The sequence below is a fragment of the Coregonus clupeaformis genome, chromosome 1, assembly GCF_020615455.1.
Source record: "Coregonus clupeaformis isolate EN_2021a chromosome 1, ASM2061545v1, whole genome shotgun sequence".
In the NCBI taxonomy this organism is placed as follows: Eukaryota; Metazoa; Chordata; class Actinopteri; order Salmoniformes; family Salmonidae; genus Coregonus; species Coregonus clupeaformis.
The window spans coordinates 70,513,197-70,638,830 of record NC_059192.1 but is presented as its reverse complement, the minus strand read 5'-3'; the positions used below and the strand labels follow the sequence as shown (position 1 = coordinate 70,638,830).

General features: G+C 44.5%; 7 protein-coding genes across 16 annotated transcripts; 3 read left to right on the top strand and 4 right to left on the bottom strand.

Moving 5' to 3' along the window:
• The first annotated feature begins 4,274 nt into the window (after positions 1-4,274).
• On the top strand, positions 4,275-21,160 carry LOC121577390 (monocarboxylate transporter 7). 5 transcript variants are annotated; one of them, XM_041891154.2, is made up of 9 exons: positions 4,275-4,374; positions 4,671-4,750; positions 17,459-17,713; positions 17,972-18,115; positions 18,216-18,344; positions 18,580-19,560; positions 19,737-19,894; positions 20,282-20,511; positions 20,800-21,159. In XM_041891154.2, exons 2-8 carry the CDS (start codon positions 4,687-4,689, stop codon positions 20,480-20,482), a joined length of 1,932 nt encoding a protein of 643 aa, XP_041747088.1. In that variant the 5' UTR covers positions 4,275-4,374; positions 4,671-4,686; the 3' UTR covers positions 20,483-20,511; positions 20,800-21,159. The 5 variants fall into 5 exon arrangements, with proteins under 5 accessions (XP_041747088.1, XP_041747105.1, XP_041747085.1 ...); XM_041891171.2 differs by lacking the exon at positions 20,282-20,511 and having other exon boundaries at positions 20,800-21,160; XM_041891151.2 differs by having other exon boundaries at positions 20,282-21,158.
• A 141-nt stretch (positions 21,161-21,301) lies between these two features.
• Positions 21,302-27,459, bottom strand: LOC121569696 (archaemetzincin-2). Its single transcript, XM_041880877.2, is given in 10 exon segments — positions 21,302-21,400; positions 21,403-21,439; positions 21,562-21,644; positions 21,803-21,896; positions 22,066-22,230; positions 22,491-22,523; positions 23,249-23,403; positions 23,528-23,701; positions 26,501-26,786; positions 27,380-27,459. Coding segments are annotated over 9 exon segments (1,119 nt in total). The 5' UTR covers positions 27,380-27,459; the 3' UTR covers positions 21,302-21,308.
• A 42-nt stretch (positions 27,460-27,501) lies between these two features.
• On the top strand, positions 27,502-32,084 carry LOC121577575. The gene is made up of 3 exons (XM_041891303.2): positions 27,502-28,115; positions 30,947-31,070; positions 31,163-32,084. Exons 1-3 carry the CDS (start codon positions 27,841-27,843, stop codon positions 31,412-31,414), a joined length of 651 nt encoding a protein of 216 aa, XP_041747237.1. The 5' UTR covers positions 27,502-27,840; the 3' UTR covers positions 31,415-32,084.
• Positions 32,085-37,052: 4,968 nt separating this feature from the next.
• On the bottom strand, positions 37,053-41,688 carry LOC121577654 (neuronal pentraxin-2-like). Its single transcript, XM_041891425.2, has 5 exons — positions 41,053-41,688; positions 39,841-40,057; positions 39,236-39,480; positions 38,805-38,984; positions 37,053-38,605 (listed from the first exon to the last, which is right to left on the bottom strand). Exons 1-5 carry the CDS (start codon positions 41,506-41,508, stop codon positions 38,369-38,371), a joined length of 1,335 nt encoding a protein of 444 aa, XP_041747359.1. The 5' UTR covers positions 41,509-41,688; the 3' UTR covers positions 37,053-38,368.
• A 9,673-nt stretch (positions 41,689-51,361) lies between these two features.
• Positions 51,362-66,711, top strand: LOC121577517 (E3 ubiquitin ligase TRAF3IP2). 5 transcript variants are annotated; one of them, XM_041891222.2, is made up of 11 exons: positions 51,362-51,465; positions 51,546-51,584; positions 53,996-54,039; positions 56,050-56,717; positions 61,261-61,306; positions 62,146-62,216; positions 64,768-64,865; positions 64,985-65,053; positions 65,213-65,329; positions 65,441-65,515; positions 66,299-66,711. In XM_041891222.2, the coding sequence occupies exons 3-11, from the start codon at positions 54,008-54,010 to the stop codon at positions 66,443-66,445; spliced, it is 1,323 nt and encodes a 440-aa protein (XP_041747156.1). In that variant the 5' UTR covers positions 51,362-51,465; positions 51,546-51,584; positions 53,996-54,007; the 3' UTR covers positions 66,446-66,711. The 5 variants fall into 5 exon arrangements, with proteins under 5 accessions (XP_041747156.1, XP_041747167.1, XP_045080815.1 ...); XM_041891233.2 differs by having other exon boundaries at positions 53,970-54,039; XM_045224880.1 differs by having other exon boundaries at positions 51,362-51,584.
• A 7,092-nt stretch (positions 66,712-73,803) lies between these two features.
• On the bottom strand, positions 73,804-79,884 carry LOC121577376 (AP-4 complex accessory subunit Tepsin). Of its 2 annotated transcripts, none has more exons than XM_041891134.2 (13): positions 79,806-79,884; positions 79,334-79,406; positions 79,097-79,188; positions 78,815-78,908; positions 78,622-78,689; positions 78,453-78,534; positions 77,602-77,673; positions 77,295-77,486; positions 76,991-77,180; positions 76,771-76,884; positions 76,566-76,644; positions 76,317-76,451; positions 73,804-74,628 (listed from the first exon to the last, which is right to left on the bottom strand). In XM_041891134.2, the coding sequence occupies exons 1-13, from the start codon at positions 79,842-79,844 to the stop codon at positions 73,912-73,914; spliced, it is 1,947 nt and encodes a 648-aa protein (XP_041747068.1). In that variant the 5' UTR covers positions 79,845-79,884; the 3' UTR covers positions 73,804-73,911. The 2 variants fall into 2 exon arrangements, with proteins under 2 accessions (XP_041747068.1, XP_041747076.1); XM_041891142.2 differs by having other exon boundaries at positions 77,295-77,483.
• Positions 79,885-85,490: 5,606 nt separating this feature from the next.
• On the bottom strand, positions 85,491-121,531 carry LOC121577337 (putative sodium-coupled neutral amino acid transporter 10). Its single transcript, XM_045218408.1, has 17 exons — positions 120,838-121,531; positions 120,345-120,508; positions 119,661-119,754; positions 118,901-119,044; positions 115,422-115,546; positions 111,785-111,887; positions 107,084-107,266; positions 105,163-105,274; positions 101,619-101,725; positions 101,285-101,444; positions 100,144-100,347; positions 99,464-99,874; positions 99,251-99,352; positions 98,611-98,631; positions 86,683-86,820; positions 86,002-86,572; positions 85,491-85,959 (listed from the first exon to the last, which is right to left on the bottom strand). The coding sequence occupies exons 1-17, from the start codon at positions 120,931-120,933 to the stop codon at positions 85,491-85,493; spliced, it is 3,204 nt and encodes a 1,067-aa protein (XP_045074343.1). The 5' UTR covers positions 120,934-121,531.
• Positions 121,532-125,634: the final 4,103 nt, after the last annotated feature.

The window sequence follows — 125,634 nt, the reverse complement described above, 5'->3', positions numbered from 1 at the left end:
AGTCACAGAATAAATGGTTTACTCGGCAATACAGCGGTACGCAGCAATGCGTAAAACACTCCAGTCTGGTAATACGGCGCACTGGAGAAAACAAGGCACACGGGTGAATTTCCCGGCGATACAAAATACAATATAGCTCCACCGAGCAATAGTCACCTCCACAATAAACAATCACACACAAAGACATGGGGGCAGAGGGAACACTTATACAGGTACTGATGAGGGGATATGAACCAGGTGTGTGGAAAAACAAGACAAAACAAATGGAATGATGAGATGAGGTGCGGCAGTAGCTAGAAGGCCGGTGATGACGAACGCCGAAGCCTGCCCGAACAAGGAGAGGAGGCAGCTTCGGAGGAAGTCGTGATTGACAGGGATGTCCTCTCTCCACACTTCGGTTTGCACTGGCAATTGAATCGCTTGCTGAAAGAATTAGACAGGACCCAAATGTAACAGGTATCAGTATTGATAAACATGAATATAAAGTAAACTAATTTGCAGATGATCTCCTGATATACCTGCCCAATATTGAAAACTCAATGCCCCCCTTTGCAAAAAAATATTTTCAGAATACTCTAAAATATCAGGATATAAAATGAACGTGGAAAAAAATTAATAATGGCAAAATGAAAAAGAATAAGTGGACCACAAAAATATTAAACACCTAGGATGCTTAATACGTGACAACAAACAACACATATATAAAGATAACTTTATTCCATAATTGAGCCATATGAAAACAGATCTAATTTAATGGAACCATCTTTCCATAAATCTTACAGGTAGAATAAACCTCTTCAGAATGGCATGGATCCCAAAGTTTTTGTATTTATTTTCGGTAATGCCAATTACCTCACCGAAGACATTCTTTAAAAATTCATAGAATAAAAAGGAACGTTTTATTTTAATTTTATTTTTTTAAAGTCTGAGGGTGGTTTTAACCTTCCAGACTTGGAAATGTATCAAATCGCTACCCAAGGCTTTTACTTGTGACATATAGTTAAATGCCCTAAAGAGGAACAATGGGTACATATTGAAGATGCACATGCTCATCCCCAGAATATTGTTCAGTGTCTATTTCCAAAGGATAAAGCTAAGAAGATGAATAACTTCATAGTTAAGAACACTATAACAATATGGAAGAAAATGAAAGGTATTCTACAAGAACCAATATCACTCCCTAAAAATACAACCTTATGAAACATTCCATTCCGATTTGAAATCTTTTGGACATCAGAGCAATCTTGAGGGAATCCTATTTGAGTCAGAGAAGAATATTCATATGATAGGTAAGCTATACAAAACCTTGCAGAGAGCCTATCCAACTGACAATCTCTTAGAAGAAAATATAAACCAAGACTTAAAAATAACTGATATTGGCACAAGATGGAGGGAATGTTGGAACATAACTAACAAGATTACAGTTAATGAAAATGCAAGTTTAATCCAGTATAAATTAATGTAAATTATTTATTACAAGAGACAAAATTCACAAATTCTACAGCACAATGGCAGGCAGAGTCATGTCTTAAGTGTAAAACTAATGACTAAATAATCCATGCCTTCTGGGAATGTTAAAAAGTCCAAAAGTTAAGAGCAGAGTTAGAAAGTTGGCTGTCAGAAGTATTACAATGTAAATGTACTTTTAATCCATCTGTCTGCATATTTCAATACTAGTGCTGAAAAATTAGTGCTTTTTGAGGGTGGTTTGATTATAAAAATAATAATCATGTTTTCGGTTTCGATTATTTTTCTAAACATTAAATGCACTATGTTTTATGTGGGTTGAATGCTGTAACAACACAGAATAAAACAATTAATAAAAGTCCCATGATGGAAGTAACTGCTCATTACTGTTTATCACCTATTAACATTACTTTAGGCCTACTTTCATAAAATATTTCAGTTGTTCTGTATATTACTTTTTTTATTAGATGACTTTATTATTTCATTCCAAACCATCATCTAATCTCTATAGAGAGCTTTCTATCTCTCTTGATCTTGCTTTCTTTTGTCTCTTCTCTCTGTCTGCCCGACACTAACATAATGTAGCACGCATCAACGAAACACACAGACCGGCACGCAATGGATTATGGTCATTGTAGTTAATTACCCCGTTTTCTGCGGTAAAGTATGTAGAATTTTGTCTTGTTGGAAACTTCAACTCCGTGGTAAATCGCACAGTTCGTGCTGATCTGATTTATCTCTAGAGAAACTACTCAATGTGCGCATTCAGCTCACAGAAAAACCCCAGAAGGAAATGGAATTCAAATAATTGAACAGATGTCGGTCAATAAATTGTTTAAAAACTGAAAAATAACCGAAATATCGCAGTATAATCAAGACATGGCATATGAGGATGCAGTGAGATACAAGATGGGTTGGACGATAATTTTCTTGTCAATCATCTTTAAAAAACGTATACTTAAAAACTGGAAATCAACCAATCCTCTGTCATTAACGCAATGGAAAGGTCAAATGCCTAATTATCTAAAAATGTAAGTGTGTGGGCTATGGAGAGAAACAAAATGGTGCAGTGTGAGGCCATGTGGCTTAAAGTGATGCAGGCGCTGGAGATGGGGGTGTGTGCTAGTGGGTCTGGGCAGGTGTGATGTAGTTGATGTTTGTATGATGTTGTCGTTTGTATGTGTATGTTTTGTGTTGTTTATAAAATATAAAATAAAATCTTGCAACAAAAAAAAATGTATTTGACACTAGGGCTGGAACTAAAGCCTCAACCTCCTGTAGCAGTTATCCATGACAGTTATATATTGATGTAAATTAGGCTAGTTGGTTAGTGAACAGGCTACCAAGAGCTGTCCCAAGAGCTGGACCTCATTCCCATCAGGTCCAGATGAGGGGTTTTGCTTGACCTCTGACCCGCCTGCTGGTTGGCTCCCAGGTCTCCCCAACCAAGACCATCTCCCAGAATGATGATGAAGTTTATTTATTTATTTTATTTCACCTTTATTTAACCAGGTAAGCCAGTTGAGAACAGGTTCTCATTTACAACTGCGACCTGGCCAAGATAAAGCAAAGCAGTGCAATAAAAACAACACAGAGTTACATATGGGGTAAAAAAACATAAAGTCAAAAATACAACAGAAAATATATATACAGTGTGTGCAAATGTAGAAAGTTATGGAGGTAAGGCAATAAATAGGCTATAGTGCAAAATAATTACAATAGTATTAACACTGGAATGCTAGATGTGCAAGAGATTATGTGCAAATAGAGATACTGGGGTGCAAAAGAGCAAAATAAATAACAATATAGGGATGAGGTAGTTGGGTGGGCTAATTTCAGATGGGCTGTGTACAGGTGCAGTGATCGGTAAGGTGCTCTGACAACTGATGCTTAAAGTTAGTGAGGGAGATAAGAGTCTCCAGCTTCAGAGATTTTTGCAATTCGTTCCAGTCATTGGCAGCAGAGAACTGGAAGGAATGGCGGCCAAAGGAGGTGTTGGCTTTGGGAATGACCAGTGAGATATACCTGCTGGAGCGCAGACTACGGGTGGGTACTGCTATGGTGACCAATGAGCTAAGATAAGGCGGGGATTTGCCTAGCAGTGATTTATAGATGGGCTGGAGCCAGTGGGTTTGACGACGAACATGTAGTGAGGACCAGCCAACAAGAGCGTACAGGTCACAGTGGTGGGTAGTGTATGGGGCTTTGGAGACAAAACGGATGGCACTGTGATAGACTACATCCAATTTGCTGAGTAGAGTGTTGGGTCTCCTGGTGCTGGTCCTGTCTCTGGCTTCATTCTGGCTCACAGTATGGAACAGTAGCCCACAGAGCAGGGTCCCAGAAAATAGGAGCATGGAGTCACCCACCACCATTCTGGTTCAAGACCTGAGAGAGTGACAAAGACAAGACAAAGAACTGATCAAACCTAAGGTCCCAGGATACACTTTTATAGCAGCTTTGGGTTGAATAATGTATTATTCATTATTATAATGATCATGGTCAACTGCAAAAACAGCACAGGATAAAGACTACTCAGACCCACTGTACACAGACTGCACTGTGACAGATTATCAGCTCGAGGTGGCCTCAGCAGACTGACATAGGACAGAGTTGACTGTCTGTAACCCGATCCCCTTAACCCCTGTGTTTCCTCATGATTGTGAGTGTGAGTGTGAGCATGTGTGTGTGTGTGTGTGTGTGTGTGTGTGTGTGTGTGTGTGTGTGTGAGAGAGAGAGAGACAGAGAGAGAGAGAGAGAGAGAGAGAGAGAGAGAGAGAGTGCAGCAGTAAGGTATTCACTGGTTTCACACGACATAAACTGAACAGCACACAGGACTACTACACAGCGCACGGTGAAAAACATTTGGGAAAAATACGGATATTTTTTTCTCAAATTGAAAAACAGGTAAGAGTTACGCAATGCTAATTGAAGTAAACATTCTGTATCTGACTTAGAAGTATTGATTGAAAAGGAGCAACAAGTGAGCTGGCAAAGAACATATCTACAGTTATCTACAATCTACGTTGCCAACAGCATGATTGAGACCCGTACTATGGGTAGTTCAATGCGGTCATTCACGAACTGTGCTACCTTTAAATTCAAGTTGTGGTCGATTTAAACCAAGTCATCATTGGAAACGGAGTCCCCTAAAGTGGCTTTCTTCTCCTCATCTCTCCTCTCCTCAATTCATCAAAATATAGGATAAGTAGAAGCAATATGGCAGAGACCGACCCGGGGGATTTGCTTTCACCTGTGGTTCTTCGAGATCAATCCACTAAAGGTGAGGAATAAGGCTAGGAGCCTACAGTTCTGTCTAGTATATTACTTCCTTGGACAGTTCCAAATGAGTGAGCTATACAAGGTTTTTCAAGAGTCCCGATAATCACCCATGTAGCCTAGTTATAATGTAGTTATAATTTTCATAGTGGTCTAACATTAATTGCTGATTCAAATACTTGGGCAGCTTATAGCTAACAGTTTATAGCCAAATTGGTTAGGTGCGAAATATCTGAAGACTCTAAACGGCCCTAGAACAGGGCCCTTTTTGTAGTCCCGCGGATCAATTTCCCAAAAAAAACTTGTGTAGCCTCTACCCCATCCAATTTGCCCATCCCTGCCCTAGAATGTAGGAGAACGTGACGTCATGGGCTAAGACAAGTACAGTATTGGTTTTATAATTTAGGCTAAATCAAGCCAATACTAGTATCTGCTGTTCTCTTTCCTTTGACCATCTTTGGCTGATGGGTTGTGGGTCAACCCACAGAGATCTATGCACACACACACTTTTGGTTAAAAGACAGAGACAGACAAGTCAGCACTGCAGAATTGGTTAAGACAGTTGGGTTGGATGAGTTGCCAATGCCATAGCCTATTCACCAATGACATCAGGGGATGGCATTGCTTATTCATTCATTGAGAAAAGGCTAACTGGATATGAGGAGCGACAATAAAGGCGGTGAGTGAGACAGGTTTATGCGTTATGGTTGTGTTTTGACGTTGTGCAAAATAGCTCTGTAGCATTGATTAGGGTCCTTGATACAAAGGAAACGTTGCGTTGATATAGCAGGCAGCGTGTCCTACGAAGCCAAATTGTTCCCGATATAAGCAGCAACAATAAGTAGCAACACTTTCATCATAACATTGCCTGAAACGAGAATAGTTTGCAAGTTACAACTATGTTACTAACATATGAAATTGAGAACGATACTTTATATTGACATTTTGCGATATAATCCACAGGTAACTTTTAGTGCTGAGCGATTAACCGACATTTCGTTTTTTTGGGGCAGGGTTATTACACATCTAATTGACCGAGGTCGGTTCAATTACGGGTACTTCAATTCCATTTAGTGCCGTTATTTGTGAGCCTAAAGCGCCCTTTATCCAGAGAGAAATCAAATCATTCACGAGAGAATGGGACGCTGGGCTGAAGGGAGTTGAAGTTTTCATTAAGCAAATATTCAGCCTAGTTTAGCGCAGAAAAGTTGTAATTAACTACAATAACCATAATCCATTGCGCCTTTCCCGGCTCGGACATAGATGGATACACTTTTACTCTTACTAAATTAGGTAAGATAAAGACCGACCGCATAGACACACAGACAGCATGAGAGAGGAATGAACACAACACAAGGAAGAGAGAGATGGATAGAGACAGATCGTGAAAGTATGCCTTATCTATTTTGAAGAACTAGTAAAATGATTTAATCAGACAGCTCTGCAGGCTAGCCTAGCTAAATAGGATGACTTAAGACAGTACAGTCTTGGGATCAGAGAGAACGTTGTCTGGCTGTTTGGCTGCTACTTCCTGAGCAGAGATGAGATGATGACTTTTAAGGAATGAAAAATAATAAAGTCATCAAATAAAAGCTAAGTAATATACACAACTTAAATATTTCATTTCATAGTAATTTCCTATTTTTCTATTGACGTCTACCCAATGTGCAACTGAAAGAGACAACGGAATGTTTTCAATGTTTTGTCAATTTAATGAACGTTCACTATTTTGGGCTTCGGAAAAGCTCTACAATTATTACTTTTAATGCATTTAATGTTTAAAAAGAGAATAGAAACCGAAATTGAAAACCGTGTTTATTTTTAATAATCGAACCAAAACCGAACCAACCTCAGAAAAGCACTCATCACTAGTAACTGTAAATCAGTGATTGAATTACCGCTTTACGTGCACGTTCACGCCAACAATGAGCGTTCCTACATTATGCTCAGAGTTACCAAAGAGGGTTACAGTGGCGAGGGACTAACTCAGAAAGTCACATGTAAACTGCAGATATTTTTTTTGCTCTTCACAAATCAGCCTTCAGAAAGTATTCACACCCCTTTACTTTTTCCACGTTTTGTTGTGTTACAGCCTGAATTTAAAATTCATTCAATTTAGATTTTTTTGTCACTGGCCTACAGACAATACCCTATAATGTCAAAGTGGAATTATCTTTTTTCAAAATGTTTACAAATTAATTAAAAATGAAAAGCTGAAATGTCTTAAGTCAATAAGTATTCAACCCCTTTGTTATGGTAAGCCTAAATAAGTTCAGGAGTACACATTTTCTTAACAAGTCATGTAATAAGTTACATGGACTCACTCTGTGTGCAATAATAGAGTTTAACATTATTTTTTAATGACTAACTAATCTCTGTACCCAACACATACAATTACAGTGCATTCGGAAAGTATTCTGACCCCTTGACTTTTTCCACATTTTGATACGTTACAGCCTTATTCTGAAATGGCTTAAATTGTTTTTTTCCTCACCAATCTACACACAATACCCCATAATGACAAAGCAAAAACAGTTTTTTTGACATTTTTGCAAATGTATTGAAAATAAAAAACGGAAATATCACATTTACATAAGTATTCAGACCCTTTACTCAGTACTTTGTTGAAGCACCTTTGGCAGAGTCTCCTTGGGTATGACACTACAAGCTTGGCACATCTGTATTTGGGGAGTTTCTCCCATTCTTCTCTGCAGATCCTCTCAAACTCTGTCAGGTTGGATGGGGATCGTCGCTGCACAGATATTTTCAGGTCTCTCCAGAGATGTTCGATCGGTTCAAATCCGGGCTCTGGCTGGGCCACTCAAGGACATTCAGAGACTTGTCCCGAAGCCACTCCTGCGTTGTCTTGGCTGTGTGCTTAGGGTTGTTGTCCTGTTGGAAGGTGAACCTTTGCCCCAGTCTGAGCACCCTGGAGCAGGTTTTCATCAAGGATCTCTCTGTACTTGGCTCCGTTCATCTTTCCTTCGATCCTGACTAGTCTCCCAGTCCCTGCCACTTAAACACATCCCCACAGCATGATGCTGCCACCACCATGCTTCACTTTAGGAATGGTGCCAGGTTTCCTCCAGACGTGACACTTGGCATTCAGGCCAAAGAGTTCAATCTTGGTTTCATCAGACCAGAGAATCTTGTTTCTCATGGTCAGAGTGCTTTAGGTGCCTCTTGGCAAACTCCAAGCTGGCTGTCATGTGCCTTTTACTGAGGAGTGGCTTCCGTCTGGCCACTATACCGTAAAGGCCTGATTGGTGGAGTGCTGCATAGATGGTTGTCCTTCTGGAAGGTTCTCCCATCTCCACAGAGGAACTCTAGAGCTCGGGTTCTTGGTCACCTCCCTGACCAAGGACCTTCTCCCCCAATTGCTCAGTTTGGCCGGACGACCAGCTCTAGGAAGAGTCTTGGTGGTTCCAAACTTCTTCCATTTAAGAATGATGGAGGCCACTGTGTTCTTGGGGACCTTCAATGCTGCAGAAATGTTTTGGTACCTTTCTCCAGATCTGTGCTTCGACACAATCCTGTCTTTGAACTTTACGGACAATTCCTTCAACATCATGGCTTGGTTTTTGCTCTGACTTGCACTGTCAACTGTGGGACCTTATATAGACAGGTGTGTGCCTTTCCAAATCATGTCCAATCAATTTAATTTACCAAAGGTGGACTCCAATCAAGTTGTAGAAACATCTCAAGGATGATCAATGGAAACAGGATGCACCTGAGCTCAATTTAGAGTCTCATAGCAAAGGGTCTGAATACTTATGTAAATAAGGTATTTCTGTTTTTATTTTTAATACATTTGCTAACATTTCTAAAACCCTTTTTTTGCTTTGTCGTTATGGGGTATTGTGTGTAGATTGATGAGGAACATTTTTTATTTAATCCATTTTAGAATAATGCTGTAACTTAACAAAATGTGGAAAAAGTCAAGGGTTATGAATACTTTCTGAATGCACTGTATCTGTAAGGTCCCTCAGTCAAGCAGTGAATGTCAAACACAGATTCAACCACAAAGACCAAGGAACTTTTCAAATGCCTCCAATATTGGTAGATGGGTAAAAATAAAAAGCAGAGATTGAATATCCCTTTGAGCGTGGTGACGTTATTAATTACACTTTGGATGGTGTATCAATTCACCCAGTCACTACAAAAATACAGGCATCCTTCCTAACTCAATTGCCAGCGAGAAAGGAAACCAATGGTGAGGCCAATGGTGAATTTAAAACAGTTACAGAGTTTATTGGCTGTGATAGGAGAAAACAGGATGGTTCAACAACATTGTAGTTACTCCACAATGCTAAACTAATTAACAGAGTGAAAAGAAAGAAGCCTGTACAGAATACAAATATTCAAAAGCATGCATCCTGTTTGCAACAAGGCACTAAAGGAATACTGCAAAGAATGTGGCAAAGCAATTAACTTTTTGTCCTGAATACAAAGTGTTATGTTTGGGGCAAATCCAATACAACACATTACTGAGTACCACTCTCCATATTTTCAAGCATAGTGGTGGGTGGCTGCATCATGTTATGGGTATGCTTGTAATCGTTAAGGACTGGGGAGTTTTTCAGGATAAAAAATAAATGGAATGGAGCTAAGCACAGGCAAAATCCTAGAGTAAAACGTGGTTCGGTCTGCTTTCCACCAGACACTGGGAGATGAATTCACCTTTCAGCAGGACAATAACCTAAAACACAATGCCAAATCTACACTGGAATTGCTTGCCAAGAAAACAGTGAATGTTCCTGAGTGGCCGAGTTACAGTTTTGACTTCAATCTACTTGAAAATCAATGGAAAGACCTGAAAATGGTTGTCTAGCAATGATCAACAACCAATTTGACAGAGCTTGAAGAATTTAGAAAATTATAATGGGCAAATGTTGCACAATCCAGTTGTGGAAAGCTCTTAAAGACTTGTATTACTGCCAAAGGTGCTTCTACAAAGTATAGACTCAGAGGTGTGCATACTTATGTAAATGAGATATTTCTGTATTTTATTTGCAATACATTTGCTAAAATGTCTAAAAACATGTTTTCACTTTGTCATTATGGGGTATTGTGTGTAGATCGTTGATTAAAAAAAGCATTTATTTAATCAATTTTTGAATAAGGTAAAAAAAATATATATATTTCATCCATTTTGAATTCAGGCTGTAACACAACAAAATTAGGAATAAGTCAAGGGATATAAATACTTTCTGAAGGCACTGTATATGTCCAACTTGTACAATATATTAACCTTATACCATAGCTTACTAATAACATTTGCATTATTAACTATGTATTAATTCTCTTTCCAATCCAAGGGGGAAATTGTGGTGTAGAATTTTCAGACGTGGGTCCGGGGGTTGTCCCCAAATTTTATTTGGACATTTTAAAACGCATTTCCTGCAATTCTACACAGTTTTACATGACTTATCATGCCTCTCTTGAGGGGTATATGGAGGGGTATTTTTTTAAACACAGTATAAGTGGAAGGATAAGTGGAAAGTCATCACCATCATTAATGAAGATATTTCAAGACAAATATTAAGAAGACAAAATATGAAGACTGAGTTGTATTATAATGATGCAGACATGCATATTTATTTATATTAAGAAGACACAGATGAAGACTGAGTTTTATAATAATGATGCACATAAATATTTACATATACAAATGTTCCTGCAATTCTACAGTTTGACATGACTTTATGGTCTCTCTTGAGGGGTATTTTTGAAACCACTATAAGTGGAAGGATAAGTCACCATCAGTAATGAAATTATTTCAAGGCAAATATTAAGAAGACACAAAAGAGGAAGACTGAGTATAATGATGCACATTCATATTTACATAGGATATCATCTACTAAGTTGATCATACATTTACTATTCAGTTTTGTAGTTTTCCTAGTTTACAGGTGGAATACATACAGGGCTGAGCTAAAAGATACCTTCCAGTATATTTAGTCCTGACAGTCAGTCTAACAAACAGCTGTCAGGGGAGAGTCTATATTGAAAAAGTAAATTAGGAGGTTGCTGACAGAGACTGGACTTTTCTAGGAGGCAGACAGTAGCTGGACTCTGAAGATGGCTGCCAGTAGCTGGACTGGACTAAACTTGGAACGCAGGCAGTGACTGGGCTCTGAAGGTGGCTGACAGAGACTGGACTTAACCTTTCTAGGAGGCAGACAGTGGCTGGGCTCTGAAGGTGGTTGACAGACTGGAATTTGAAAGTCTGGACTAAACTTGGAAGAAGGCAGACATTGGCTGGGCTCTGAAGGTGGCTGACCAGACTGGACTGGAATTTGATGGAGACTAGACTGGACTTTGATGGAGGCAGACAGTAGCTGGGCTCTGGAGGTGGCTTACAGAGACTGGATGCACATCAATGAATGAAGAGTGTGCACTGCTGCATATGGCTGCTGAGAGATTCTGATCCCTTTCAGTCAACTTCGGTACAACATACTATGCGGAGTCGCATTCTCGCGACTTCGGTTGAAGGATCTACAATCACGCCTGACAAGGCCAATGAAATCCGCGCCTCGCTGGAAGCCCCGCCTTCCACAGGTGATAAGCGGGAGACTCAGATTCATTCCTTCAATTACAGTGGGGGAAAAAAGTATTTAGTCAGCCACCAATTGTGCAAGTTCTCCCACTTAAAAAGATGAGAGAGGCCTGTAATTTTCATCATAGGTACACGTCAACTATGACAGACAAAATTAGAAAAGAAAATCCAGAAAATCACATTGTAGGATTTTTAATGAATTTATTTGCAAATTATGGTGGAAAATAAGTATTTGGTCAATAACAAAAGTTTCTCAATACTTTGTTATATACCTTTTGTTGGCAATGACACAGGTCAAATGTTTTCTGTAAGTCTTCACAAGGTTTTCACACACTGTTGCTGGTATTTTGGCCCATTCCTCCATGCAGATCTCCTCTAGAGCAGTGATGTTTTGGGGCTGTCGCTGGGCAACACGGACTTTCAACTCCCTCCAAAGATTTTCTATGGGGTTGAGATCTGGAGACTGGCTAGGCCACTCCAGGACCTTGAAATGCTTCTTACGAAGCCACTCCTTCGTTGCCCGGGCGGTGTGTTTGGGATCATTGTCATGCTGAAAGACCCAGCCACGTTTCATCTTCAATGCCCTTGCTGATGGAAGGAGGTTTTCACTCAAAATCTCACGATACATGGCCCCATTCATTCTTTCCTTTACACGGATCAGTCGTCCTGGTCCCTTTGCAGAAAAAACAGCCCCAAAGCATGATGTTTCCACCCCCATGCTTCACAGTAGGTATGGTGTTCTTTGGATGCAACTCAGCATTATTTGTCCTCCAAACACGACGAGTTGAGTTTTTACCAAAAAGTTCTATTTTGGTTTCTTCTGACCACATGACATTCTCCCAATCCTCTTCTGGATCATCCAAATGCACTCTAGCAAACTTCAGACGGGCCTGGACATGTACTGGCTTAAGCAGGGGGACACGTCTTGCACGGCAGGATTTGAGTCCCTGGCGTCGTAGTGTGTTACTGATGGTAGGCTTTGTTACTTTGGTCCCAGCTCTCTGCAGGTCATTCACTAGGTCCCACCGTGTGGTTCTGGGATTTTTGCTCACCGTTCTTGTGATCATTTTGACCCCACGGGGTGAGATCTTGCGTGGAGCCCCAGATCGAGGGAGATTATCAGTGGTCTTGTATGTCTTCCATTTCCTAATAATTGCTCCCACAGTTGATTTATTCAAACCAAGCTGCTTACCTATTGCAGATTCAGTCTTCCCAGCCTGGTGCAGGTCTACAATTTTCTTTGACAGCTCTTTGGTCTTGGCCATAGTGGAGTTTGGAGTGTGACTGTTTGAGGTTGTGGACAGGTGTCTTTTATACTGATAACAAGTTCAAACAGGTGCCATTAATACAGGTAACGAGTGGAGGACAGAGGAGCCTCTTAAAGAAGAAGTTACAGGTCTGTGAGAGCCAGAAATCTTGCTTGTTTGTAGGTGACCAAATACTTATTTTCCACCATAATTTGCAAATAAATTCATTAAAAATCCTACAATGTGATTTTCAGGATTTTTTTTCCTCAATTTGTCTGTCATAGTTGACGTGTACCTATGATGAAAATTACAGGCCTCTCTCATCTTTTTAAGTGGGAGAACTTGCACAATTGGTGGCTGACTAAATACTTTTTTCCCCCACTGTATTCCGCTCTTCACCTCAGTGTGAACAGGAACGATTCACGCTACTAAAACAAACAATTGGAAAACGAGACTGTCTTACATTGCACCAACTAAACTGTCCCATAGTGGTAGAGCGTGCTCACCCCCTGGATGTTGTGTGCTGAAGGTTGTACTTGTTCTCATAAGTTTTCTAATCACAAACAATTAGTTATTCTTCAATTTGCTGGTGCAATGAGTAAGATGGCTAAGAAAACGACAGAGATGACGATGGCTAAACTGGGTTCAGGGTTGAGATTATGCCCCCAGTCATGCGGTTATAGCATTTCTCTGAAAGATACTCACAATCTATGTGTAGTTTGTCTCGGCTTGGACCACGCTCAGGCGGCCCTCGCTCGAATCAGTCCATGTGCGCATTGCCACGTATTGTGTACAAACTCCCTGGAAAGATGTGTAGCATTCTTGAGGAAGCTTGAGATTACCAATGGCGACTTTGGGTGGTCGAAGCAAATGTCTTGTCTTCCTGGGCATGGGGTATGCGGTGGCTGCCCAAGCCAACCCAGCTCCTGTGCACTCTGTCGCCAGTTACGGGAGGCTACTCGAGGAGAGACGGCGGCCAGGTTCGGTGGGTACCCCCTGCCTCTTCTGTCTGCCTCGGTCAAGCACCGCTTGCCTCTCTTCTCATACTTGTTGATGAAGGATCACCTCTGTGATCGGGTCCTATGTGGATTTTCGAGACCGGGCTAGCTAAACGAGCGCTGCATAGCGTGCTAGCCAGGTTGGCTAACTCGCCGAGGTGAGCTATCTACTACTAACTATTCCTGCCTCCTCATTCTAGACTTACGTGGCCTCAGCTAGCACCTCAAGAGTCTACAAACTCAGAATCCTCACGAGCCACCGCCTATTACAGCGATTGGCTGGTGGTGGCGGACTCGAGGGGGCAAGCAGTGTTACACACATCCATGCTACTGTCCCGTATTCAGTCTCTAGGCTTAATAAGAAACCTGAAGAAGAGCTGTCTGTCTCTCAGCGCATTTCGTTTCTGGGTTTCGAGCTAGACGTACTTGCATATCACGCTTTTCTATCCCTATGGAGGGTGTCCGGGTTACGGCTCTGCTCAGACAGATTTCGTCTGGGTTTTCGCTAGAGCCTATTCCTACTGGGGCTTCTGGGATGGAAGTCGTTGTTGATACGGCCCTTCCAGCGCTAGCTACTCAACTGGGTGCATCTCGCAGCCTAAGCCAGTCGTTTCGGGTGTCCCTGTCAGGCCTACCGGCCAGGGCCCAGTGGTGGGGCCATCTGCTATTGTCAGGGGGCTCCATGGGCTGAATTGTGTCTCGCAAGGTGATCACGACAGACACATCTGTAGTGGTGTGGAAATTATCCAACCATTATGTAGAAATTATGTTGAATATAATAATAAACTAAATTTATCAATCTGACTCCATTATTATGTGAATAAATGCAACAGGCCCTGTACGTCTCTGGAGGAATCTAGTCAGGGTACAGCCTTACATCACCTCTCACTATGACTATTGAATGTGTCTAACTTGCACCATTATACAATTATTAAGAGACTACATACAAATAGCTAATCCTGGCAACCAATGTTCTATCATTAATTTATTGAGGCACGCAGATCAGAGATGTCAAGGTGGAACCCAAGCATGTGCTATGCATAGTGTATATAACAACTAGCAATAGACCTACTAAATTATAAACGTATAGTCAAATAATTACTCTGTAAAACAAGGAATGGATTTATTCAATTCAACTAATGGAATTTATTAGTCACGAAATAATTAACACTCAAATAATTACAGTGTACATGAAATACATGATCTATTACAGACTACTTAGAGTAAATGACTACCATCAATAGGCTAAGACTTAACGTGGTTACATGTGTCTTCAGTTCAGAATAATCTCTTAGAGAAAAAACAGGAGCTTGGTAGCAAGTTCTCAAAGTATGAACAAATTCACTGCCCTTTTAACCAAATTCAAGCAGAAACTCACCCCCAACCTGAATTAACATTTCTTTGCATTTCTTTGCTAGTGAAAACAAAAGACAGGAAAGCACACACAGATTCTAATCAACTCAATTTAAATGATAGGAGCGCACCCCTGTGTTACTCCTCTTTGAACTATCCACAGTCTGACGAACAGAATAACACATTTTCCCTGTAACAATAAATCCATAGCACTTACAGTGCAATAAAACATATCAAAATTCATAGCTCTTTATGAACTTTTGAAACAATCCAAACATGAAAATGTAATTCACACAGTAACATTCATTTAATCGATTTCACGTTTTCATCTGTTTTCACGCCTCCAACGGTGTCTCTGCTCCCAGGGTTCTGTAGGAACGTCCCTCCCCGGAGAAAGACACAGATAAGGTGTGTTTGACCCTTGTGATAGCCCACAAATGGTCAGACATCCAAAAAAATGTCATAAATCATGATTGAGTCATTACGCTGTGCTCCCACACCAGCAAGTCGTGAGTATCATCTTCTCTTATTCTTCCAATACACATCCCCCCCGAGGCTGGGGTGCGCTGTACGAAGGCAACTCGATTCAGGGAGGTATGAACACTGGTGCGGAGTGCACTGCATCTCAATTAGTTGCACCCCTTCTCAAAAAACCAACACTCGATCCCTCTGATGTCAACAACTACAGACCAGTATCCCTTCTTTGTTTTCTCTCCAAAACTATTGAGTGTGCCGTCTTTAGCCAACTCTCTTGCTATCTCTCTCAGAATGACCTTCTTGATCCAAACCAGTCAGGTTTCAAGACTGGTCATTCAACTGAGACTGCTCTTCTCTGTGTCACTGCTGTGTCACTGCTAAAGCTAACTCTCTCTCCTCTGCTCTTGTCCTTCTAGACCTGTCTGCTGCATTTGATACTGTGAACCATCAGATCCTCCTCTCCACCCTCTCCGAGCTGGGCATCTCCGGCGCGGCTCACTCTTGGATTGCGTCCTACCTGACCGGTCGCTCCTACCAAGTGGCGTGGCGAGAAGCTGTCTCCGCACCACGTGCTCTCACCACTGGTGTCCCCCAGGGCTCAGTTCTAGGCCCTCTCCTATTCTCGCTATACACCAAGTCACTTGGCTCTGTCATATCCTCACATGGCCTCTCCTATCATTGCTACGCTGACGACACACAACTAATCTTCTCCTTTCCCCCTTCTGATAACCAGGTGGCGAATCGCATCTCTGTATGTCTGGCAGATATATCAGTATGGATGACGGATCACCACCTCAAGCTGAACCTTGGCAAGACGGAGCTGCTCGTCCTCCCGGGGAAGGACTGCCTGTTCCATGATCTCGCCATCACGGTTGACAACTCCGTTGTGTCCTCCTCCCAGAGTGCGAAGAGCCTTGGCGTGACCCTGGACAACACCCTGTCGTTCTCCGCTAACATCAAGGCGGTGACCCGATCCTGTAGGTTCATGCTCTACAACATTCGGAGAGTACGACCCTGCCTTACACAGGAAGCGGCACAGGTCCTAATCCAGGCACTTGTCATCTCCCGTCTGGATTACTGCAACTCGCTGTTGGCTGGGCTCCCTGCCTGTGCCATTAAACCCCTACAAGTCATCCAGAATGCCGCAGCCCGTCTGGTGTTCAACCTTCCCAAGTTCTCTCACGTCACCCGGCTCCTCCGCACACTCCACTGGCTTCCAGTTGAAGCTCGCATCTGCTACAAGACCATGGTGCTTGCCTACGGAGCTGTGAGGGGAACGGCACTTCCGTACCTTCAGGCTCTGATCAGTCCCTACACCCAAACGAGGGCACTGCGTTCATCCACCTCTGGCCTGCTGGCTCCCCTACCTCTGCGGAAGCATAGTTCCCGCTCAGCCCAGTCAAAACTGTTCGCTGCCCTGGCACCCCAATGGTGGAACAAGCTCCCTCACGACGCCAGGACAGCGGAGTCACTCACCACCTTCCGGAGACATTTGAAACCCCACCTCTTTAAGGAATACCTGGGATAGGATCAAGTAATCCTAAAACTTTCGTTTCTTTACAACAAGAAATCACACATCGATAATCTACCTTAACCTAATCTTACTTTCTGATTCGGAACTTTGTGTTTGCGATGTGCTTGTTGCTCAGTGGAGTCAAGCTGCGAAAAGAGGTAGAAGGGGTTTTTGCAAAAGCTAGTCTTTCAAGGAGGGGAGAGGAAGGGGCACCCCACCAGAGGGGCGCATTCCATTCCAGAAGATACATGTGTATCTGAAGTGGAATGAGGCCGGCCTGACTGTGGCAAGTGCTGGCTTGGCTAAGGCTGCTGAGCAGCATACTGAAATTAGTGGGAGAGGGGCGTATAGACAGTGCGGCTGTCGACAGTGCAGCTGAGCGGAGGAGGTGCAGTGCATCCAAAAGATTTTTATTGATTTTAAATTGACCTGTTCTGAATATTGGGTGGGGCATATCCACCCTGCCAATTTCGCCTATGTTCCAATCACAAGCATAATTGACTTTACTTTTCTATGAACTTCGATACCTTTTCTAAAAGTTATTTATTGCCCACCTTCCCTACAGCATCCCATGCTCCATCCATGACAGTGTGGGGGTCCAGAGTGAAGCGCTACATGGGGCCTAACGTCTACACGGCTCCCCCAGATGGTGGCTGGGGCTGGGTGGTGGCGGTCTCCTTCTTCCTGGTGGAAATGTTCACCTACGGAGTCATCAAGAGCTTGGGCATCTTCCTCCAGGACCTGATGGGGGAGTTCGGGGAGAGCAACAGCCGAGTCTCTTGGATCATCTCCATCTGTGTCTTCGTCATGGCCTTCACTGGTGAGACTAGGGGCAGCATCAAGGTCTAGTGCTGTGGTGTTTTTGTAGAGCTGCAGGGTGTGCAGACTTTTGTTACTGGCCCAGCATCGATTCAAATAATCAGATTTGTGATCAGCTGAATCAGTGCTGGGCTAGAACGAAAGGCTCAGGAGCTCAAAATAAATGCTTTTAAAGGTGACAACACTTTGATATCACTCTCAGCTACAAAAGGTCAGATGCGCTATAGTGTGCTAACCAGAGGTACCTATCCCCTCTCAGCTCCTCTCGCTTCTGTGATGACCAACCGGTTTGGGTTCCAGACAGTTGTTATGATTGGTGGACTCCTCGTCTCCATAGGAACCATCGCCAGTGGCTTCACCAAATCCATCAACGAGATGTACATCACCATTGGACTTGTTGCAGGTATTAGAAACAAACACACACACACACGATTGACCATCACTCTCACAGTGCCACCAGTGTTGTCACCAGTGTGTGTGCGTGTGTCCTCTCCCCTCCACAGGTCTGGGATACTGTCTGACCTTCCTGCCCACCATCACCCTCCTGTCCCAGTACTTCTCCCACCGACGCTCCCTGGTCACAGCTGTCGCCTCCACAGGAGAGTCCTTCTCTGTGTTCGCCCTCGCCCCAGGTAAAAGGTCACAAGGGGACTAGAACACTCTGCTTACTAGCTAGCAAAGTTTATCTTTAAAAAAACTGCTAATGTTTCAGTTTAGCAACCTTCCCATTATCTTAATCTTACTTCTCTCAATTGCTTTTTCTTTTCACATTAACCTGCATTTAATTTTAGGTTGGATTGCAAACCCTGACCACTATAGTCTTGTATTTCAAATGCTCTCCTCTCTGTTCTCCTCTCTGCTCCTCAGCCTTCTCTGCTCTGAGGGACCGTATCGGCTGGCGTTACACCCTGGTGGTGATTGGAGCTCTACAAGGCATCATCATCATCTGTGGAGTTCTGCTAAGACCCATCATCATCAGACCTGGACCAGCCACGGAGACAGAAACAGATGGACTGGCTGACAAAGAGCTGAAGGCTCTGGATACTCTGAACACACAGGAGTACTACAGTAAGGACAGGTTGTACACTAAGGTCAGTTCATATGCTAAGGATGGGTCTTACACACCGCAGAGGGATAACAAGCTGGCTCATTGTTACTCCCTGAGCTCTGGAGAGTCTGAGGACCAGGTCCTGGAGGACGGCAGTAAGGCAGGGGAGGAGTTGAAGGGGAACGAGGGGAAAGAGGAGGAGGAGGAGGAGGAGGCGTCTTCACAGCGGTGCTTAGGAAGCAAGGAGAAGGAGATGAAGAAGGACGAGGAGACGGAGGAGAAGGATGAGGAACAGACACAGACAGTATCCCCCCAGAAACTCCTTGACTTCTCCATGCTGAGAGAAGGCAGCTTCATCTGCTACGCTCTCTTCGGCCTTTTTGCCACATTGGGTTTCTTTGCCCCTCAGCTCTACATCATCGAGCTGAGTGTGAACCGTGGCGTGAAGCGTGACCGCGCCGCCTACATGCTCTCCGCCATGGCCTTTACCGAGATCTTCGGCCGCCTCTCCATTGGTTGGGTGCTAGGCAGGAAGCTGTTCAGAGGCAAGAAGCCCCTGGTGCTGCTGGGATGTGTAGTTCTGCTGTGCCTGGTACTGGTGGCCTTTACCCTGGTGTGGGAGTTCTGGGGCCTGGTGGTGTGTTGTGGGTTCTATGGGTTTTTTATAGGCACCGTGTCGTCGACACATATACCCATGCTGGCAGAGGAGGATGTGGTGGGCATAGAGAGGATGCCGTCGGCCGTGGGGGTCTATGTGTTTATACAGAGCTTCGCTGGGCTGGCGGGACCACCTCTGGGAGGTAAGAGATGCATACAGATCACATCTTTTTCACAGCCCTCTGTCTCTTTTGCTCTCTCTCTCTGATATGTCCCACCATTATCATCAAAGGAAAATAACACAAACTTGCTTCATTTGTGCATCATTTTAATAAATGAGTTTGTTTAACTTATAGAATTTTCTATTGTGTTCTCTCAGGTGTTCTTGTGGACCTGACTCAGAACTACGGCTCAGCGTTCTACTCCTGTGCAGTGGGTATGGGTCTGGGGGCTGTGTTCCTGGGTCTGGTACGACCAGCCAAGAGAGGCCTGCCCTGCTGCAGCACAACCAGGCCTCAGAGCATTTCGTATTATTCTGTATGTAAATCAGAGACAATCCATTTACTATGATATGTTACATTTTGAATGGTATGTATTAATTTGTGGGTGTCCATCACCCATTTCATATAATATGTTACGAATTACAATTTGTATTATTATGTTACGAATTAGCAAAACGTACAATATGCTACAAAATTGCAAAATGTACAATATGTTATGAATTTGCTAAACGTATGATATGTTACGAATTCTAGCTAGTTGGCCAGGTGGCTATCGTTAGCTAGCTCGCTAACGTTAGCTAGGCTAGGGGTTAAGGTTAAGGTTAAGTTTAGGAGTTAGGTTAAAGGGTTAAGGTTAGGGTTAGCTAAAAGGGTTAAGGTTAGGTGAAGGGTTATCTAAATGGGTTAGGGTTTTTACTTACAGAATAATATGAAGTGCTCTGAGACCAGGTTGTGCAGCAGGAGGGGGGCTCAGAACCTCCCAGAACCCCTGCAGGTGGGGCCGGGAAACCCTGTACCTCAGCGAGAGGGGAAGGAGGCCCAGGACAGAGTCAGTCCTCAGGACTTCCTAGAAGTTGACCTTGATTTGGATGAGAAAACATTACAGAAAAAGGCCAACCGATGACAATCTCTACTTGAAAAGACATCACACAGGTCAGAAGGAAAACCCATAAGAGTCTGAACTGAAGTCTCGGTTAAACTAGTGCTGATTGGGGTAAATCAGAGTCTGAACTGAAGTCTTGGTTAAACTAGTGCTGATTGAGATAAATCAGACAGTCTGAACTGAAGTCTCGATTAAACTAGTGGTGATAGAGATAAATCAGACAGTCTGAACTGAAGTCTCGATTAAACTAGTGGTGATAGAGATAGATCAGACAAATGTGTGAATAAAGATCTAGACTGCACACGGATGGATAAGGACTATCTACCCTGTGATTTCAGATCTGGTTTCGGGAGTCTGAAGAGGTTTCATACCTCCAGTGACTCACACTGAACAAAGGAAAGGGCGAACTGAACATCCTGGATGTAAGGGGTGAAATGAACACTGCAAGATTAGTTGTAAACTGGGACAACAATGTTATTAAAGCTTCCATGAACATGAAAACACTGTTTTGGCTCATGGTATTGTAAGAGAGGATACAAAGAATATGTAGAGGCCCGTTTTTAGATTTATGAAGTCAGCTGTGAAGAACAACACATCATGACACTGTTGTATTCAATTACTTTTTAATCTTCACGTTACATTTTTTAGACAATGCAATCACTTGTGAGAATCCTAAGATATTTTGGTACTAATAAAAAGAAATATCACAATAATGTGTAAAGTCATTAAAGTGCTTTGAATAGAAATGTCCATTCTAGGATCTTCATCTCATCCTAGTGTATATTCATAAATCATATCCATTTCCTGAGTGTGACCATTCTAGAATCTAGAGGTAAATCTGGAGATTCTAGAATATCACTTCCTCCAGAATCTCCAGACACCTCCTGAGCCACTGTCTGGAGGTCTGGAAGGCCAGAGTGGGTTTAGGACAGTGGGCTGTCCAGGACTAGCTGCTCCCTCTAACCATCGCAGCAAGGTCTGAGAGAGACAAGAGATATAGGCACTCCAGAGTCACCCCATTATACTGTAGTATGGGATATAGACTGGCAACCAGGCTACAGAATACAGTGAATGAATGTCGATGCAAATTATGTGCTTACCTTGTATCTGTCAGCCATTTTGAATCCGGTGGCAGACTGCAGCTTGCGGAGGCAGACCGGGCAAAGGTCCAGGGGCCAGCAGTCTGACTCATTTTACATTTTAGTCATTTAGCAGACGCTCTTATCCAGAGCGACTTACAGTTAGTGAGTGCATACATTTTCATACTGGCCCCCCGTGGGAATCGAACCCACAACCCTAGCGTTGCAAGCGCCATGCTCTACCAACTGAGCTACACAGGGCCTGACTCCTCCAGGTGGTTGGAGCCCTGCATGACACACTGCATCCACTGGCAGTGCTTCACCCCGAATACGTGCCCTATCTCATGGGTGACCATCTGGAGCCAAACACAGGTAGGCATAAATGTAGGGGATAAGACTGAACCAATAAGAATCCATTTCTAGACAGGGCCAAATATCAGACTTGTTCGATATGCCACCCAATAGGACGATAGGGATTGATACTGAAACTGACACCATTCAATAACTCTGGGCTGTAGCATGTACCTTGCAGGACCTGAGCAGTAAGGTGCTGGTGATAGGAGGGGTGTAGTAGCCCTCAAACACAGAGTAGTCCCTCTGACAAGGCCTGATGCCTTTCTTTAGCCGCCCCGCGTAACTCCTGCTGTAGAGGTTGTCGTCGTACCTGGTAAAAGCTGAACACTCCCATTCCTGCAGGAAGAAAATGTTCAGTCAATGTATAATTTTTGTTTGAGTAACATGATGACCACACCGCCCGCATTGCGTGCGCGAGCGTTGCAAAATAAATGTACACATTCATGCTATTCAATAATTTCATCCAAACTGCTTGCGCGTGTCAATGAGTGTCTGCGTAGCCAGGCGCTAAAATAGTTATTGGTTCTATTTTTGACGCATGACGCGCTGCAAGTCCCGCCTCTCCCATCTCCTCATTGGTTTTTAGGAGCACATACCCACGTGGGTGATTGAAAGATGAACGGAGGTCCACACTCCAGTCCAGTTGGTGGTGCTAATGCACCTTAAAGTTGGTTGCCAACCACCATATAAAGTCTAAAGAAGAAGAAGAAGAAGAAGAAGAAGAGATTACTAGAAACTAACTAGGTTTCCCCTTTTATTTGTGGATGAATTGTCGGAGTATAGAACACAGGATTTTGTTGACTCAGTATGGGTGAAAATTCTACAAAGATCCAGAAAAAAAGGACCTTGTGCATTTCAGTTAAAATAACAACCCAATGTTTATATCCCAGGACAAAGTAGCTAGCAACAGCAAGCAAGCTAGCTAAATGTCCATACATTTTTCATGTGTTTTGACCTGTCACCGTATAAATATATTGGTTCAGATATTTGAAAAACAATTTCGCGTCTGGATGGACAAAATCAACATGTGCGTAATGGCGCATGCGGACACACGTGCGTGCCCGTTGTAGTCAGCATGTAAAGCACCACCTACTGGTATGTTAGAGTTAGAGTCAGAACAAGTTAAAGGAAAGCACCAGATTTGTAAAGAAAGTTGTTATCTGTAATACTTCCTTAAATGTAATCCCGGAGACCCCCTGGCATGGTGTTTGCCAGGGGGTCTCCAGGATTACATTGAAGGAAGTATTACAGATAACAACTTTCTTTACAAATCTGGTACAGTGCAAGCAATGGGATAATCCCATATTATAGGAATACAACTACATTAAAGTGTGTGCGTTCATTTTTAACATTAAATATCACCTTCAGTGAGGGAGGCCTGTCCAAACACAAAGTTCCAGGAGTCTTTGGGGTAGAGATCTATCATGGTGATGCCCAATATGCAGAAGGCATCTTTAGGTTTCCTCTTCTTAAGGAACCAAATCCCCTGAAAGAAATTATGACAACCACCTTTCATTTATTTATTCTTTTTTTTACCCACATTGGCCATTTGAGGGCCTCATTACACCTGACAAACCCCCCACAAAGGGGAACCCTGGTCCTTGACCCGGTGTCGTGAGCTGGTTTCTCTCACCTGCGTGGATCTGTAGATTGCGTGAACTGCTGTTGACCCTGAACGCACAGCCTGTGGCAGCAACGGTCACCGGAGGCAATAGCTTAACCACCAGCCCATAATAGAAGGCCTGGCAGTAGTCCCTTATCCACTCCACGTACTGGCCTGTCTCAGCCTCTGCCTCCCCAAAGGAGCCTGGGAAACAAGACACAGAGAGATGGATAGCTGAATAGTACCACTCAATGTTTGACCTTATTTAGGTGGAGCACCTCTCCCACATAGCTTTGTGGCACACCAACAATTGGTTTCAATGGAACATTCTGGTGTTTGTACTGTAGCCCTGAATGCTGTTTCTGTGGTTTTTGCACCTGGCTCAGAAGGAAAGAAAAACGAGGAAATGCACTGGTATGGTGCCCTATTACAGTGCCTTGCAAAAGTATTCATCCCCCTTGGCGTTTTTCCTATTTTGTTGCATTACAACCTGTAATTTAAATTGATTTTTATTTGGATTTAATGTAATGGACATACACAAAATAGTCAAAATTGTTGAAGTGAAATGAAAAAAATAACTTGTTTCAAAAAATTAACGGAAAAGTGGTGCGTGCATATGTATTCACCCCTTTGCTATGAAGCCCCTAAATAAGATCTGGTGCAACCAATTACCTTCAGAAATCACATAATTATTTAAATAAAGTCCACCTGTGTGCAATCTAAGTGTCACATTATCTGTCACATGATCTCAGTATATTTAAATCTGTCCAGAGTCTGCAACACCACTAAGCAAGGGGCACCGCCAAGCAAGTGGCACCATGAAGACCAAGGTGCTCTCCAAACAGGTCAGGGACAAAGTTGTGGAGATGTACAGATCAGGGTTGGGTTATAAAAAAATATCAGAAACTTTGAACATCCCACGGAGCACCATTAAATCCATTATTAAAAAATGGAAAGAATATGGCACCACAACAAACCTGCCAAGAGAGGGCCGCCCACCAAACCAGGCAAGGAGGGCATCAATCAGAGAGGCAACAAAGAGACAAAAGATAACCCTGAAGGAGCTGCAAAGCTCCACAGTATCTGTCCATAGGACCACTTTAAGCCGTACACTCCACAGAGCTGGGCTTTACGGAGGAGTGGCCAGAAAAAAGCCATTGATTAAAGAAAAAAAATAAGCAAACACGTTTGGTGTTCGCCAAAAGGCATGTGGGAGACTCCCCAAACATATGGAAGAAGGTACTCTGGTCAGATGAGACTAAAATTGAGCTTTTTGGCCATCAAGGAAAACGCTATGTCTGGCGCAAACCCAACACCTCTCATCACCCCGAGAACACCATCCCCACAGTGAAGCATGGTGGTGGCAGCATCATTCTGTGGGGATGTTTTTCATCGGCAGGGACTGAGAAACTGGTCAGAATTGAAGGAATGATGGATGGCGCTAAATACAAGGAAATGCTTGAGGGAAACCTGTTTCAGTCTTCCAGAGATTTGAGACTGGGACGGAGGTTCACCTTCCAGCAGGACAATGAACCTAAGCATACTGCTAAAGCAACACTCAAGTCGTTTAAGGGGAAACGTTTAAATGTCTTGGAATGGCCTAGTCAAAGCCCAGACCTCAATCCAATTGAGAATCTGTGGTATGACTTAAAGATTGCTGTACACCAGCGGAACCCATCCAACTTGAAGGAGCTGGAGCAGTTTTGCCTTGAAGAATGGTCAAAAATCCCAGTGGCTAGATGTGCCAAGCTTATAGAGACATACCCCAAGAGACGTGCAGTTGTAATTGCTGCAAAAGGTGGCTCTACAAAGTATTGACTTTGGGGGAGTGAATAGTTATGCAAGCTCAAGTTTTCCGTTTTTTTGTCTTATTTCTTGTTTGTTTCACAAGAAAAAATATTTTCCATCTTCAAAGTTGTAGGCATGTTGTGTAAATCAAATGATACAACCCCCCCCAAAATCCATTTTAATTCCAGGTTGTAAGGCAACAAAATAGGAAAAATGACAAGGGGGGTGAATACTTTCGCAAGCCACTGTATATTATATTATTATATTATTATGCCCCATTATATTATATTATTATGCCCTAATATTATATTATATTATATTATTATGCCCTATTATATTATATTATGATATTATTATGCCCTATTATATTATATTATTATGCCCTATTATATTATAATATTATTATGCCCTATTATATTATATTAATATATTTTTATGCCCTATTATATTATTATGCCCTATTATATTATATTATTATGCCCTATTATATTATCTTATTATGCCCTATTATATTATATTATTATATTATTATGCCCTATTATATTATATGATTATATTATTATACCCTATTATATTATATTATTATGCCCTATTATATTACATTATTATATTATTATGCCCTATTATATTATATTATTATATTATTATGCCCTATTATATTATATTATTATGCCCTATTATATTATTATATTATTATGCCCTATTATATTATATTATTATGCCCTATTATATTATTATATTATTATGCCCTATTATATTATATTATTATGCCCTATTATATTATATTATTATATTATTATGCCCTATTTGTGGTTCTTGTTCTTGAGCACAGAGTGGCAAACTAGGTGCATGCATGTCTCTGTGCAAGAGGTTCAAGTTGTGCATGTTCTGTATTGGTTGCTGCACTGCCTTTAACTGTGGCAGTTCAAATATTCTATCTCTCATGACCTTTAGCTTTAGTTAAATCCACTTAGCTTCTCCCTTAACTCTGATTACTTACAGTAGCTGCTGTGTGTGGCTCAACAGTAGTGGTCAGCTCAATCACACACAAATGTGTTTGTTGTCCATGGCTCACCAGCTAATGGCATCCTGAATGATTCACTGTTATTTTCAGAGGATTTTGCTACTGCAGGGAAACTGTATCTCTGTAAAAGGTATTAATAGGCCATAGGGCTTGAGAGACGGCTTAGACAGAGAGAGTGTGGACCCACCGACCGATGATCTGAATGTAGATAGTACTGTGACCCTTGATGGGCATGCTGCTGTAGGGGTTGCTATAGAAACTCTGGAAGTCCTGCGGCTCCTCTTGGTGCGAGGGGATCCAGTCCGAGTCAGAGTGCACAGTGATGGGCTGGAACAAGGACCCATCCCCTGGGTGGAGACCCTCCTCCAGGAGCCTCCGCTCTTCTCGGCTGTACTTACGGTAGCGATCAGTCAGGTCACAGCGGCTGGACACCAGGGCGGTGCGAAGTGTCTCCGCAGGGTGCTGGATCACCTGCATCTGTGGAGCAGCCAGGTGGAGGTGAGGAGAGGACACAAGTGTGACATAAGGTGAGGTAAGAGTATGATGAAGTTGCCCAAAAGGCCTAGACACTGTAGCTCCCTCCTAATGGCATTGGTTAGAGTTTAATATCTGTACTTTAGGGCATCTTCCAGAGCCTTCTATGGCACAGGGACAGGTGAGACTAAGACTGCATTTACACAGGTTAGACAAAGTTTATGGGTGGGGCTGAGGCAAAATAAACTAAAAGCCTGACTTTCCTAAAATATATTTTATATTTGCTTTTTGTCTGTTGTCTTTAAGGTGAGGGACAAGTTTACACATGAAGTGCCAGTTAGGGATTTAGAATAGTCCCTATAATTCCCTACCTGGTGGAGGAATAAAAAATAACTTCTAAATGCCTCCTCATGCAACCACCAGTAACACAGCCATTCCTTACCTACCCAGGTAGATAGTATTACAGTGTATATCACTAGGGGCCACACAATCCAGGCACATTCTGTTCCCATATAAAGTTATAAAACACAACTTACATCTCAATAATGGAATTTCATAGAAAATATAAATATTTCTATAAGTAAAAGGTTGTTTACCTGCGACAAGTTAACAGTGTAACTGCCTCATATATGCAAAATGTAGCCTACTGTAGAGTTTGCAGATGCGCATTCGGTCGGTTTCCGGTTATTTGATCGTTACGTCATCAAACGTCATGTAAACACTTTCAGCTGGGTCTTTTTGCTAGCAGCAGAACACTCGCTAGCTTGTTCGGATTCGTTGTACTGTATTCTTTCTGATCTGTCATCTCACCAAGACCGAATAATAGTTTGACTGCTCTCAAATACTATCAACACTCGAGTTAAATTGACGTATTGGAGAAATCTCTCGCTTGTTTCGTTTAAGTTTAGCCAGCTTGCTATGCTAGCTAAAGTAGTTTATAGCTAGCTCGTTTACAACGGCAAACGGTAGCAGAGAGAGACGAAGAGACGTTAACCGAGAAGTAAACTTGTTTACTGACAATCTGCATACATACTAGGAAAGTGACAGTTAATGCTACATGCTAAAGACTAACCAGTCAAGTGTTGTTTCCTTGCTAACCAGAGAGGCTATTCAACAAGCTAGCAATCAGATGAGATCAGAATGCCCTGACTGCTCGTGCGATAAATTCGGGGAAAGCGCTGCTGTACGTCCGAAAATAGATTTTTTGCTCGACCAAAATCTGAGGGAGAGGAGTCGTTTCCTTTACATCCAAACGTGCTCAGAGGGCCAGCTTCTTCTTTGTAACCAAAACAACCCACTGACAATCGTCTCCCAAATGTTGACAGAAAACAGGTGAGTGTTTTTCTTACAAAAATACCTCATTTGTATTTCTATTTATTAAGGATCCCCATTAAGTGTGTGCCCTCAGGCCACTACTCTACAATACAAAATCCATGTGTGCGTGTGTTAGCATGTGTGTCTCTTCACAGTCCCCGCTGTTCCATTAGGTCTATATATAAAAATAAATAAATCAGATTCTACTACTTGCATCAGTTACCTGATGTGGAATAGAGTACTATGTAGTACTGTGCGCCTCCCATAGTCTGTTCTGGATTTGGATTGTGAAGATAGGTTACTCTTTATCCATAATATAGCAGGGTGGTGTAAAGCCATATCACATACGTTTTTCCAGCAGCAGACTGACCGATAATGTCAAAAGCTGCACTGAAGTCGTAACAAAACAGCTCCCACAATCTTTTTATCATCAATTTCTCTTGGATAGCGGAATTACTTTTGCTACCCTCCAGGCCTGAGGGCACACTTTCTTGTAGGCTTAGATTTAAGATATTTCAAATAGGAGTGGCAATATCGTCCGCTATTATCCTCAGTAATTTTCCATCCAAGTTGTCAGACCAAGGTGGCTAGTCATTGTTGCTAGACAACAATACTTTTTTCACCTTTTCAAATTACAATGCTTGTCTTTCATATTTTGGTCAGTTATACTTGGATGTGTAGGATCGGCGTTTGTTGTTGGCATGTCATGCCTAAGTTTGCTAATCTTGCCAATGAAAAAATAATTAAAGTAGTTGGCAATATCAGTGTATTTTGTGATGAATGAGCCATCTGATTCAATGAATGATGGAGCAGAGTTGCCTTTTTGCCCAAAATTTCATTGAAGGTGCTCCAAAGCTTTTTACTATCATTCTTTATATCATTTATCTTTGTTGCATAGTATAGTTATTGAATTACCATCGACCTCAGTGGCCAGTGTTACATTTGTTTATGTCTCTCAAGTAGGCTAATTGATCTCTCAGCATATCAGTTTACCTTGAACAATATTTCACATGGTTGTTTTCTTCCCAGATAAGTTGTCATACCCATGGCTGATAATTTGAGCACATGTCTGCTCCTGTAACTATAAGGCTGTGCCTGAGATAGCCTCTCTCTATTTTGGGTACTTGGTGTTCTCTCTCTCACACATACAGTGCATTCGGAAAGTATTCAGACCCCTTGACTTTTTCCAAATGTTCTTATGTTACAGCCTTATTCTAAAATTGATTAAAATGTTGTTCCCCCTCATCAATCTACACACAATACCCCACAATGACAAGCAAAAACAGATTTTTAGATATTTTTGCTAATTTATTAAAAATTAAAAAATGGAAATATCACATTTACATAAGTATTCAGACCCTTTACTCAGTACTTTGTTGAAGCACCTTTGGCAGCGATTACAGCCTTGAGTCTTCTTGGGTATGACGCTACAAGCATGGCACACCTGTATTTGGGGAGTTTCTCCCATTCTTCTCTGCAGATCCTCTCAAGCTCTGTCAGGTTGGATGGGGAGCGTCGCTGCACAGCTATTTTCAGGTCTCTCCAGAGATCGAGTTCAAGTCCAGGCTCTGGCTGGGCCACTCAAGGACATTCAGAGACTTGTCCCGAAGCCACTCCTGCATTGTCTTGGCTGTGTGCTTAGGGTCGTTGTCCTGTTGGAAGGTGAACCTTCACCCCAGTCTGAGGTCCTGAGCACTCTGGAGCAAGTTTTCATCAAGGATCTCTCTGTACTTTGCTCCGTTCATCTTTCCCTCGATCCTGACTAGTCTCCCAGTCCCTGCCGCTGAAAAACATCCCTACAGCATGATACTGCCACAACCATGCTTCAAAGTAGAGATGGTGCCAGGTTTCCTCCAGATGTGACACTTGGCATTCAGGCCAAAGAGTTCAATCTTGGTTTCATCAGACCAGATAATCTTGTTTCTCATGGACTGTGAGTCCTTTAGGTGCCTAATGGCAAACTCCAAGCGGGCTGTCATGTGGCTTTTACTGAGGAGTGGCTTCCGTCTGGCCACTCTACCATAAAGGCCTGATTTGGTGGAGTGCTGCAGAGATGATTGTCCTTCTGGAAGGTTCTCCCATCTCCACAGAGGAACTCTGGAGCTCTGTCAGAGTGACCATCTGGTTGTTGGTCACCTCCCTGACCAAGGCCCTTCTCCCCCGATTGCTCAGTTTGGCCGGGCGGCCAGCTCTAGGAAAAAAAAACTATTTTTCGCTTTGTCATTATGGGGTATTGTGGGTAGATTGCTAATGATTATAAAAAATATATATATATTTTTAGAATAAGGCTGTAATGTAACAAAATGTGGAAAAAGTGAAGGGGTCTGAATACCTTCCGAATGCACTGTACACCCACTTTCTCAATACTGGCCTAACAATATATACCATTTAGTAGACTCCTTTATCCAAAGCGACTTACAGTATACATGTTATGTATGTGTGGCCCCAGCGGGAATCGAACTCACAGTCCTTGGTGTTGCAAGCACCATGCTCTACTGACTAAGCCACACAGGACAACAGACACAAACTTCCTCTCTGTCTCTGATCCGGTCACTCTCTCACGTTTACTCTCTCACGTTTACTCTCTCATGTTTACTCTCACGTTTACTCTCACGTTTACTCTCACGTTTACTCTCATGTTTACTCTCTCACGTTTACTCTCTCACGTTTACTCTCACGTTTACTCTCTCACGTTTACTCTCTCACGTTTACTCTCTCACGTTTACTCTCACGTTTACTCTCTCACGTTTCACGTTTACTCTCTCACGTTTACTCTCTCACGTTTACTCTCTCACGTTTACTCTCCTGTCTGTCTGTCTGTCTGTCTGTCTGTCTGTCTGTCTGTCTAGGAAGCGTCGGCGTGGTGGAGACAATGAGGGGGACCAGCTGAACCCCCAGGCCAAAAGGTCAGGAGGGGGGCAGGAGGGTCACACCCTGGTGTCCAAGCTGGGCCAAGACGTCTGGGACTCTGAGGTGACAGGACACACACACACACACACTTGTGACGGTTTGTGCAACAAGTATTTTCTGTAAGTCCTTCCTGTTTTCTTCTGTCTGTGCTCCAGTCGTCCAGCAGTGACAGCAGTAGTGGTATCAGTAGTCCTGAGAGGGCAGGGGGAGGAGCCAGCACCAGCACATGTACACAGAGCCAGAAGAACTGCACTTCCCAGGGTCTCCTCAGTCCCTCGCCAGAAGACCCTTCAATTTCCTCGTTGAGTCTCAATGGCGGCAGCACCCCCTATGACCACATCAACAGTGTTCTGAGGGAGGCCCACTTTAGCAGTCTCCAGACCAGAGGTCAACCAGGATCTACGTGACCTCAACTCACCCCTGACCCTTCACTCCTGACCCCCGTTACCCCACTGGAACAAGCCCCAACTGGGCAGAGTCGGTCCAGGTAGAAGTTGACCGTAGGCTCAAATCTAGAATCAACTTTCCCCAGATTTGTGTCTAGGAGCAACTTCATCCTATTGGCATCCATGTCGTGGCAGATGAGGATATACATCCTTTGGGCTCTGGGCCCAATCCATCCCATTGTCCCTGTGCTGTACATCTTACATACATGAAGCACACCTACATATCCAATGGCCTGTCCACTGTGGTACTACTATATGCAGTATGTATGTACTCCAGCACTTTACTGAGGCGTGTACTACTCTGTGTTGGTCTCCTTACAGGAGTGACTTCTTGTTGGACATTAACATCGCCACTGGTGCTATCTACTACAGATGGACATCTGTATGAGTGTCTAAAGTGCTGTATCCTAATTAATAAAGAGAAGCACTTTATCCTGCCTGTTATATTCTTGTCCAGGCCAATACTCATCATGCTGAGTGTGAGTTGGTGTTGATTAGTCACTGTGGTTACCTTCTATGATTGTCGCCTTGGCCTACAGGTTGTCCAGATGGAGGATTTCAAGCCACACTGCCAAGTTTCTTGCACTGATAAGATGAGGTGCTTTGCAGAATAAAGGCTAAAGTTGGGGTTTGTACTTGTGTATCCATGTAGGCAGGTTTCTGTGAAACTGCCGGTGTACCAGTTTGTTTTGTTTAACGTTTCAGTTCCATCAGCCGCAGCGAGCATCGACTGCTCATCCTCCCACCAGAAAACATGAGAGGGGACCATGATTACACTCACTCGCACATACAGTGGGGAAAAAAAGTATTTAGTCAGCCACCAATTGTGCAAGTTCTCCCACTTAAAAAGATGAGAGAGGCCTGTAATTTTCATCATAGGTACACGTCAACTATGACAGACAAATTGAGGGAAAAAAATCCAGAAAATCACATTGTAGGATTTTTAATGAATTTATTTGCAAATTATGGTGGAAAATAAGTATTTGGTCACCTACAAACAAGCAAGATTTCTGGCTCTCACAGACCTGTAACTTCTTCTTTAAGAGGCTCCTCTGTCCTCCACTCGTTACCTGTATTAATGGCACCTGTTTGAACTAGTTATCAGTATAAAAGACACCTGTCACAACCTCAAACAGTCACACTACAAACTCCGCTATGGCCAAGACCAAAGAGCTGTCAAAGGACACCAGAAACAAAATTGTAGACCTGCACCAGGCTGGGAAGACTGAATCTGCAATAGGTAAGCAGCTTGGTTTGAATAAATCAACTGTGGGAGCAATTATTAGGAAATGGAAGACATACAAGACCACTGATAATCTCCCTCGATCTGGGGCTCCACGCAAGATCTCACCCCGTGGGGTCAAAATGATCACAAGAACGGTGAGCAAAAATCCCAGAACCACACGGGGGGGACCTAGTGAATGACCTGCAGAGAGCTGGGACCAAAGTAACAAAGCCTACCATCAGTAACACACTACGCCGCCAGGGACTCAAATCCTGCAGTGCCAGACGTGTCCCCCTGCTTAAGCCAGTACATGTCCAGGCCCGTCTGAAGTTTGCTAGAGTGCATTTGAATGATCCAGAAGAGGATTGGGAGAATGTCATATGGTCAGATGAAACCAAAATATAACTTTTTGGTAAAAACTAAACTCGTCGTGTTTGGAGGACAAAGAATGCTGAGTTGCATCCAAAGAACACCATACCTACTGTGAAGCATGGGGGTGGAAACATCATGCTTTGGGGCTGTTTTTCTGCAAAGGGACCAGGACGACTGATCCGTGTAAAGGAAAGAATGAATGGGGCCATGTATCGTGAGATTTTGAGTGAAAACCTCCTTCCATCAGCAAGGGCATTGAAGATGAAACGTGGCTGGGTCTTTCAGCATGACAATGATCCCAAACACACCGCCCGGGCAACGAAGGAGTGGCTTCGTAAGAAGCATTTCAAGGTCCTGGAGTGGCCTAGCCAGTCTCCAGATCTCAACCCCATAGAAAATCTTTGGAGGGAGTTGAAAGTCCGTGTTGCCCAGCGACAGCCCCAAAAGAGATCTGCATGGAGGAATGGGCCAAAATACCAGCAACAGTGTGTGAAAACCTTGTGAAGACTTACAGAAAACGTTTGACCTGTGTCATTGCCAACAAAGGGTATATAACAAAGTATTGAGAAACTTTTGTTATTGACCAAATACTTATTTTCCACCATAATTTGCAAATAAATTCATTAAAAATCCTACAATGTGATTTTCTGGAGAAAAAAAATCTCATTTTGTCTGTCATAGTTGAAGTGTACCTATGATGAGAAGTACAGGCCTCTCTCATCTTTTTAAGTGGGAGAACTTGCACAATTGGTGGCTGACTAAATACTTTTTTTTCCCACTGTAAGTCATTTTTCTGTGACAATAACAGGCCACATTCTCCATTGTTCAGAACATTACAGAATGTTCCAATGGAAATGTTTTTTTTGTTTGTTTCTCTCCCATTCTTGATACACAGGAAACTGTTGATTGTGAAAAACCCAGCAGCGTTGCAGTTCTTGACAAAAACCGGTGAGCCTGGCACCTACTACCATACCCCGTTCAAAGGCACTTAAATATTTTGTCTTGACCATTCACCCTCTGAATGGCACACATACACAATCCATGTCTCAAGGCTTAAAAATCCTTCTTTAACCTGTCTCCTCCCCTTCATCTACACTGATTTGAAGTGGATTTAACAATGACATCAATAAGGGATCATAGCCTTCACCTGGTCAATCTGTCATGGAACGAGCAGGTGTTCTTAATGTTTTATACACTCAGTGTATTTGTTAGGTAATCGACATCTGTGGCTGTTGTTTCTTTACAAGATCATTCAAATAACTTCAGTTGTACTTTTGTAATGTTAGTTACCCTGACCCAGAAACTGGCCTTCAACTAAACAGCCTCTGGTAGAACAGAATAAAAATTGAAGGATTTTTATAAGTTTCACACGACTGCATTGCAAGAACGTGAATACAGCGAAGACTGAGTGGACACTGACCCTGGCCCACTTCTATTTAAAACATACCACATTCCATTTGTTTTCCTATAGAGCGAGTCAGGGAGATGTTTTCACACTAGTCTGTAGGAGTCGGTAGGTAGGAGTGTCCCTAAATGACGCCACCTTTGAGCTGCTCATGTCTTAATTAAGCATTACTAATGCCACGTAGGCCTTGTCCCGTTGTTGGTTAAAGCTACTGGTCTATGCAATGTAACCACTATATAAACAGTAGACTGCTTTTCAATAGTGTTTTATTTGTCCTTTTAATTTTCCACATACTTGTTAATTTGGCAATGGTTAGCATCGTAAAGCGGATCTGGCACAACATCCTCAAAAGGCCACATGAAAAGTAAACATTGTCTCTTGAGCAAAATCAACATACAGTATCTCAATGAAATAACTTCACACACCCAACATTGTTTTCATGGAAAGAGACCCTCATACACGTGAACGTATTGTTCATATCATACATAATGAATTGTTCTTAGACGCTTGAAAAATTATATGTACACATTTAACGGTAACAATGCTCCAATATAAATGACACTTTCTTTGTTCTTAAACTACCACTGCACAGACATTGTAGACCAAAACAAACCAACGTGTCCCTAAGAACAAGAGGATAATTACAGAACAGTTTTGTGAGACAACAATATAAACTGCTGCAGGCATTGAGGTGGACTTGGGGTATTGAAAACAGTATGGGTAATAATGGATAATAAAACCTTATCAACATTATAGTACAACAGACATGATGCCACAAGTACAAGAACACCGATTTCCACACGTAACTATGGAGTGGTAACAAACACTAACTCAAAGATCAAAACGAGTCCGTCATCATCTCTGCTATAGGTTATTGAAAACCTTCACCATAGCAGTCACCTTGCTTCCATGTTTGATTGGATATTCCCCTAAATCTGCTCAGGCTATCTCCAGTCAAGGTGGAGAAGGCTTTAATGACTTTCATCAGGAGACGTAGGTTACTGTACAGTGGGGGAAAAAAGTATTTAGTCAGCCACCAATTGTGCAAGTTCTCCCACTTAAAAAGATGAGAGAGGCCTGTAATTTTCATCATAGGTACACGTCAACTATGACAGACAAAATGAGATTTTTTTTCTCCAGAAAATCACATTGTAGGATTTTTTATGAATTTATTTGCAAATTATGGTGGAAAATAAGTATTTGGTCAATAACAAAGGTTTCTCAATACTTTGTTATATACCCTTTGTTGGCAATGACACAGGTCAAACGTTTTCTGTAAGTCTTCACAAGGTTTTCACACACTGTTGCTGGTATTTTGGCCCATTCCTCCATGCAGATCTCCTCTAGAGCAGTGATGTTTTGGGGCTGTCGCTGGGCAACACGGACTTTCAACTCCCTCCAAAGATTTTCTATGGGGTTGAGATCTGGAGACTGGCTAGGCCACTCCAGGACCTTGAAATGCTTCTTACGAAGCCACTCCTTCGTTGCCCGGCGGTGTGTTTGGGATCATTGTCATGCTGAAAGACCCAGCCACGTTTCATCTTCAATGCCCTTGCTGATGGAGGTTTTCCCAAATCTCTCCATGCCCCATTCATACTTTCCTTTACACGGATCAGTCGTCCTGGTCCCTTTGTAGAAAAACAGCCCCAAAGCATGATGTTTCCACCCCCCATGCTTCACAGTAGGTATGGTGTTCTTTGGATGCAACTCAGCATTCTTTGTCCTCCAAACACGACGAGTTGAGTTTTTACCAAAAAAGTTATATTTTGGTTTCATCTGACCATATGACATTCTCCCAATCCTCTTCTGGATCATCCAAATGCACTCTAGCAAACTTCAAACGGGCCTGGACATGTACTGGCTTAAGCAGGGGGACACGTCTGGCACTGCAGGATTTGAGTCCCTGGCGGCGTAGTGTGTTACTGATGGTAGGCTTTGTTACTTTGGTCCCAGCTCTCTGCAGGTCATTCACTAGGTCCCCCCGTGTGGTTCTGGGATTTTTGCTCACCGTTCTTGTGATCATTTTGACCCCACGGGGTGAGATCTTGCGTGGAGCCCCAGATCGAGGGAGATTATCAGTGGTCTTGTATGTCTTCCATTTCCTAATAATTGCTCCCACAGTTGATTTATTCAAACCAAGCTGCTTACCTATTGCAGATTCAGTCTTCCCAGCCTGGTGCAGGTCTACAATTTTGTTTCTGGTGTCCTTTGACAGCTCTTTGGTCTTGGCCATAGTGGAGTTTGGAGTGTGACTGTTTGAGGTTGTGGACAGGTGTCTTTTATACTGATAACAAGTTCAAACAGGTGCCATTAATACAGGTAACGAGTGGAGGAAAGAGGAGCCTCTTAAAGAAGAAGTTACAGGTCTGTGAGAGCCAGAAATCTTGCTTGTTTGTAGGTGACCAAATACTTATTTTCCACCATAATTTGCAAATAAATTCATTAAAAATCCTACAATGTGATTTCCTGGAACTTTTTTCCTCAATTTGTCTGTCATAGTTGACGTGTACCTATGATGAAAATTACAGGCCTCTCTCATCTTTTTAAGTGGGAGAGCTTGCACAATTGGTGGCTGACTAAATACTTTTTTTCCCCACTGTGTGTGAGTCCTGGGACGTAGGTTACTGTATGTGAGTCCTGGGACGTAGGTTACTGTACGTGAGTCCTGTGACGTAGGTTACTGTACGTGAGTCCTGTGACGTAGGTTACTGTATGTGAGTCCTGGAACGTAGGTTACTGTACGTGAGTCCTGGGACGTAGGTTACTGTATGTGAGTCCTGGGACGTAGGTTACTGTACTTGAGTCCTGGGACGTAGGTTACTGTACGTGAGTCCTAGGACGTAGGTTACTGTACGTGAGTCCTGGGACGTAGGTTACTGTACGTGAGTCCTAGGACGTAGGTTACTGTACGTGAGTCCTGGGACGTAGGTTACTGTACGTGAGTCCTGGAACGTAGGTTACTGTACGTGAGTCCTGGAACGTATGTTACTGTACGTGAGTCCTGGGACGTAGGTTACTGTACGTGAGTCCTGGGACGTAGGTTACTGTACGTGAGTCCTGGGACGTAGGTTACTGTACGTGAGTCCTGGGACGTAGGTTACTGTACGTGAGTCCTGGGACGTAGGTTACTGTACGTGAGTCCTGGGACGTAGGTTACTGTACGTGAGTCCTGGGACGTAGGTTACTGTACGTGAGTCCTGGGACGTAGGTTACTGTACGTGAGTCCTGGGACGTAGGTTACTGTACGTGAGTCCTGGGACGTAGGTTACTGTACGTGAGTCCTGGGACGTAGGTTACTGTACGTGAGTCCTGGGACGTAGGTTACTGTACGTGAGTCCTGGGACGTAGGTTACTGTACGTGAGTCCTGGAACGTAGGTTACTGTACGTGAGTCCTGGAACGTAGGTTACTGTACGTGAGTCCTGGGACGTAGGTTACTGTACGTGAGTCCTGGGACGTAGGTTACTGTACGTGAGTCCTGGGACGTAGGTTACTGTACGTGTGTCCTGGGACGTAGGTTACTGTACGTGAGTCCTGGGACGTAGGTTACTGTACGTGAGTCCTGGGACGTAGGCTACTGTACGTGAGTCCTGGGACGTAGGCTACTGTTTGTCAGTCCTGGGACGTAGGTTACTGTACGTGATTCTTGGGACGGCTAATATGTGTACCTTACACTGCCCATGCCACATGCAAGCCTAAGCCAGCCTCGCATGCCAAATCCAGTGTCATTAAGTCTGTGTTTGCCAGTGTGTGTGCGTGTAGAACTGGATCTGTGTGTAGTAGAATCATCTGGAATCAGCCTTTCCTTACACAGACAGCCAAACAAAACACATTAAAAGCATTACACGTAGCACGTACAGTAGGCGTCAAGATCCAGAACATGACTCTCAACACGTCACAGACAGACATCCATCCTAAGACTCAGTCTCAGACAGCCGGTCCTGGCATATCTCTAGAGGCAGTTTGGCTGCTCCTCCTCCAAACACCTCCACATCACTGTCCAGCCAGGACACCACGTTCCCGGGGGTGTAGGAGGAACAGTTGGCCATGGTGAGGATGTCGGCTGGCTTCAGGACCTTGTCCCAGATGTTAACCTGGCTCAGCTCACCCACAAAGGCCTGTGTGGCGTCAAAGCGCCCGCCCACCATGTCCTGTTGAGGCCATAAACGACAGGCCTCGTTAAAAACAACAACAATAACATCATCCTCCTATTCGCTGTGGACCCCCAGGATGAGCCTGACTCACTCAACCTAATAACTGGTCTCTACTGTACTTTCTCTAAACAATGTTCATTTACTTTAAATGTAATTGTGTATCCTACAGATAGGGGGTGCTAGTCAGCAGCTTCACCTGTTCCTGCCCCAGTATGATGGCTCCTCCAGGTTTGATGCGGTGCCAGGGGGCCAGGTTGTCCCCTGCCCCCAGCTTCTGACCATCCTGGTAAGCTTCCCACAGACCATCCCTGGTGGTCCAGGTGATACAGATGTGTTGCCACCTCCCGTCACCCACCGACAGAGGCAGCTGAGCCACCTGGACAGGTAACATAGGAGAGGAGTGTAAGGTAGGTACAGATGCTTACAAACAGAAAGGAGAAATACACATTAGAGGGAGGAAGGTTAGGATTTGGTAAAGCTGGTATAAAACTACAAATCAGCAACCTCATTAAAGATCTAATTTAAAACCAAGAACCAAGACTCCTGTCAATAACGATAGGCTCTCCCTCAAAGATCAGCAATACTAAGAATCACTATGAATCCTTGAGTAATTTAGAGTGCCCTTACCTTGTCATTGATGAGCAGCTCTATGGGGTTGTTGCCCCACTCGATGAGCACAATCTCATTGGCCTGTCCTGGCACCCCGTAGGAGAACGGGGTGCCTATGCCAGGGCCGGCGCTGGACCGCAGCCACATGCACAGCGTGAATGAGTACATCTCAGGAAGGCTCTTGGCCATGCGGCCATACAGGTAGTTAGTACGCAGAGGGAGGACAAGCTTAAACTGCTCGGGGGACTTGAACCCACCGCCACCTACAGAGAGAACAATGGGAGAGTTGTCTATGAAGTCACCTCTATACTTATACACAGTACGAGAACAAAATGATAAGCCAATGTTTGTCAGATTTGATCTAAAGCCTCAGTCGTTTACTGCAGTGGGGTACAGTAAGTGAGCGGCAGTGATTGGGTCAGTTAGTGGGATAGTTGATAGTAGATTGAATGAATGAATGAATGACTCATTGTGTTTACAATGTGTGAGTCTCCCTGTTTGTGATGCAGGTGTGTACTACTGTCATCTGATTGTGTACACAGACATACTTTTGTGCGTGCGTGAGTATGTCTGTATGTGTCCTTGTGTGTCTCTGTCATATCTTTCCTTTTGCAGTGATTAACCTTTCTCCAGCTCATTGATCCTGGTCAGCAGGGAGTTGAGGGCGCTCTCTGTCTTCTGCCTGTGGGCTGTGGTCTCGTTGTAGAGCAGAGACTTCTCTTCCTCTAGGTTGTTGACCTTACTGAGCAGCTGTTTCTCCAGGTCTCCCAGCCTGCGCTGCAGCAGGTCTCTCAGCTCGCTGGGGAACAACGCTCCCGACGTGTTGGCTCTCTGCTGCTGCTGCGGGGACAAGATGGAGACGTCACAAGACAATTAAATAAGTGGAGACAATACAAGATGGTCACATACAATTAGTGGAGGTTAACGCAGACAGTCTGTGGAGGTTGATAGACGTCAGAGGTCAATTTGTATTGATGTCTGAGATGTGCTGCTTCCTGTCTCTTTTATTTGTCACCTTTTAATGTGTGTAATTTTCAAAGATCATTGGCTGAGTGGAAATCCCCCACACTGTGTGTAGGCTAGTATGTTATCAGAAGGCCCAGGAGTTGTTTTCCTGGCCACATGACCTGACTAGGGAAAACTCTGGCCCCTTTATTGTAACTCATGGAGAACATTGGATCTCTCCAATTGTCTCACCAGTTTCCTAAGCCTGTTAATGCATAATGAGCTTAAACACCTTCTACTGTGTGGTTGAGCTTGATACCGTCATGCATTTGGTTCCTAATGTACTTTTACTGCATGGCCTAACGTGGATTACCTGTGGTCCGGGAAGCTCTTTAAGCTAACAGATGGTACTACACTTATACAAGCTAGGATTGGATTTACTGAAATTGTATTTTGATCTGGAATGAAACATAGCTCTGTAAGAGAGCTAAATATCTATAGAAACACATCATATCCTTGGTCATTTGAATGAGCTGTTACTATTAAGAGGTGATATGACATTTGTTGAGTAGCGTGACATAGGGAACTGAATCACTGGAGGATAAAGGAGATAGAAGGCTAATCCATTTAGGGTACGCCTCCACATTGTTGCAAAAATAGAATCATATAGGCTGCAGGCCAAAATAGGAGCAAAATTAATGGCCACTTAAAGTTGACCACAGCAACAGGCGTTCACTTTGGATTCAATGACTTAATAAGCAGACAATTTAAAACAACATTAGGCCTATTTCAGATGTATTTAAGTCACACTGATAACGATAATTTTCAGCACTCCCTTTCCATGATTTAGGACCCAAAGAGTAATTTATGGTTACTGTCCCGCGCCTTACCTCTAGGTTCTCCAGTCGGTCCTTCAGACTCTGCATGGTCTTCCCGAGGTTGTCGATTGTATCATTGGGATCTCTGGGTACATCTCCCATTGTGTTCTGATTATTTTTGTCTTTACTCCAAGATCCACCACTATCATACTTCCCTTCCTCAGAGGCTGACTCGCAGATGGAGAGCTTGGTGGTCAGCTCGTTTATGGTCCCAAGTTGGTTGACTATCGTCTCTTTCTGTTGGAGAACCGTTTCCCGGAGCTGCATGACTGTGTTCCCCAACACTTCCTCCTGAGCCGCCGGGTTTGGTTCCGGAACTACGGGGACCAAACAAGTGTCGGCGCCAACGGCGATGGCTCGGCATAGGAACCGGGTTCCAGGATCCGGGTTGTCATCCTGTCCACGCACAAGCTTCCCATAGCCCAGTCCCAGTGCGTAAAAACACAACAATCTCAACAGAGATAACATACCAGGGCAGTATTTTAATAACGGGTGGCGCCTAACCAATTATTATGCATTTCAAATCCGGTGCATAAAACACGCCGTGAAAACGGTAAATTACTCGGATTAAAGGATATATTGTTTCAAAACGTTCTCATTCCATACAAAAGAAAATAATGAAAAGTAAATAAACTTAGGCGATGGTAAAACCACATGAAGAGTCTGGGTTAACGCTAAAAGTATCCCTGCCTCCAGTCAGCCTTACTGCATTTAATGGTGCTGAAATGACAGCGAGTTAAGAAGATTACTGTCAGACGTATGGCGCGGTTGGATTTGGTTGTAGTATGTTGACATAACTACAGTCTGTATAGGTAGGTTCTGTATGATGGACAAGTCATTTTTGAGTTGTGTATCTAACTGGTACTGTATGATCATTGACATATCAATTGAAATAGATGAGCTATAACAATGTCCAATATTCCATACACTAAAAATTAGGGGTTCAACCAGGGTTCTTCTAAGATCCTCGAAGTTCTTAGAAGAACCTTAACGTTCTTGGCACTGAAGATTGCCCCCAAAGGGTTCTTCCAAGAACCCCATAGGAGATGGGGTTAATCGAAGAACCTTAGTTGGTGAGGGTTCTTGCAGGAACCTAACTGCCCAACTGAAACATTTTGATTTGAATTTGAAAGGACAGCAGGTGCAGGCACTTAACTGAAAAATGTAAAGGTCTCAATTTAAGGTAAGGTTTGTCCCTTGTGTGTTCTAAATGTATATTGTTTTATGATGATACAATCTATCTTTTCATATTTGTGCTAATCTTTCTAAAACAGAAAATTTACAACATTCCATGGATATCCTCTGTGGTCCTCTGTAGCTCAATTGGTAGAGCATGGCGCTTGTAACGCCAGGGTAGTGGGTTCGATCCCCAGGACCACCCATACGTAAAAATGTATGCGCACATGACTGTAAGTCGCTTTGGATAAAAGCGTCTGCTAAATGGCATATTATATTATATCAATCAACAAAGAGGTAAGAATATGTAGGCTATAAGAATATGTTGAAGGCTAGCTGTATTGGGTGCAGATGACTGAACTGCCCTCTTTTGTGTCTGTGTCTGCAGGTATACAGACAAGGAGGCATACAAAGGTATGTCAATTGGTATTGGTATGTTATGCAGATCACATGAACCATCCTCCTCCCTTACCTCTTCATTGAATATCCCATAGGCCTCTACATTATGGACAAGGTATGTGTATGAAAAGCATTATCAAAACAGTTTTTTTCATTCACATTTACCACAAAAACCACTGCAAAATCATTCTGGCTATGGATACGGAGAACATCAACACATTAACATCAACACGCCAGAGGATATACCCATTGCACTTGGGCTCTGCTGGGAGTTTACCTTTGGATTTTTAAATTCTGCTTTGCCACTAAAATCATAATAAACACTGACAACTCAAATATGGTGTTATTGTAAATATATATGGTGCATACGTAAAAATGTATGCACACATGACTGTAAATGGCATATTATTATTATTATTATTATTATTATATTATTATTATTGTTGTTGTAATTGTTATGCATATAACAGGGGAGGGGAGGGGGGGTAGTTCAAAAATGAACCCCAAAAGGTTCTTCAAAAGGTTATTTGAGGATCCATTAAAAGGGGTTATTTGAAGAACCTTTTAAAGGGTTCTTCAAAGAACTTATAGGGGTTGGCCTACAGTTTCAATTTGAAGTACCCCTAAAGGATACTCCAGGAACCTTTTCTTTTTAGAGTGTATCCTTAGAAAAACGATAGTATTAAATAAATGAGGGAAAGGCTTCACACATATGGTTCAGATCCATCAAACACCAGTACTAAAGGCTCTACTGGGGTCACAGGTGACAGGATAGGTCGTTTCTTATACAAACAGGCACAATGGGGTTTTCTACCCCACCTACGAGTCGTGCAGTGGTCTAAGGCACTGCATCGCAGTGCTAGCTGTGCCACTAGAGATCCTGGTTCGAGTCCAGGCTCTGTCGCAGCCGGCCGCGACCGGGAGACCCATGGGCGGCGCACAATTGGTCCAGCGTCGTCCAAGTTAGGGGAGGGTTTGGCCGGCAGTGATGTGGGTTCGTTTCCCACGGGGGGCCAGTATGAAAAAAAACATGTATGCATTCACTAACTGTAAGTCGCTCTAGCACAGCCACAAAGTCAAAATTGGCTATCTACATTTCAGCAGACGCTCTTTGTGGCTGTGCTATATCGTAAAAATTAATGAAAACAAAAATGGGCTTTTAGTCTTAATTTAACGTTAGGGTTCGGCATAAGGTTACCAGTGTAGGTAAGGTTAGGTTGAAAATCACTCTTCTTAAGAAGAGAAATTGTAGAAATAGGCGGGCTTTATGACTTTGTGGCTGTGGTAACTAGTGACGACCGCACAGTGGGAGGGTTATGAATACTCTGACACCACCAATGGAAAGATCAAGAACCGCCTGCCGTGATAGACTAGACACTGAAAGGAGGAGAGGAAAGTTGATGGAATGATGGAAAAGGAGGTGAGTAGAGTTGACAAGGAAACAGATGTCTAACAGGACAATATAAGCATTTAAATTGTTGCCATTTTATCATTGCCACCATGCACAATGATTAAGTCTGCCTGCCCTGGTCTCATAGACTAGATGTAACATAGTAAATGTAAATCCGGGATACTCAAATTGGTATGATTTGTTACAGTTTGGTATGGTTACATAAGACAGGTTACTTAAGGCAAAAACTAATGGAGGGAGGTTAGTCGGGCGTATAACCCGAACGTCTAGTAACCCGAAGGTTGCGTGTTCTAATCTCATCACGGACAAGTTTTTTTTAGCTACTTTGCAACTACTTAGCATGTTGTTAGCTAACCCTAAACCTAACCTTAATCCTTTTAGCTAACCCTTTCCCTTTCCCTAACCTTAACCGTAACCCTTTAACCTAACTCATAACCTTATCCCTAACCCCTAACCCCTAGCATTGCAAACGTTAGCCAGCTGGCTAATGTTATCCACTTAGCTAACATTACCCACAACAAATTGGAATCATAACATATCATACATTTTGAAAATTCGTAACATATTCAACGTTTTTGCAAATTTGTAACATATTGGATATTTTGCAAATTCGTAACATATCATATGAAATGGGTGATGGACATCCACAAATTAATACATACCATACGAAACGTAACATATCATCCTAAGTGGAGTGTCTCGGATTTACATACAGAATAATATAAATTGCTCTGAGACCAGGTTGGCCCTAAGAACACTTGGTATCTACCAATGTTCATGACAAAGGATGTGCAGGTAAACAATTAGCAGCATCACCTTCGTGGAGAGATGAGCACAGACAGGAAGACAGGAAGCTCTGTACCACGGGTGGGGTTGGCTTTGGATGTGGCATCGAAAACGGTCACAAAGCAGCCAATTAGTGATCTGTGATACAGTTCGGTATACTGACATTAGGGCTCAAAGCTCAGCTGGTGAAAATATAATATATGTGTGTGTGTGTGTATATATATGTATATATATATATATATATATATATATATATATATAGTGCATTCGGAAAGTATTCAGACCCCTTGACTTTTTCCACATTTTATTACGTTACAGCCTTATTCGAAAATGGATTAAATTGTTTTTTCCCCTCAATACACACAATACCCCATAAAGACGAAGCAAAAACAGGGTTTTATAAATATCACATATCACAAGTATTCAGACCCTTTACTCAGTACTTTGTTGTAGCACCTTTGGCAGCGATTACAGCCTCAAGTCTTCTTGGGTATGACACTACAAGCTTGGCACACCTGTATTTGGGGAGTTTCTCCCATTCTTCTCTGCAGATCCTCTCAAGCTCTGTCAGGTTGGATTGGGAGCGTCGCTGCACAGTTATTTTCAGGTCTCTCCAGAGATCAGGTTCAAGTCCGGGCTCTGGCTGGGCCACTCAAGGACATTCAGAGACTTGTCTCGAAGCCACTCCTGCGTTGTCTTGGCTGTGTGCTTAGGGTCGTTGTCCTGTTGGAAGGTGAACCTTCACCCCAGTCTGAGCGCTCTGGAGCAGGTTTTCATCAAGGATCTCTCTGTACTTGGCTCCGTTAATCTATCCCTCGATCCTGACTAGTCTCCCAGTCCCTGCCGCTGAAAAACATCCCCACAGCATGATGCTGCCACCACCATGCTTCACCGTAGGGATGGTGCCAGGTTTCCCCCAGACGTGACGCTTGGCATTCAGGCCAAAGAGTTCAATCTTGGTTTCATCAGACCAGAGAATCTTGTTTCTCATGGTCTGAGAGTCCTTTAGGTGCCTTTTGGAAAACTCCAAGCGGGCTGTCATGTGCCTTTTACTGAGGAGTGGCTTCTGTCTGGCCACTCTACCATAAAAGGCCTGATTGGTGGAGTGCTTCAGAGATGGTTGTCCTTCTGGAAGGTTCTCCCATGTGGAGCTCGGTCAGAGTGACTATCGGGTTCTTGGTCACCTCCCTGACCAAGGCCCTTCTCCCTCAATTGCTCAGTTTGGCCGGGCGGCCAGCTCTAGGAAGAGTCTTGGTGGTTCCAAACTTCTTCCATTGAAGAATGATGGAGGCCACCGTGTTCTTGGTGACCTTCAATACTGCAGACATTATTTGGTACCTTTCCCCAGATCTGTGCCTTGACACAATCCTGTCTCGGAGCTCTACGGGCAATTCCTTCGACCTCATGGCTTGGTTTTTGCTCTGACATGCACTGTCAACTGTGGGAACTTATATAGACAGGTGTGTGCCTTTCCAAATCATGTCTAATCAATTGAATTGACCACAGGTGGACTTGGACTGCAATCAAGTTGTAAAATCATCTCAAGGATGATCAATGGAAACAGGATGCACCAGAGCTCAATTTCGAGTCTCATAGCAAAGGGTCTGAATACTTATGTAATAAGGTATATATATTTGTAAAAATGTCTAAAAACCTGTTTTCACTTCATCATTATGGGGTATTGTGTGCAGATTGATGATTATTTTATTTTTATTTGGGCCATTTTAGAATAAGGCTGTAATGTAACAAAATGTGGAAAAAGTCAAGGGGTCTGAATACTTTCCCAATGCACTGTATAAACACTACATGACCAAAAGTATGTGGACACCCTCTCTTTGAACATCTCATTCCAAAATCATGGAGATTAATATAGAGTTGGTCCCCCCTTCGCTGCTATAACAACCTACACTCTTCTGGGAAACGTTCCACTAGATGTTAGAACATTGCTGCGGGGACTTGCTTCAATTCAGCCACAAGAGCATTAGTGAGGACGGGCACTGATGTTGGGCGATTTGGCCTGGCTCACAGTCGGCGTTCCAATTCATCCCAAAGATGTCCGATGGGGTTGAGGTCAGGGCTCTGTCTTGACAAACCATTTCTGTATGGACCTTGTTTTGTGTACAGGGACATTTTCATGCTGAAACAGGAAAGGGCCTTCCCCAAACTGTTGCCACAAAGTTGGAAGCACAGAATCCTCTAGAATGTCATTGTATGCTGTAGCATTTTTCCCTTCACTGGAACTAAGGGGCCTACCCGAACCATGAAAAACAGCCCCAGACCATTATTCCTCCTCCACCAAACTTTACAGTTGGCACTATGCATTCGGGCAGGTACAGTTCTCCTGGCATCCGCCAAACCCAGATTAGTCCGTCGGACTGCCAGATGGTGAAGCGTGATTCATCATTCCAGAGAACGCGTTTCCACTGCTCCAGAGTCCAATGGCGGTGAGCTTTACACCACTCCAGCCGACGCTTGGCATTGCGCATGGTGATCTTAGGCTTGTGTGCGGCTGCTTGGCCATGGAAACCCATTTCATGAAGTTCCAGAAGACAGTTATTGTGCTGACGTTGTTTCCAGAGGCAGTTTGGAACTCGGTAGTGAGTGTTGCAACCGAGGACAGCGCTAAGTGCTTCAGCACTCGGCGGTCCCGTTCTGTGAGCTTGTGTGGCCTACCACTTCGCTGCTGAGCCGTTGTTGCTCCTAGATGTTTCCACTTCACAACAACATCACTTACAGTTGACCGGGACTTCTCTAGCAGGGAAGAATTTGACGAACTGACTCGTTTGAAAGGTGCCACGTTGAAAGTTACTGAGCTCTTCAGTAACGCCATTCTACTGTCAACGTTTGTCTATGGAGATTGCATAGCTGTGTGCTCAATTTTATACACCTTTCAGCAACGGGTGTGGCTGAAATAGCCAAATCCACTAATTTGAAGGGGTATCCACATACTTTTGTATATATAGTGAATGTACCATACCAAACATAACATTACATACTAATTTGACTGGCCCGGAAATTCGTTTACTGTGTTACGTCTACCACTGAGTCCAGGTTGCAACCAGCGTTAGAGCGCTTACAACAAGTCTCATTATGTAATGAGCTGAGTATAATGCCACAATGAGCTTCAGTCAAAGATCTTTACAGTTCAACATCACTGTAATAGCTGCAATATGTAACTTTTTGGGCGGCCTGACCAAATGCACATAAACATGAGTTACAGATCTTTCATTATCATTGAAAGCAAGTCTATGAAGCGGTAGATCGGTTGTATGTGCACTATTTCTATGCTTCCGGTTCTTAAGTTTAGTTTTTGCGTCTTTTACTTTCGTTTTTTTTACACCAGCTTCAAAAGGTTGAAAATACAATATTTTTGGTTATTGAAAATACATTTCACAGCGGTTTAGATGTTACATTTCCTTATTGCTTGTTTGGTAACATAAACTGAAATTAGGCGAACTTTTACAATTTTAGCAATCAGGAAATGGCAGAGCGATTTCTTCATAGTGCATCTTTCAAGTTTGTCAATGTTACATAAAACCACTTAGTCATAGAAACACACCTTTTCCCCGACTGCCCATCCAAGCCATGGCAGAGTGCTGAATGTACCCTGCAGTAAAGTCCATTTGTAGCATGTGTGCTGAGTCAGAGGCCTCCTCTGCTGCACTGAAAAAGATGTGATTGTACATTCAGACTAATTAAAAAAACATTCATTAAGCCAGCTACAAACACCATTTAGCAAAGGCACATGCAGTGGAACCATGCTCAAGACAAAGATAATCCGCCTTCCATATCTATAAATTACTGGCAGATATTGTAGCATACATCAATGGCTTTATGGTGGATAATGGCTAATACGAATATGTAACACCCAGGTTCTTGGTGTAACACTTAAAATGACTGTTTGTAGGCTATTACCAGAAAAGTAAAGGGTTCTTTGATTTTAAATGGACTGTGTACACCTCAATATCTTATATGTATGTCTATAGACATATAAACTGAACTCTACATTGTTTGTATTCATTGCAAATATACGGAATTAAATAAATAGAACACAAAACATGATAAATAGCTCCTACATGTCACACCCTGGCTCTGGGGACTCTATATGTTGAGCCAGGGTGTGTAGATTCTATGTGTTGGTGTTCTGTGTTGTAGATTCTAGTTGTTGAATTTCTATGTTGGCCAGAGTGGTTCTCAATCAGAGGCAACGAGTGTCAGCTGTTGCTGGTTGTCTCTGATTGGGAACCACATTTAGACAGGCTGTTTTCCCACAGTAGTGGTGGGATCTTGTTCCTTTTGGTTTGTACCGTAGGACTGCACGTATCGTTTGTTGTTTTGTTCGTGTTATCACTATTAATAAAAAGAGTATGTTTGCCTTCAACGCTGCGCCTTGGTCCTCCTCCTTCGACGATCGTGATAGAAGATCCCACCACAACAGGACCAAGCAGCGTGTCCAGGAGCACACGCAGGAGGTAACTCTAGTGGATGTCCTCCTCGGTTGGGGGCAGATTACGGAGGAGGAGGCCGTCCGGTACCGGAGGGCTATGAAGGGGGAGACCCAGGCAGGAGAGGAGAAGCGGCGCCAACCGGGCCGTGGTCGGACAGGCGAGAGGCACCCCCAAGAAATTTTTAGGGGGGGGGCACACTGCATGGATGACGGGGCTGCTGCAGGCAGCTACAGGTCGAGTTTGGGGATTAGGAGAGGAGGCCACCGGGTTTGGGGGGCCGGAAGGCAGGTTGGCGGAGCCTGGATGTAGAGCAGAGCCAACTCCCCGTACTCAGGCATGGCAGCGTGAGACTGGGCAGGTTCCGGGGTATGCGGAGCTGCGTACTGTGCCACGAGTGGTCTGGCATAATCCGGTACGTCCTGTGCGAGCACCCCGCACGTGTCGTGCGAAGGTGGGCATGCAGCCAGGACGGAGTGTGCCGGCTCAGCGCTCGTGGCCTCCAGTGCCCCTCCTCGGTCCCGGATATCCTGCGCCAGTGTCACGTGCTGTTATGCCAGTACGTGTACACAGCCCTGTATGTCCTGTGCTGATGCCTCACACAGAGTGTGTGAAGGTAGGCATTCAGCCAGGACGGGTTGTGTCAGCTCTTCACTCCAGGCCTCCAATCCGTCTCCACAGCCCGGCCCGGCCTGTTCCTGCCCCTCGCACCAAGCCTACGGTGCGCGTCGCCAGCCCGGCCCGGCCTGTTCCTACCCCTCGCACCAAGCCTACGGTGCGCGTCGCCAGCCCGGCCCGGCCTGTTCCTGCCCCTCGCACCAAGCCTACGGTGCGCGTCGCCAGCCCGGCCCGGCCTGTTCCTGCCCCTCGCACCAAGCCTACGGTGCGCGTCACCCGGTCCGCCCATTCCCCACGCACCAAGCCTACGGTGCGCGTCGCCAGCCCAGCCCGGCCTGTTCCTGCCCCTCGCACCAAGCCTACGGTGTGCGTCGTCAGCCCGGTCCGGCCCATTCCTGCTCCACGCACCAAGCCTACGGTGCGCGTCGCCAGCCCAGCCCGGCCTGTTCCTGCCCCTCGCACCAAGCCTACGGTGCGCGTCGTCAGCCCGGTCCGGCCCATTCCTGCTCCACGCACCAAGCCTACGGTGCGCGGCGTCAGCCCGGTCCGGCCCGTTCCTGCTCCCCGCACCAAGCCAGGGGTGCGCATCGTCAGCCCGGTCCGGCCTGTTCCTGCTCCACTCACCAAGCCAGGGGTGCACGTCGTCAGCCCGGTCCGGCCCGTTCCTGGTCCACGCACCAAGCCAGGGGTGCGCGTCGTCAGCCCGGTCCGGCCCGTTCCTGCTCCACGCACCAAGCCTGTGGTGTGCGTCGTCAGTCCGGCACAACCTGTGCCTGGGTCACCGGTACCTGGTCAGGTACCGGTCATCAGCTCCACATCGGAGCCCAAGCAATCCGCTCCACCGACGTCCAGTTCAAGTCCAGCCAGCGGGGCTAGACCGGACCAGGGGCGCTACGGGGGGATTGTTGAGGGGTGGTGGTCATGCCCGGAGCCGGAACCGCCTCCGAGGAGGAATGCCCACCCAGCCCTCCCCTGTTTGGTTTATGTTTAGGCGCGGTCGCAGTCCGCGCCTTTGGGGGGGGGGTACTGTCACACCCTGGCTCTGGGGACTCTATATGTTGAGCCAGGGTGTGTAGATTCTATGTGTTGGTGTTCTGTGTTGTAGATTCTAGTTGTTGAATTTCTATGTTGGCCAGAGTGGTTCTCAATCAGAGGCAACGAGTGTCAGCTGTTGCTGGTTGTCTCTGATTGGGAACCACATTTAGACAGGCTGTTTTCCCACAGTAGTGGTGGGATCTTGTTCCTTTTGGTTTGTACCGTAGGACTGCACGTATCGTTTGTTGTTTTGTTTCGTGTTATCACTATTAATAAAAAGAGTATGTTTGCCTTCAACGCTGCGCCTTGGTCCTCCTCCTTCGACGATCGTGACACTACAATGTTGCTTGTGTGTTGTTTTGTATTTCAAATAGTTTTCACAATCTTATTTGACATCCCACCCGGGATGGGCGGGGCTTGGGAGATAGGAAGGTCTACCTCTGTAGCTCAGACGGGGCTGTTAGTGTGTAAATTACTCCGGAGTCTCTAAAGGGACAGTGCCCTCGTTGAAACTTCAAAAGTCGAATCAGCCTCGCCGCTACTGATTTCATCCGGGTAGGAATGTAAATTGTTATGTAGAGTTTGGTAAATATTTGGAAGTAAAAAGAGAACTAAACGTGCATTTTTCATGACAGCGTCACAATCTCTCCTTCCTACCTTGAACCCTTCCTAAGGTAAGTTCGCTTTCTTTGACTGCAGTCCATCTTGTTGTTTTTCTCCTTTACATTGCCTTTGTTGTGTCAGTTTTAGGCTGATATAGTCAAAGTTAATACATCAGAGAAAACGAATCATATTTATGCAACATTCATACTCATAGTCAATCCTAAGCATATTCCTAGGTAGAATTCACTTCACACTTGAACTTTCTTTCTTAACTATTCTTCTTCCTGAGCTACAAAGCTAGATGTGAAAAGTACGTCTTTGTGTACCTTACCAGATACACCAGTAGCCTGAAGATATTGTTCTGCATATTCAAGCAGGCATTGTGAAACCTGTTGCCTAGACACTTTTGTTTTTAGTCTGTTTGTGGTTTGACCTGTTACTCTTGCGCTGGTGTCTCATATGTACAGTTGAAGTCGGAAGTTTACATACACTTAGGTTGGAGTCATTAAAACTCGTTTTTCAACCACTCCACAAATGTATTGTTAACAAACTATAGTTTTGGCAAGTCGGTTAGGACATCTACTTTGTGCATGACACAAGTAATGTTTCCAACAATTGTTTACAGACAGATTATTTCACTTATAATTCACTGTATTACAATTTCAGTGGGTCAGAATTTTACATACACTAAGTTGACTATGCCTTTAAACAGCTTGGAAATTCCAGAAAATGATGTCATGGCTTTAGAAGCTTCTGATAGGCTAATTGTGTCATGTGAATTTCTATCTCTAATTCACCCTAAGCTTGAATCATTACCAGAGGTTGTAAGGCTCTGGTTTTAATCATCAATGATTCAAGGTCCACAACTCACAAGTCTTATCTGTATTTTTATTCATGGCGAGAGCTCTCCTGCAAATGACACAAACAGACGATTTTATACCTCCTGGACTTGACTCCTCCCACCTTTAGGTGACTTTTCTAAACAGTTTCCGCCTTCCCCCTTGAATGGTTAGTACCGCCCCCTCTGTTAGTGGGTTGACACTACATGATAATTCTAACATTTATACTGTGTTTGGGGTGAAACCCTTTAGTAATTATTCTTAAAATCCAAATTAATCTAACAAATTGACATCATTTGAGTCAATTGGAGGTGTACCTGTGGATGTATTTCAAGGCCTACCTTCAAACTCAGTGCCTCTTTGCTTGACATCATGGGAAAATCAAAAGAAATCAGCCAAGACCTCAGATAATTGTAGACCTCCACAAGTCTGGTTCATCCTTGGGAGCAATTTCCAAACGCCTGAAGGTACCACATTCATCTGTACAAACAATAGTACGCAACTATAAACACCATGGGACCACGCAGCCATCATACCGCTCAGGAAGGAGACGCGTTCTGTCTCCTAGAGATGAACGTACTTTGGTGCAAAAAGTGCAAATCAATCCCAGAACAACAGCAAAGGACCTTGTGTAGATGCTGGAGGAAACAGGTACAAAAGTATCTATATCCACAGTAAAACAAGTCCTATATCGACATAACCTGAAAGGCCGCTCAGCAAGGAAGATGCCACTGCTCCAAAACCGCCATAGAAAAGTCAGACTACGGTTTGCAACTGCACATGGGGACAAAGATTGTCCTTTTTGAGAAATGTCCTCTGGTCTGATGAAACAAAAATAGAACTGTTTGGCCATAATGACCATCATTATGCAAGCCGAAGAACACCATCCCAACCGTGAAGCACGGGGGTGGAAGCATCATGCTGTGGCGGTGCTTTGCTGCAGGAGGGACTGGTGCACTTCACAAAATAAATGGCATCATGAGGAAGGAAAATTATGTGCATATATTGAAGCAACATCTCAAGACATCAGTCAGGAAGTTAAAGCTTGGTCGCAAATGGGTCTTCCAAATGGACAATGACCCCAAGCATACTTCCAAAGTTGTGGCAAAATGGCTTAAGGACAACAAAGTCAAGGTATTGGAGTGGCCATCATAAAGCCCTGACCTCAATCCTATAGACATTTTGTGGGCAGAACTGAAAAAGCGTGTGCGAGCAAGGAGGCCTACAAACCTGACTCAGTTATACCAGCTCTGTCAGGAGGAATGGGCCAAAATTCACCCAACGTATTGTGGGAAGCTTGTGGAAGGCTACCTGAGACGTTTGACCCAAGTTAAACAATTTAAAGGCAATGCTACCAAATACTAATTGAGTGTATGTAATCTTCTGACCCACTGGGAATGTGATGAAAGAAATAAAAGCTGAAATAAATCATTTTCTCCACTATTATTCTGACATTTCACATTCTTAAAATAAAGTGGTGATCCTAACTGACCTAAGACAGGTAATTTTTACTAGGATTAAATGTCAGGAATTGTGAAACTGAGTTTAAATGTATTTAGCTAAGGTGTATGTAAACTTCCGACTTCAACTGTACCTCAGTAATATTTTTAATGACAGGTTTGTGAAATCCTTTGGTGTTCTAGGAATAATCAGTGATGTTACCCTCTCTGCAGAGTGCATCTCCAAGGTAATCGCCTCACAGGCTCGCACGACACTTTGCTTACTGTAGCAAAATGGCCTCTATTAATTACAGTGCAAACAAAGGCTTTGAATAGTTATGTGTGGCAGTTACTTGGTTGATGATGAAGATCACAAAACTCTCTGCCTTCCAAAAGTGGAACATTTTTGTTCAGTATACAGTGGGGAAAAAAAAGTATTTAGTCAGCCACCAATTGTGCAAGTTCTCCCACTTAAAAAGATGAGAGAGGCCTGTAATTTTCATCATAGGTACACGTCAAATATGACAGACAAATTGAGATTTTTTTTCTCCAGAAAATCATATTCTAGGATTTTTAATAAATGTATTTGCAAATTATGGTGGAAAATAAGTATTTGGTCACCTACAAACAAGCAAGATTTCTGGCTCTCACAGACCTGTAACTTCTTCTTTAAGAGGCTCCTCTGTCCTCCACTCGTTACCTGTATTAATGGCACCTGTTTGAACTTGTTATCAGTATAAAAGACACCTGTCCACAACCTCAAACAGTCACACTCCAAACTCCACTATGGCCAAGACCAAAGAGCTGTCAAAGGACACCAGAAACAAAATTGTAGACCTGCACCAGGCTGGGAAGACTGAATCTGCAATACGTAAGCAGCTTGGTTTGAAGAAATCAACTGTGGAGCAATTATTAGGAAATGGAAGATATTCAAGACCGCTGATAATCTCCCCTCGATCTGGGGCTCCACGCAAGATCTCACCCCGTGGGGTCAAAATGATCACAAGAACGGTGAGCAAAAATCCCAGAACCACACGGGGGACCTAGTGAATGACCTGCAGAGAGCTGGGACCAAAGTAACAAAGCCTACCATCAGTAACACACTACGCCGCCAGGGACTCAAATCCTGCCGTGCAAGACGTGTCCCCCCTGCTTAAGCCAGTACATGTCCAGGCCCGTCTGAAGTTTGCTAGAGTGCATTTGGATGATCCAGAAGAGGATTGGGAGAATGTCATATGGTCAGATGAAACCAAAAATAGAACTTTTGGTAAAAAACTCAACTCGTCGTGTTTGTAGGACAAAGAATGCTGAGTTGCATCCAAAGAACACCATACCTACTGTGAAGCATGGGGGGTGGAAACGTCATGCTTTGGGGTTGTTTTTTCTGCAAAGGGACCAGGACGACTGATCCGTGTAAAGGAAAGAATGAATGGGGCCATGTATCATGAGATTTTGAGTGAAAACCTCCTTCCATCAGCAAGGGCATTGAAGATGAAACGTGGCTGGGTCTTTCAGCATGACAATGATCCCAAACACACCGCCGGGCAACGAAGGAGTGGCTTCGTAAGAAGCATTTCAAGGTCCTGGAGTGGCCCTAGCCAGTCTCCAGATCTCAACCCCATAGAAAATCTTTGGAGGGAGTTGAAAGTCTGTGTTGCCCAGTGACAGCCCCAAAACATCACTGCTCTATAGGAGATCTGCATGGAGGAATGGGCCAGAATACCAGCAACAGTGTGTGAAAACCTTGTGAAGACTTACAGAAAACGTTTGACCAGTGTCATTGCCAACAAAGGGTATATAACAAAGTATTGAGAAACTTTTGTTATTGACCAAATACTTATTTTCCACCATAACTTGCAAATAAATTCATTAAAAATCCTACAATGTGATTTTCTGGATTTCTTTTTCTAATTTTGTCCGTCATAGTTGACGTGTACCTATGATGAAAATTACAGGCCTCTCTCATCTTTTTAAGTGGGAGAACTTGCACAATTGGTGGCTGACTAAATACTTTTTTCCCCACTGTATTTAACCCCTTTTATTATGGCAAGCCTAAATCATAAGTATTGACTCAATCAATTTAATCCAAACATTTAACTTAGGGTCGGCTCTGTATTAATGTGGGAACACAGACCTGTGAACCACTTCGGCCCCTCATGATGAGTTCAGATCTTTTGTGGCCCCCACCCAAATCAAAGTGTCTCATCCCTGTTCTAGATTATTCACTGTTGGGTGACTTGTCTCTTCACTCTCTGTAGACTCCCTCCCCTGCTGGACAGCCACAGTCAGCAGTGTGAAGAGAATGACGAGACAATGAGTGACATATCCATATCTAGTGCCCTACACTTAACACCCCATAGTCAACTCAATTACCCAGAAGTCCTCAGCCAGAGCAGGATGGCCAATAGAGAGCCACACGGCAGCCAAGAAGAAGCACCATCAAGCTCCAGCCCAAACTGGCCACCCCAGGGATTATGTACTGGCTACAGCCCCCAGACACCCTACCCCGGACAGGAAGAGATGTGTCTGAGTGCCCTGGACCACCAGAGGTACGCCTGGCTGAAATCCAGCTTTGCCAACAGCAGCGACGGAAGCACTGGAGGGACATACCCAGACAGCCTGCCATCCTACCCATACCCGCACTGTGCAGACTTTGCCAGTTGCCCAGTAGAGGATGGCTATCATCGCCAGGGTAAATCCCACCACCCACTCCCTGGGCGATACAGCCCAAGCATCAGTAGCCTGGAGCAGCCATACTCTCTGCTCTCCTGCCCACCAGAGGCTGTCCTCCGCTACCCTTTCCTTCCCCCGTACCCCTACCCTACCCAGGGCCCGGTCTGCTGTGCACAGTGCCCTGCACAGGGGCTCGGAATGGGCCCTGTCCTACAGTTCGTTCCAAGGCCAAGGTACCGTCCACCCTACTATGGTGAGTTCCTGTTCCAGTCATGTAGGTGTATATATATGTATTAACCAGGTGAGAGGCACTGACTATGACCAAGGCAAGTTGGCACAGTATGTGTGTACCTTGTGAATCCCTCAAGGGGAGTTACACATGCACTTATACACTGAGCGGACAAAACATTAAGATCACCTTCCTAATATTGAGTTGCACCCCCCTTTCGCCCTCAGAACAGCCTCAATTCGTCGGACTCTGCAAGGTGTCGAAAGCATTCCACAGGGATGCTGGCCCATGTTGACTCCAATGCGTCCCACAATTGTGTCAAGTTGGCTGGATGTCCTTTGGGTGGTGGACCATTCTTGATACACACAGGAAACTGTTGAGCGTGAAAAACCCCATGCTGGCTGGATGTCCTTTGGGTGGTGGACCATTCTTGATACACACAGGAAACTGTTGAGCGTGAAAAACCCCAGCAGCGTTGCAGTTCTTGACACACTCAAACCAATGTGCCTGGCACCTACTACCATACCCCGTTCAAAGGCACTTTTGTCTTTTGTCTCAATTGTCTCTAGGCTTAAAAATCCTTTAACCTGTCTCCTCCCCTTCATCTACACTGATTGAAGTGGATTTAACAAGTGACATCAATAAGGGATCATAGCTTTCACCTGGATTCACCTGGTCCGTCTATGACATGGAAAGAGCAGGTGTTCTTAATGTTTTGTACGGTCAGTGTATGTCACACACATCCCAGGCCATATGTGGCCTATTCCTAGGCCTATTCCTCAGAGGCACTTACATTTTGTATGTACTTTGTCATCCCACACCCTAAAGAGTGTTAAATCATCCACAGTGCATGCAGCAACATATTCTGTTTATAAACAGGTTTCCATCCAACCTTTTTTATGCAAGTAAAGTGTCAGAAGAAACATGTGACGACAGGTCTGATGGAAACAGCAAATTTGACAGTAAACTTTCCAAATGTCAACAAAACAAAATACGCTAGACAAGGTGGGATCTTTTTGAGTCAGTTAAACGTTTTTTGTGAGAAATGGGGATGGAGATGCCTTATGCGCAAATATTGATATAATGGCCATCATATCGAAGTAAACTTGGAGTCACGCGTTGACATGTCGCTACAGATTAAATAAGTTATGATGAACTTCACAGGGTGGTGAAAGTGCAAGGTGATGAGCTTGATACTCCTTTCCATTAAATATTTTTCTGGTGACATGATCATTGATGCTTGGCTGCCGTTTGACAAATAACAATCTCGCTCTTTTGTCCATAAAAATCTCATCATGTAGGCTATCCTGCACTCTATCTGCAAGTTATTGGCATTAGCGCCAAAACCAGAGTGCGCACATTCGATATATAACGCAATTTTTTTGTGACAAAACCATCAGTAGAGTTGAAAATGCGATGGAAACCCATTTCACTTGTATTTTTTATTTGGTACATGGGAATTTAACTGCAACGGTTATTTTTATGTGCACTACATCATCACGCACAGCCTTTTATCCGCAACAAGTCAATTTGATGGAAACACATCTCTGGTGGGAAAATGCTGTTATTGTTTTTATATAGATTTGAGAATATTCCCATGAAATCTGTCTTCAATTGGATGGAAACCTAGCTAGTGACAATCAAAATGATACTCTTTCTGTATTTATGTTAATATACAGTACCAGTCAAAAGTTTGGACACACCTACTCATTCAAGGGTTTTTCTTTATTTTTACTATTTTCTACATTGTAGAATAATAGTGATGACCTCAACTATGAAATAACACATATGGAATCATGTAGTAACCAAAAAAGTGTTAAACAAATCAAATATATCCTATATTTGAGATTCTTCAAAGTAGCCACCCTTTGCCTTGATGACAGCTTTGCACACTCTTGGCATTCTCTCAATAAGCTTCACCTGGAATGCTTTTCCAACAGTCTTGAAGGAGTTCCCACATATGCTGAGCACTTGTTGGCTGCTTTTCCTTCACTCTGCGGTCCAACTCATCCCAAACCATCTCAGTGTCTGAGCTCCTCTGTTTTTCACGGAAGAGGGTTCCGCGTCCTGTTGAACGAAGGAGACCTTGGTTTGTTGTTTTGAAAAGTTTTGTGTTTTGAAAGTGTATTGGAAAGTTTCTTAGTAGCTAGCTAACTTTTTAGTTTGGATCTAGCCTAGCTGCTAGGTAGCTGCCTATCAAGCTAGCAGGGATTCTTGAGGGCTTGAACGCAGCTGTTTGTTGTGTTCAATCTTCCCTGTGACCTGCCCTGTCTGGAACTGCGAGGAGGTACAGCGTAACCTACGTTGCTAGCTACCATGACAAAGACCAAAGCCGGCGGGAGTACTGTTGAGGACAGTGGTGTCTATCACAGGTGAAGGATCTTTTAAACGAACAAAAATAGTTCTACAAGCAGTTGTTACAACAAGAAGAAAATAGCTTCAAGTGTTGTGTCCAAATACTGGTGGATTCAACTAATAAAATAATGGACGACCTGACCAGAGAGGTCCAGGACCTGAAGAACAGTTTGCAGTTCTCCCAGGGTCAGCTCGATGAGGTGAAACAGAAGAAGCCATTGAGAGAGGACATCAGTTCTCTGTGTGAATCCATGATAACAATGACGGTTGTCCCTCAACATGGTTGTGGACGGAATTGCAGAATCCCCATATGAGACCTGGACGGAGTCTGAGGACAAAGTGAGGGAAATGATCTCTGAGAAATTGAAGATGGACCACCGGAAGATTGAGGTGAAGCGCGCTCACAGGACTGGAAAACCCACCACCGGCCCAGGTGACAGGCCCAGGCTGATAGTGGTCAAGTTCCTGAGGTTCAAGGACAAGGTAGCTGTTCTGGAAAGAGCCAAGAACTGTAATCGGAGGGCTGATATAAATACTATGCATGCCAGTCTCTCTTGGAAACATGTTGAATATACCAAATTGTTTGCATAGTCAACTTACACACAGCTCTGACACACACACTTACACCACCAGATATTTCACAGTCCCCAAATCCAGAACAATTCAAGAAAGCGTACGATATTATATAGACATTATTGCATGGAACTCTGTTCCATCTCATATTGCTCAAATGAACAGAAAACCTGGTTTCAAAAAACAGATAAAGCAACACCTCACGGCACAACACCTCTCCCCTATTTGACCTAGATAGTGTGTGTATGTATTTTTATTGATGTAGTTCTGTACTTGTCTATTAATGTTCTGTGTTATGTCATGTTTCATGTTTTGTGTGGACCCCAGGAAGAGTAGCTGCTGCTTTTGCAACAGCTAATGGGGATCCTAATAAAATACAAAAAATACAAAAATTGGGTTGAGGTCGGGTGATTGTGGAAGCCAGGTCATCTGATGCAGCACTCCATCACTCTCCTTCTTGGTCAAAAAGCCCTTACACAGCCTGGAGGTGTGTTGGGTCATTGTCCTGTTGAAAAACAAATGATAGTCCCACTAAGCGCAAACCAGATGGGATGGCGTATCGCTGCAGAATGCTGTGGTAGCCATGCTGGTTAAGTGTGCCTTGAATTCTAAATAAATCACAGACAAGTGTCACCAACAAAGCACCATCACACCACCTCCTCCATGCTTAACGGTGGGAACCACACATGCGGAGATCATCCGTTCACCTACTCTGCGTCTCACAAAGACACGGCGATTGGAACCAAAAATCTCAAATTTGGACTCATCAGACCAAAGGACAGATTTCCACTGGTCTAATGTCCATTGCAAGTCGTTTCTTGGCCCAAGCAAGTCTCTTCTTCTTATTGGTGTCCTTTAGTAGTGGTTTCTTTGCAGCAATTTGACCATGAAGGCCTGATTCACACAGTCCCCTCTGAACAGTTGATGTTGAGATGTGTCTGTTTCTTGAACTCTGTGAAGCATTTATTTGGGCTGCAATTTCTGAGGCTGATAACACTAATGAACTTATCCTCTGCAGCAGAGGTAACTCTGGGTCTTCCATTCCTGTGTCAGTCTTCACGAGAGCCAGTTTCATCATAGCGCTTGATGGTTTTTGCGACTGCACTTGAAGAAACTTTCAAAGTTCTTGAAATGTTCCATATTGACATGTCTTAAAGGAATGATGGACTGTCGTTTCTCTTTGCTTATTTGAGCTGTTCTTGCCATAATACAGACTTGGTCTTTTACCAAATAGGGCTATCTTCTGTATACCCCCTCCTACCTTGTCACAACACAACTGATTGGCTCAAACGCATTAAGAAGGAAAGAAATTCCACAAATGAACACACCTGTTAATTTAAATGCATTCCAGGTGACTACCTCATGAAGCTGGTTGAGAGAAAGCCAAGAGTGTGCAAAGCTGTCATCAAGGCAAAGGGTGGCTATTTGAAGAGTCTCAAATATAAAATATATTTTAATTTGTTTAACACGTTTTTGGTTACCACATGATTCCATATGTGTTATTTCATAGTTTTGATTTCTTCACTATTATTCTACAATGTAGAAAATAGTAAAAATAAAGAGAAACCCTGGAATGAGTAGGTGTTCTAAAACTTTTGACTGGTACTGTATGTATGTGTCTGTCTGTCTGTCATATCAGGTCCAGACCACTGCAGACATCAAGATGCAGCTGCCACCACTCAAAGGTGAGTTGTCTAACTAACCTATGAAAAATGTATGCACTCACTAACTGTAAGTCGCTCTGGATAAGAGCGTCTGCTAAATGACTAAAATGTAACCCACCATCTCTGATGTTACAACTTCCGCTCAATGTTTTACTTCCCTGATTTTACATTTTAAAAACGGTCTAATAGTGTAAACGATGGCATCTGTGACAATATCAAGCCCATTTGAAGAGGATGATATGAGGAATGCATACCGTAAATTATTTTGACAGAGAATAGTTCTGACAAGCTAATTATGCCAATTACATGCGACATACTCTTTTTTTCCATTGGAACAGGCATGTGCTAATAATAATGTGTTTTCGGTTCCGGACTCTGCATGCCACTGAAGTCGTGCACAAACAGTACAGGCCATAACACAGCATTAGCTATAAGGTGGACACCAGAGGAGGCTGGTGGGAGGAGCTGTAGGAGGACATGCTCATTGTAATGAATGGAATGGATTTAATGGAGCGGTATCAAACACATCAAACATATGGAAACCACACATTTGATTCCATTCCATTAATTCCATTCCATCCATTACAATGAGACCGTTCTCCTATATCTCCTCTCACCAGCCTCCACTGGTGGACACACATCATAGGTAATGGGTTAGTACAGACCAATACAATAGACAAGGGTTCTAAGCTACCAAACAGACAGTGGGAACTCAAACATCTAAAAGGCCAATAACTGCCTGCACAATTTCCCCTTGAGGGATAAATAAAGTATTTTGAATTGAATTACACTTAGTGTGCTAGCTGTACATTGTAAGTTAAGTTCTTGACTGGCACCATGATTTGTCTCTCCCATCACAGTGAGAGCTTTGTCCCCCAACACAGACAGAGTGACAGACCTGGGAGTAGTACACAGCTGTCATTGGAGCAAAGTAAGTGCTGTTTTTATTTAACTAGGCAAGTCAATTAAGAACAAATTCTTATTTACAATGACTGCCTACACCGGCCAAACCTGGACGACGCTGGGCCAATTGTGCACCGCCCTATGGGACTCCCAATCACGGCCGGTTGTGATACAGCCTGGAATCGAACCAGGGGGTCTGTAGTGACGCCTCAAGCACTGAGATGCAGTGCCTTAGACCGCTGCACCACTCGGGATCCCAGAGTATGGTAGTTGGATCAGAGTAAGTGCTGTACAGAGTATGGTAGTTGGAGGTAGACCAAAACTGCCAATAGTATCAACATGGAATCTGTTGTATTTTTCTACTAACACTGACTTTGCAGACAGTTGCTTTATTAACATTTACATTTTAGTCATTTAGCAGACGCTCTTATCCAGAGCGACTTACAGTTAGTGAGTGCATACATTTTCATACTGGCTCCCCGTGGGAAACGAACCCACAACCCTGGCGTTGCAAGCGCCATGCTCTACCAACTGAGCTACAGGGGACATTATGGAAAAGTTTTACTTAATATGATTGTGATATGTGGTTGTCTCACCTAGCTATCTTAAGATGAATTAACTAACTGTGATATGTGGTTGTCCCACCTAGCTATCTTAAGATGAATGAACTAACTGTGATATCTGGTTGTCTCACCTACAGTGAGGGAAAAAAGTATTTGATCCCCTGCTGATGTTGTACGTTTGCCCACTGACAAAGACATGATCAGTCTATACTTTTAATGGTAGGTTTATTTGAACAGTGAGAGACAGAACAACAACAAAAAAATCCAGTAAAACGCATGTAAAAAAAAAATATATATTGATTTGCATTTTAATGAGGGGAAATAAGTATTTGACCCCTCTGCAAAACATGACTTAGTAGTTGGTGGCAAAACCCTTGTTGGCAATCACAGAGGTCAGTCGTTTCTTGTAGTTGGCCACCAGGTTTGCACACATCTCAGGAGGGATTTTGTCCCACTCCTCTTTGCAGATCTTCTCCAAGTCATTAAGGTTTTGGGGCTGACGTTTGGCAACTCGAACCTTCAGCTCCCTCCACAGATTTTCTATGGGATTAAGGTCTGGAGAATGGCTAGGCCACTCCAGGACCTTAATGTGCTTCTTCTTGAGCCACTCCTTTGTTGCCTTGGCCGTGTGTTTTTGGGTCATTGTCATGCTAGAATACCCATCCACGACCCATTTTCAATGCCCTGGCTGAGGGAAGGAGGTTCTCACCCAAGATTTGGCCCCGTTCATCGTCCCTTTGATGCGGTGAAGTTGTCCTGTCCCCTTAGCAGAAAAACACCCCCAAAGCATAATGTTTCCACCTCCATGTTTGACGGTGGGGATGGTGTTCTTGGGGTCATAGGCAGCATTCCTCCTCCTCCAAACACGGCGAGTTGAGTTGATGCCAAAGAGCTCAATTTTGGTCTCATCTGACCACAACACTGTCACCCAGTTCTCCTCTGAATCATTCAGATGTTCATTGGCAAACTTCAGACGGCCCTGTATATGTGCTTTCTTGAGCAGGGGGACCTTGCGGGCGCTGCAGGATTTCAGTCCTTCACGGCGTAGTGTGTTACCAATTGTTTTCTTGGTGACTATGGTCCCAGCTGCCTTGAGATCATTGACAAGATCCTCCCGTGTAGTTTTGGGCTGATTCCTCACCGTTCTCATGATCATTGCAACTCCACGAGGTGAGATCTTGCATTGAGCCCCAGGCCGAGGGAGATTTGACAGTTATTTTGTGTTTCTTCCATTTGCGAATAATCGCACCAACTGTTGTCACCTTCTCACCAAGCTGCTTGGCGATGGTCTTGTCGCCCATTCCAGCCTTGTGTAGGTCTACAATCTTGTCCCTGACATCCTTGGAGAGCTCTTTGGTCTTGGCCATGGTGGAGAGTTTGGAATCTGATTGATTGATTGGTTCTATGGACAGGTGTCTTTTATACAGGTAACAAGCTGAGATTAGGAGCACTCCCTTTAAGAGTGTGCTCCTAATCTCAGCTCGTTACCTGTATAAAAGACACCTGGGAGCCAGAAATGTTTCTGATTGAGAGGGGGGCAAATACTTATTTCCCTCATTAAAATGCAAATCAATTTATAACATTTTTGACATGTGTTTTTCTGGATTTCTATGTTGTTATTCTGTCTCTCACTGTTCAAATAAACCTACCATTTAAATTATAGACTGATCATTTCTTTGTCAGTGGGCAAACGTACAAAATCAGCAGGGGATCAAATACTTTTTTCCCTCACTGTAGCTATCTTAAGATGAATTAACTAACTGATATCTGGTTGTCTCACCTAGCTATCTTAAGACGAATGAACTAACTGTGACATGTGGTTGTCTCACCTAGCTATCTTAAGATGAATGTGACTAAGTCACTGTGGATAAGAGCATCTGCTAAATTACAAAAATGTAAAATGTTTGTGATATTATACAAATAGGAGTGATTACTCACTTGGTTCTATTGGTCCATGCTGTGTGCTATTTAACAGCAGACAGTGCTATTGAGTAACATATTATTTGTTTCTTTTAGGAAAGGTCTTTGTCACCTATGAGAGAGACAGCGACAACCATTTTAAAGAGACCATGAACTTTGTTTCCCTGCTGCGACACAACGGCTTTGACACCAGTGTAAATTTCCTTTTATATCCTCATTTCCTTTTTAAGAGTTCAGAATTAAAGAATTTCGCTTGACTTTTACTGATGTCAAGTAGTATATTAGTGATGTTTCTCTTCCTGTATGTTTTCAGGTGGATGTATTTGAGCAACAGCTCAGAAGCATCAGCGCCATTGACTTCATGGAAAAATACATCAACGAGGTAAAATGGCTGATTCAACCTCGGACGACTTTGACAAGATGGTAGAAATGCTTCTTAACCTTTTTTTATCAATGCTATGTTACGTCACAAATGAAGTCAAGTTAGCATGTGTCAACATGAAGTGGCCTGGGCTGAGGCTTTCTATCTCCATCTTCTCAGAAATATTACCTTATCATCATTGTTATCAGTCCCAAGTATCATGAGACCGTAACGGGGGCTAATATCTACATGGAGAAAGACGAGAGGATGTTACACACAGTCTATATCCATAAGCAGGTGAGCTTATGGCACTCCATATAGAAACCTAATAATCTATCAAAAATAATGTTTTCATCTATTTAATGCTTCACTTCTAGAAAGTGATATGAAACTGTGACTATGTTACAGCTGCAGAATGAGTTCATTCAGAATGGATGCCAGAACTTCAGATTCATTCCCATACTGTTTCCAGGAGCTAAAAGGGTATGGGATTTATGTGGCACGTTTTTTTAAATGAAGAAGAAAAAAAATGTAGGAAAAAGTAGTTAATATATGTTTTTTTAAGCACTAAAACACTTCACTAGGAAACTGAAAGAGAATAGCTTTTATTTACTGAATTTCTAGCAGCCTCTCTCCCTCTAGCCCGTTTATACCTTGCGCTAACACCACTTTAGGTTGGTGGCACCTTAATTGGGGAGGACGGGCTCATAGTAATGGCTGGAATGGAATAAATGGTATCAAACACATGGTTTCCATGTGTTTGATACTATTCCATTCACTCCATTCCAGCCATTTTTATGAGCCGTCCTCCCCTCAGCAGAACGATTGTGCCCACGTTTTCAGATGTGGTATTAAAATGTGTCTTATCCATCCACTGTGTCTGCATTGTGACCAGATTTTCTGGTCCCTCCCTGTATGCAAAGTATATGACAGATATTCTTTCAAATGAATATGTATTTATTTTAAGACACCTATTGATGCCACAAGTCAATGGTGTCACCTGTCAATGGTTTTAGAGGGCGGGAAATAATGATTGAAATGGTTTCACTGTCCAGCTCCGTTTACACTTGTACGATATCCAGACACAATGCATGCCTGACTACCTCCAGAGGTGGGCAGGAAGATCTGATCACAATCAGATCACAATGCTTCTTTTAATCGTCTACACCTATCTAAAAATGTGGGCACAATCAGAATGTGGACATGATCAGGACAAAGGCTGCATGTTAGAACCAGGTATAAACAGGGCTTCTGTCTCTGTCTCAGTGCCATGTTCCTGCCTGGCTCCAGAACACTCTAGTCTACACCTGGCCAAAGGACAGAGACGACATCCTACGTCGACTGATGAGGGTGGAGAAGTACAATCCTCCACCTGTTGGGGAGCTACCCACCATCGTCTCCATCCCCCTCTAGAACCACAACCTGCTGTGTTTACAGTGAAGTCCAGTCTTGCTGTTTTTTCATCAGGACTGGGTCCCACTCCCAGCCTTTTTTGGGGCGAAAGCACTAGTGTTATTCTGGGGAAATTGTGTTTCCATAGCTATGGCTGAGTGACACTAAGGACTTGTGAAGCGCATAATCAACAACCTCTGAATACTCTTAATGGTTGCCTTTTGAGAACATCTGTTGTGGTATTCTGCCCTTTGAGGTTACAATAAATTTGACTTGATGGATATTTACCCTGTCTTATTTCAGTTGGTTTGCTCCCTATAAAAACTACTATAGCATGTATCTAAGATGAGTGGATAAATATAACATTTTACTAAAGTAATTTTTTCCCTTATGGAAATACTCTTTTAAACTGAGGCATTTTGACTTGGACTTAAGTCACGATTTTCCTAACTCGTGACTCAACTCTGACTGATTACTTTGTCAGTCTCTCTCCCTTGCATGATTCAACATGCTAGCTACAACAGCAAAGTTACATAGCTACTGTACCAGCAGTCTAGCCTTACTTAGCCTTCTACCTGACAAAATATTGCTTCAAAGATTGTTGGACCGCAGCTTTTAGCACTGCCAAGAGACTTGGGACTCAAGTATAAAGGACTTGGAGTTGGACTCGAATGATGGGACTTGGGACTCGAGGTTTAGTGACTTGACTAAATCACTGCCCAGCGGGGTCTGAGTACCTAGATAAAGACAACTCTGACAGGTCGGTCCATCGGCAAAGAATATCTGCGTCTGAAATGGTGCGATATCACAGGTGTCAACTCATTCGAGACTGCAGTGTCTGTGGCTTTTCACTCCTCCCATCACCTGGTTGCCTAGGTCTTAATTGATTAGTTAGGACCTCCCCTCACCTTGTTGTATAGGTCTTAATTGATTAGTTAGGAACCCCCCTCACCTGGTTGTCTAGGTCTTTAATTTGACACTAATTGAAAGGAAGTAACAGACCAGCAGACACTAGGACCTTCATGGAGTTTAACCCCCCTTCCCTATAGTGACATGGTTAGTGCTATACGGGATCCTTGGGACATACCTACCCTAAACTTTTTAAATGTCAACTTCAATGGGGTGACGTCAGAGTTGGGATGTTTTATTATTTTTTTATTTTATTTAACCTTTATTTAACCAGGTAAGCCAGTTGAGAACAGGTTCTCATTTACAACTGTGACCTGGCCAAGATAAAGCAAAGCAGTGCGATAAAAACAACACAGAGTTACATATGGGGTAAAAAAACATAAAGTCAAAAATACAACAGAAAATATATATACAGTGTGTGCAAATGTAGCAAGTTATGGAGGTAAGGCAATACATAGGCTATAGTGCGAAATAATTACAATAGTATTAACACTGGAATGCTAGATGTGCAAGAGATTATGTGCAAATAGAGATACTGGGGTGCAAAAGAGCAAAATAAATAACAATATAGGGATGAGGTAGTTGGGTGGGCTAATTTCAGATGGGCTGTGTACAGGTGCAGTGATCGGTAAGGTGCTCTGACAACTGATGCTTAAAGTTAGTGAGGGAGATAAGAGTCTCCAGCTTCAGAGATTTTTGCAATTCGTTCCAGTCATTGGCAGCAGAGAACTGGAAGGAATGGCGGCCAAAGGAGGTGTTGGCTTTGGGAATGACCAGTGAGATATACCTGCTGGAGCGCAGACTACGGGTGGGTGCTGCTATGGTGACCAATGAGCTAAGATAAGGCGGGATTTGCCTAGCAGTGATTTATAGATGGCCTGGAGCCAGTGGGTTTGACGACGAACATGTAGTGAGGACCAGCCAACAAGAGCGTACAGGTCACAGTGGTGGGTAGTGTATGGGGCTTTGGAGACAAAACGGATGGCACTGTGATAGACTACATCCAATTTGCTGAGTAGAGTGTTGGAGGCTATTTTGTAAATGACATCGCCGAAGTCAAGGATCGGTAGGATAGTCAGTTTTACGAGGGCATGTTTGGCAGCATGAGTGAAGGAGGCTTTGTTGCGAAATAGGAAGCCGATTCTAGATTTAACTTTGGATTGGAGATTCTTTATGTGAGTCTGGAAGGAGAGTTTACAGTCTAACCAGACACCTAGGTATTTGTAGTTGTCCACATACTCTAGGTCAGACCCGTCGAGAGTGGTGATTCTAGTCGGGTGGGCGGGTGCCAGCAGCGTTCGATTGAAAAGCATGCATTTAGTTTTACTAGTGTTTAAGAGCAGTTGGAGGCTACTGAAGGAGTGTTGTATGGCATTGAAGCTCGTTTGGAGGTTTGTTAACACAGTGTCCAATGAAGGGCCAGATGTATACAAAATGGTGTCGTCTGCGTAGAGGTGGATCTGAGAGTCACCAGCAGCAAGAGCGACATCATTGATATACACGGAGAAAAGTGTCGGCCCAAGAATTGAACCCTGTGGCACCCCCATAGAGACTGCCATAGGCCCTCCGATTTGACACATTGAACTCTATCTGAGAAGTAGTTGGTGAACCAGGCGAGGCAGTCATTTGAGAAACCAAGGCTATTTAGTCTGCCAATAAGAATGCGGTGGTTGACAGAGTCGAAAGCCTTGGCCAGGTCGATGAAGACGGCTGCACAGTACTGTCTATTATCAATCGCGGTTATAATATCGTTTAGGACCTTGAGCGTGGCTGAAGTGCACCCATGACCAGCTCGGAAACCGGATTGCATAGCGGAGAAGGTACGGTGGTATTCGAAATGGTCGGTGATCTGTTTGTTAAGTTGGCTTTCAAATACTTTCGAAAGGCAGGGCAGGATGGATATAGGTCTGTAGCAGTTTGGATCTAGTGTCACCCCCTTTGAAGAGGGGGGATGACCGCGGCAGCTTTCCAATCTCTGGGGATCTCAGACGTTATGAAAGAGAGGTTGAACAGACTAGTAATAGGGGTTGCGACAATTTCGCGGCTAGTTTTAGAAAGAAAGGGTCCAGATTGTCTAGCCCAGCTGATTTGTAGGGGGTCCAGATTTTGCAGCGCTTTCAAAACATCAGCTGTCTGAATTTGTGTGAAGGAGAAGCGGGGGGGGCATGGGCAAGTTGCAGCGGAGGGTGCAGAGTTGGTGGCCGGGGTAGTGGTAGCCAGATGGAAAGCATGGTCAGCTGTAGCAAAATGCTTGTTGAAATTCTCGATTATTGTAGATTTATCGGGTGGTGATAGTGTTTCCTAGCCTCAGTGCAGTGGGCAGCTGGGAGGAAGTGCTCTTATTCTCCATGGACTTTAGTGTCCCAAAACTTTTTGGAGTTAGTGCTACAGGATGCAAATTTCTGTTTGAAAAAGTTAGCCTTTGCTTTCCTGACTGCTTGTGTATATTGGTTCCTAACTTCCCTGAAAAGTTGCATATCGTGGGGGCTATTTGATGCTAATGCAGTACGCCACAGGATGTTTTTGTGCTGGTCAAGGGCAGTCAAGTCTGAGGAGAACCAGGGGCTATAGCGGTTCTTAGTTCTGTATTTTTTGAATGGGGCATGTTTATTTAAGATTGAGAGGAAATTACTTTTAAGGAACAACCAGGCATCCTCTACTGACGGAATGAGATCTATATCCATCCAGGATACCTGGGCCAGGTCAATTAGGAAGGCCTGCTCGCTAAAGTGTTTTAGGGAGCGTTTGACAGTGATGAGGGGTGGTCGTTTGACCGCGGACCCGTTACGGACGCAGGCAATAAGGCAGTGATCGCTGAGATCCTGGTTGAAGACAGCTGAGGTGTATTTAGAGGGTATGTTAGTCAGGATGATATCTATGAGGGTACCCATGTTTACGGATTTAGGGTTGTACCTGGTAGGTTCGTTGATAATTTGCGTGAGGTTGAGGGCATCTAGTTTGGATTGTAGGATGGCCGGGGTATTAAGCATATCCCAATTTAGGTCACCAAGCAGTACGAACTCTGAGGATAAATGGGGGCAATCAATTCACATATGGTGTCCAGGGCACAGCTGGGGGGCTGAGGGGGTCTGTAGCAAGCGGCAACAGTGAGAGACTTATTTCTGGAAAGGTGGATTTTTAGAAGTAGAAGCTCAAACTGTTTGGGCACAGACCTGGATAGTATGATAGAGCTCTGCAGGCTATCTCTACAGTAGATTGCAACTCCACCCCCCTTTGGCAGTTCTATCTAGACGGAAAATGTTATAGTTGGGGATGGAAATTTCAGAATTTTTGGTGGCCTTCCTGAGCCAGGATTCAGACACTGCTAGAACATCAGGGTTGGCGGAGTGTGCTAACGCAGTGAATAACTCAAACTTAGGAAGTAGACTTCTGATATTTACGTGCAAGAAACCAAGACTTTTGCGATTACAGAAGTCAGCAAATGATAGTGCCTGGGGAGTAGGAGTGATACTGAGGGCTGCAGGGCCTGGGTTAGCCTCTACATCACCAGAGGAACAGAGGAGGACTAGAATAAGGATACGGCTAAAGGCTTTAAGAACTGGTCTTCTAGTGCGTTGGGTACATAGAATAAAGGGGGCAGATGTCCCAAGGATCCTTTTCCATAGTGACATACCTGTTATTCTTGTAGTGTAGGAATGTTTTTTTGTCCTAACTCGGGCCCCCTCCGGGCACATAGCAAATCTGAACCACATATGAGACAACTCCCTGCTGACTGACAGACCCACTAGATTACCTGACTTCTCCCTGCACCCAATGTTTTCAATCAAATTTAAAACACACGCAACAAACGTGAGCTGGTAGATTAGTCAGCCCACACTGGAGAGGGGAACATTTGATTCAAAACATTGCAGTTCTGAGAGTAAGCAAGTCCCATGGTCCCACAGGGAGTTGAGAATATTAGGCTGCGTTTATACAGGCAGCCCAAATCTGATCTCTTTTCCTCAAATTGTTCTTTTGACCAATCACATCAGCTCTTTTTCAGAGCTGACGTGATTGGTCAAAAGACCAATTAGTGAAAAAATATCCGAATTGGGCTGCCTGTGTAAACGCAGCCCTAGTGGCATATCCAGAGACCAAAAAAACGGAACAGATAACACATTTCTGACAAGGAAGGAATGCCAGTGAATCAGATCCATTTATTTAACGCCTGAAGGGCGGGGTGCAGCTAATGTAATGCCCCACCATACAAGGCCTTTCTACTACAGCAGGTTTTATTATAGTCACACACAGTGGTGCAACTGCATGGCTTTAGTTGAAATACACAGTATCACCACTGAATGTCCCAATATGCTTTCAAACCATCATATACTGTAGCGTTCTGACCGGCAGACAGGCATGGTTTAGAGGACATAGAGGGGGAGAACTACTCGTTCATTCATTACTTTGTTATATTTCACTGAGGTTTTGGCAAATACTACATGCAATCTACAACCAGTCCCATTCCTATTGAATGTGAATAAACAGGAGAAATAAAACACACTTGTGAAATAACACTCAATGTTAATATTTAAGGTAGTAAGAATGGTACCTAGTGCCAGAGCGGACAACACATCCCGCTGGGAACAGACGTCAATTCAACATCTATTCCACGTTGGCTCAACGTCATTTCATTGAAATGACGTGGAAACAATGTTAATTCAATCAGTGTGTGCCCAGTGGGATTACTCTAACATAAAATCAAGTAACTGTTAACTCTTAATAACCCGAACTAGCTCATGAAAATTACCTCACCTTTGTTAAACATAACTCTGCAAACTGAACATTCTCCAGGCATACCATGTAGAGGTTTTACCTCTGGGGATTATTGTGGAAATGAAGTTAATACTATGACTCACAGATCACAGCGAACACTGCATACCTTCAGGACTGGGCACACCTGACAAACTGTATAGTCATGGTTTTAGAGCAGAGATACATACAGTGAGGGAAAAAAGTATTTGATCCCCATGCTGATTTTGTACGTTTGCCCACTGACAAAGACATGATCAGTCTAATTTTAATGGTTGGTTTATTTGAACAGTGACAGACAGAACAACAACAACAAAAATCCAGAAAAACGCATGTAAAAAATGTTATAAATTGATTTGTATTTTAATGAGGGAAATAAGTATTTGACCCCTCTGCAAAACATGACTTAGTACTTGGTGGCAAAACCCTTATTGGCAATCACAGAGGTCAGACGTTTCTTGTAGTTGGCCACCAGGTTTGCACACATCTCAGGAGGGATTTTGTCCCACTCCTCTTTGCAGATCTTCTCCAAGTCATTAAGGTTTCGGGGCTGACGTTTGGCAACTCGAACCTTCAGCTCCCTCCACAGATTTTCTATGGGATTAAGGTCTGGAGACTGGCTAGGCCACTCCAGGACCTTAATGTGCTTCTTCTTGAGCCACTCCTTTGTTGCCTTGGCCGTGTGTTTTGGGTCATTGTAATGCTAGAATACCCATCCACGACCCATTTTCAATGCCCTGGCTGAGGGAAGGAGATTCTCACCCAAGATTTGGCCCCGTTCATCGTCCCTTTGATGCGGTGAAGTTGTCCTGTCCCCTTAGCAGAAAAACACCCCCAAAGCATAATGTTTCCACCTCCATGTTTGACGGTGGGGATGGTGTTCTTGGGGTCATAGGCAGCATTCCTCCTCCTCCAAACACGGCGAGTTGAGTTGATGCCAAAGAGCTCGATTTTGGTCTCATCTGACCACAACACTTTCACCCAGTTCTCCTCTGAATCATTCAGATGTTCATTGGCAAACTTCAGACGGGCCTGTATATGTGCTTTCTTGAGCAGGGGGACCTTGCGGGCGCTGCAGGATTTCAGTCCTTCACGGCGTAGTGTGTTACCAATTGTTTTCTTGGTGACTATGGTCCCAGCTGCCTTGAAATCATTGACAAGATCCTCCCGTGTAGTTCTGGGCTGATTCCTCACCGTTCTCATGATCATTGCAACTCCACAAGGTGAGATCTTGCATGGAGCCCCAGGCCGAGGGAGATTTGACAGTTATTTTGTGTTTCTTCCATTTGCGAATAATCGCACCAACTGTTGTCACCTTCTCACCAAGTTGCTTGGCGATGGTCTTGTAGCCCATTCCAGCCTTGTGTAGGTCTACAATCTTGTCCCTGACATCCTTGGAGAGCTCTTTGGTCTTGGCCATGGTGGAGAGTTTGGAATCTGATTGATTGATTGCTTCTGTGGACAGGTATCTTTTATACAGGTAACAAGCTGAGATTAGGAGCACTCCCTTTAAGAGTGTGCTCCTAATCTCAGCTCGTTCCCTGTATAAAAGACACCTGTGAGCCAGAAATCTTTCTGATTGAGAGGGGGTCAAATACTTATTTCCCTCATTAAAATGCAAATCAATTTATAACATTTTTGACATGCGTTTTCTGGATTCTTTTGTTGTTATTCTGTCTCACTGTTCAAATAAACCTACCATTAAAATTATAGACTGATCATTTCTTTGTCAGTGGGCAAACGTACAAAATCAGCAGGGGATCAAATACTTTTTTCCCTCACTGTATGGTGCCAGTATTATCCTAACCATTACTGTTTTGTGTTGAAGGTCAGAGGTTAAGGAAAGAGAAGGCTGAGGCTGATTGGCTGCTGGTGGGCGTGAGGTCGTATGTAGGCGTTGTATCGCTGATGTCATCGAGACAGAGTAGCGGTGTGTTTGTAGGGGTAACGCTCTCCGTTTCAAGGATCAGACGCTCCCTCCTGTCTCTCTTTTCCGCCTGAGGCTGCAGGTCTCCGTTCCTCTCTGTAAGGGTTGATGGACACACAGACCTCCCTCTGGTCACCAGCTCCATGCCACTGAACAAAGAGAGTCTACCCCCACAGGGCTGCTCGATCTGGGGGTCCGTGACTCGGATGGGGTCCCTCTCTGTCTGGAGCTCTGGGTCTTTAACTGTAAGATCTGAGGTGAGCTGGGTCTCACCAGTCCTGAACCCAGTCTGACTGTCCACAAACTCTTCATCCTGACTAGCAGACCCTCTCTCCTCATCATCAAGGTCGAGATTTAGTAACCTCTCAGGTGTACCCCTTTGGGCCCAGCCCAGGTCAGGCAGGGGAGGGGGTTGTGGTGAGTGCTCAGTCTCAGGGTCTCTCCCTCTGTGATGGTTAAAGACAGTGATGTCACCTGGGCGTGTTGGCAGTAGAAGTGCGGGACTTTTGGGAGTGGGGGGCTGGTCCGAGGAGGAGGGAGGAACACCATTGGCTGCTGCTGCATCACGACCGGCACCAGTGATTGGCCCGCCCATCAGAGCCTCAAACTGACGAAGGATCTGGAAGACAAAACCATCATTTTTTACAATGCAAAACTACATACTGTATGTGCCAAGAGTCAACCATCGTAGATAATCATCTTAGATTGTAACACCCAGGCTCATCCCACTCTGCCTCTCTGGTGTTACCTTATTATTAAAGGTTCAATATGCAGAAATCGCTCTGCCATTCCCTGGTGGCTAAAATTCTAATAGTGCGCTTAATTTCAGTTTATGTGACAAACAAGCAAGAGAATCATTGTACCATCTAAATCGCTGTGAAATACACTAAAAGAATGTGGACACCCCTTCAAGTTAGTGGATTCTGCTATTTCAGCCACACCCCTTGCTGACAGGTATAAAATCAAGCACACAGCCATGCAATCGCCATAGACAAACATTAGCAGTAGAATGGCCTTATTGAAGAGCTCAGTGACTTTCAACGTGGCACCGTCATAGGATGCCACCTTTCCAACAAGTCAGTTTGTCAAATTTCTGCCCTGTTAGAGCTGCCCCGGTCAACTGTAAGTGCTGTTATTGTGAAGTGGAAATGTCTAGGAGCAACAACGGCTCAGCTGCAAAGTGATAGGCCACACAAGCTCACAGAACGGGACCGCTGAGTGCTGAAGCGCGTAGCGTGTAAAAATCGTCTGTCCTTGGTTGCAACACTCACTACTGAGTTCCAAACTGCCTCTGGAAGCAACATCAGCACAAGAACTGTTCGTCGGGAGCTTCATGAAATGGGTTTCCCTGGCCGAGCAGCCGCACACAAGCCTAAGATCACCATGCACAATGCCAAGCGTCAGCTGGAGTGGTGTAAAGCTCGCCGCCATTGGACTCTGGAGCACTGGAAACGCGTTCTCCTGAGTGATGAATCACGCTTCACCATCTGGCAGTCCGATGGACGAATCTGGGTTTGGCGGATGCCAGGAGAACGCTACCTGCCCGAATGCATAGTGCCAACTGTAAAGTTTGGTGGAGAAGGAATAATGGTCTGGGGCTGTTTTTCATGGTTCAGGCCCCTTAGTTCCAGTTAAGGGAAACCTTAAAGCTACAGCACACAATTACATTCTAGACGATTCTGTGCTTCCAACTTTGTGGCAACAGTTTGGGGAAGGTCTTTTCCTGTTTCAGCATGACTATGCCCCGTGCACAAAGTGAGGTCCATACAGAAATGGTTTGTCGAGATCGGTGTGGAAAAACTTGACTGGCCTGCACAAAGCCTTGACCTCAACTCCATCAAACACCTTTGGGATGAATTGGAACGCCAACTGCAAGCCAGTCCTAATCGCCCAACATCAGTGCCCGACCTCACTAATGCTCGTGGCTGAATGGAAGCAAGTCCCCACAGCAATGTTCCAACATCTAGTGGAAAGCCTTCCCAGAAGAGTGGAGGCTGTTATAGCAACAAAGGGGGGACCAACTCCATATTAATGCCCATGACTTTGGAATTAGATGTATTATGAGCATGTATATTTTAAAAACCAAAAATATTGTTCAGCTGTTTGAAGCTGGTGTACAAACTGAAAGTAAAAGATGCAAAAACAAAAGTTAAGAACGGAAAGCATAAAAATAACACACATAGAACATATCTACCGCTTCTTAGACTTGCTTTCAATGGGAATTGAATATTTCTATGTGAATTTTGTTTGGTAGCCCAAAAAGTTACATATTGCAGCTTTAAAGGTAATAACTAGATGATGTGTTACCTTGGTGGTCTTATTGGTTACAGGCCCTGGGGGTCCCTCACTCAGCTGGGCCAGCCTCCTCTGGGTCACCCCGAAGATTTGCTCCAGAGACAGCAGATCAGAGGTCATGAGACAGGCCACAGCACACAGCGCCCTCTGGGGGGACGGAGGGAAGCAGCACATTCAAACATATTTGAGATTATATTTATTTTTCAAGAGAAACCTGGTCAAAATAGCAGCACATTCAAGACACATGTTTATTGACTGTACCATCTGGACAGTCTGTGACGGGTCCTGCAGTCTGCGAGAGAGCAGCTCCACCACCACCTCACAGTTCAGAGTGGAACACCTGGGGACAGAGGGGAGGGAATTAAAACATTAGAAAAACACTGGACAAAAATCAAGGTGAAGGCAGGCGGGAACAAAGGTCGAAGCCAATGCTCTAATAACATGCAACCTATTGGTCTGTACTGACTCCTTGATGAAGTGCTGGTTCTCCTCTCTGGACAGGAAGACCTTGGAGCCCTCAGTCATCCTGCTGATCAGCGCCATCTCCTGGCCACAGTCCCCTAACTGCATAGCTTCCACCCTGACACAGAGAAAGGTGGATGGAGGGAGAGAGAGGGAGACTCAGCATGGTTGACTCCTTTAATATTTTGCTGGTAAAGACTTCTTATATCATGTAATATTTCTACCGTTCTGATAGGTCTCCGGAGCTCTCCCTACTGGCTCCCGATTGGCTCCCGGTGCCACCCGAATTGCTGCTTCTGTCCCCTAAGACCTGGCTATGGTCTGCGTTCTCCTGACAGGAGTTGTGGGAGGAGCTATGGCCGCTGTCAATCTCCTCCCAGCCCCCGCCCACCTGCCCTGGACACCGCTGGGAAACTGAGAGAGAGCGAGAGAGGTTAAGAAGGCTTTCAGTCCTCTCATTAACATATGTAACAACTATATAATAAAAGCCTAATGATCTAATCAACATAACAGCTGATTTAAAAATACCTTTGGGTCTGTGAGGAGGCACAGTGTAGGCACATGCTGGCACTGCCACCTCTACAGGGCCCGAAGGCGCCACCACCGCCCGGTAGTGGTTGTCATGGAGACGGATACCCTGGTGTTCCATCGGGGGCAGGACGGCACTGGCCACAAACTCAGTAGCCTTGCGGATCTTGTCCATCAGGGTCTCACCACCTGCTGGAAACAGGAAGTGAATTAAGACATGGATTTGACTGGGTGCATTTGAAATGTATTCTAACAGGTCCACTGAGCCACATGAAACCAAAATGGTGGCCTTGTTGCTGTCACCTACTTGTTATGTTCTTCCCTGGGCTGTAGCCAAACCCCTGCATTCTGGATCCGTGGGCAGACTCCGACCCCATGCCTGGAAGGAAAGACCTCAGCGATAAAAGACAACCATTGTACTTGTCTGCCTGCTTTCCCCCCCTGTCTCTTCCCCTCCCTCACTCCTCCCTGCTTCTCTCTTCCCATCCACTCCCTCTTTTCCCCCATCTCTTCTCTCCTCCCTGCTTCTCTCTTCCCATCCACTCCCTCTTTTCCCCTCGTCTCTTCCTCTCCCTCACTCCTCCCTGCTTCTCTCTTCCCATCCACTCCCCTCTTTTCCCCCGTCTCTTCCTCTCCCTCACTCCTCCCTGCTTCTCTCTTCCCATCCACTCCCTCTTTTCCCCCGTCTCTTCCTCTCCCTCACTCCTCCCTGCTTCTCTCTTCCCATCCACTCCCTCTTTTCCCCCCGTCTCTTCCTCTCCCTCACTCCTCCCTGCTTCTCTCTTCCCATCCACTCCCTCTTTTCCCCCCGTCTCTTCCTCTCTCACTCCTCCTTTCTCTCTTCCCCCATTCCCTCTTTTCCCCCCGTCTCTTCCTCTCCCTCACTCCTCCCTGCTTCTCTCTTCCCATCCACTCCCTCTTTTCCCCCCGTCTCTTCCTCTCCCTCACTCCTCCCTGCTTCTCCTCCTCCCTCCCTCCCTTTCTCTTCCCCAATACTCTGTCAGGAGGATTGGGTTAAGTTGATTGTAATTGAGGTCACATCCATCCATTCAGTAGCCCGATGTCTGTCATTAGTAGCAGTATAAGGGCAGAGATAGTGTGTTAACTAATAAGGGAGGTAGACATGCAGAACATGCAATAACAATACAATGTACTCACCCATGTTAGCCATGGCTAGTTTGCATGGAGATGTGCTGCTCTGGGGAGAGACTGTCTCTGTGAAGAGTAACCTGGCCAACTCCTGAAGACAGATAAAGATAGAGAGTTTGTGAGTTTCAAAAAGATGCATGGAGGGATAGTAATTGTTTTAGACATTGTTTAGACTCACCTGTGCTGTGGCCCTCACTTTCTGGTACATAGCAGTGCCATGGATGGGGTCAAGAGGACCACTGTAAACTGATATTCAGCATAACACAGAGATTCAGTATAACACTCATAGGTCTCTCCGAAACCCTACTGTCATAAAGAGAAGGATGAAATGGAGACAGTGCGATGCGTTAGTGGTCACATCGTCATCTCACCTGAGGCCTGCTGGATGAAGGTGGAGTTCCGTCTGAGTTCCGTTAGAAAGTGAGGCGATCCGTGGCCACAGAGATGGACGAAGATCTTCAGAACCTGGAAGGACAGAAACGATGGAAAGGGAAGAGGGACAGATGAATAGCTGATATGATATATGGCGAAGATTAACTGCATTCTTCTACATGATTCCTCTTCAGTCTCAGTTAACAAACCAAGGTCAAATTCAGTGTTTGGGGGCTTCTTAATGTAGCTGAAAGCCTGGTAACCTGGCTAGCTGAGCTCACCTTTATTTTGACATGGCAGGATTCTACCTGCAGCCTCTCCAACAGGTACTCCAACAGGCACTGACCACACCCAGTGGACTCCTGGGAGATTTCTGCAGTGCCAGGAGGGTAAAGGATTTAAACTGTACAGTCTTTGGGTTGACATTGAAAATAATAGGATCTCGCTAAATTATGTTTAATATCAGAACACAGTACTGTATCAGCATACAGTGGGAGGTGATGGGCATAAAAGGATACTTCCGATTTCTTCAAAGAGGTAGCCAGGACAGGGCTTTTCGTCATGTGCTGTTGCTTTCATCAGAGTGGGAACCTGAGAGGGAGAGATATCATGCATGGATTGGCCAACAGATGAACACCAGAATAGTCAATTTAGCTAGGATTTGTGTCATATTATGTTTGGGTTTATAGCGAACAGCACAGGGTGGTGGGTCCAGTGTAATACACTGTCGGAAGAAATCATACCAATTGACTATAGAGCTCAAGTCTTATACAAGTCTGATCATGACAAGTCACAAACTATTTCTGTCCTGGGAGTGTGATTCATATGATGTGCTAGCATGCTAACGTTAGCTAACTAGGTTGCCGTGGTACAGTTAACAGTGGGCGTAATGGGATTTACAAAACAATGTACGGTTTCCCCATAAAGTCACATATACGCATTATATCAAAATGTTATTTGCAAGTCTTTATATTGGTAAATAACACCTACTTTTTGAAGGAAAGACAGTCGTTCCATGAATGTTGCCATGATTTTGCAATATCTGGAGGCTACACATCTCTTCCTTGGGACAGACAAGGAAGGCGGGGTCTACAATGACAGGTAGCCAATCAAACAACCATGGGTAGGACTCATACGATACCATTGGTCCAATGCTTTTGCGTAAGGGTAACCACTGGCGAATCAAAAAGCCCATAATCCATATTTCCCCTAACAAATCACGTTCGTAGATTACATGCATGTAATTTCCTGATTCAGGGTGAACAACATGGCACTGTCCATGGACTGGGTCATCAAATGGTTTGAGTGGATATTTTCCTACGATACTTAGTTAATATTGTACAAGAGCTTATGCAGAGGCATTAGATCGTTATTCAATTGATTGTGTTCGGTGTTTTTTTCCACCTGTCAAAGAATATTGATCAACTGTCCACCTCTGCTGCTACTCACTCAGCTGATCATGTCGGGGACAAACGTGTGGACTCGCAGTCGGGAGAGGATGAGACGGTTCCAAGAGATGTTTGCCCAGTGTACTGGTGAGGTGCGTATGTAGCTACATGCTAGCTCCCTAACAAATATGGGCACTGTAGCCATACATGATCCAAAAGCATCTATACCTCAGTCAGTGGTCATCATACACTACATGACCAAAAGTATGTGGACACGTCGAACGTCTCGATCATGGACATTAATATGGAGTTGGTCCCCCCTTTGCTGCTATAACAGCCTCCGCTCTTCTGGGAAGGATTTCCACTAGATGTTGACACAATGCTGCGGGACTTGCTTCCAGTCAGCCACGAGCATTAGTGATGTCGGGCACTGATGTTGGGTGATTAGGCCTGTACAATGACATTCTAGACTAAGCTGTTCTTCCAACTTTGTGGCAACAGTTTGGGGAAGGACCTTTCCTGTTTCAGCAAGACAATCGAGGTCCATACAGAAATGGTTTGTCGAGATCGGTGTGGAAGAACTTGACTGGCCTGCACAGAGCCCTGACCTCAACCCTATCGAACACCTTTGGGATGAATTGGAATGCTGACTGCGAGCTGTAGTGTAGTAGTGTATGCTGTAGTGTTAAGATTTCCATTCACTGGAACTAAGGGTCCTAGCCCGAACCATGAAAAACAGCCCCAGACCATTATTCCTCCATAGTGCCAACTTTACAGTTGGCACTATGCCTTCGGGCATCCACCTAACTCAGATTCTTATATTTTGTATTATTTTATGTTATGTTATATTTGATTAGGATTTTTTTTATTATATATCTTTTTAAATATATTCTTTTACCCCTTTTTCTCCACAATTTCGTGGTATCCAATTGGTAGTTACAGTCTTGTCCCATCGCTGCAACTCCCGTACGTACACGGGAGAGGCGAAGGTCGAGAGCCGTGCGTACTCTGAAACACAACCCAACCGAGCCGCACTGCTTCTTGACACAATGCCCGCTTAACCCGGAAGCCAGCCACACCAATGTGTTGGAGGAAACACCATACACCTGGCGACCGTGTCAGTGTGCACTGCGCCCGGCCCGCAACAGGAGTCGCTAGTGCGCGATGGGACAAGAACATCCCTGCTGGCCAAACCCTCCCCTAACCTGTACGACGCTGGGCCAATTGTGCGCCGCCCCATGGGTCTCCCGGTCGCGGCCGGCAAACCCAGATTCATCCGTCGGACTGCCAGATGGTGAAGCGTGATTCATCACTACAGAGCACGCGTTTCCACTGCTCCAGAGTCCTCCAATTGCGGCAAGGTTTACACCACTCCAGCCAACGCTTGGCATTGTGCATGGTGATCTTAGGCTTGTGTGTGGCTGCTCGGCTATGGAAACCCATTTCATGAAGCTCCCGACGAACAGTTCTTGTGCTGACGATGCTTCCAGAGGCAGTTTGGAACTCGGTAGAGAATGTTGCAACCGAGGACAGACGATTTTTAAGCGCTATGCGCTTCAGCGGTCCCGTTCTGTGAGCTTGTGTGGCCTACCACTTCGCGGCTGAGCCGTTGTTGCTCCTAGAAGTTTCCACTTCACAATAACAGCACTTACAGTTGACCGGGGAAGCTCTAGCAGGGCAGAAATTTGGTGATGTACTGTATGTCAGTGGGACAACTTGGCCCAGTGTGTCCCCTACCGTTGTATAACTGGGGCGGCCTGCCAAGGAATTTGGCTTCAATTGATATGCATGGTGTCAGTGGCCCCCGATGTTGCTATGGGGACTCTTAGGGATTAATCAAGTGGAAACTGAGTGTGGACTAGAAATGACTTGGACCATAGATGTACAGTGGGGAAAAAAAGTATTTAGTCAGCCACCAATTGTGCAAGTCATTTCATAATTTGCAAATACATTCATTAAAAATCCTACAATGTGATTTTCTGGATTTTTTTTCCTCAATTTGTCTGTCATAGTTGACGTGTACCCTATGATGAAAATTACAGGCCTCTCTCATCTTTTTAAGTGGGAGAACTTCCACAATTGGTGGCTGACTAAATACTTTTTTCCCCCACTGTATCTATTCTAACCAGTTTAGTCATCCTCTGAATATCTTGTTCTCCCCAGGCTGCAGTTTATGGGAAGTGTGTAACAGTATGAAAATGATGCACTCACTAACTGTAAGTCGCTCTGGATAAGAGCATCTGCTAAATGACTAAAATGTAAAATGTAACAGCTACTACCACAAGCAGACAGGAGCTGAAAAAGGACCTGTGTGTCAGAGAGTTTGATGCTCTGAAGACGTGCTTCGTTACAGCAGTGAGTGACATATTACAGGGGTTTCATTGTACATTTGATCAAATTGTCTGTTTTTGGTGTATCATTTTACTTTATCATCGAATTGTTTTGCAGGCTAAGGAGGGAGTGAAGTAGTGTCCATTCTGCCCAACATAACCAGGCAATGGACCAGATTATAATGTAATGTCCTTTATGGCTCAGTTGCTAGAGGGTGGCGCTTGCAACGGCAGGATAGTGGGTTTGATTCCCGGGGTCACTGATACGTAAAATGTATACACAGCATGCATGACTAAGTCAATTTGGATAAATGCGTCTGCTATGTAAATAAATGTGTGTATGGGGTCTCTTTGGTTAATGTACACAACACACATTTCAACAAGCAGTTGACAACTAAAACTTCATATTTTATTGACACATTTAAAAAAAATACAATGAGTTGAGAAAGCGTTACAGAAAAATGAACTCTTATTCTAAAGAAGTCATGAGCAGTTATGAAGCCACTATTGATGTCCTCCCTCTGTGGAGTCCATTTAATTCACTGTCCTTATAGTAGCCACTGCACAGGGCACCATTGTAGAAGTCCAAGCCACTGTTTCAAATGCTACAAGAACAGAGAGCGAGAGATTACAACTAATCGCATAAATAAACTACACCTCTACAAGTATTCCAGTATTTTGCTTCCATTCTCTGTCACTGCTAGATAAGCCACTTTATAGGAAAAATTCACTCAGAGTTAAGGAAACGTACATTTACATCTCAATACAGTTATTCACTTTGACCCATTCATTTCACTGCAAGTTAACATAGAGGCACAACTGTGTCAGCCACACACACAGGGTATGACTAAACAAAATAACCACATTACTTTAAGTCATGGAAAACATCACTACTGCAGCACATGTATGAAAGGCACTGGTGAAGAGTAAAACCAGAACATGGAATTTAGTATCAGAGATGGATTCAGCACTCCTTTGGGGGTAAAACGTTTGGGAATTGTAGGGTACGGTGTACAAAACATTATGGACACCTGCTCTTTCCATGACAGACTGACCAGGTGAAAGCTATGATCCCTTATTGATGTCACTTGTTAAATCCACTTCAAATCAGTGTAGATGAGAGAGACAGGTTAAAGAAGGATTTTTAAGCCTTGGGGCAATTGAGACATGGATTGTGTATGTGTGCCATTCAGAGGGTGAATGGGCAAGACAAAAGACAAAAGTGCCTTTGAATGGGGTATGGTAGTAGGTGCCAGGCACACTGGTTTGAGTGTGTCAAGAACTGCAAAGCTGCAGGGTTTTTCACACTCAACAGTTTCCCGTGTGTATCAAGAATGGTCCACCACCCAAAGTAAATCCAGCCAACTTGACACAACTGTGGAAAGCATTGGAGTCAACATCGGCCAGCATCCCTGTGGAACGCTTTCGACACCTTGTAGAGTCCATACCCCGACAAATTGAGGCTGTTCTGAGGGGCAAAAGGGGGGTTGTTGCAAGTCAATTTTAGGAAGGTGTTCTTAATGTTCTGTCCACTCAGTGTATGATAAGGCTACACTACAGCATCAGTTTTTATTCATCAAAATAGAAGTCTGGTTTAAAATCGAGAGGAAAATTTAAGCAAGGAAGCTAACCGATTGATCCTTAAATGTACTATGAATGTCTTCCAAAAATATGATGTAAATAAACAGCATGATAATCTATACATGTGGTCCTCTGTAGCTCAGCTGGTAGAGCACGGCACTTGTAACGCCAAGGTAGTGGGTTCGATCCCCGGGACCACCCATACACAAAAAAAATAATTATGCACGCATGACTGTAAGTCGCTTTGGATAAAAGCGTCTGCTAAATGGCATATTATATTATATACGCTATTTACAACTCATAATAACTAACATACATTTTAAAGGGCTTAACAAAAGCACTACAGAGCCAAAAACAACCACAGGTCATCTCTACAGAGCCAAAAAACAACCACAGGTCATCTCTACAGAGCAAAAAACAACCACAGGTCATCTCTACAGAGCCAAAAACAACCACAGGTCATCTCTACAGAGCCAAAAACAACCACAGGTCATCTCTACAGAGCCAAAAACAACCACAGGTCATCTCTACAGAGCCAAAAACAACCACAGGTCATCTCTACAGAACCAAAAACAAAAACTTCACATCACCTAGAAGTATCAAGGGATTTAAAGTGACTCAAATGCAGTCATTGGATAGAAGGATAGATGGTGCATTGCTCTCTCAAACACACAGGAAAAAAGGAAACTGGGCATGTGGTATTGCATAGCTTAACATACATTCCAGTCTAGCACTGAGCGCCTTAATAAAAAACAAAAATAGGTTAATATTTACATACAAATATATTTTCAATAAAGGCTTTAGATTTATGGCAGCATAATACAGCATATTATTATAGAATAGTCTACAATATATTCGATCATTGCTACAATATCTTTATCATCACTATATCTATCTGCAATTTCTTCTGGAATCATGGAAGGAGCACGCTAAAGAAAGCATTCGTATTTGGTAGAAGAACACAGACTAGGGTCAAATGAAGACACAGTGGCTGTTTACACAGGCAGCCCAATTCTGATCTATCTTCAGCCAATAATTAGTCTTTTGACCAATCAGATCTTTTGCCAATAATTGGGAAAAACATCAGAATTGGGTCGCCTGTGTAAACGCAGCCAGAATGTTCCCCATCACATCACTGCACCTCACACACTCCTGTTCTGGTCAGGTATTGTGAAGACAGGTGGTAAGGCAGAGTGTGATCCATGGTACATGACTGTGTGTGGGAGTGAAAGAGTGTGTTGTGAAAAGTATGAACGTGTGTATAACGACCCACTCTACATGAGTGTGTGTGTATAGGGGGTGCGCAGTACGACCCAATGTATGTGAGTGTATGTTATACCGTATTCATGTGCGTGTATACAGTTACCCTGTCCCAGTTACTCATCTCTCTCAAGCTCAGAGGTCTGTTTAATCTGGCGTGTGTGTACCACTGCATGGAGATCCCACCCCCCCATGTCCAAGAAGGGCTCCAGACCCGGCACACCCCTCCTGGAACCCCCAGCCTCCCCAACACCTCCTACCCCCATGGCTCTCCTTCTCCTTCTCAGGTCCATGTCTTCCTGGTCCCTGGCCTTCTCCTGGACCTGGGCTTTGTGGGCCTTCTCTTCCACAACGTCCCTGGAGTCTGACTGGACGGCTGCCCTCTCCTTCAGGTCCCGTCCACTCTTCTTCACAGCCCCTAGTGCTCCTACTCCTGGTTCGACAGGTTCTGGCCCAGCTGCAGCCAGAGCCTGTTCCTCAAGGGCCTTGATGGCTCTCTCCAGCTGTGCCAATTTCTCCCTCTGCTCTTCGACCTTCCTCTCCTTCTCTGCTCTCTTCCTCTCCACTTGCTCCTTTTCCAGCCTCTCTTTCTCCATTCTCTCTTTCTCTACTCTTGCTTGTTCCATCTCCTCCTCTCTCGACAGTTTTTCTCTCCTCTCCCTCTCCAACCGTTCCTTCTCCACTCTCCCCTGCACCTCTCTATCAATCCTCACCTTCTCCAGTCTCGCTTTCTCTATCCTCTCTTTCTCCTTGTCCACTACCACTGCCCCGTCCTCAGCTTTAGCAGGTGGCGGCTGCTCCTTTTTGTGTTTGGGCTGGGCTGGTTCTACCTTCACCCCCTCTGTCACCTTCTGACCCAGCGGTAATACCTTAGCCCCCAGCTCCCTCTCCTTAGGGGCCTCCACTGCTGCCTCAGCCAACACCGGCAGTTTAGGGACCTCCTGGAGTACTACTTCTTTGGGGATAACAGGGGGAACCACTTTGAAGAACTGCTCCTCTGCACTCTTCTCCACAAGGAGGACCTCATTCTGGGCCTGGATGTGAGGCTCGGCCCGTCCGGCCTGTGGCGCTCCAGCAGGCTCCCCAGGATCCTTGGTGTCTGAGGCCAGGGCAGGACCACCTTGAGCTGGGTCTTTGGGCTTTGATGCTCCCCCTTCCTCCTGGACCCCCGTCTCTGCATCGGCCTCTGGAGCTCCATCTGTCTTAACACATCGTTCTTTACTTCCCCTTTCAATGACCAAACAGTTCAATTACTCAGCACTTAGATACACATCACAATATAAAGACAGAACATGTATGAGAGTGTACCTGGCTTTTTGGGGTGCATCTCCTGGTGCTGTTCCTGTATGACAGCCAGTAGTTTCTCCTGCTGGTCCAACAGCCTCTTCTGCTGCTCCTGCTGCTCCTTTATAACCTGCAGCAGAGCGGCATGGTCCAACTGACCCTCTACATGGGGGGAGACAGGGTTAGAACACACCAAACACACACACAGGGGAAGTCAATTACAAGTGGGAGGAGTTGGAATATACCATTCATATATTTGGGGGTATTGGGTATCTACATTGGAGGGAGAAAGAGCATTTTATTTATCCAGACAAACAGTATAGGTATGTGTTTAAGGGTGTGGGGCTGGAGGAGGGATCACTCAGTCAAACTTATGTTGGGTATGGTTGCGTCAAACAACACAGGTTAGGAGTTTAGACAAGGTGGGGTATACTGTGTGAGAGAGGGGGTGAGGTGGGTTAGGACTTGAGGGTTATGGCCACTTGGGTTGGGGGGACACAGAATTAGAAAGGTGAGTGACTAGATGTGAATACATATACAGTGAGAGAGAGAGAGAGAGAGAGACAGTGAGAGAGAGAGAAAGAGAGAAAAGGTCCAGATGCCAGGACCACAAATACAAATTCCATCTAGACACTGTTGCCCTAGAGCACACAAAAAACAATACCTCTGCCTAAACATCAGCGCCACAGGTAACTTCCACAAAGCTGTGAACCATCTGAGAAACAAGGCAAGAAGGGCATTCTTTGCCATCAAAAGGAACATAAAATTCGACATACCAATTAGGATCTGGCTAAATATACTTGAATCAGTTATAGAACCCATTGTCTGGGGTCCGCTCACTAACCAACAATTCACAAAATGGGACAAACACCAAATTGAGACTCTGCATGCAGAATTTTGCAAAAACATCCTCAGTGTACAACGTAAAACACCAAATAATGCATGCAGAGCAGAATTAGGCCAATACCCGCTAATTATCCAAATTATCAAATTATCAAAAAGAGCTGTTAAATTCTACAACCATCTAAAAGGAAGCGATTCCCAAACTTTCCATAACAAAGCCATCACATACAGAGAGATGAAACTGGAGAAGAGTCCCCTAAGCAAGCTGGTCCTCTGTTCACAAACACAAACAGAGCCCCAGGACAGCAACACAATTAGATCCAACCAAATCATGAGAAAACAAAAAGATAATTACTTGACACATTGGAAAGAATTAACAAAAAAACAGCGCAAACTGGAATGCTATTTGGCCCTAAACAGAGAGTACACAGTGGCAGAATACCTGACCACTGTGACTGACCCAAACTTAAGGAAAGCTTTGACTATGTACAGACTCAGTGAGCATAGCCTTGCTATTGAGAAAGGCTGCCGTAGGCAGACCTGGCTCTCAAGAGAAGACAGGCTAGGTGCACACTGCCCACAAAATGAGGTGGAAGCTGCACTTCCTAACCTCCTGCCAAATGTATGACCATATTAGAGACTGATTTCCCTCAGATTACAGAGATCCACAAAGAATTCGAAAACAAACCCAATTTTGATAAACTCCCTTATCTACTGGGTGAAAAACCAAAGTGTGCCATCACAGCAGCAAGATTTGTGACCTGTTGCCACATGAAAAGGGCAACCAGTGAAGAACAAACACCATTGTAAATCCAACCCATATTTATGTTTATTTATTTTCCCATTCGTACTTTAACTATTTGAACATCATTATAACAATGTATATAGACATAATATGACATTTGACATTTCTTTATTCTTTTGGAACTTTTGTGAGTGCAATGTTTACCGTTAATATTTATTGTTTATTTCACTGTTGTTTACTATCTACTTCACTTGCTTTGGCAATGTTAACCTATGTTTCCCATGCCAATAAAGCCCTTGAATTGAGAGAGAGAGAGAGAGAGAGAGAGAGGAGAGAGCAACACACTAAACAAACAACAACATGAAGAGCTATCTATCCAAAACGGAGGTGTATGGGTAAACCGCTTCTCCAATCTTTTTGTCTCTATAACAAAGAACAAACAGCAAAAACATATACATGATCAAATACAAATCTTAAAATCAACTATTAATGACTACCAGAACCCACCGGATTCTCCAATTACATTTAATGAACTACAGGACAAAATACAAACCCTCCAACCCAAAAAGGCCTGTGGTGTTGGTGATGGTATCCTAAAATAAATTATAAAATATACAGACCACAAATTCCAATTGGCTATACTTAAACTTTGTAACATCATCCTCAGCTATGGCATCTTCCCCAATATTTGGAACCAAGGACTGATCACCCCAATCCACAAAAGTGGAGACAAATTTGACCCCAATAACTACTGTGGAATATGCGTCAACAGCAACCTTGGGAAAATCCTCTGCATTATCATTAACAGCAGACTTGTACATTTCCTCAGTGAAAACAATGTATTGAGCAAATGGTCAAATTGGCTTTTTACCAAATTACCGTACGACAGACCACGTATTCACCCTGCACACCTTAATTGACAAACAAAACAAAACAAAACAAAGGCAAAGTATTTTCATGCTTTGTTGATTTCCAAAAAGCTTTTGACTCAATTTGGCATGAGGGTCTGCTATACAAATTGATGGAAACCGGTGTTGGGGGAAAAACATACGACAGTGTGCGGTTAAAATGGGCAAAAAACACACAATTTTATTTCCACAGGGCCGTGGTGTGACACAGGGATGTAGCTTGAGCCCAACCCTCTTCAACATATTTTTCAACGAATTGGCGAGGGCACTAGAACAAACAGTCTGCAGCATCCGGCCTCACCCTACTAGAATCTGAAGTCAAATATCTACTGTTTGTGGATGATCTGGTGCTTCTGTCCCCAACCAATGAGGGCCTACAGCAGCACCTAGATCTTCTGCACAGATTCTGTCAGACCTGGGCCCTGACAGTAAATCTCAGTAAGACAAAAATATTGGTGTTCCAAAAAAGGTCCAGTTGCCAGGACCACAAATACAAATTCCATCTAGACACCGTTGCCCTAGAGCACACAAAAAACTATACATACCTCGGCCTAAACATCAGCGCCACAGGTAACTTCCACAAAGATGTGAACGATCTGAGATAAGGCAAGAAGGGCCTTCGATGCCATCAAAAGGAACATAATATTCGACATACCAATTAGGATCTGGCTAAAAATACTTGAATCAGTTATAGAAGGGCAATGGGACAAACACCAAATTGAGACTCTGCATGCAGAGTTCTGCTAAAATATCCTCTGTCTACAACGTAAAACACCAAATTATGCATGCAGAGCAGAATTAGGCAGATAACTGCTAATTATCAAAATCCAGAAAAGAGCCTACAACCACCTAAAAGGAAGCGATTCCCAAACCTTTCATAACAAGTAGAGAGAGAGAAAGAGAGAGTTCCAAAGTTCCAAATTTAGCAGCAGCTGCTGAAAATAATTAGCTCCTACAAATATTGAAATGTACATGGTTTTTAGAGTGAAGTACATTGGAAAAAAACTAAAAGAAAACTGGAAGACTGAATGGAAGACAAAACAAGCAACAAATGAAGAAGATAGGCTTGTGAAAAAGTATATATTTTTTTATACAATTATGCAGTTATCTTAGCCAGCTGGATTGTTTACCAGTTGCTAAGCAGTTACTAGGGACTCTCCTAAAAGAAGCTAGCTAGCTAGCTAACAAAAATATAGCTAGTCAACAGCACAATAGAAAGACAAAAGAAGGACAGAAGACAAAGGACATGAAAGTAAAACAGTTCTCTAAAGACACTAGAGACAATAATACAAGAAAAGGTAGGCTTCTATTGCAACATTGTAGCCAACATCACCAGCTTTGCTATGGAAATTATTTACCCACCAGACATCCAAATTGAGAAAACTAAGAAAAGTTTCAAAGGTTAGATGATGGGACAGAACCATGAATGCCTGTTTGCAGATCTTACCAGTTGCAAAACAAGAGCAAATGTAAAATGTAATACCAAAAGAGAAGCATCAGTCAAGGCTGTCAGATCAGCATTTTTGAAGAAGCTGACCAGAGCAACACATATCAAACAGTCAACTTATACAATAATGGAACTGTATTGATACAAGGCAATGATTCAAGCCTCCAGGCTTTTGAGAATGTGTTTGCTACCATAAAAGTAGAAGCTGAACTCATCTCAGAAGCTGAGGAAAAAGTAAAGGAGGGAGATGATGGAGAAAAGCAGGCCCCAACACCCCCAACAGCCTCTGTGACCCAGCAAGAAGCCCTCAGTGTCCCTCTTCTTACCTCACCTGCAGCAGACAGAGCCAAGGACATGCTGTACAACACCAAGAACACCTGCTATGCAACGTTTCCACAACACTCTCTCTCTAGTTGAAGCAGAGGTCATAGAACTCAGAGAGAACAAGCTTCAAGAGGATGACACTGTCCAGAAACTAAAAGAAGAGATTAAACAGTTCAGGGAGGAGAGCAGAGCATCTATTGCTAAATTAGAAAGCAGAATGGACAAACTGAGTCAGACAAATGATGACCTCCGATACCATCTGAGCATAACAAGAGAGGAGCTAGAGCAGAGAGAGAGGTACATTGACACCCTCAACCAGCAGCTAGTCATTATGTCCTCTGCATCTAGAGAACATGTCCACCAGCTTGGTACAACACAGGCAGAACCTGAGACTAGCATAACCAGCATGGCCTCCACCACACAGCCTGATGACACTGCACCAGCCTCCCAGTCTGCTCCAGCCCAGGTCAGCCAACCAGCCTCCCAGTCTGCTCAAGCCCAGGTCAGCCTACCAGCCTCCCAGTCTGCTCCAGCACAGTGTGCTCCAGCCCAAGTCAACCTACCAGCCTCCCAGTCTGCTCCAGCCCAGGTTAACCTACCAGCCTCCCAGTCTGCTCCAGCCCAGGTCAACCTACCAGCCTCCCAGTCTGCTCCAGCCCAGGTCAACCTACCAGCCTCCCAGTCTGCTCCAGCCCAGGTCAACCTACCAGCCTACCAGTCTGCTCCAGCCCAGGTCAACCTACCAGCCTACCAGTCTGCTCCAGCCTCCCAGTCTGCTCCACCCAGACAATCACCCACAACTGCAATCATTATCGATTCAAATGGGAAGTTCTTGGTCCAGGAAAAATTATTCCCTAGACACCAGGTGTATAAGTTCTGGTGTCCTACAACTGAGAGTGCAATGCAGCTCCTCAGTCAGACCAGGATTGACACCCCTGACAACATCATCATCCACACTGGCACAAACGACATTCGTGCCAAAGGTGAAAATGTATCTGGGGCAGTGAGAAGAGTAGCAGAACGGGCACAGGCTATGTTCCAAACAACCAATATAGTTGTGTCCACCCTCCTACCAAGAAAAGACTTCCCAGGACAGTTGATCGACAAAATAAATCAACAGATCACTGTGGACTGTGCCTCACTGCTCAACGTTAGAATGGCTCACCATCCCACTCTGGCATGTGAACACTTATACGATAATGTACATCTTGATCAGGACAGTGTCAGAACTTTTGCTAAGGACCTTAAGGATACAACACTTGGCAGGGACCCACACACCCATCACCCCAGCAGCAGGCCCCCCTCTCCACCTTCTGAAACAACAGTACCCCCACCATCCCCAGGAGAGAAGAGCCAGACACGGCTTATTACAGCACAGCTCTACAAGACTGGGCCCAACACAGCAGAGATTTACCAGACCAGACCCGCCTCAGGACTGCACGACCAGACGCGGCCCATAACAACACAGCTCTACTAGATCCGGCCCATCACAACACAGCTCTACTAGATCCGGCCCATCACAACACAGCTCTACTAGTCCCGGCCCATCACAACACAGCACTACTAGACCCGGCCCATCACAACACAGCACTACTAGACCCGGCCCATCACAACACAGTACTACTAGACCCGGCCCATCACAACACAGTTCTACTAGACCCGGCCCATCACAACAGCACTGACCACTACTCTAGGGTCGGGCAGAACACTGTCCTTCAGAGAAGTGCACCACATGATGCAGTCCACAACATGTATCATTCAGATCATCAGCCTACATATAATAATAATAATAATAATAATAATAATAATAATAATAATAATAATAATAATAAGCCATTTAGCAGACGCTTTTATCCAAAGCAACTTACAGTCATGCGTGCATACATTTTTGTGTATGGGTGGTCCCGGGGATCGAACCCACTACCTTGGCGTTACAAGCGCCGTGCTCTACCAGCTGAGCTACAGAGGACCACAGCTGAGCTACAGAGGACCATGCATATGCTGAGGTAACGTCTGGCAAAACACACCTAGAACTATCAGAGATTGGAGAGGTGCGCCAACTACTGCATCTAATATGCAGACTACTGGGATAGACAGACCCTTTAATTTACACACACAAACATACGCACAAGAAACACATACGTACAAGGGGTTGCAGATTGCATTGCAATTTACTTATTTTCAGTGCGATCTTATTCCATTCTTATTGATTTGTTTACATCTATTCTTTATTTTATTGGCACTGGTATTATAATAATAATTATATACAGTGGGGAGAACAAGTATTTGATACACTGCCGATTTTGCAGGTTTTCCTACTTACAAAGCATGTAGAGGTCTGTAATTTTTATCATAGGTACACTTCAACTGTGAGAGACGGAATCTAAAACAAAAATCCAGAAAATCACATTGTATGATTTTTAAGTAATTAATTTACATTTTATTGCATGACATAAGTATTTGATCACCTACCAACCAGTAAGAATTCCGGCTCTCACAGACCTGTTAGTTTTTCTTTAAGAAGCCCTCCTGTTCTCCACTCATTACCTGTATTAACTGCACCTGTTTGAACTCGTTACCTGTATAAAAGACACCTGTCCACACACTCAATCAAACAGACTCCAACCTCTCCACAATGGCCAAGACCAGAGAGCTGTGTAAGGACATCAGGGATAAAATTGTAGACCTGCACAAGGCTGGGATGGGCTACAGGACAATAGGCAAGCAGCTTGGTGAGAAGGCAACAACTTTTGGCGCAATTATTAGAAAATGGAAGAAGTTCAAGATGACGGTCAATCACCCTCGGTCTGGGGCTCCATGCAAGATATCACCTCGTGGGGCATCAATGATCATGAGGAAGGTGAGGGATCAGCCCAGAACTACACGGCAGGACCTGGTCAATGACCTGAAGAGAGCTGGGATCACAGTCTCAAAGAAAACCATTAGTAACACACTACGCCGTCATGGATTAAAATCCTGCAGCGCACGCAAGGTCCCCCTGCTCAAGCCAGCGCATGTCCAGGCCCGTCTGAAGTTTGCCAATGACCATCTGGATGATCCAGAGGAGGAATGGGAGAAGGTCATGTGGTCTGATGAGACAAAAATAGAGCTTTTTGGTCTAAACTCCACTCCCCGTGTTTGGAGGAAGAAGATGGATGAGTACAACCCCAAGAACACCATCCCAACCATGAAGCATGGAGGTGGAAACATCATTCTTTGGGGATGCTTTTCTGCAAAGGGGACAGGACGACTGCACCGTATTGAGGGGAGGATGGATGGGGCCATGTATCGCGAGATCTTGGCCAACAACCTCCTTCCCTCAGTAAGAGCATTGAAGATGGGTCGTGTCTGGGTCTTCCAGCATGACAACGACCCGAAACACACAGCCAGGGCAACTAAGGAGAGGCTCCGTAATAAGCATCTCAAGGTCCTGGAGTGGCCTAGCCAGTCTCCAGACCTGAACCCAATAGAACATCTTTGGAGGGAGCTGAAAGTCTGTATTGCCCAGCGACAGCCCCGAAACCTGAAGGATCTGGAGAAGGTCTGTATGGAGGAGTGGGCCAAAATCCCTGCTGCAGTGTGCGCAAACCTGGTCAAGACCTACAGGAAACGTATGATCTCTGTAATTGCAAACAAAGGTTTCTGTACCAAATATTAAGTTCTGCTTTTCTGATGTATCAAAAACTTATGTCATGCAATAAAATGCAAATTAATTACTTAAAAATCATACAATGTGATTTTCTGGATTTTTGTTTTAGATTCCGTCTCTCACAGTTGAAGTGTACCTATGATAAAAAATTACAGACCTCTACATGCTTTGTAAGTAGGAAAACCTGCAAAATCGGCAGTGTATCAAATACTTGTTCTCCCCACTGTATGTAATGATGTGTATGTGTATATATATATATATATATGTATGTATGTATGTACACTACCGTTCAAAAGTTTGGGGTCACTTAGAAATGTGCTTGTTTTCGAAAGAAAAGCAATTTCTTGGTCCATTAAAATAACATCAAATTGATCAGAAATACAGTGTAGACATTGTTAATGTTGTAAATGGCTGTTGTAGCTGGAAACGGCTGATTTTTTATGGAATATATACATAGGCGTACAGAGGCCCATTATCAGCAACCATCAGTCCTGTGTTCCAATGGCACGTTGTGTTTGCTAATCCAAGTTTATCATTTTAAAAGGCTAATTGATCACGCGCGCTGGAGAGAAAGGGGGATGGGGGACTCAGAGGGGAAACAGACACTAAATCTGAGGCACACAATATGGCCTTGGTTCGCAGGAGGAGAGATGGGGCCTGGGTTCCCAGGAGGTGAGATGGGGCCTGGGTTCCCAAGAGGTGAGATGGGGCCTGGGTTCCCAGGAGGTGAGATGGGGCCTGGGTTCCCAGGAGGAGAGATATGGGGCCTGGGTTCCCAGGAGGAGAGATATGGGGCCTAGGTTCCCAGGAGGAGAGATATGGGGCCTGGGTTTCCAGGAGGAGAGATATGGGGCCTGGGTTCCCAGGAGGAGAGATATGGGGCCTGGGTTCCCAGGAGGAGAGATATGGGGCCTGGGTTCCCAGGAGGAGAGATATGGGGCCTGGGTTCCCAGGAGGAGAGATATGGGGCCTGGGTTCCCATGAGGAGAGATATGGGGCCTGGGCTATGGCCTGGGTTCCCAGGAGGAGAGATGGGGCCTGGGTTCCCAGGAGGAGAGATGGGGCCTGGGTTACCAGGAGGAGAGATATGGCCTGGGTTACCAGGAGGAGAGATATGGCCTGGGTTACCAGGAGGAGAGATATGGCCTGGGTTACCAGGAGGAGAGATGGGGCCTGGGTTCCCAGGAGGAGAGATATGGCCTGGGTTACCAGGAGGAGAGATATGGCCTGGGTTCCCAGGAGGAGAGATATGGCCTGGGTTACCAGGAGGAGAGATATGGCCTGGGTTACCAGGAGGAGAGATATGGCCTGGGTTACCAGGAGGAGAGATATGGCCTGGGTTCCCAGGAGGAGAGATGGGGCCTGGGTTCCCAGGAGGTGAGATGTCATTTAGCAGACGCTCTTATCCAGAGCGACTTACAAAATAAAATGTATGTAGTAATGTAATGTACACAGAAAACAAGTTTGCAATAAAAATCAAAAACCAAAGAACATTATTATTTTCGCAACGTCGAGGTGTGAGACAAGGCTGCAGTTTGAGTCCAAACCTTTTCAACATTTATATAAATGAATTAGCAGACATGTTGGACCATTCTGCAGCCCCAGGACTCACACTGACACAGAGGTAAAATACCTGCTATATGCTGATGATTTGGTTCTTCTATCACCAACCAAAGAAGGTATTCAACAGAACTGTAACATTCTAGAGCAATATTGCCATAATTGGGCACTGGCAGTAAATTTCAAAAAAACGAAAATCATGATTTTTCCAGAAACAGAAATATAAATTCACCATGAAACAACGCCATAATTGAACACACTAAAAATTACTCATACCTTGGTCTGACCATATCTGCATCGGGAAACATTAATATGGCAGTGAATGCACTCAAAGAAAAAGCCCACAGAGCATTGTATGCAATAAAAATGAAATTATTCAAAATCAACATCCCAATTAGAATTTGGACCAAAATATTTGACAGCGTAATCCTACCAATAGCTCTTTACGGAAGTAAGGTTTGGGGGCCACTCAAACTTTAAAATGTGGGACAAACATCCAATTGAAAATTCTACAAGTCCAAAGAAATACACCAACTAACGCATGTATGGCAGAATTGGGCCACTTTCCAGCGGTAATGAAAGTACAAAAAATATCATAAAAATTTTGGCTACACCTAAATTCAAGTCCAAATTCAAGTCTCCAATTTAAAGCACTTCAAACCCAAGAGATGAGCCCAGAAACGAGCCCTCTCAGTCAGCTGGGGTTGGACCTAACCAGCACTGCTTCAAAATAAAGATTTCAAATAAACAAAATCATGAACCAATCAAAGGACTCATATTTACAACATTGGAAAAACAAAACAAAATCCCAAAGCCGACTAAATTGCTATCTGGCTTTGAACAGAGAATATGAATTGGCTGATTATCTCTACTCTGTCAGAGATATGAAGCAGAGACAGATCCTTACCAAGTACAGGCTGAGTGACCACCAATTGGCAATGGTCATTTAGCAGACGCTCTTATCCAGAGCGACTTACAGTTAGTGAATACATATATATATTTTTTTATACTGGCCCCCCGTGGGAATCAAACCCACAACCCTGGCGTTGCAAACACCATGCTCTATCAACTGAGCTACATCCCTGCCAGCCATTCCCTCCCCTACCCTGGACGACGCTGGGCCAATTGTGCGCCGCCCATGAGTCTCCCGGTCGCGGCCGGCTGCGACAGAGCCTGGATTCGAACCAGGATCTCTAGTGGCACAGTTAGCACTGCGATGCAGTGCCTTAGACCACTGCGCCACTCAGGAGTAAAAAAACATGGCTACCCAAAGAGGAGCGTGTATGTGGTCACTGCACGACAGGGGAGGTAGAAACAGAGATGCACTTTCTCCTTTACTGTGATAAATATTCCTCACCAAGAGATTCATTATTCAAAGAAATTAATAAATTTATTCCAAATTTTAACTTATTAAACCCAGAGGAAAAACTAAAAATAGTAATGGGCGAAGGAGCAACGGCTCCTCTTGCAGCCAAATATGTATTTGCCTGCCATAGCCTGAGGGACACTGAATAATTACATATGCCTAGTAAGCAGTAATTTACTTATTATTATTATTATTATTATTGTTGTGATTATTATTCTAAATAGTAGTTGTACGGGTAGTAGAGGTGATGGTAATGATAGCAGTTTAATGATGGTGGTGGTAGTAGTAGCGGTAATGATGATGGTAGATGGTAGTTGTAGTACTGATGTAATGGCGAGGATGACAGTTAGTTATAAGTTAGTTATAGTTTCATTTCCATGTTTAGTCTTCTATATTTCTTATATTTCTACTATTGACTGTTACCATTTTATTGTTGTTATTGGTTTATTATTATTATTATTATTATTATTATTATTAACTACCATTTTATATTATTATTTGTTATTCTTTATTATTTTATTACAATGTATATTGTGTACATTGTTGCTTTGGCAATATTGACGCATGTTTTTCATGCCAATAAAGCAGCTTGAATTTGAGAGAAAGAGAGAGAGAGAGACAGAGACAGAGACAGAGACAGAGAGAGCGACAGAGAGAGACAGAGACAGACAGAGAGAGAGAGACAGAGAGAGACAGAGAGAGACAGACAGACAGACAGACAGACAGACAGACAGACAGACAGACAGACAGACAGACAGACACGACAGACAGACAGACAGACAGAGACAGACAGAGCGAGAGAGAGAGAGACAGAGAGAGACAGAGAGAGACAGAGAGAGACAGACAGACAGACAGACAGACAGAGACAGATAGAGAGAGCGACAGAGACAGAGAGAGCAGAGACAGAGAGAGCGACAGAGACAGAGAGAGACAGAGAGAGACAGAGACAGAGAGAGACAGAGACAGACAGAGAGAGACAGAGACAGAGAGAGACAGAGACAGACAGAGAGAGAGACAGAGACAGAGAGAGACAGAGACAGAGAGACAGAGAGAGAGAGAGAGACACAGACAGAGACAGAGACAGACAGAAGGCGAGGGATGAGTTCATACCTGCAACCAGCTTTTTTATCACTGTGACAGGAGCCGGTACAGAGGAAAAGAAAGGAGAGATAAAGAGAAAGAAAAGCAGAGTCAGGGGAGAGAAACCAAAAACCTGACGCGGACTCTCCTGCTCTGTCTGGTCTATCTTTCTGTCTGGTCTGCCTGTCTCTTCTCTGTCTGCTCTGGTCAGTCTGCTCTCGTCTGTCTGGTCTGGTCTGATCTATCTTTCTCTGGTCTGTCTGGTCTGTCTGATCTGTCTGGTCTGTCTGGTCTGTCTGGTCTGTCTGGTCTGTCTGGTCTGTCTGGTCTGTCTGGTCTGTCTGGTCTGTCTGGTCTGTCTGGTCTGTCTGATCTGTCTGGTCTGTCTGGTCTGTCTGGTCTGTCTGGTCTGTCTGGTCTGCTGGTCTGTCTGGTCTGTCTTTCTGTCTGGTCTGTCTGGTCTGTCTGGTCTGTCTGGTCTGGTCTGTCTGGTCTGTCTTTCTGTCTGGTCTGTCTGGTCTGTCTGGTCTGTCTGGTCTGTCTGGTCTGTCTGGTCTGTCTGGTCTGTCTGTGAGCTGCTAACCCTGGTCCTTGTTCTGTACTTCAATCTTACTCTTATTTTTTCTTTAATCCTTCTTATCCTCAGTGCAATTTCCACTCCTCCACTTACCATCCATCTTGTCCTCCGCTCCTCCCGCCTTCACTTCTGGAACAGCAGCCCCCTCTGCTGCCATGGGAACCACTGCTTCAGGAACTGGGGCCGACGGCTCACCTAAACCACAGGGTCAAAGGCCAGGTGATGTCCAACACATCTACAGCCAATCAAATCACTGAGAGCATCTGAGTTCATTGAATGTTCTGGATGAAGACCAGTCATACTCACGTTTCCCAGCAGCCTCTGGGGCTTTGGCCGCATCATCAACCAGCGCCTGCTCAGCCACCACATCCTTCCCAGCAAGCACCTCTTTCACTGGGGCAAGCTTCTCCACTTGCTTTAGGGGTGGGACTTCCTGTTTCTTCCCCGCCCCCAGGTCAGGCTTCTCCAGCACCTCATTGGACTGCACCTCGGCTCCTCCCACTTCCACGGGAAGTTTCTCCTCCTTCTCTCCTCCCTCTTTACTCTTCACCTCTTCCTGGTCCGCCGCTCCCTGACCCTCAGACTCTTCTCCTCCTGCTGCAGGTTGGTTCTCCTCCTCCTCCAGCTCTGCGTCATTCTTCCTCTTCTCTATCTGGACCTCGTCTTGGGGGATGGGCGGCTCGTGCCGATGGGCCTCCCCGTCAGGTACCGCCACACCTGGAGGGAGGGAGGAGGGGGAATGCACACAGGTATAACACATGGGGTTTCAGGTGTTGCTGTAAATAGTATTCTTACAAACAACCTATCACTTATAGATTCCCCCTGGTTCTATAGGGTTCCCCTTGGTTCTATAGGGTTCTCCCTGGTTCTATAGGGTTCTCCCTGGTTTAAAAAAAAAAAACACACAAAAAAACCTGGTTCTAAAGGAATCTCCCTGGTTCTAAAATGTTCTCCCTGGTTCTAAAGGGTTCTCCCTGGTTCCGTACCTGCGTTGGGGCGGTCCAGCTGCACTTCCTCATCCTCCTTCCTGTCTGGTACTCCTTGTTCAGGTCCTTTGATCTGGGGGGGCTCAGCCTGCTCCTGCTGTCTCTCTACTGGATGGACTGGCTCTACTGCAGCAGGGGCCTTAGGCCTCTCCACCAACACAGGCTTCATCTCAGGCTGTTTCACTACCACCGGCTTCTCTACTGCTGGGAGGTAGAGAGGGGGGAGATGAAGAGAGTAAAGTGCTTCATTTTTAACCAATTTGTTTGTATGTGTAAGAGCCACTAGATGGCAGCAGAGACCTAAACTATAAAAGAGATGCAACACTAATGCAGACCTACAATACCTGCTACACTACAGCCTAAGAGAAGGGGAGGGAGAGAGAGACAGACACAGAGGGAGGGAGAGAGAGACAGACACAGAGACAGACACAGAGACAGAGAGCGACAGAGCGAGAGAGACAGAGAGAGACAGAGGGAGATACCGAGCGAGAGAGACAGAGACAGAGGGAGAGACAGAGCGAGAGAGACAGAGCGAGAGAGACAAAGCGAGAGAGACAGAGACAGAGAGAGGGAGATACCGAGCGAGAGAGACGGAGACAGAGCGAGAGAGACAGAGGGAGAGAGAGAGAGAGAGACACCCATGCTTTCGTTCTCATTAATCTGCAATAAACAGGGAACAGGTGTGGAAGGCAGTGGACGACTGTATCAGTCAGAGGGAGAGAAAGATTAAGAAAGAGAGCGAGTGATAGAGGTAGAAAGAGAGATGGAAAGAGGAGAACGGAAGGAAGGATGAGGCTGTGTGATATGTCCTTGCTCCGGTGTGTGAAGCTCTTTCTCATTTTCACGACCCCCCTCTACTCTTACCCATCACTCTGGCTCCATCAATGTCAAAGGCTGCTCCTCTTATCCTCTACCCCCGTCTGTCTAGCTGTCTGTCAGTCAAACGTTCCATTTATTCCCCCATTTATCTGCTGTTCCATCTTTCTTTGTTTTAAGATTGCTTTGACCTTTTGGCTCTTGATCTCTATGCTCTCACCAACACTGACATCAAAATGTGATCTTGTGGAGTTAGGAGCATCTCAGACTTAGAACTGAATAGAATAGTTGACTCAGCGAAGGAACGTTGTAATATGGTCCGTACCATTCAGTAAATCAGCGATGTCAGGAAGGACTGCAAAGATGGCACTCTTGTCAGCTGCAGGGGGAGGAGGGGGATGCTTGGGGGTGTAGTCACTGGCTGAGATTGACAGCGTGGTGAAGGTGCTAACCAGCAGGATGCCTAACCCCACCCACAACACCAACTAGAGAGAGAGAGAGACAGAGAGAGAGAGGTTGGTCAGCGATGGGGTTAGTAGAGATAGTGTGTGTGTGTGTGTGTGTGTGTGTGTGTGTGTGTGTGTGTGTGTGTGTGTGTGTGTGTGTGTGTGTGTGTGTGTGTGTGTGTGTGTGTGTGTGTGTGTGTGTGTGTGTGGTACCTGTGCGGTGAGTCCATTCTTCTGGATCTTTCTGTATATGAGGGCGGGGCAGATGAAGCAGATGAGGGAGCCCATGGTGGCTCCAGTCAGACCAAGGATGGTCTCGACTACAGAGGAAGGAGCAGAGACAAACATGAAGTCACACACACAATGCACTTGCCTGGCTAAAGCCACATACTGTAGCTGACAGTGTACCAGGTGGGTCTACATGTCAGCCAGGCTAACAGTCCTCATCCTCCTCTTCCACTCTTCTCTTTCTCTCCACCTCTTCCTGCACCTCCTCCTGCACCTCCTCAACTTTTCCAGACAGACAGGGACATGGCTTAGCGTTCCTGTTCAATCAGAAGTCAGAATCCCCATGCCCCGTCCAACCCATCTGGTCCATGACCCTGTCCCAAATGAAGCACAAATGTACACACCCCTAATCTAATCTAGCACAAGCTTCACTTCCAGACCCTGTGTTTCAAGACAGTACAAGTGCAATCCTCCTCCTGACACAACCCCTCCCTCCCCTGGGGAGGTCTGTCTGGGTGCTGGGCCCAGGCCCAATCTCTCCTCCTGGGAGCCCAAGCCCAATCTCTCCTCCTGGGAGCCCAAGCCCAATCTCTCCTCCTGGGAGCCCAGGCCCCATCTCTCCTCCTGGGAACCCAGGCCCCATCTCTCCTCCTGGGAACCCAGGCCCCATCTCTCCTCCTGGGAACCCAGGCCACATCCTTCCTCCTGGGAACCCAGGCCACATCCTTCCTCTGGGGAACCCAGGCCATTTCTCTCCTCCTGGGAACCCAGGCCATTTCTCTCCTCCTGGGAACCCAGGCCATTTCTCTCCTCCTGGGAACCCAGGCCATTTCTCTCCTCCTGGGAACCCAGGCCATTTCTCTCCTCCTGGGAACCCAGGCCATTTCTCTCCTCCTGGGAACCCAGGCCATTTCTCTCCTCCTGGTAACCCAGGCCCAATCTCTCCTCCTGGGAACCCAGGCCATATCTCTCCTCCTGGGAACCCAAGCCCAATCTCTCCTCCTGGGAACCCAGGCCACATCCTTCCTCTTGGGAACCCAGGCCATATCTCTCCTCCTGGGAACCCAGGCCATTTCTCTCCTCCTGGGAACCCAGGCCATTTCTCTCCTCCTGGGAACCCAGGCCATTTCTCTCCTCCTGGGAACCCAGGCCATTTCTCTCCTCCTGGGAACCCAGGCCATTTCTCTCCTCCTGGGAACCCAGGCCATTTCTCTCCTCCTGGGAACCCAGGCCATTTCTCTCCTCCTGGGAACCCAGGCCATATCTCTCCTCCTGGGAACCCAAGCCCAATCTCTCCTCCTGGGAACCCAGGCCACATCCTTCCTCTTGGGAACCCAGGCCATATCTCTCCTCCTGGGAACCCAGGCCATTTCTCTCCTCCTGGTAACCCAGGCCATTTCTCTCCTCCTGGTAACCCAGGCCCCATCCTTCCTCCTGGGAACCCAGGCCCCATCCTTCCTCCTGGGAACCCAGGCCATATCTCTCCTCCTGGGAACCCAGGCCATATCTCTCCTCCTGGGAACCCAGGCCATATCTCTCCTCCTGGGAACCCAGGCCATATCTCTCCTCCTGGGAACCCAGGCCATATCTCTCCTCCTGGGAACCCAGGCCATATCTCTCCTCCTGGGAACCCAGGCCATATCTCTCCTCCTGGGAACCCAGGCCATATCTCTCCTCCTGGGAACCCAGGCCATATCTCTCCTCCTGGGAACCCAGGCCATATCTCTCCTCCTGGGAACCAGGCCATATCTCTCCTCCTGGGAACACAGGCCATATCTCTCCTCCTGGGAACCAAGGCCATATTGTGTGCCTCAGATTTAGTGTCTGTTTCCCCTCTGAGTCCCCCCATCCCCCTTTCTCTCCATTAGTCTGATTAGATACACACACCCCAGAGCGCGCGTGTGTGTGTGTGTGCGCGTCCCTACCCAAACACAAGCCTAACTAATAGCCTTACATTTACATTTTAGTCATTTAGCAGACGCTCTTATCCAGAGCGACTTACAGTTAGTGAGTGCATACATTTTCAAACAAGATGAATAAAACATGCAAACTAACCCCAACCTTCACATCTAGATCATCATTACAGAAAACACACAACTAACGGAGACCGCTAAAGAACAAGTGTGTGTGCGGTGTGTGTTTTGTGGGGGGCTATGAGCCAGAGGGGGTGTGTGTCTGACGAGGGAGAATAACAGCTCTATCTTCCTGTCTGTTCGTCCAGAGGAGATAAAAGTTAGAGGTGTGACGGTCACTGATGTACACTACCTTTCAAAAGTTTGGGATCACTTAGAAATGTCCTTGTATTCGAAAGAAAAGCAATTTTTTGGTCCATTAAAATAACATAACATTGATCAGAAATACAGTGTAGACATTGTTAATGTTGTAAATGGCTATTGTAGCTGGAAACGGCTGATTTTGTATGGAATATCTACATTGACGTACAGAGGCCCATTATCAGCAACCATCAGTCCTGTGTTCCAATGGCACGTTGTGTTTTCTAATCCAAGTTTATCATTTTAAAAGTCTAATTGATCATTAGAAAACCCTTTTGCAATTATGTTAGCACAGCTGAAAACTGTTGTGCTGATTAAAGAAGCAATAAAACTGGCCTTCTTGAGACTAGTTGAGTATCTGGAGCATCAGCAATTGTGGGTTCGATTACAGGCTCAAAATGGCCAGAAACAAAGAACTTTCTTCCGAAACTCGTCAGTCTATTCTTGTTCTGAGAAATGAAGGCTATTCCATGCGAGTAATTGCCAAGAAACTGAAGATCTCGTACAACGCTGTGTACTACTCCCTTCACAGAACAGCGCAAACTGTCTCTATCCAGAATAGAAAGAGGAGTGGGAGGCCCCGGTGCACAACTGAGCAAGAGGACAAATACATTAGTGTCTAGTTTGAGAAACAGGCGCCTCACAGGTCCTCAACTGGCAGCTTCATTAAGTAGTACCCGCAAAACACCAGTCTCAACATCAACAGTGAAGAGGCGACTCCGGGATGCTGACCTTCTAGGCAGAGTTGCAAAGAAAAGCCATATCTCAGACTGCCCATCTTAATCTTATATTTTTATTGGCCAGTCTGAGATATGGCTTATTCTTTGCACCGGGGCCTCCCACTCCTCTTTCTATTCTGGTTAGAGCCAGTTTGCGTTTTCTAATGATCAATTAGCCTTTTAAAATTATAAACTTGGATAAGCAAACACAACGTGCCATTGGAACAGGACTGATGGTTGCTGATAATGGACTCTGTACGCCTATGTAGATATTCCATTAAAAATCAGCCGTTTCCAGCTACAATAGCCATTTACAACATTAACAATGTCTACACTGTATTTCTGATCAATTTGATGTTATTTTAATGGACAAAAAAAATGCTTTTCTTTCAAAAACAAGGACATTTCTAAGGGAGCCCAAACTTTTGAATGGTAGTGTAGCTCAGGCTATTCACACAGCCTAAGCTACAACACACATGACACAGCACACACACCTTAAAGACCTGCACTCACACACACACACACACACACACACACCATTGGGGATGAGGATGCCTCCCAGCATGGTTCCGAAGACGATGGCAAGGGTGATCATCTTAAACCGCAGTGGAGGCATGTACCCCCCCGGAGCAAACGTCCCGTCCTTCTGCTGAGAGGGAGAAACAGAGGGGAGAGACAGAGATTCATTATAACAGTGTTCTACAGTAAAGCTCTTCCAGGTTAGGGAATGATAATATCATATCACTATTTACAGTGTGTGTCTCTGTTTTGGTTTTACTTTCCTTACGGGGACCAGATAGTAAAACAAGGATAACAGTGGGTCCCCACAAGGAAACAGGCTATTTTGGGCTTGGGGGTTAGATTCAGGGTTCAGGGTGAGGATTACTATTAGGGTTACAATTAGGGTTAGGGGTTAGGTTTAGGAGTTAGGATTAGGTTTATAGCTCAGACACACCGGTAGGATTGTCAAGCGTTTGCCTGCCGACAGTACTTAGCACCTCTGAACAGAGTGTCGGCAGTCAATCTCTTTTGTGTTCAAACAGCAAAGATCTTGAAGTCGTCAGCCACTCAGACTTGTTAAAATACTCCAAACCAGAAGGTGGCAGTAGCATTGTTTGGCAATGCATGTCCGTGTCTGTTGCTTTATGGTCTAGTCAATGTTAGATACGCCAATGTTGCTATTGTTGTAGAAAGCCCTTGTTGATACTAGCCAGATGGCCACAGCTAGATAACTAGCTAGCAAGATGACAATTAAACAATTTAATTAATTCTCCATAATCGCATACAGCCCGTAGATACATGTTTAGCTAGCTGGCTAAATTGTTAGCATGATACGCTAGCTAGCTACCTGTTGTGCTAGCTAGGTAAAGACACTGCATTGGCTATCAGCAGCCAGCTTCATGGAAACAAATCAATTGTGATTGAATTATAATGTTACTAGGTACAGTGGCCAGATAGCTATCTTGGTAAAGCATTTAGTGTTGTGTGCATTGTGCTGCACTTACCACCCTACTAGTTTCATATGAAGTGTGTGTGACTGCCTTGCTCAGTTAGCAAGGTAATGTTAGCTAGCTAGCTAGCTCACAAACTAATAAGCTAGCGCACATGATCAAACCTAACAAAAAAATATTTATTCAAGCACAGAAATCCTTAGCTAGACGTAAAAGATGTAAAGACGCTCTAGAAAAAAAAAAAGTATTATGCAGCTTTGTTTAAGTTAGAACAATTGTAATGAAAAGGGTGGATTTGAATGGAAAATGGGCCCTCTTTTCCCCCTTTTTCTTGTCACTCCTGTCAGCTCCCCCACGTGGAGGTTCGTGCTCTCTGATTGGCTCAAAGTCAAGTTGTCGGCCACTGCCAAGCATTGCGATACTACAAGTAGAAACGGCAGGTTCGTCGGTACCAGGTCGGTACACAGCAGGTACGTATTTTGTTCTAGCAAGAGAAGGAACGGCCTCCTACTGTGATAAGTACCTATTGGCACTCAAATTCTAAGTGAATTTCATGCTTTAGGGTTAGGGAAAATAGGATTTTGAATGGGAATCAATTGTTTGGTCTCCACGAGGATAGTAAAACAAAAACGTGTGTGTGTTCGTGTGTTAGGGCTGGGAATTGCCAGGTAACTCACGATATGATATTATCACAATATTTAGGTGCCGATACGATATGTATTGCGATTCTCACAATTCCATATGTATTGTGATTCGATACTGTGATTTTATTGCGATTCGATGTTCCAAACATATTGCTGCTGCAGGGGTACAAGAGATGGCCTAGAGAGCCTAAGCTAGTTTTGGTGCAGGTACAAAAGCTAGCGCAAAAATATTATTGCGATATTGTCAAAACTATACGATATATCATCAAAAATCATATTCCGATATGTAACGGTATCGATTCCCCCCCCCCCATCACTAGCATGTGTGTTGGTGTGTTAACCTTTATGTGTGTATATAGTCACCTGTTGTTCGAACAGCATGGTGTTGATGGCCTGTCTACAGGGCAGTATCATCATGGGGAAGCCCACCGCCACTGACATCATGAATCCCACCCGGATCATCTTAGTCACCAGGTTAGAAGGGAAGTTCATCAGAACGTTACCGGCTATGTCCTCCGGGAAACTGACGTAACCAAAAAATCCCACCTAGAGGAGGAGGAGAGGATGGAAGGGTTCAAAAGAAAAGGAATAGAGCTAAGCACAGGCAAAATCTGGTTCAGTCTGCTTTCCAACAGACACTGGGAAACAAATTCACCTTTCAGCAGGACAATAACCTAAAACACAAGGCCAAATCTACACTGTAGTCTACACCAAGACAACGTTGAATGTTCCTGAGTGGCCTAGTTACAGTTTTGACTTAAATCGGCTTGAAAATCTATGGCAAGACATGAAAATGGGTGTCTAGCAATGATCATCAACTAACTTGACAGAGCTTGAATATTTTTTTTAATAATAATGTGCAAATATTGTACAATCCAGGTGTGCACAGCTCTTAGAGACTTACCCAGAAAGACTCGCAGCTGTAATCGCTGTCAAAGATTATTCTAACATGTATTGACTCAGGGGTGTGAATACTTATGTAAATGAGATATTTATGCATTTCATTTTCAGTAAATTTGCAAACAATTCTAAAAACATGTTTTCACTTTGTCATTATGGGATATTGTGTGTAGATGGGTGAGAAAACAACGACAATTTAATCCAGGGGTGTCAAACGTCCGGCCCGCGGGCCGGATCAGGCCCGCAAACATGCATGATGAAGGCAGCGGAGATTGTGTGCCCTGAAAAGCGGCAGGCTTTTGCAAATATCAGCCTGACAAGAAACACAGTTGCAGACAGGATTTCCGATCTTTCAGTGGATTTGGACAGCCAGTTGAAGCAAAAAGTAAAGTCATTTATTGCGTTTTCGGTTGCAATTGATGAAAGCACGGACATTACAGATGTTGCACAACTGGCCATTTTCATCCGCAGAGTTGATGACACATTGACCGTCACCGAGGAGTTCGTGGAGTTGGTGCCGATGACAGATACAACGACAGCAGCTGATATTTTTACCGCACTCGTCGGCGCGCTGGACAGGGTCGGAGTGGACTGGTCCCGCGCTGTCAGCCTGGCTACAGATGGTGCGCCCTCAATAATCGGGAAAAAAGCAGGTGTTGTGACAAAGTTCCGAGAGAAAGTGCAATCTGCAAATGGAGGACGTGATTTTTTGACTTTTCACTGTATTTTGCACCAGGAGGCTTTGTGTTGCAAGTCATTAAAGATGGATAACGTCATGAAGGTGGTCATCCAAACTGTTAATTTCATCCGATCCAGAAGCCTGAATCACCGTCAGTTTGACAGCCTTCTCAGAGAGAAAGACCACATCTATGGCCTGCCATACCACACTGAGGTAAGATGGTTAAGCCGAGGTGCTGTGCTGAGGCGTTTCTTTGATTTACGAGAAGAAATTGAACAGTTCATGGAAGAAAAGGGCAAACCAGTGTTAGAATTTCATTCCGCAGAATGGATGCAGGATCTTGCATTTATGGTGGATGTTACAGAGCACCTGAATAACTTGAACAAACAGCTGCAAGGGCGCAACAAAGTTGTGACGCAGTATTATGACAGCATACGTTCTTTCAAGTTGAAGCTGTCATTGTGGGAGACGCAACTTGCCGGTGGTGATGCAGCTCACTTCCCCTGTCTGAAAAATGTGTGCGCGACCCAACATGTGGCAGACATGAAGCGGTTCAAAGAGAAAATAACGGGACTGTTACGGGAGTTTGAGCAACGCTTTCAGATTTATGTTTATATTTTTTTATGTTGATGTGCTATTGTTTTTAATTGTTTTTATTTTATTTGTATATTTAACCTATTCTTGACTCTGTGGTTCTTGCACTTGTTTGGGGAACAGGATTTCATTATTTTTATCTACATTTCTGCCTGAGAAATGACACCCTGATATACAGTGCCCTCCACTATTATTGGCACCCCTGTTTAAGATGTGGTCGAGGACTTCCAAAAATTCTCCTTTTTTTTTTAAACAACATAGAACCCAAATGCAAAAAAAGAGAAAAATCCAACCTTTTATTTAAGTACATTACTTTGGTGGTAAAAAAAAAATCACACATTTAGAAAAAAATAAACTTGAAATCATGTGTCCCACAATTATTGGCACCCCTAACAATTCCGCTGAAAATTTTAATTGATTTTTTAAAAAATATATTTTTCCGTAGTTGCTAAAGTTGGTCAGGGTATCTAGGAACTTTTAATTAGTAATTCATGACTTCCTGTTTCCCTGGGGTATAAATATGACGTGACACAGAGGCCTAATTCTCTTACCCATTTGTCAACATGGCAAAGACAAGAGAACACACCATTCAAGTAAGGCAGATTTGTGTCGACCTTCATAAGTCAGGCAATGGCTACAAGAAAATAGCCACTCGCCTTAACTTGCCCGTATCTACAGTCAGAGGAATCATTAAGAAGTTTAAAACAACTGGAACAGTGACAAACAAGGCTGGAAGAGGTCCCAAGTTTATCTTGCCACAACGCACAGTGAGGAGGATGGTAAGAGAAGTAAAAAAAGTCCTAAGCTCACTGTCACAGAATTGCATCAAAGAGTGGCATCTTGGGGTCACAAAGTCTCCAAAACAACCATCAGACGCTCTCTACATGCCAACAAGCTGTTTGGGAGGCATGCAAGGAAAAAGCCTTTTCTCACTAACACTCACAAACGTAAACGTCTGGAGTTTGCTAAGCGGCACTGGGACTTCAACTGGGATCGTGTGCTTTGGTCAGATGAGACTAAGATTGAGCTTTTTGGCAACAAACACTCTAAGTGGGTCTGGCGTAAAACAAAAGATGAGTATGCCGAAAAGCACCTCATGCCCACCGTGAAGTATGGTGGAGGATCTGTGATGCTGTGGGCCTGTTTCTCTTCCAAAGGCCCTGGGAACCTTGTTAGGGTGCATGGCATTATGAACGCTTTGAACTACCAGGACATTTTAAATAAAAACCTGATGGCCTCTGCCAGAAAGCTGAAGATGGGTCGTCATTGGGTCTTTCAGCAGGATAATGATCCAAAACATGTGGCAAAATCTACACAAAAATGGTTCAGCAGTCACAAACTCAAGGTCCTCCCATGGCCATCTCAGTCCCCAGACCTCAACCCAATCGAAAACCTGTGGGGCGAGCTAAAGAGGAGAGTGCATAAGAGAGGACCCAGGACACTGGATGATCTAGAAAGATTGTGCAAAGAAGAATGGTCAAGGATCCCTCTCTCAGTGTTCTCCAATCTTGTGAAATGTTATAGGAGGAGATTAAGTGCTGTCTTGTTGGCAAAAGGGGGTTGTACAAAGTATTAACATCAGGGGTGCCAATAATTGTGGGACACATGATTTCAAGTTTTTTTTTTCTAAATGTGTGATTTTTTTTTTTTTACACCAAAGTAATGTACTTAAATTAAAGGTTGGATTTTTCTCTTTTTTTGCATTTGGGTTCTATGTTGTTTAAAAAAAAAAGGAGAATTTTTGGAAGTCCTCGACCACATCTTAAACAGGGGTGCCAATAATTGTGGAGGGCACTGTAGTTCTGTGATCTGTGATATACTTCTGTGAATCACTGAGGCATTGTGTGTTTGTGTGTTCTTTGTCCTCAGAACTTTCAAATAACTTGGTGTTTTATGATTAATAGTGATGTTGTGCTTTTGGACACTGTCCTCAGGCTCCAGCTTTATGTTTATATGTTTTTATGTTGATGTGCTATTGTTTTTATTTTATTTGTATATTTAACCTATTCTTGACTCTGTGGTTCTTGCACTTGTTTGGGGAACAGGATTTCATTATTTGTATCTACATTTCTGCCTGAGAAATGACACCCTGATATAGTTCTGTGATCTGTGATATACTTCTGTGAATCACTGAGGCATTGTGTGTTTGTGTGTTCTTTGTCCTCAGAACTTTCAAATAACTTGAGGTGTTTTATGATTAATAGTGATGTTGTGCTTTTGGACACTGTCCTCAGGCTCCAGCTTTATGTTTATATGTTTTTATGTTGATGTGCTATTGTTTTAATTGTTTTTATTTTATTTGTATATTTAACCTATTCTTGACTCTGTGGTTCTTGCACTTGTTTGGGGAACAGGATTTCATTATTTTTATCTACATTTCTGCCTGAGAAATGACACCCTGATATAGTTCTGTGATCTGTGAAACAGTTCTGTTAATCACTGAGGCATTGTGTGTTTGTGTGTTCTTTTTCTTTAGAATTTTCAAATAAACTTGACGTGTTTTATGATTAATAGTGATGTTGTGCTTGTACTATTTTGGACACACTGTCCTCAGGCTCCAGCTTTATGTTGTATGTTGATCGTATTAAAACAAAGAAAACAATCTGAAGTTGTTGTTTTTAAGTTATATATACACCATGATTTTTCCGGTCCGGCCCACTTGGGAATAGATTTTCCTCCATGTGGCCCCTGAGCTAAAATGAGTTTGACACCCCTGATTTAATCCATGTTGAATTCAGGCTGAAACAACAACATGTGGAATAAGTCAAGGGGTATGAATACTTTCTGAAGGCACTGTAAAACACACCTAAACCATCGTGCAGTATAGAACAATGTACTATGCGGCGAAGACATCGAGACAGGAAGTGACATCATGAGCGTGAACCACTTACCGTGATGTAGAAGGTGGTGACGACGTTGAGGGAGGTGGTGAAGATGGTGCTCATGTGTTTGATGGAGGGCTCGTCCAGACTGTCGTAGGTAGGCAACACCTGCCTGTAAACAAACAACCAACCCAAACTACAGCTGCCACATCAGACTGGACAAACGAGGTCAAGTTTCAGGACAAACTTTATAGGCTACTAGAAAGGTAAAGCTTCAAGACTTTGTGGATTATCAAATGTTTCGGGGATCTTAAAAATCATAATTTTATCCAAATCTAAAATATTCTGCCAGAGAAGACATTAGACAAGGCAAATCATGAGAGGGTAAAAAGGTTAATTTTGTCTGATAGTTTAGACCTCTAGTCATTATAGATGATCAGATTTAACAGTGAGGATCAGGGGTGTAATCATTAATCCAAAAAGTTTTGCAACGGAAAACGTTTACATTTACATTTCAGTCATTTAGAAGACACTCTTATCCAGAGCGACTTACAGTTAGTGAGTGCATACATTTTTCATACTGGCCCCCCATGGGAATCGAACCCACAATCCTGGCATTGCAAGCGCCATGCTCTACCAACTGAGCTACAGGAGGCCACACGTTTACTCGAAACTGAAAACGTTTTGCAACGAAAACGAGAGTTTCTATTGGACAAATTCAGGTAGGTCCCTCCCCGTTTGGTTCTGTTTGGTTCCTAGTGAATACACCCCAGCATTCGTATCATATCACATAGAACACATGCTAAACAGATCTCATGGAGAGAGAAAAAAGCGGATTTCACAAAAAGTCTGTTGGATTTCCACGAACTGGTAGGTAGAGGGGTGAGAAAGACTTGTGTGTGCGACTGTGTGTGTGCATGTGTGTGTTAGTGCAACGTGAGAATGAGTGGGTGAGGCAGTCTGTCTGTCAGACAGAGGAGTGCAGTGAAGTGCTGGTTATTATCTATGAGAAACAAAGAAGAACAGCGCTGTTACAGAACAGGCCAGCAGCACTGTAAAAGGGGAATTTACAGGCCTTCTATTTTACACCTAGTGCTAGGCTGGGTTTCTTGGCAGTCTTTTTTGCACTCACTTTTGTGTGTGTGTGTGTGTGTGTGTGTGTGAGTGTGTATGTGTGAGAGTGTGTGAGAGAGGGAGAGAATACAGTTACTGTCTCTCTCTATCGCATTCTCCCTCTCTCTCTCTTTCATTCACACTCTTTCATTCTCTCCCACTCCTTCTGTGGTTTTATGGTGTGCAGCACTGTCGCATGGTGCTTTTCTTTGACGCCTGTTTAAACTAAGGAACTATTCCATCTTATAACCCAGGTCAAATAAAACAGCTTACTGGAACTAGGCCTCAAACCTGTACAGTACTGTACATTCTCTCAATAGAACTCATTCCAATGTTTTTTCGTTCCGTTTACAGTTTACACCGTCTGTAAAATAATCCAATATTAGTCCAATGTATGTTTTATCATTTGGTTCATATGGTCTGTAAAACAGCGTTCAATACACATTTAATTGTGATATTCCTGCTAGTAAAACTGAAAACGATAAGTGAAACTTACACCATAGCACGTGGGTAGAGTTAAAGACATATTGTCTTCATATTGCTTATCTGGTTTGTTTGGATCCACAGCAGTATCACAGAGGGACATTTTTTGTTTGTATATTCTATGACTGCTCAGTTTCATAACTGATGTTAAATCATGTAAACAGCTTTAATAAAGGTAATAAAAAGCGTATGTGTTGAAAGCTGTTTAATCAGTGTGTGAATACATCAGTGTGTCGTAAGATGGCCGCCGTCCAGTGGTCTGATTAGTGGTTTGGCTGGAGCAGCGCTCCACTCGCTGTTTGACCATTGGCCAACAGAGGGCCCTGCCAAATATCACTCATCACCGCTAGACTGGGACACACATACAAACACACAATGGGACAGGCCCACGTGTGCGTGCACACACAGGGACGAGTGTCCGCGCTCTCACACAAACACAGAGAGAGAGAGAGAGAGAGTGATGAGAGCAGTGTTACCTCAGTGTGATAATTATTAAAGCCTTGTTCCAGCCTCAGCACCACAGTCAGCCTCACCCATCCAACACCTACCCCCACCTCACCCAAACAACACCTTCCTCACCCATCCAACACCTACATCACCCATCCAACACCTTCCTCACCCATCCAACACCTTCCTCACCCATCCAACACCTACCTCACGAATCCAACACCTACCCCCACCTCACCCAAACACCTACCTCACCCTCCCCCACCTCAGCCATCCAACACCTACCTCACCCTCCCCCACCTCACCCAAACAACTACCTCACCCTCCCCCACCTCCCCCAAACACCTCCAAAAACTCACATCAAACTCCTTAAAGATACTTCATACATGCAAACCTCAAGCGTACTTCCCAAACAAAGTCAACCCCAAAATAACAACCCAGTCCAACCACAAACACACACCCCTACCCACAACCAGAATCCCCACCCCCTTCCCCTCTGCAGCCCTGGCGATGACAGAAGAGAGGAGGTAGCAACAGAGCATGCAGATGGAGGTGAAGATGGAGGGATGGAGGAATAGGTGGATTATGCCGTAGAGGGGGGGGGGACTTTACTCCTCAAGATCTCCAATCAACATCTCGTCTGCAGGCTTGTCTTCAACAGCCAAGCTAACCAGTATGCAAACAATGACGTTGTAATAAATAATAGATTTTCCCAAGGCGAGAATGCAGCTCTTGAAAACCGTGCCGAAACAATATTCTGCACTTTGTTAGACAGATCCAACTACAGCACTGGACTGTGTCCAGAAGTAGCAGTAACTGGTGAAAGGACAGGGAATGAAGAAGCTGATTGGTTAAGCGTGAAGCTGTGAAAGTGCAACATCGAATCAGCAACCTCCCCTACGAACATCCCCCTAACTCTCCACCCAAAAACTCTGTCTCCGTCCCCTTGCAGACTAACCTCCCCTAAAGCCTTTGGCTGCATTCGTAAATTCGCTCTGGCTATCTACTCCGATTTCAGAGCACTCTCATCGGAGTGTGCCAGAGCGCAGAATAACAAATGTAAGAACACGCAACACCCGTTGAATTTGACCGCTGTCAGTAAACATCGGCAAAAAAACGTAATGAAATTGTTGCCAGCAGCACAGTTACAGTCACTAACACATTTCAACATATTAGGTGCAGCATGAATCAGCACCTGAACTATCATGTCCATTCTACCCACTACTGTTCTGTCTCTAGACTCTACATCCTGCTCATGTTCTAGGTTGAAGATGACAAAGGTTAAGACAAGAGGATTCTAATATCCCATAACTCTTTGCAACAATTGGACCAGCTATGCTAGTTAGCAACAGTGCTGGTAGTTCGCAACGGCGCTGGTCCCATGAATCTGTTTATTTTCGAAAAGCTTCCACATGGAATCATAACTTATCCTAACCTTTATTATCTTCAACCTGGTCATGTTCAATTGGCACAAAACAGGAAACATTTTGTATTGGTAGGTAGGTACCCCTCCATTTGAAAAAGGAGGTGTCTCCCATTTTGATGCCTAATGAACACAACCCCTATCCTATCACCCTTTTAGGGACCAGGATACAATACGTGCTACAGGATACGATGCGTACCAATGCGCTGGAGGGGCGGAGAGGGACTGGGAGGTACTTACGACTGACAGGCGAAGGCCATGCCACAGATAGGGAGGCAGCGAAAGATGCCGTCCCAGCGCACCATACTGACCTGCCCCAGCCACAAGCCACTGAGCAGCCCACGTTTGAATGAGGACAGCACCATCTGAGGGAGGGAGGGAGGGAGGAGAGCAGGGAGAGTTACTGCATGAACCAAAAGAGGAAGAGGAGGAAGAGAAGGAGGAGAGAAGCTGAGGGCCTGTCTGATCATGAGTGAAAGAATGCAGAGGGGAGGAACCGGAGAAAATGAATTTGAACAAAGTAAAAAGAGACAGAAGATGCCATGCTGATAAAACAGTTCTCCTCCTGCCCTACTAATGCTGAGACCATATCATCATCATCCTCTCTGACCTGTTAGAGATGTACACAAGCCCAATGACCAGCTAGTACAGCCTGCACGATTCATTGAATATAAAATCAGAATTGCAATATTGACATGCACAATATCCATATCGCAAGAGGCTGCAATATTTTCAAACAGCCATCTGTAACACCCGTTTCGGGCGCAGTGCACGCTGGGGGCGCAGTGCACGCTGACTCGGTCGCCAAGTGTACGGTGTTTCCTCCAGCACATTGGTGTGGCTGGCTTCCGGGTTAAGCGGGCACTGTGTCAAGAAGCAGTGCGGCTCGGTTGGGTTGTGTTTCGGAGGACGCGGGACTCTCGACCTTCGCCTCTCCCGAGTCCGTACAGGAGTTGCAGCGATGGGACAAGACTGTATACCAATTGGATACCACGAAATTGGGGAGAAAAGGGGGGTAAAATACACCAAAAGGTATTTATTTTACACCAAAAGGTACAACACCTTCCTAATATTGAGTTGTGTTCCACAGGGATGCTGGCCCATGTTGACTCCAATGCTTCCGACAGTTGTGTCAAGTTGGCTGGACGTCCTTTGGGTGGTGGACCATTCTTGATACACACAGGAATATGTTGAGCGTGAAAAACCCAGCAGTGTTGCAGTTCTTGAGACAAACCGGTGTGCCTGACACTTACTACCAATCCTTCTTTAACCTGTCTCCTCCCCTTCATCAACACTGATGGGATCATAGCTTTCACCTGGATTCACCTGGTCAGTCTATGTCATGGAAAGAGCATAATGTTCATAATGTTTCGTACACTCAGTGTATATAAATCTAATTAGGGTCCCATGGGAAACACTGACCAACCATTTGGTTCCTACTCTGTCACAATCATCTCCTCCCTTACCTTTTCATTCGCTGTCATGCCAAACTGTATTCCAACCAGAAAATTAGAATGATCATTCTATTTATATGATTCCAACAGTTTACCCAAATCGCAATTCTATTTGTTTGCCCCTATCGTGCAGCCCTAAAAACTAGAATGCAGAATGTTAAGACTGATCATGAAATTAAATATACATTTCTGAGGGGCAGATGTTTTGATCGGTACGGCATTTACAGTCTGTAGCTGCTTCCTGTATCCAGCCCCAGAGGACCAGAGAGAGAGAGCTCCATGAGCATCCTCCACATCAGAGGATGGTAGTTGAGGGGGGCAGAGGTTGAGCAACAACCGTAAACCCCCTTGCCTCCAAAACATAGACACCACAAACACAGACACACAAACAACCCAAAGACTATCTTTGAAGAGGGGAGAGGAAATGGAAATGCCAGGATTGGAGATTAAGAGGGAGGATGCTATTAGTGGGTGGGGGTTGAATTTCGTCCCCTTAGTGTCGGAGTTGATACCTTCCCCCAGGTCGGAGTTTAAAGGTTGTTTCCATGGTTACTTACGGGTGACAGCAGAAGGTGGTGGCGATAATAGGCAGGCACTGTATGACGCCCCTGACCCGCCACAGATGCACACGCTCGAACCAGGAGCCTGAGATCAGGCCGTAACGCAGAGAAGACATGACTATCTACAGCAGCCAGCCAGACAGCAGTCAGCCGGAACACAGGAGAGGAGAGAAACAGTCACAGAGAAGAAGGTAGAGAGAAACAGTCACAGAGAGGAAGGTAGAGAGAAACAGTCACAGAGAAGAAGGTAGAGAGAAACAGTCACAGAGAAGAAGGTAGAGAGAAACAGTCACAGAGAAGAAGGTAGAGAGAAACCATCACAGAGAGGAAGGTAGAGAGAAACAGTCTCAGAAAGGAAGGTAGAGAGAAACCATCACAGAGAAGAAGGTAGAGAGAAACAGGCTCAGAGAGGAAGGTAGAGAGAAACAGTCACAGAGAAGAAGGTAGAGAGAAACCATCAGAGAGAGGAAGGTAGAGAGAAACAGTCACAGAGAGGAAGGTAGAGAGAAACAGTCTCAGAAAGGAAGGTAGAGAGAAACAGTCTCAGAGAGGAAGGTAGAGAGAAACAGTCACAGAGAGGAAGGTAGAGAGAAACAGTCACAGAGAGGAATGTAGAGAGAAACAGTCACAGAGAAGAAGGTAGAGAGAAACAGTCACAGAGAGGAAGGTAGAGAGAAACAGTCTCAGAAAGGAAGGTAGAGAGAAACAGTCTCAGAGAAGAAGGTAGAGAGAAACAGTCACAGAGAGGAAGGTAGAGAGAAACAGTCACAGAGAGGAAGGTAGAGAGAAACAGTCACAGAGAGGAAGGTAGAGAGAAACCGTCACAGAGAGGAAGGTAGAGAGAAACAGTCACAGAGAGGAAGGTAGAGAGAAACCGTCACAGAGAGGAAGGTAGAGAGAAACCGTCACAGAGAGGAAGGTAGAGAGAAACAGTCACAGAGAGGAAGGTAGAGAGAAACAGTCACAGAGAGGAAGGTAGAGAGAAACAGTCACAGAGAGGAAGGTAGAGAGAAACAGTCACAGAGAGGAAGGTAGAGAGAAACCGTCACAGAGAGGAAGGTAGAGAGAAATGGAAAGGAGGTGTCAGCAAGGAAGGGAAGGAGGGAGGGCAGGAGTCAGGAACGACAGTGAGAGAGAGAAGGAAGGAGGAGAGGAAGGGAGATACATCACAGTTAGAGGGGTTAGTGGTCTGGACCAGGTTGGGCGGTGGTCAGGGCCAGGACTGGGTCTGGTTCTAATCCCAGACACCACAGTACTCCAAGTCACAGTGGTGTTCAGTAGAGACGTCATGGTTCTACTACAGGCAGTTGAGGCAGAACACAGGATAGCACTAAGAGGCTATACTATACTACAGTAACAGTGCTAAAGGCTAACTGTGTAAGCAGTGCAAACACTACAGAAATAGACAGTGACAATAAGATTAACAACAATAACACCCCCAACATCAATACATTTCACAAGAGTGTCAAAGAAAAGGCAAGGGAATCATACTGTCCACAGACATTATTCTGTCAGCGTGAAACAGGGATAAGAAACTTAAGACACATATCATCATCATGCTAGGTTTTAGAAATAATTATGAGTCATCTATTGAGTTACATTTCTACTAGCAAAACATTTTCCCCATCTGAATAGGACCCTCTTATACACCAGGAAGTCCTGTACTCCCTCCCCTCCCCCTTCCCTGGTATGGTTGCGGTCTCACCGTGAACATGAAGAAAGTGTAGAACATGAGGGCCATGGCAGAGAAGGACTGGATGGATGACATCATGTTCCTCTGCAGACTGAGAGGCAGCACGATGATCAGAGACACCGCGATCAGCAGCAGCACACGGAAACCGAATGACACCTGCGGAGGGCGGGACACAAGCTCTAACCAATCATATCACACATACAGTCAGTTCAAACCAATCAGCAACAGTACATGGAAACGTTCAATTTAACGTTTGCTACGTTGCGGAACTGTTTGTACTGAACGACACGTTTCCCAAAAACTTTCTTGTACGTTCTTAAATAGACTTTGAGGTACGTTTGCTCAATTTCTTGGGTGTTGCAGGGTGTGGAGAGGTGTGGCTGGGTGTGGCTTAAAGCAATGAGTGAAGTATTTAAATGGGAGCGTTCCCCAAACTACAACCTCCCAGTTTTTAACTGGTTGTTAAGTACAGCACCGTTTCTGTTTAATTGAACGTTCCAATACATTTTTTCGTACTGAACGCAGCCCTGGGGAGGGTAGGACAGGAAACTAATCAGACCAATCACATCACAGACAGTCAGTTCTGAGAGTGTACATCCAATCAGAGCATTTATGAATGTTTATGTATCGTTTATGATGACATTATAATTTGTCTATATGCAGGTGATTTATGATGTGCATTTCACATGTAAGCTAGGTTACGGAAGAAGGGGTTCGATTCTCTGGTTCTATTCTCTGATTGCTTCTGTATCTCAAAACTCATGACTCCTACCGGTAGGCCCAACAACTGGGCAAAGAAATTAGAGCCCAGGTCAGCGATGACAACATAGAAGGCAATACAGGTCCCCAACATCAGACCTATCATACTGTAGAGACAGAGAGACACAGAGAAATAGAGACCAGGAGAGAGAGGGGAGGAAGCGGGAGAGACATTAGCAAGATATACATCGCAACTAGGGCTGACCCCATTTAGTCAACTAGGGCTGACCCCATTTAGTCAACTAGGGCTGACCCCATTTAGTCAACTAGGGCTGACCCCATTTAATCGACTGGTCGATTGTTTGGTTGATAGGCTGTTGGTTGACCGAGATTTCTTTAGTCAAGTAGCAGCAAAATATATATACAGTGCCTTCGGAAAGTATTCAGACCCCTTGACTTTTTCCACATTTTGTTACGTTACAGCCTTATTCTAAAATGGATTCAATTGTTTTTTCCCCTCATCAATCTACACACTACACCATAATGACAATGCAAAAAGGTCTTATTTTTGTGTGTTCATTTATATATATACAAAAAACGGAAATATCACATTTACATAAGTATTCAGACCCTTTACTCAGTACTTTGTTGAAGCACGTTTGGCAGCAATTACAGCATCAAGTCTTCTTTAGATTTTTTTTAGATGGGGACAGCCCTAATGGCAACAGCATTGGCTCTCAAAGGAAAGGACACATACCTCATCTCCACCAGTGTTTTGCCTGGTTTGCCGTAGGCATGGAAAGCTAGGCCAGCATAGGTCCTGCGTTTGGTGCTGCTGGCCGTGTAGACCAGAAACATACATGACTGGTGGGTCATCCACGAACAGGAGAACAGCAACAGAGTCCCTAGCACTATCCCACACTAGAGAGAGAGAAGCAAAGAGAGAGAGAGAGAAGCAAAGCGAGATATGTCAAAACTCTCAGAAAATAAGGCAAAAGTGTCATCCACATTTCATATTGACAGGTGCATATTAAGGGACTAAAATGGAAATTCAGTACAACGGTGTTAACATCAGAGAGATAAAGAATGAGGTCCACAGCCTGTATATTACACCTGTTAGGGCGCGTAGAAAGGTAAACACGGAACAAATGGTGCTTCATTCATATGTCACACCAGTAGGTTACCGTATCATAAACTAGATCTGCAATAGGAATAATATTGTGACCGGTGTGAGATAGCGGTAACCGTACCTGTTTGAAACAGAAAGGCATGGTCAGCACGCTCACTCCAACGATGCTGTTGACCACGTTCATGATCAAACCCCAGTTTGAAGCTGCCGCCGTCATTTTGCACGGTTCGATGTTTTTCACCACCCAAAACTGTTCACCAAACTAGCTAGCTACGTTGAGAAATGACAACAGGAAATCGACAGCAGTGCCGGCCGTTATTTGGTCCAAGTTGCGATGATGACAGTAGTTGAATCCGGCAATTCTGCTTAGCTTTTTCCAAAACGTATCCCTCAAGAGTTTGTGACGTGACGCTTGTTGCTAGCGAACTTAGAGAAACAACAACAAAACATCACTGCATCTATCGATCTGACAAACTAGATCATTCAGCTAAAATACATGTATGAGACATTTCGATTAAATAAAATACGTTCATCTGCATGGTGCATGTGCGTTTAAAAGGAAAGTTTGACAGTTGAAAGGAAATCGAACTTTTGTTGTTACAAAACTTGTCAACACACGTCTCTTCGATTCCCTCGATTTGAAGCTTAGCTAGCTACTGTAGCTATGTTATCATCCGTGACTCTTATACTCTGGTCCACTGTGTTGGAAAAATACCGTTACCAATTTATATCCATCACATAACATTTTTATTTCCATATTTATCATGAAATAGACGACTACAAAAGCTACGGAAATCACTATTTCCTGAATGCGTAACCAGGAAGTATGAATCTGACTCGTGACAAGACAACGTATAACAACTCTGGCTCGTGATGCAGTTGGAAGGCTTGGGTGCCCTCTAGCGGCCTGGCGTGTTACTGCATTTCAAAGGGGTAGCGTAAATTAATTGCATTTAAGCAGCCGCGACTACTTGAAAAGAACATCCAGATTCATGTTACGAATGACTGTCTGGCATTTTTCAGTTAGTGTGTAAAATTTGAGAAATTACTAATTTGTCACTTGATCATCCTGTAGCCATTTCTCATAATTACTTTCTCTTTACAAAGTGCAGGCAGAGATTGAATAGGCCTACAGTAGAGACTCTGTTATCATCACAAACACACAGCCACAACTCGTCCCAAATGTTATCATCACAAACAAACAGCCACAACTCGTCCCAAATTAAGCGAAAAGCAACACACATACAGATGACATCCATAATGTTCTGTTTTTACAAATCCCTTAGAGATTCCAGGAGTAATGGTCGATGTGGGAGCTGGAATCTTGAGCCATAAAATCCTGACACTGAAAGAGGTTTCTACTAGGTTCCCTAGACGCGGGTCCGAGGTCAGTTTTGTGTGTTTCTTCCTAATGTTACGGTTAGGATTGGGGGAGGGTAAACTGATCCTAGATCAGTTTGGTGAAGGTGAACTTCCACCCTGAGCCGTAGCTCTCTGGAGGTGGTTATTTTGTTGTCTAACTAGGAAGGTGGGGGACCAGTGGAGGGGGATGACCTAACCACTTTACCCCAGCTAGGGCTCTGGTCTCTGGGGAAGGGGATTGAGCGAGCGTGTGTGAGTGTGTGTCTGTGAGAATGTGCAAGCATGTGTGTGTGTGTGTGTGTGTGTGTGTGCATCAGGGAGGTAGGGGAGGTTAAGACAGGAAAAGCCTGGACATTGTGCTCCAGTGACCCCTCAAAATCAATGTGACAGACTGGTTGATTGGCTGGAGGGTCCTGTCTGTCCACTCCTAATCCCTCAAGGTAGGTCCATGACCTGGGTTGGGATAGGGCTGGGGGGAGTGTGTGTGTGTGTAATGAGGCTGGCAGGAGATAGGTGCGAGCAGGTATGGAGGACAGTTGCCTTGGCAAGACTGGCGGAGGCAGGACAAGGTACATGGGCAGCAGTTGTAGTTCAGGGAATTTTTCTGAGGGCACATTTCAGGGCAGATTTGGGAGGATAACCCAGTCGGGGTGAAATTAGACACAGGCATCTAGATTTGACCTCCTGACCTCTGGGGGTGCCCCAGGTCGTGGTGGGGTCACGGGGCACAAAGCAGAGCGCTGACCACCGAGAAGTCAAGCATGAGGGCGGCTGAAAGGAGGCCTTTGTGGGGCCAGGCATGCACACAATTTCCTATGAGCACTGGGGGCTTGAGGTCCTGAGTCTGCCCAGGAAACCAGCGTACAGAAAGGAGGAGAGACGGGGTGTGTGTGTGTGTGTGTGTGTGTGTGTGTGTGTGTGTGTGTGTGTGTGTGTGTGTGTGTGTGTGTGTGTGTGTGTGTGAAAGAGAGGGAGAGGGAGAGAAATAAAGCAAGAGATATATGTTGCCTATGTACAACATAGTGCCTGGAAATACAGTATGTGCTTGGAAATACATTAATGTGTGTTGGACTATGTTAGGTTACTAGGTTTACTATGTTAGGTTACTATGGTTACTATGTTAGGTTACTATGATTATGTGTGTTAATTAGTTTATTAGTTTATTTGGATCCCAATTAGCTTTTGCAAAGTCAGCATGACAAGTAACAAAACACTGGTACACTGATAGACAAGGACAGTTACACAAATTTAAAATACAACGATACACAAACAATAGAACAAAAAATACTGCTTGAGTAATTGGAGATGGAAGGGAGTTCCATGCGATCATGGCTCTGTATAATACTGTGCATTGCCATGAATTCATTTTGGACTTGGGGACTGTGAAGAGACCCCTGGTGGCATAATATCTATGCATAGTCACTTTACCCCTACCTACATGTACAAATTACCTCGACTAACATGTGCCCCCGCACATTGACTCGGTACCGGCACTCCCTGTATATAGCCTTGTTATTGTTATTTTATTGTGTTACTTTTTATTTTATTTTTTACTTTAGTTTATTTAGTAAATGTTTTCTTAACTCTATTTATTGAACTGCATTGTTGGCTAAGGGCTTGTAAGTAAGCATTTCATGGTAAGGTTTACACCTGTTGTATTCGGCGCATGTGACAAATAACATTTGATTTGTATGGATGTCTGAGCTGAATATTATTTGATTATGCAGACAATCTGGAATTTTCATTACTGTAACACTTCTCATAAAAACTAGTAGAGAATATAATGGCACAGGATGAGACCCAGATGCAGACACAGGAGGCAGATAGTTAGAGTCTCTGATATTTATTAATAGACAAGGGGCAGGCAAGAGGCAGGTCGAGGACAGGCAGAAGTTCGTAAACCAGGTCAGAGTCAGATAGGTACAGGACGGTAGGCAGGCTCGAGATCAGGGCAGGCAGAATGGTTGGCAGGCGGGCTCAGGGTTAGGGCAGGCAGAATGGTATGGCAGGCGGGCTCAGGGTTAGGGCAGGCATAATGGTATGGCAGGCGGGCTCAGGGTTAGGGCAGGCAGAATGGTATGGCAGGCGGACTCAGGGTTAGGGCAGGCAGAATGGTATGGCAGGCGGGCTCAGGGTTAGGGCAGGCAGAATGGTATGGCAGGCGGGCTCAGGCTTAGGGCAGGCAGAATGGTATGGCAGGCGGGCTCAGGGTCAGGGCAGGCAGAATGGTCTGGCAGGTGGGCTCAGGGTCAGGGCAGGCAGAATGGTGTGGCAGGCGAGCTCGAGGTCAGGGCAGGCAGAATGGTCTGGCAGGCGGGCTCAGGGTTAGGGCAGGCAGAATGGTATGGCAGGCTCGAGGTCAGGGCAGGCAGAATGGTAGGCAGGCGGGCTCAGGGTTAGGGCAGGCAGAAATAGTTGGAACAAGGAGGACTAGAAAACAGGAACTGGACAAACCGCTGGTAGGCTTGACGAGACAAGACGAACTGGAAACAGACAAACACTGGTATAAATGGGAAACACATGGTGGGGGGTGGAGACAAGCACAAGACAGGTGAAATACATCAGGGTGTGACATCGAAGCAGTTAATCTCTCGTCAACCCTTAACCAGGAAAGACTGGCATGCATGTTGTTGATGTTAGTTACATTATTTTTTTTACATTTTAGTCATTTAGCAGACGCTCTTATCCAGAGCGACTTACAGTTAGTGAGTGCATGCATTTTTCATACTGGCCCCCTGTGGGAAACGAACCCTCAACACTGGCGTTGCAAGCGCCATGCTCTACCAACTGAGCTACAGGGGACTACATGTGCAGTTAAGGGCAAGGTGTGCTGCTTTGTTTTGAGCCAGCTGCAGCTTTGTTAGGTCATTATTTTCTGCACTTGACCATATTACCGGACAGTCATCAAGATGGGACAAGACCAAAGCCTGAACAGCTAGTACAGTTGAGTATTGTGTAAAAAACGCAGAACATAAAATGTTTTTGGAGGGGAAACTGTACCTCGTGTTTTAATGCTGTTAAAATCTTCCCCTTTTGCTCTGTAAATGTTTATTTCTGCTCATTTTCAACCAGAGCAATCTGTTTTTCCAGGTCTACTACTTTGTTACTGTGAGTTGAATTAAGATATGAGGCAAACGAGGATAACACTTTACCAAAGCAGAATTTATAATGCATCGCACAAGAGTAGCATACTATTCTGAGGGGGAGAAAGCTAGTAGACTTTTGGCTGCAAGGCTTAAGCAAAATGAGGCTTTTTCTTGTATCAATACAATTCAAACACGATCTGGTAAGATATCACATGACCCGGCAGAAATTAATGATATGTTTAGGAAGATTTATTCCCAATTATATACGTCAGCGGCAGACCCTGATCATAGTAAGATGACACACCTCTTATCATCATCGGACCTTCCCAAACTCGACAGAGAGCAGTCTGGGTTCCTTGACTACCCACCTACTTACTCTTGAAGAACTCAGGAGTGCATTAACATCTATGAAAAGAGGCAAATCACCAGGACCATTAAAACATGGAGAATTCCATAGAGACCAAAACACC

Excerpts from the sequence above, each read along its gene's own strand:
- LOC121577390 (XM_041891154.2), top strand. The coding sequence starts at position 4,687 with ATGGCAGAGACCGACCCGGGGGATTTGCTTTCACCTGTGGTTCTTCGA. Across the intron at positions 4,751-17,458 it reads TCGAGATCAATCCACTAAAG|CATCCCATGCTCCATCCATG; the intron begins GTGAGGAATAAG and ends CCTTCCCTACAG. Across the intron at positions 18,116-18,215 it reads CACCATTGGACTTGTTGCAG|GTCTGGGATACTGTCTGACC; the intron begins GTATTAGAAACA and ends TCCCCTCCACAG.
- LOC121577575 (XM_041891303.2), top strand. The coding sequence starts at position 27,841 with ATGCTAAAGACTAACCAGTCAAGTGTTGTTTCCTTGCTAACCAGAGAG. Across the intron at positions 28,116-30,946 it reads CAAATGTTGACAGAAAACAG|GAAGCGTCGGCGTGGTGGAG; the intron begins GTGAGTGTTTTT and ends CTGTCTGTCTAG. Across the intron at positions 31,071-31,162 it reads AAGACGTCTGGGACTCTGAG|TCGTCCAGCAGTGACAGCAG; the intron begins GTGACAGGACAC and ends TCTGTGCTCCAG.
- LOC121577654 (XM_041891425.2), bottom strand. The coding sequence starts at position 41,508 with ATGTTATCTCTGTTGAGATTGTTGTGTTTTTACGCACTGGGACTGGGC. Across the intron at positions 38,985-39,235 it reads AGCTGCTCATCAATGACAAG|GTGGCTCAGCTGCCTCTGTC; the intron begins GTAAGGGCACTC and ends TTACCTGTCCAG. Across the intron at positions 38,606-38,804 it reads TCATACTGGGGCAGGAACAG|GACATGGTGGGCGGGCGCTT; the intron begins GTGAAGCTGCTG and ends TGGCCTCAACAG.
- LOC121577517 (XM_041891222.2), top strand. The coding sequence starts at position 54,008 with ATGTTACCCTCTCTGCAGAGTGCATCTCCAAG. Across the intron at positions 54,040-56,049 it reads CTGCAGAGTGCATCTCCAAG|ACTCCCTCCCCTGCTGGACA; the intron begins GTAATCGCCTCA and ends CACTCTCTGTAG. Across the intron at positions 61,307-62,145 it reads GCAGCTGCCACCACTCAAAG|TGAGAGCTTTGTCCCCCAAC; the intron begins GTGAGTTGTCTA and ends CTCCCATCACAG.
- LOC121577376 (XM_041891134.2), bottom strand. The coding sequence starts at position 79,844 with ATGGCAACATTCATGGAACGACTGTCTTTCCTTCAAAAA. Across the intron at positions 79,189-79,333 it reads CCTCTTTGAAGAAATCGGAA|AAATCTCCCAGGAGTCCACT; the intron begins GTATCCTTTTAT and ends CTGGCACTGCAG. Across the intron at positions 76,452-76,565 it reads CGTCACAGACTGTCCAGATG|AGGGCGCTGTGTGCTGTGGC; the intron begins GTACAGTCAATA and ends CCGTCCCCCCAG.
- LOC121577337 (XM_045218408.1), bottom strand. The coding sequence starts at position 120,933 with ATGACGGCGGCAGCTTCAAACTGGGGTTTGATCATGAACGTGGTCAAC. Across the intron at positions 101,726-105,162 it reads AGGCATCCTCATCCCCAATG|TCGAGACCATCCTTGGTCTG; the intron begins GTGTGTGTGTGT and ends CTTCCTCTGTAG. Across the intron at positions 99,875-100,143 it reads GCTGGACCGCCCCAACGCAG|GTGTGGCGGTACCTGACGGG; the intron begins GTACGGAACCAG and ends CCCTCCCTCCAG.